The sequence below is a fragment of the Euprymna scolopes genome, chromosome 22 (assembly GCF_053919585.1).
Source record: "Euprymna scolopes isolate OS-2025 chromosome 22, ASM5391958v1, whole genome shotgun sequence".
Taxonomy (NCBI): domain Eukaryota; kingdom Metazoa; phylum Mollusca; class Cephalopoda; order Sepiida; family Sepiolidae; genus Euprymna; species Euprymna scolopes.
The window spans coordinates 37,850,077-37,994,255 of NC_136503.1; the positions used below are offsets into that span (position 1 = coordinate 37,850,077).

The 144,179-nt window shown below is 34.5% G+C and overlaps 2 protein-coding genes and 1 pseudogene across 8 annotated transcripts in view; 1 reads left to right on the plus strand and 2 right to left on the minus strand.

Moving 5' to 3' along the window:
• Nucleotides 1–7,028: 7,028 nt before the first annotated feature.
• LOC145243981 (calcium-regulated heat-stable protein 1-like) lies at nucleotides 7,029–100,481 on the minus strand. Of its 6 annotated transcripts, none has more exons than XM_080107118.1 (4): nucleotides 100,362–100,481; nucleotides 13,921–14,063; nucleotides 12,621–12,743; nucleotides 7,029–7,470 (listed from the first exon to the last, which is right to left on the minus strand). In XM_080107118.1, exons 2-4 carry the CDS (start codon nucleotides 14,049–14,051, stop codon nucleotides 7,254–7,256), a joined length of 471 nt encoding a protein of 156 aa, XP_079963244.1. In that variant the 5' UTR covers nucleotides 14,052–14,063; nucleotides 100,362–100,481; the 3' UTR covers nucleotides 7,029–7,253. The 6 variants fall into 6 exon arrangements, with proteins under 6 accessions (XP_079963244.1, XP_079963247.1, XP_079963245.1 ...); XM_080107121.1 differs by lacking the exon at nucleotides 100,362–100,481 and adding an exon at nucleotides 61,651–61,698; XM_080107119.1 differs by lacking the exon at nucleotides 100,362–100,481 and adding an exon at nucleotides 41,405–41,902.
• Nucleotides 100,482–112,552: 12,071 nt separating this feature from the next.
• On the plus strand, nucleotides 112,553–112,639 carry LOC145244149 (U2 spliceosomal RNA; annotated as a pseudogene).
• Nucleotides 112,640–125,808: 13,169 nt separating this feature from the next.
• The window catches only part of LOC145243979 (proton myo-inositol cotransporter-like), a 42,874-nt gene continuing 24,503 nt past the window's right edge, over nucleotides 125,809–144,179 (minus strand). The window contains exons 6-9 of one of the 2 annotated variants that reach the window (XM_080107115.1): nucleotides 142,421–142,541; nucleotides 139,725–139,951; nucleotides 134,323–134,475; nucleotides 125,809–126,129 (exon numbers count right to left, since the gene is read on the minus strand). In XM_080107115.1, the coding sequence (XP_079963241.1) occupies nucleotides 125,951–126,129; nucleotides 134,323–134,475; nucleotides 139,725–139,951; nucleotides 142,421–142,541 (680 nt within the window). In that variant the 3' untranslated portion in view covers nucleotides 125,809–125,950. Of the gene's footprint in view, nucleotides 126,130–128,652; nucleotides 129,188–134,322; nucleotides 134,476–139,724; nucleotides 139,952–142,420; nucleotides 142,542–144,179 lie in introns of those variants that run through there. The other variant, XM_080107114.1, reaches the window with a different exon arrangement.

Here is a 144,179-nt window from a genome sequence, read left to right on the forward strand (position 1 = left end):
CCTGTCTTTTATTATTTGGGGCAGTTCTATATTTAAAATACAATAGATACTATTTTAATAGAAATGTTAATAAGCTCATATTTGCTGCGTGTTAGTAGTTTTTCTGTCCCCCCCCAAAAAAACTACTTTTTTGTGCTATCCAGAAAAATATCAGCTTTATCAAAACATATTTGTGGATTAATTATATTTCTCATTCTGTGGAATTTCCACGGGTCCTGCTAGTAAGTACTATTATCACATGTGTTCTTCAGTATTGTTCGATTTATTCTTTGCTTCCTTTGTTCCAGCTCATTTGAATTTCTGCATGTCAGTACAGTCAAGGAAGCAGAGACTTTGGAATTCCCTCGAAAATCTAGCGCTTCAAGGGAAGAAACTATTTGAGTAAAAAGCTGTCTGACCTCTAGGGATCTCTTTTGCAGCTTGTCGGCTTAGTCAGAAGTATTTACATCGAAGGAGTACCAGGGTTTAGTATTTGTTGGAGCAAATTCTATTAAAATACTTGCAAAATAAGCACAGGGATGCAACATTGCAGTGATGGGACAGAGGTTGGAGTTTGGTTGCTAGTGTGGGACCTTTTAGGTTAGCGACTCTTTTTTGAACCTTGTCTAAGAATGAGAGATTGTAGCAGATGCACCAGCCCAAATATGGCAACAATACTCCATGCATGGGTGAATGGTGGCCTTGTAGAGGTACAGGATACTCTCAGGCGTAAGTAACTTTCTAGTATGGTAGAGCCCATCTTCACCACAGTAGTCTTCACAATACCTTCAATGTATTTGTTCCAATTTATGTTTCCTATAATATTATGTTGAGGAGTTTGAATGAAGAGCTTTCATGTAATATATGATTATCAGTAGTTGAGAAGGTTTCTTGTAATCTATAAAAGTGAAATTATGTGTCTGTGTATACATTTCCCTACCAAACTACTCTGTCAATTTGCATTCTACAGACTCAAAATTTGACATAAGGGATATTGACATTTGGGAAAATCTTTTTAATGGGTTTTCGGCAAGAAATTTGGCTGTCAAGAGGTCAAAGTTCAACGATTTGACATTTGAAAATTCTAACAAACTTCTCTGCCAATTTTGAGTCTAAACATTTGTAATCTTAGATGTAGATTACTTGGACAGAGATTAAATTTTTACATTTGATTTGAGCCCAAAGCAATAAATGTTAATGGGTCAAGAAAAAAAAAAAAAAAAAAAAAATTCACCTCTGCGGTCTCTACCAAATTACTCAGACTATTTTTGGTCTAAACATTAGAAATTTTACATAAAGTGTATTCAGACATAGGGCAAGCTTTTTAATCAGGTTTTTGCTGAAAATTTGGCTGCCAAAGGGTCAAAGTTCAAAAGATTTGACCTTTGCGGTCTCTAGCAAACTATTCAGCCAATTTTTGGTCATAAACATTTGAAATTTTACATAAAGGGTATTCAAAGATGCAGCAAGCTTTTTAATCAGTTTTTGGGAGAAAATTTGGCTGCCAAAAGGTCAAAGTTGAAAAAGTTGACCTTTGCAGACTGACAAACTCCTCCACTTGAAATTTTAGATGTAGGTTACCTGGATAGGAGTCAAACTTTTTAATGTATATATATATATATATATATATATATACTAGCTGTACCCTGCCACGCGTTGCTGTGGCTCAATTTGGTGTAATGGAAAAATCTAATAAAAAGAGAAAATGCATGTTTCTTATATTGTTAGTACAGCAATTCACTCCAAAAAGTGTATAAAAAAAATACAAAAATAAAAAAAATAAAAAAAAGCGGTACTCTTGCAGAATCTGACCAGGATCCTTAGGAGTTTCCATCAATCATGGCTTGGGCTCGACTAGCAGTCAATGGATTAAGCCGAACGTTGCTAAAATGTTGAAACGGTTAATCGAGTGGGGTTTTTTTTTTTTTGTGTTTTTTTGTAATCTAAAATCTTACTTTTCAATTAATATTTTAGTGAGGGGAGGGGTACTATACACAGATTCGAAAAGTTGCCCAAAAACAAATAAATATACGCAAATAAATGTAAGCAAAGGTAAGGTAAGTTACATTTCTACATAACTTGTTTTTATTTAATGTAAAAGGTTTAATCAGCTCGGAAAAGCACAATGTTTATCGATGTATTTGAAAAAGACAAATGGTCGTGGACTCTGTTAAGTTTGGGAAAATAAGTAAAAAATCTAAAAACTATACATAATAGTGTAAGAAACCCACCGAATATGTGACCATGACATAGAAATCCACCAAATATGTCAGCCTGACAGTATAGTTTATTAGTTTTAACTCATTTTCCAAAACAACATAATCAACAGTGTCCGCCACCATTTGTATTTTTCAGATACACTGATAAACACTGGTTTTCGAGTCGACTAAACGTTACATTAAATCAAACGGGTTTGTATTACTGAACACAGATTCGAAAAAGTTGTTGAAAAATAAATATATAACAAATGTTATCTAAGGCAAGATAAGTTACTTTTCTACCTAACTGGATAAGACAGTTTGGTAGAAAAGTAACTTATTTCGCCTTTGATAATATTTGTTATACATTTGTTTTTTGGCAACTTTTTCGAATCTATGTGTACAGTAATAAAAAAAAAAAAAAAAAAAAAAAAAAAAAATATCCAGTTAGGTAGAAAAGTAACTTATCCTGCCTTTGAGGTCCACCTACACAATTTGTTTTAAAATTACTACTTTTAAACGTTTTCGACAATGCTGAATAAGAAAATCTTATTTACAGTTTGCAGGGGTAAGTAGTTTTTGAGATATAAAGACCTGTGCTATGCACTATAATTCACTGGCGGCTATGAATAAACACCCCCAATCTCCCAATAAGAACGGCTTTCAGAATAAATAATGCCTACCCACCCATGTTAAAAATTGTGGAGGTGGACCTAAAGTAAAAATTTACCTTTTTTTTAAAATTTTTTAAAATAAATTGTTAGTTTAAAGCACAACGCTATTATGTACAACGGTTTTAATAAAGGAAAAGCATTTATATTTTCTTATATAAAACAACTCCGAAAAAAAAAAAAAAAAAGAAAAAAAAAGCGTAGTTTCAAATTTGTTAGAATAAGTTTTATGAAAAACAAAAACAAAACATTTTACTTATGCTTTATTTCTTAAATATAACAATTCCTGTTTTACGCTTTTAATGAACTTAAATTTCAGTGTTTTTTTTTTTTATATTTTGTTACATTAGGTCCCCCTCCACGATTTGTTTTGAAATTACTACTCTTAAAAGGTTTTCGACGATGCTGAATAAGAAATGCACATTTACAATTTGCAGAGGCAAATAGTTTTCGGGATATAAAGACCTATGCTATGCACTATAATTCACTGGCGCACATGAATAAACACCCCAACCTCCCAATATTAAGAACGGCTTTTGGCATGAAAACCGACAATCTCCCCATGTTAAGAATGGCTTTCAGAATAAACACCCTTCACCTCCCCATGTAAAAAATAGCTTTTGGAATAAATACTCCCATCTTTCCCATGTTAAGAATGGCTTGCAGAATAAACAACGCCTACCCATCCATGTTAAAAATTGTGGAGGTGGAGCTAAAGTAAAAATTTATTTATTTATTTTGTTTTAAAATAAATTGTTAGTTTAAAGCACAATGCTACCATGGTTTTAATAAAGGAAAAGCATTCATATTTTCTTATATAAAAACAACTCGGAGGGGGGGGGGGTAAGCATACTTTCTAGTTTGTTAGAATAAGGGGGTTGTATTACTGTACACATAGATTCGAAAAAGTTGTCAAAAAACAAATATATAACAAATAAATGTTATCAAAGGCAAGAAAAGTTAATTTCAACCTAACTGGATAATGTTTTTGTTTTTATTTAATGTAAAATGTTTATTCAGCTCGAAAACATCCAGTGTTTACCGATGCGTTGGAAAATTCAAAATGGCACCGAACTCTCTGCCAAACACGGTAAGTTTGGGAAAATGAGTTAAAAATAAAAAACTATACCACATACTGTTAAAAACCCACAGAATATATGTCAGCGTATGTCACAGTAACATATATTGTGCTAGTTTCTAACAGTATTTTGTATATTTTTATTTTTAACTCATTTTCCCAAACGTACCATGCCAGAAAAGCAAGAAGCAAATACCTTACTGAAGTAAAGCATTTGAGGAGTTTGGAGAGAATTGGGGCAACTTCAGCAGAGCATTTTTTTTTAAAGTATATGGTTAGAATATACCTGAAGCAATGCAGGAAAAATACAAACAAGAAACAACAGAAAATAGTGTTAGATTTACGTATAATGGTTTCATAGAAGACAGACAGATAAAATGTACTTAACTCTTGAACCATCAAAGGCTACTATGTTCGAATTAAGTTTGTGATACGACACCAATCTATTGAGGAGAGGAGAATAGGGGGATGATGGCACAGGTGTTAGGGTGTTTTTATGGTAAGTCAGTAAGAAATATCTTTTTCTCTTGAGGACATTTTCGATTTTTTTTATTCATATTAATTATAATGCATTCATCTCATTTTTCAAAAGAGATGAATGCTGAAGAATACACAAGTTTCAAATTCCGTTATATATACATACATTACTAAAACATAAAACAAGGTGATAAGTGGAAGCAGAAATCTGAAAACACATACTTAAATCATTCGTTGACATTTATGCTGATGATACTACCATCCATGGCAACACATCAAAGGCCATAAATGACCAAGTTCTCTATAATTCTCTCTCCTCTGATCTTGAGCACGTGGTACAATGGGGGGGGGGTGCTAGTTACTTTTAATGCATCTAAAACCAAGCTTCTATTATCAACACTGATCCCCATCTGGGATCAATTGAAATGGATGGCGCTCGTCTTGGGGAGGCTCCATGTTTTGATAAGCTTCTGGCTTGACCTTTACTCTTGATCTGAAATAGAACACATACATCAAATCTGTTGCCAAGGTCACTGGAAAAATGGTGGGATCCTTCTATCACTCCAGTAGGTATTTCACTATTGATGCAATTCTCTATCTATATAAAAGCCAAGTACGTCCAAGGATGGAGTACTGTTGCTACATCTGGGCAGGAGCTGCTAGAAGCAGCTTATCCTGCCTGGACAGAGTTCAAAATAGAGTTCGTAGCTAAGTGGCGGATGTCTTTTCTCTTCCCTGTAACTGTTTTCCCACAAAAGAGACGTATTTGTTTTATCGTTATTTCCATGGCAAGTGCTCATCTGGGCTCCAATCTATAGTCTCCCTATCGCCAATCTTTCACAAAAACAAACACCCATCTAGCTAAAATCACTGTCTATAATTTTCCCCACTCTTTATCTGTGCCTAAATCAAAACAGATTCCATGAACAAAGCTTCTTTTTTAGAATTGCACACCTGTGGAACTCTCTTCTATTTGCCTGCTTCCCAGCTGACTACAACTTGGTTGTCTTCAAGTCCAACATGAACAAATTCTTGATGAACCGCCCCTTAAGTAATCCAATTTACCAAATTCCCATTACTAACGATTACAATATTACATACAAATGACTATTGTATGCTCTATGACCCTTATCCTCAAGTGGCCTCCGGGCCTTGATAAGTGGTGACTTATGTGGAAAAAAAAAAAAAAAATACTAGGTAAATAATAGATAAATACTAGAGTTGGGGCGATTAATCAGAATTGGAAAAAAAGCAGAACTTTTAGGGGTATCGGAATCAGAAAAATTTGTGCCTATTTTCCAATGCCAAAAACGATTCCTTTGTCTTTTTTTTTTTTTTTTTTTTTTTTTTTTTTAATTTGATTTTGTTTAAAATGAAATCTTCCACTGCTGGTAATAATATTTACCGATTTCAAACTAACAGTAAAACTAAGACCTATAAATACCCCCGCCCCCCTATAAAGAATCAGAATCAGTAATTGTATCGGAATCGAGAAAAAATATTGGAATCGTATTATCACTAGTAAATACATAGCATGAATTAGGAAAATTAAAAAGTGATAATATTTACTGTTCAGAACTAGTTTGAAACAGGAAGTGCATTTTTTTTCCCCCTGACTACGAGCAGTGGCCATGATTAAGTGTTGATGGGTAGGATAGCAAACTTATTTCAATCAGACAGTTATGGGGATCGGGTGAGAGAAGTTATGTGTTTGCGTTTGTGACGCATTTGTGTCGCGGAGGGGTTCTATATATGTATGTACGTGTCACTAAATGGACCATATGTATGTTGTATTTGTTGTGTAATGGACTCTTGTTTTGTTATCCATAACGTCTATTTTATGGCCAGTGATTCTTCTCATCTGGTGGTGTTGGTGCGTGTGCGTCAGAACATACATACATACATAACGATATATCTGTTCTGCTATTAGTTCTTCTGGGAGGTTCGTCAACTGTCCTTGGGGGAGCTGGAATCTGTTGGAAGGAACATTCAAAACAGGATCCAAGATGATATGAGATTTTATGTATTTATTTCACTCCCAGAGCAGAGGAGTGATCAACAATCTTGGCTTGGGGTGGTTCTTCTATGCCTCCATTCTGAGACTTCTTCCCCCTCATGAGGAGACCCATTTTAGCCGGTCTTGTTCATTTGATGTCTCCAATCCAACTCAACAATGCTTGCGCAAACCAGAACACGTGACATGTGATCGTTACGTCTGGTCACCTGTTCAGATACTTTCAGGTACAAACTGACCAGGTCACAAAGTTTCAGACAACCTGTCGAAATATGACTTAAAATCTGTTGACCACTCATCACTAGATAGATAGATAGATAGACAAAAGCATCTAGATAAATAATAATTAGATAAATAATAATTAGATAAACATAATTTACTGCTTCTGCCCAACTAGTTCATTTAAAAATTAATCCTTTTTAAATATATGCATATATACACAATATATAGTTAGCTAAATGAGAAAAACAACAAAATCTGGTGTTAAGGGTATTGCTATCTTCTAAATATTTCTCTAAATAAACAAAATAAAAAAAATAAATAACTGGGAAATGTTGATTAATGATGAAGACATTGTCACGGACTAAAAAAGGTAAACAAAAACAACACAGTTAGGGTGTCCCAAGTAAAATTTATTCAAAAAATTAAAAAAAGAAAAAAAAAAAAAAGCAATAAAAAGGGGCCAGAAAATTCATACAGCAGTTAGTCGTCTGCCCAATAGAAAGAGCAAAAAGGGTAGGTGAAAGTTATAAGGTGTGACAGGTGACCGGGCCACCTCCTCCTCCTCTTCTTTCAGAGATGGTGGTGGGCAAGGTTTGTGCATCATGATGTGTGGCTTAGTGGGGGAGGTGGAGTTCTTTGATGGAGCCATGACTGGGTGAAGAACAGGGGCTGCAAGTTGATGCCGGGGAATCCCACCGCTCGTGAGTCACTCCAGGAGCGAGGTGAGTTATTTGGACATGCACTGCTTGACGCTTTTCGTGACGTGGGGGGATCAGGATTTCCTTAAATGTTACTTCATCATCTTCTTTAGGGACATACTCACCCTCGACGCTGGAAACCATAAAAAGAAAAACAAAAAAGTTAAACTTATTATCTCTTTATGAAAAAAAAAAATAAAAAAATAAATAAAAAAATAATTACTATATAGACTGTATTCTTTATTATTCAGATTACTATTCTTACTTTTGCCGTTACATTAACAAGGTTACATATTTTCATAGTTGAAAGAATACTGGAGCAGAGATTTGTTTTCTTTTCACTTTGGTCAATTTTAAGAGATCAAGGGGCTCTGTCCTTGATTTCATTATGATTTATTTAATTTTATATCCAAAGGCTCTTTTAAGAATAGATGTTGTTCCCTTAATGGCTGCTATCTGTATTTCTTTACAGCTCAGTCTTCCAGGGATTGTTTCCAAATATTAAAAAAAAATTTTCAGTAGGTTAGTTGCTTCTATCACAACCGGTATAAAGTGTATTTCTTTCAGAGACCATGTCGTTTTTAGACTATTTTTTAGGTTCTGATATTTTGTTATTTTTTTTTTTTACTTGAGGTAACATCACTTGGAGAAGGTGCAATATTCCTTGTAAAAGCTAATGTAAGAAAGAATACCTTATTTGGGCAGCGAATACTACATTATTTTGAATATTTGGTCAAGGTTTATTTCTAGGGAAAAGTATTCTCATGCCAGGTTGTTCTGGAAAAAAAAAAAATCCTGTACAGAGAAACCTTCGACAGTTGAGAATAGTGTCTAGTAGGCATTAGTGTGAATTATTGTGTGGGTAAATACAAGTTTCTTCAGCTTCCTTTTAAGATAACAAAATTAAGAGATTATATAGAATTGGAGCTGACCTTTAATGAGCAAGGGTAGCAAGCTACAACCCATTAATGCTAATCTGAGTAGGAATATTTTTCATACAAATATATATTTTTCCATGCTATTTTAATTAGAAGATATTACAACAAAAAACTAAAATCATCACAAAAACTCCATCTAAAGAATTCAACTAATGATGGAGCCCCTTGATCTTATAAAACTGATCAAAGTAAAATAATAAAAGTAAAGAAAACAAATCTCTGCTCCAGTATTTTTTCAACTATGAAAAATGTAACATTGCTAATATAACAAAAAAAAAAAAAAAAAAAAAAAAAAAAAAAAATAGTAATCCAAATAATACAGAATACAAGGAAAACAATCATTTATTATTCTTTCTACGTTGTGTGCATGAATATCTCCATTTATATAAACTTAGGTAGATGCATATGTTTATATACAGGATGTTCCAAAAGTCTTGGGCACATTTCAAGTCCTCATATCTGCTTAACTATGAATGGTAGTAAGATGAAATAATATCATTTTAAAGCTAAATGAATTCAGTTTTTTTGTAAAATTATTGATTTTTTTCATTTCTTTTTTCAGATCCACACCTGCAAGATTTTTTTTTGTGGGGATTTGCGAAAGGCCTGGTCTATGTGCCTCCCATTCCAAGAGATGTGGATGAGCTGAAGGTCCAAGTAACAGAAGTTGTTTCAACCATTGACAATGCAATGCTGGGATGCGTTGGGCAAGAATTGGACTATCGGCTTGATGTGACATGTGACCAATGGTACTTACATTGAACATTCCATGAAAAACTTGAGATTAGAAGCTTTCTGAATATACCAGATGCGTTTTTGTATCCTTAAGAGTTTGAGATATGCAACGTCAAAATGTGCCCAAGACTTTTGGAACACCCTGTATTTCTATATACAAGATTCATATTTAAACTAAGCATTATGAATTTTGTAACATATCTGCTAGGCTTAATGAGGTCATGTGGCCTATATTTAGTTTTATGCAAAAGGGTAAAAAGTGGGTGAAACCCTCTTTTGTAAAAATTCAGATACCACTGATATTTGTGAAATTTTAATAACTCTTATGATCAGAGTTTTTTTTGTTTTTTTTTTATCAAGCTTTGAAATCAGAATAAACTTTCTACAGATTTTTTAATACAAAATAATGGTGTTTATCATGAAGATATATTAGCATTACAAGTTGATTTTTTCTTTTTAGATAATTGTTATTTTATCAACTTGCATGAAAATCGCTATGTAAAAGACACTTAAAACTGTTTGAATTATGCAAATACCATCAGTAGTCCAAAAGTTATGAGAATTTTAAGTGCCAAAATTTATACTTTTCTGTGGACATTTTTCTTTAGAAAAAGTGGGCTAAATTACGGACCTCAACATTTCACGAAATTCGGTAATTTCGCCACCATTTATTTATTTTTCAACCTATTCTCATGAAACTTCGCACTCTTATGTAAAATTGTGTGCTCTTTCTGATTATGCAGTCATATTTTATGTATCTCTTTACCATAAGTCATGAATTATAAATTCAGATGTACAAATTTCAATTTTTTTAAACTGGCGCATGGTATTATACAGTGGGTGTCTATTCATGAACAAAACTATTATAGTGGTATTTAAATATAGCTTTATTGAGAGCAGGCATTTTCCTGCCTCCTCACCAAAAGAGAGCTGAATCTGGGGTGTAGCCATTGAATGCCTAAAGAGCATTCATGGCTGGTATTTACTACTCTCCTCAAAGAAAAAAAAAAAAAAAATTGAGTAGATATGAATTAATCTCAGAAATAAATCGAAGAAAATTTTTCATATAGATTTTGGATTTCTGTAAAAGATGGAAATTTCCATAGTCGACCAGAACTTATGCATTTTGGGACCAGTCCAATTTTCAATTTTGTAAATCCTCTCTATCTCGCCCAAAATATACCCCTATTTTCTGAGATGCAACCATAAATCGTACTCTACATGAATCCTTGATGTAGCTTTCACAGTACCAGGATACCAGGAATCCTGATAAGCAACAACTATATATTCACTAGCTGATGGCAATTTTTGTCATTTCTATTCTGTTATTTTACTGAAAATTCAACTATGTAAACAAAGAAATAAAACCGTAATTGTTTTTTACCTTGTTTCCATCTTAACATTTAAAATGATTACTTTTATATGTTTTAGGGTATGCTGAAAACGAATATCGCATTTAAATTTTCTGCAAATAAGTAGTTTTCTGGATATTAAGCAACGTCACTTTTTATATTATCGCTGGTGGCCATCTTGGTACGCAAATACAACCTTGAGAAACTGCGCAAACACACGTACCAAGATGGCCACCAGCAATAACATAAGAAATGACACTGCTTAATATCCAGAGAGCTAGTTATTTGTGGAAAATTTAAATGTGATATTCATTTTCAGCATACCCGAAAACCTTAAAAGATAACATTTTTCTTTAAAATGACTAAGGTGGAAACAAGGTAAAAATTTACAAAATGATGAAATTCTTTATCGAACCGCCTAATTATTATTATTATTATTCAGATATCTTCCGTTAAAAAAAACAACAAAAAAAAAAAAAAAAACGGGTTTGTTTTACAGATTCGAAAAAATGAGTCAAAAATAAATTCAAGTTTCACAATATATTTTACTTAATTGTTAGGTGAAAGTACAGAATAGTTAACAAACCACACTTCCTTCCCCATGTTAATAGGTTTCTAAATAATGTTACTATTTCAGCATGGTAGCATAAGTGCACAAGTACCTTTTATTTGTTATATATTTGTTTTTGTTTTTTTACTACTAAAAAGCAAACGCATGTACTTAGTACATTTTGTTGTTTTTTAACGCTTTTAGTACATGTGTACTAAAAGCGTTAAAAACAACAAAATAGTATTGTTTGGAAATCAAATTTGAAAAACTTGATAATTTTTTTAAATTGACGAACTCAGAATAAAAAATGAAACTTTTTTTTCTGCTTTCGTTTTCAAAGCAGAAAAAAACAGTTTTCTATTTTTAAGAGAATACAAACTCGTTTATACGCTGACAGCGATGGTTAGCGCATAGTGAGCCATTTCTCTTTAAGCGATTTGAATTTCTATAAAAAGATAACATTTTTAAAGAAATTTCCGCACAATTAATAATTATCAAATATTTACATATTATACATGAAAATAATTCTGAAACTACCGATTTATCTTATCAATTTTGAAATATTCTTCGTCAACTTTGCTCGGTCGTAAAAATAAAAATCAAAGTCCAGTAGAGATGGACTTCTATGCTTATATAGCCTGTAAAATTTCAGCCATATCCAATCAAATTTGACCCCGCGCATGTGTATCCAAACATAACGTATGAAATGTAAACATTGAAAAAACAGTTTCCCTTTTTGCTGTCATTTTTTACTGGTTTTTTTTTTTTATTTTTTTTTTTTTTATTTTTAACTTGGAGCATAAAAACGTTGAACGCATAAAAGAAAAATAAATTAACATCATTGGAATGCTTATTCTATTCTTTTTTCATCAATGTAATTCTTTAAAAAATTGACCAACAAATAAAAAAGATACGACTTGTTGAAGCACATTAGGTATGTAATATTGCTGATGTCCACAAAAATACAGCATACGCTTGTAATGCTAAATATATAGTGGAATTCCTTTTAAAGGACATGGATTGTAAAATTCATTAATTGAAATGCCAGTCAAAATCAAATACAGACTTATCAGATGCAATCCTATTTAGGTTTGAAGTTGTGAATGCATCCCACTTTTCTTACGCACAACAGATTTTTTTTTTTTTTTTTGTAAAAAGCACAAGCATCCCTCTGCCTTTTCTACAAGTATTTTAGTGGTGAATGCTTTGACGAACTGCAATGACTTGTGCCCCATGACGTGAGCACCCTCGACAGGCTGCTAAATCCCACCCCCACACTGTAGAGATCCCTAGATGTAAAAGATCTTTTTACTCCAATAGTTTCTTCCTCAGAACCGCTAGACTCTGGAATTCCATTCCAGGTCCCTGCTTCCCCAACAGTACTGACGTGCAGAAGTTCAAGTGTAACGTGAACCGACATCTTGCTGCCCAAATCCCTACATATTACCCTAGTAGTTGTTACCCCTGATAGTAGCCCCCTACACCAAAGTGGCAATTTGCCTTGTTTGGGATGAAAATGTAGAAAAAAAAATCTACAATACTGAAAAAAAACAAAAAAAAACGTATCATATAGAGTAATAGATTTATTGGAAAAGAAAGGAGGAGGAGGAGGAGAATGAGGGGTAAACTAAGCGGAAAGAGGAGAGAGGGAAAAAGGGAGAGAGAGAGGAGGAAGGGAAAAAGGAAGAGGCAAATAAAGAATCCTTACTCAGAAATATGCACGAATAACAGCTTACTATCATCCTCGGGTTGAATAAAACCATGACCTTTCTCTCGACAGAAAGCCGTCACCTTTCCTCTGTGGGTTGGTCCACTTTTAGCTCGTTCGGAACTGATCAAAAAAAAGACAAGAAAAAAAAAAAAAAGTTTTATTAGATTATTATTTTCAGAAATTATGAAAATATATGTAACACATAGTTAAGGAATGGGAGCACGATTTCCTTGGGTCGTTCACTTTATCACCAGCAACATTAGGATGGCTTCCCGCTAGTAGCATCTATTAGTGATGAGATTACAATATGCTTTTCCATATTCCGATAAAATTATTGATTCCAATTATTTCGAAACCTCTAAATATAAAGTTATAGAGTTGTGTTTTCTTCTTTTTTATTTTCGGATTTCCACAAAAAACTCACGTATTATGTGCACATATTTTCGCAAACGTAAAAGATATACTTGTGGGTGTGAGAGTGATCTATAGTTTTATTGATAGTTTATAATCAATAAATATTTATCATTTTATTAGTATCAGCGATAGAAAATTAAGTAAAAAAAGAAAAAAAAAAACCTATTTTTGGCATTGGAAAAAAGGCATAATTTCATGATTCCAATACCAATTCAGATACCCTAAAAAGTTCCAAGTTTTGATTCCAATTAATAGTCCCAACTGCAGGGGCGTCCGGCATTGTCCGGTCATAAAATATGCTTAAATATGATATTTTAATTTATGCAGATTTCATATTTATTATTATAGAGTTAATTATTTCATATATAGTCATCATTTCAAAAGTAAAAAAAAAAAAAAAAAAGATTTGAGTGCTATCAGCTAGAATTGAAACCAAAACACAAAATATAGTTTCATGATTAAAACTATGTCTAACAGTTAAGCAAAGACTAAAGTTTATTTGTACGCAATATGGTTGGACTGTGGAAAGTGAATTTTATTAAATACAAGCTTTGTTGTTTAACATAGGAGTCATCACTTATCAAGGTCCGGAGGTCACTCGAGGATAAGGGTTAATGGGTGTACATTAGTCAATGGGATTATATCGTAGTAATGGTAAGTAGTGGGAATTTCGTGAATTGGATTACTTAGGGGTACAGTTTATGACAACGGTGTTTTTGATAGACACAATACAAGCAAGGGCAGTCAGACGGTTCACAGAGTTTTATAATTATATGGATTACCTATCGAAAAAGAAGTCTGGATCAGAGTAGGATCTTTTGAAATTTCAAGAATTGGAACAAAAGTTAATGATCTAGAAACTCAAAAGAAATACTGTACTTACGCTGAAAATGTCCGACTACGTCGTGTCGGAATGGGGCTTGGGATGAGAAAATGGTGTTGGGCCGACGTAGAGCCACCAATAATAGCATTGTTCACAGCCTGAGTCTGAGGAATTTCATGGGGAGCCGACATGATGCTGGCTACCTAGAAATGAACAAATATACAAACAATAAATTAATATATTCACATATTCTAGAACGCAGTTGCTCAACATAATGCGATTAGTTTAAGTTTTACTTTTATACAAAGAAGGTAAAAAGAAGGTGAAAATTCAAATACTTCTCATTTTTTTGTAAATTTTAATAGGTATTATGTTTTTACTTAGGATTCACCACTTTAGGCCCAAAGGCCACTCGAGGATAAGGGTTAATGAATGTAAGTTGGTAGTATAGTTATTGTTAATGGTGTAAATTGGGTAGAATTTGATTAATAATGGAAACAGCTCAACAAGAACTTGTTTACATTGGATTTGAAGGCTACCATGTTGTATTCAACCGAGAAGCAGACCAGCAGAACAGGGTTCCACAGGTGGGCAGTTCTAGGAAAGTTTCATTCATGGAATCTGCATTTAGATTTAGGCACAGATAGAGAATGGGGGAATCTTATATAGTGGTTGTAGCTAGATGGGTGTTTTTTTTGTGAAAGTTTGTCAAAAGAGGGACCGTAGATTAGAATTCAGCCGAGCACTTACCATAAAAACAATAATAGAGCAGAGACAAGCTTGCAACGTCCTTCAGTGGGAAAGAAGTTGCAGGGAAGAGAAAAGGAGAGAGAAAGAAAAGGAGAAAGAGAGAGAGAGAGAGAACTTGTTGCTTTTGTTTAATCTTGACAAAAATAGAACTTTATTAAATACTAGTAGAACCCGTTAACCGGCATTGCCTGGTGGAAGCCTGACCCCCCCCCCACACACACCCACCCCACTTCGAAAAAAAAAAATTAAACTAAGGTGGTTGTTGGTGGTCACTGCTGTCCCTGGACAATTGCGGATACCACCAACCTCCACACGTTAAGAACGGCTTTTGGAGTACACACCCCATTTTTGGTGGGGAGAGAGAGAGAGAGAGAGAGAGAGAATATTTCCCCAAAACTTAACCGTGATATTATTTGTCAACATACCCACCAGCAAATGGGGGGGGGGCAGTATCGGTAAGAGAGAAGTAGATTTGTTTATCATATGTGCCAGTGAATGACAGTGCATAATCCAGGTCGTTATATCTCGAAAACTAATTGCCTCTGCTAAAGATGCACTCAGTAATTCGTATGTTCAAGAACATACGAATTACTGAGTGCATCTTGAGCTCCACCACTATGAACGACAGACAATAAAATAATACTCATTAAGGACAATTGTATGAATATCAGACGAAATGAAAACTTGAATAAAAACTTGTTGCGTTAATTTAATCAAACTTGTTTAAAATATTTTGTGCCAAGATATTTTCAATATGCGACAAAGTGTAAGAAAGATTTTTTTTATAAAGAGTTACCACTTATCAAGACCTGAAAGTCACTCGAGGATAAGGGTCAAGTGTATGATAGTCATTGAGACAACACCATAGTAATCGTTAGTGGTGGAAGTTGAGTATAATTTGATTATTTAAATTGTTTACATTGGACGTGAAGACGAGTATATTGTAGTCAGCTGGAAAGCAGGTCAGGGAAACTGAGTTCCACAGGTGGGCAGTTCTAGGAAAGAAGCTTTGTTCATGGAATTTGAATTTAAATTAAGGGACAGATAGAAAGTGAGGTGAATTCTTGATAGTAGTTGTAGCTAGACAAGTGTTTTTTTTTGGGAAAATTGGCAAGGGGGACCATAGATTGACGCTCAGACAAGAAATGAAAAAAACAATAGAGAGACTTGCAACGCCTCTTCTGTAGAGAAAGAGGTTGCAAAGAGGAGAAAAGGGTATCACCTACTAGGTTTTGAAACTGGTTTTGGACTTTGTCGAAGTAGGATAGGGTGTTTCGAGCAGTTTCAGCCCAGATGTGACAATAGTACTCCACTTAAGGACATATCTGGCCCTTATAGAGGCAAAGGATTGCATCAGGAGTGAAGTACCTTCTGGAGCAACAGAATCATGCAATCATTTTTCTGGTGACCTTGACAACATATTTGATGTAAGTCTTCCATTTCAGGTCAGGAGAGCCAAAAGCTTGTTGAAGCATGAAACTTCTTTAAAACGAGAGCTATTCATATGAATTGGGGCCAAATGGAGATTAGAGCATTTATGGTAAAAAGATAAAAGTTTGGTTTTTGATATGTTAAAATTAACCAGCCACCACTTGCCTCATTGCACCATATACTCAAGGTTGGAGGAGAGAGACCCAGAGAGATGTTGGTCATTGTTGGCCTTTGAAGTGTTGCCATAGATGGTAGTGTTGTCTATGTATATATGTTGACAAATTAACTTAGCTTTCTCAAAGTTTAAGCAAATGATCAAATATTTCCTGAAATTTGAACTATTTTGTTTCTGCAAGAGGGCTGGGAAATCAAAGAATCAAAGTGAGGATTTTAAAGTTTAAATCTAGTGTTTGGGTTTAGAAGTATAATCTAATTGCACATTAATTCACAGCACTTGTACTATATGAAAAAACTCTTATTGATTAAATACTTAAAGGATGGACATTTTGACTTGGTTGAGTCACAGAGAAAACAAACAAGTTGACATAGTAAATATAAACAAATAAAAATTGATTTTAACTAAAGTGAAACATTGATCTTTGTCAACTAAAGTGAAACATTGATCTTTGTTAGATCAAAGATTCTAGAACAATAAAACCCGAAAGAAAGAGGGGGGGGGAGAAAGGCCAGAGAAGAGGAAGAAAGACCAGAGAAGAGAAGGAAGGAGAGAGAGAGAAGGATAGAGACAGAGAAAGAGAGAGAGAGAGAGAAAAAAAAGAAAGCGAGAGAGAGAGCAGAAGAGAGAAAGAAAAGGTTAAAAAGTTACTTGGACTGTACGTTGAATAAAGAATATTAGCAACATCTTCTGTGAAGAGCAAGAAATTGCAAAACAAAACTTATTTTGTACTCTGGCAAAACAAAAGAGAGAGGATTGCATCAGGAGTCATGCATTTTCTGGAGCCTCAGAATGATGCAACTATTTTTCCAGCAACTTTAGCAAGAGATTAAATCTGTCTTGTATCTAAGATCTGAAGTAAAAATCCTCAGAGGTTATCAAGACAAGGAACTTCAAGGTGAGGGAGACGTTCATTTAAACTGAGACTAAACAAAGATCTGAACATTGTGAAAGGTGAGAAGCTTGGTCTTAGGTGTTAAAAGTAACAAACCACTTTTTCTCCACATTGCACCACGTGCTCAAGATCTTTATCACCAATACTCATCAAAATGCTGACATAAATAGTTGTGTTGTCAATGTAGATGTCAACAAACGATATTGGAATATGATCAAAGAAGATCAGGAAGAGGGTTTAACTTATAATAGATCCATGATTCAAAACATACTTTTGATGCTAGAAGAATAGGTCATATTGTATAATATATGTTGCCATCCATATATGGGACAAACTTTCTAAGACTAAATTCTTGCCTACAGTGTTTCTTCTAATGTTGAATGCTGTTGTAACATGTTTGATAGCACCACATTCCAGTTAATAATTTTTGGATCTCTTCAGTAGTGTTTGCAAGAGAATCATTGTGAGTTAGTTAATTTGTGTGTGTGTTTTTAAATCTGTAAACAATATTTTCCGCTTAATTTTCCATATGTTGTCACTGGGGTATATAATTATTATTTTTTTTTTTAATTCTTAAATAACCTCTGATAGAAACAATCGAATTTTTATTTAGGAATTGGTTTTGAACAAAAACTGAATGTTTGTTTTAGAAAATTGTAGGCTAATTGTTGCCATACACAGAAAATAAGTTGTCATAAAAACACAAAATCCAGAATTATTTTTTTCTGACTGTACACCGTTTCCGATTAAACAATTTTTTTAAGGCTTTATCCTGAGAAAAACAAGAAATCGTGTTGGAAAACGGTCACATTTTTTAAAGTTTGTGCTTCACAGTAGGGCTTCGGTCAAGATTAATTAGTCCCTAATGGCGGTGTCATCAGACTATAAAACGCAGATCACAGCAAAACATTGTTAGAATAACGAGAAAAAAAACAAAAAAATGCTAAAAATAAAATTTTAAAAAATGCTAAAAAAAAAACAAATAAACAAAAAAAAAACAAAAAAAACAAAGTCGGTCGAATACTAATGTGACCTGATGATCATCTTCGGGATTGCACTACGATTAAACAACACAAGTACCTGATGTAAATCAGTTAAACTATGTCTGTGTGTGTGTCTGGGTTGCATCAATTTTCTTCTCAGCCCGGTCTACTACCGCCCGGCTTTGATTCCAATCTTTCTGATCTATCTCAGGGAACCTCGGACCTGCTATCCTAAACTCAAGACAGTCCATAAAATGTTTCTAACAGCAAAACTCATTGCAATTCCTAAAAATGCCCGTAAACTAATTCTAAATATATTGACTTCTATTGTCTTGATTAACAATTCTATTTTGCTTCTCTTTGTGTGCCTTGGTGAACAACTTCCTATACCTTTGTTCTGCTGATAAACTTATTACCTCCTTTCCTCGTTATATCTCCCCCACTTTATTTCCTATTAATATACGAGGGACATTCCAAAACAATGCCTCCTATTTTTTTCTTTATTTCGCCTGAATGAATCAGAGGGGATTGCAAATTGCATTGTTATAATTACTTGAAAGTTTCTTCTATCTGTTGCAGACTAACTTAAGAATGAAATCCTTGTCATGGACGTGTGCCAGAAACAAAAAAATGCATCACTGAATTCCTAGCAAAAGTGCATTGAGAATGGTGGTGACTATGTAGAAAAAATAAATTCTGGAGCACAAAAAGGTTGCTAGTTTTAATGTATTCACTCCTGTCTTCATAGCTCTTCAATTTTTTGAGTAATAAAAATAAAGAAAACTAGAAGACTTACTTTTGGAACAACTCAAACTAAAGCTAAGTTGACCAATGTTTGTGTTCCTATATATTTTAATCAGACCAAATACATACTAAAATATTCTTGATTTTAGTTAGGGTAGAGGTTTTTTGAAAACTCCATTTTTTTCTAATTGGCCGTAAATTACAATTATCTCACTAAATAACCCTTCTCTTACTAAGCGTCTCATTTTCTTTGTATAGTTGCAAACACTATTTTATACCGTATCTATCACACATTTTTATCTCACTCTCTATCAAAGGTAATAAATGAAAGACAAAATAAAAAGATAGCACACTCACCCTATATAGGTTGAACCGGCTTCCTCCAAAGGAAGAAGTTTCATAGGAATATCAAATTTACATGTGGTTCCCGATTACTTGTAAAAAAAGTCATACTAATTTTTGCATTAAATACTAATCCTTAACTGTGCATCAAACAGATACCATAATACTTAGTTTACTGCACCTTATAACAAAAGTCCATAGAAAATTTTTAATCACATTGACCACTAGTTTCCAAGAAAAAGTGGGACAAAGAAATGTATATATTATAACATATATACATATACTCTTGTGCAATGATGCTTTTTCTTCTCTTCTGATGAGAAGCATTTAGCTTGGAAATATGGTGTAAAGGGGTTCTGCTCTCATTTCTCTTTCGGAGAAATAAATTGTAATCACTCTCAACCTTATTGACATGATAATGTAATAAAGTTCTAATGTAACTTTAATCTTTATATATATATATATATATATATATATATATATATATATATATATAAATAAATAAATAAAAGAAAGTCCACACTTATCGTTTTTTCAGAAACCGCAAATTTAAGCTAAATTGAATGTAACTGTTTAAACAACCTATACCTTATTTGATTGACCTTTTAGTCCTTATGAAGATAGGTGTATACCACATATGCCATGGTGGGGTTAATATATATGTGCATATACACATTTAAACACTTGGGAAGAATATATAATAAGTGATTGAAAGACCTACATTATATAATAAAGGCTGTATTCCTCCTATATCACAGAGATCACTTTAATTCTCCCATTCATGCCCCAGTCTCAATAGTTTATCTCTCATGGCGCAATTATTTTGCTCCTAATGTAGCTATCACTAAACGTTGCATCCCTATTATGTTACCTAGAATCTTCACTCTTCTGATGAGAAGCATTAGGCTTCGAAATACCATGGTATAAAAAGTTTTACTTATCCTACTACACCTCTAATTGATGTAACCCATTTATTGAATAAACGAATAAATCTATATACATTAGTATATATTTTTATATTGTTTTATTTTATTGATACTCTCTTTATGTATATAATATATATATATATATATACACACATACACATATATAAATAAAGGAAAGTCATCTGTGTGTGTGTTTGTATATTTACTAAAAATTTTTGTTATCTGCATCTGACAGGGTCAAAACCGGTACCATCTGAAAGAGCAATGCCTCGGGTGCATAAAATGAAATTTTTCTTTTTTTTTTTTTGGGGGGGGGGGGGGTAGAAATGGCCAATTATTTTGCATAGAAATAGTTTTAAATTAAGGTGTATGTGTGTGGGGGGGGTCGTCTCTTTCTAGACGATTTCAACAACTGTGCATGCGTCAAGTACTTTCCTCTGAATTTGTTTAGATACAAGAATTTTCAATGTAATTTTGTAATCAGTGCTGTAGCCCAGTGGATGAGATGGTTGTCGCATAACCATTAGTTTTGAGGTTCGCGTACTTATCAGTGGTCTTTTTTTTTCTTTGCATTTAAACAGGGTTGTTTTGTAATTTTGGTGGCTAATTATATTAAAATAAAAAACAATTTCCTTATTTCGATTTTTTTTTTTTTTTTTAATCAGCGGTTTAAAATCAACTGAGGGTTAAATTTTTATTTAAAAGAAACAAAAATTCTGATCCAATTATGTATCCCTTCTGTCAAAATATCTGGTGGGGAGATTTTAAGATAAATCTTTTTTGGAGCGATTACATTTTTGTGTTTTTATCAGTTTTTGAGTAGGATTACCGTATCTTTTATTTTTGAAATTATTGTGGGGTTATTGATGTTGCCTACGATAAAGTTGATATATAATAATGAAGAAGTATAGCAGCTGTATCCAAACCGAACTTCATGTGATCTCGGGCAACGCCGGGTATCCATATTAGTGCATATATATATATATATATATAAATATAAAGAAAATTAAAAGTTTACAAAAAAATTACTGTTTGGCAAGGAATACAGAAAATTTAAGTGTTTTCTTTAATCCACGGATTTTCAATGAATGGCTCATCTCATCGAAGGAAAAGTTATTAGCAAAATGGATATGGGTAATTATAAATTTTGCTTATTAGCACATAAATTGAAATTTAAAATGATTGCATGAAAACGATATTCCATGGTTGAATGAATAAAAATACAGGAATAATGAAGACTGGTATATTCCAGACTGAATTGCGAGTATTTTAAGGTACATTCCAGGCATAGAAGTGAGTTCTTTGAAGTTGAAAATCATGCATATGACGCAATCCATAAAGTTCAGTGTGGTTATTTTAGCAGAAAAGAGTCTAATTTTGGATTTTGTCTTCCAAGCAAATATCTTTTCCATCCGGTCGTATATTTTTGCTGGAGGAAGAGGAGGATTATATAATTGTGAAAGAACTACATACAACACGTAATTGAAGCTAAATAAATTGTTTTGGACTTTTGAAATGATTTCTAAACGCTATTGATAACGTTTGCACATTTATTTATTTTTCATAAATCACTGATATTTGAATTTATACTTTGAAAAAATGATGTAAATCATAAATCTATGATTGCACACGAAAATTATAATTAATTTGTTAAACTAAGGTTTTAAACTCCATAAGTCAAAATAGGTCAGTTGGTATAACCTCAGATTGAAGTTTTCAGGGTTTTGGTTTAAATTTCTGATCATGCCACCCACTTTATTTTTTTGTGAAGTCTATATCTAAATATTAATTTACTTGTCCATACGTCCTGTATCACACACAAAAAAAAACAAAAACATTACAAACATTAATTAATGAGAAACGAATTAACTCTTTAGTCAATTTTTCTCAATTAAAAATCATTAAAACCATTCCATCTCCCCAAATATTTTATTACCATTATTACCTACTTATATGTAATGTTGAAATTAGTATAAATTCCAATGCATTTCAGGTGAAAACATTACCTACTTAAATGTTATGCCAAAATAAATAAAATCATAGAATGCTTTTGTTGATTAGGGATCTTTTAGACCTATGCAGTTCAGTTTAAATCATTACCTACCGAGATGTCATGTTGAAATTAATAAAAATTCTCACGCATTTCAAGTGAAAACATTACCTACTAGTCATGTTGCAATAAGTAAAATCAGAGAGTGCTTTTGTTGATTAAGGATCTTTTAAACCTATGCTTTTCATGGGAAAACATTATATACAGATCATGTTGAAATTGGTACAAATTTCAACGCATTTCAGGTGAAAACATTACCTACTTACAGGTCATGTTAAAATTAGTACAAATTCCAATGCATTTAAAGTGAAAACATTACCTACTTAAAAGTGAAATTAAAAGGTGCTTTTGTTGATTAAGGATCTTTTAAACTTGCACATTTCAGGTGAAAACATTATTACCTACTTAAATGTCATGTTGAAATTAGTACAAAGCAGTTTTCTATAAATACGGAAAACCAGACCTATTCCTTACATACACGTGTAATCCAAGATGTTCTGAAATAGTAAACAACTTAATATCACATGTGTATCATTCACATCTAGTTGAACTTTTGAAAGACATTAAAGGCAGACATGTAGTGAAAATTCTATTTTGCAAATGTTTATGCTATTGAATTTTAAAAAAGAGGGCTATCACACTGCCACATGATCATAATGTTGCAAGATCTGAACAAGATCAGAACAGTCCAACAAATTGATGCAATTGTGTCAGCAGAGATACCAGGACCTGAAGATCCAGAGTTTCGTGATTTAGTTAAATCTTTAATGGTACAAGGTCCAACCTCATTGTAATTGTTTGATTATGTGATAAGTTTCATACAGATGTTTTTTATTTTTTTAAATTTTGAACTACTGTGGAATTTCCACAGGTTCTGCTAATAATAATAATAATTTCCAGTGGAGGCTAATGCTGTTGCCAGAGAAAAATTAAGGGTAAACGACTGTTGTCATAATGCAAATTCATTTACAAAGTTTATTGAAATAGTTGGAGAGTACTAGAAATCTGAGGAGACTTGTCAGCCAAACTTCAGGGAACACCACAGGCTGTTGGCAGATATAATATTTGATGGTAGCCTGCATGAAAACTCCTAGTGAGTACAAATAATAAAAGTAATTTTGTTATGACCTAGACTCTAGAGAATACCAGCGGTTGTTTTACGTGAGTAATCTCTGATGATGGCCCGTGTGAGGAGTCCCATTATAAATACTGATAATAAAAGCAAATGTTCAAAGCATAAGTGAGCCATGATACTTGACCTTTTTCTTACTTTTGACTTACTTGACTTTTGTCTTTTAAACTTTAATTTAAGTCATTATATATAACAACTTTATAAAATCAACAGTAGGTTCTCTACAGTGCAATGTAGACTACAATGTATTGTGGAATTAGTCACTGCGAGAGGCATGTGAAGCTTTCTCCCAGTGCACCATGATGGGTCCCTTACTAGAGCAGACAATTGATCGATTTGATCGAAAAATGAAGGATTTCATCGATTTTGATGGCAATAAAAATATGAGATTGTGAAAATTTGTTGATCATCATTCAATTCCGGGCAACGTCGGATTTCCCTGCTACTTTACTATTAATGCAATATTCTCCATTTCTAAAAGTAGAAAAAATTCTGATGTTTTGAAAAAGATAAATTCCACATTCATTTATTTATTAATTTTATAGTCTATTATAATCTTATATTGTATTCCAAGCAATTCTTTCAAATGCTTCTTTTATGAAGCTTTTCAAATAAGTGAAATGCATGACAAATCTACAAGTGTCTTGTTGCAATATTAGTAGTAGTTATGATAGAAATAGAAATTTATGATAGAGAGAAATAGAGATTTATGATAGAGAGAAATAGAGATTTATGATAGAGAGAAATAGAGATTTATGATAGAGAGAAATAGAGATTTATGATAGAGAGAAATAGAGATTTATAGATGGGGTGGGAAGATAGAGAGGGGTGGGAAGAGTGAGAGGGGGAAGGGAGACAGGGGGGAGAGGAAGGGAGAGAGAGATAGAGGGGAGAAGAGAGGGGGAGACGAAGGGGGGGGGGGACTGGAATCCAATACCAAGTGTTAGATTCCATATAAAATGACAGAAAAGACAACAAAAGAGACAGAAATACCAAATCGAAACCGAAATATTTCTTTTCATCCTTGATTAATCTGAATAAATCTAGTAGTTTACTTACGTTAGTAAGTAGTGATATTAGTAAGAATGGATTGAAGAGACGGTATAGTATGCACCCAAGTGTTTAAAAATGCTGTTTCAAACTTGTTGCAATGTTTTCATTTCAGTACCTGCGCATTATAATTGGATATCTCAAAGCTCCCCTCCCAATGTATTGTAAATAAAAACACTATTACATAATGACATCATGTCGAAATTAGTAAATATGTAAAAAAAAAATTATGAAAAATGATAGAGTAGATCTGCTAGAACTAATTTTACAAAAAAATTGTTATTATCGATGCACTATTTTCTAATTTGAAATAATGAAATTTAAGTGAAAACACAGAGGGGGGGGGGGAATCAGTTTGTCATACGGAATAGACTAAAACTGCATTATGCAATAACTTATTCTTTTCTTGTAATTATTTTTCTACAATCATTTTATTCATAATTACGTTATATTACGTTTTTTTTTTGTTTTTTTTTTTAAAACTTAAAACGCATGTTTTTGATATCCAATCATAGTGTACAAACAGCCACATCTATATACTTATAAAAGTGAACGTGTCTGTGTACATTTCCCTATACAATAACTGTCAATTTTAAGTCTACAGACTCGAAATTTGATATACAGGGTACCGAGAGTTGGGAAAATCTTTGTGATCGGTTTTCAGCCAGAAATTTGGCTGTTAAGGGGGTCAAAGTTCAACGATTTGACCTTTGAGAACTCTACCAAACTCCTCCGCCAATTTTGGGTCTAAACACTTGACATTTTATATATAGGTTCCTTGGACATGGATCTAACTTAATAACTTGATTTGAGCCCAAAACAATAAATGTTAAGGGGTCATAATAGGGATAAAAAAAAATTGACCGCTTTTTTTTTTTTTTTTTTTTTTTTTTTTGCTCAACATACACCTCCAAACACCCAGGCAACGCCGGGCTGAAATGCTAGTGTAAAATACGATAGTTTAAATGTTCAATGATGAAAAGTCAATTTAAAACTGAAGAGTGTCAGACTAACTTAGCCTATGCATAGACAGACAAAAGTTCAATATTCAATCTGAGAAAGCAAACCGCTAATTAAAAAGAAAAAAAAAAAGGTGATACCCTAAATTGTGTCTTGTTTATACAGTTAGTCTAGTGCGGTATATTTTTTCTTATAATTAGCTCCCAAGATATAAAAAAAACAATTCAGTTCTCTATGAAAACAAGTTTAAGCTCTATTCTGGGTCAGTCTTTGTGATATTATATACGGCATGCTCATGTTGACACACCGGTTTCATTTTCGAAGTTAAGCAGCATTGAGCCTGGTCAATACTAAAATGGGTTACCATTTGGGAATTCCAAGTGCTGTATATGGTCTACATTCATCTTGGCATTTTGGTCAAGATTAAAGTGTAGTATCTGTTCTTCAGATGCTGCACTTCCATTTCTTGTTCTCTTTCGGTGGAGGATCAGTCCTTCACGACTGAGACAATTTTTTATTTTTCTACCTTTTCTCCACGTTAAAAAACGACCCTGGTGTCTAACTGTCCCGTGGGGAGGCATAATAAATAGGTACATTCATCTTGGCATTGTTTCCAATCATACTCGACTTATTTTTGCCACTGAACTCAAGCAGTGCAAATTCAGGAGAGGTGTGGTTAGGGATTGCGCAACTCTTACCTCAAGTTCACAAGCGGCTACTCTTATGGGGAGGGGGTGTATCCATTTTCTTTGATGACTGAATAGAGGATTCCATGTTGTTATATTATTAAATACTTCAAAATTTATATTTTATTTCTTAGTTTGCCCATTCCACTTTTTCTTGGAAGCTACTAGACCGATCTGCCTGAAATTTTGTACAAACCTTTGTTCTGATAAGGTGCACCAAACTAGGCATTATGGTATCCAGTCCATGCACAGTTAGATTAGTCACAAAACCACATTTACTCTAGCACTCATTCTATAACTTTTAGCAGTTTTTAACAGGCTAAAAAAAAAAAAAAAAAATCTAGTCCTAAATATTTCTGAATTTTTCAACTAAACATACATGTCTGAGATTTGGTAGTAGTATTACTAAGTTTTGAAAATATATATATATATATATAATATAAAATATATTTTAGTCATCGACATACAGACCTGTTTCGTTGTTTCACAACTTATCAGTGCCGCTAGACTAACACCTCTCCCAAGCCGAGGATCGAACCTAGAACCGTCGTGATGACAGTCGGCAGTCCTACCCCCTGACTACGGAATCGGTGGCCGAAATTAAACTGTTCGAACGTCTATTTAAATAAACATCCGTCCGCTACTCGTAGAGGGCTCAAACGTTTGTTTGTAAACAAATCGCGAGCTTCCAGCCCGGCGTTGCCAGGGTGTTCGGAGGTGTATGTTGAGCAAAAAAAAGAAAAAAAAAAGAAAAAAAAAAGCGGTCAATTTTTTTTTTTTTTTTTTTTTTTTTAACTTTGACGCCTATTATGGCCCCTTAACATTGTATTGGGCTCAAATCAAGTTATTAAGTTAGAGCCATTTCCAAGGAACCTATAGCTAAAATGTCAAGTGTTTAGACCCAAAATTGGTGGAGGAGTTTGGTAGAGCTCTCAAAGGTCAAATCGTTGAACTTTGACCTCTTAACAGTCAAATTTCTGGCTGAAAACGGATTACAAAGATTTTCCCAAATCTCTGTATCCTGTATATCAAATTTCGAGTCTGTAGACCTAAAATTGATAGTTATTGTCTAGGGAAATGTACACAGACACACAGATACACATGCAGACACATTCACTTTTATAGATATATATAGATGGCAATTAAGCTACACAGAATTTCCTGCATTTCATCCTTGTGAGGATACATCAGGATCTTGCATGGAATCAATGTTGCTTTGTGTTTTATATTCTCACACTAGTCAGCCAATCAGATTCTTTGTTATATTGCCATGTATGTTTTGAAAATTTACTACCTAGCTCTACTTACGTATCGAGCACTGGCAAAGTAAATATGGAAATAGATACATAAAATTTTATGCAGATACATAAAATAATATACCTCAGCAGCAAGCACATACGGCTGTTGCTTCAACACAAAGTCTTATGCAATGTATGCATAACAGTCTGGGTTTTATGATATAATCTATCATGGCACACTTGGATCTGTTTACCCAGTTATGAAATGCAATATAATGAACAGCATTCATTGGACAAAAGGAACTGCAGGGAAATGCAGTATGTGTAGAACTAAGAATAATCCGATTACTAAAGAATGGAATAGGGTAAGGAGATGAGGAGGGTGATGAGTGGATCATGGGATGAATAGCAAGCAAAGATTTTCTTGGTGCTGAGGACTAAATTATTTTGTATTTGTGCAAAGACAAAATTTTTCCAAACCAAAAATAAGGGTAGAGATTAAGTATAACTAATTATACTACTAACATAAAGTACTAACAGTAATGTGGTAATAAACATAAGTTTCACAGCAAAATGGTCAATTTATTAAGAGTGAAAATTAGATTCAACTTAAAAAAAAAAAAAAAAATTGTGACAAGAAAAATTGCAAGTAACAAAATGTAAAAATAATTTAATTAGAAAGATTTTTATATTTTTTGTTATGGCTATTTGTAATATAACACCTCTGGTTAAAATAGGGAATTCTTTTGATTTTTTTTCTTTCTGTTTTTTATACCGATATATACGTTTTTATCCATCCATTTTTTAGACATATTTTATTTTTTATGTGAGCGAAAATTATTCAATATTATTTTAACCATATTTCATTTCTTAATCACCTTTCATGTGCACATACACACACACAGACACATCCCAATAAAGAAAATTAAAGAAAATTTTTTAAAAAGTCAAAGTTCTTTAGGTCATCAGAAATGACTCAGTTTTTTTTTTAATTTTTTATTTAATTATTTTATCTTTTGATAGTTCAGTCCTATTCTATTGAAATAATAAAAAAAAAGCATTAGAAAGGATGGGAAATCAAATAACAAGTAAGACAACCCTAATACTGTCTGAAATGAATTTGAAAAAAAATTCACCACTTAAAAAAAAAAAAAAAAAAAAAGAAAAAAAGAGACGCGTCTATTCTGTTCAAAAATTAAAATTTTAGCAAATTTTTTTAAAACTATTAAACAAGATTTTGAACATGTTTGTTGTACACATAATTTTGATGAATACACACAAAATATTTTTTTAAATATATTATATTTTTTTTAGCTTGTCTGTCCGTTCTATCTTTTTTTTTTTTTTTTTTTTTTTTAAAAAACAATTGAGCCGATCGGTTGAAAAAAAGGTTCATCAAAAAAATATTATAGTATCCATTTGATGTACAATTAGGAATTAATAGAGAATAGTATTAATGCAAAAATGAGCCCAAATTTAATTATATTCAACTATCTATTTAGCGTAAAGCACATTCTAAATCAACAGACTAAAAAGTCTTTCTTTACTACTAGCGAGGGGTACCCGGCTGCCCCTAGAAGGTATCCTTTGTCTTTTGGGACTGAACAGAGGTATCGATTTGAATATTTATTGAACTCAAAAATGAAACAAGTGAAAACTAAAATGAATATTTTAAAATCTTATTAATTTTTTGTAAACATGACCATATTATGAGTTATTTATCTCCGCTTCAATTGCCAATCTGTTTTCATTGCAGGATAAATAGGACTACTTATAAATTATTACTAGTAACAGATTTCTTTAAAAAAATTTATGAGGAGTCGATGGAGGTAACTTATGCCATTACTAAGCAGCAAAATCTTATCGATGAAGGGAAGAATCTATCAGGCATGTATATGCAGTGTGATAATATATAGAAATGAAACCCAACCAGTGAGAGTTGAGGACATGCATTGTATAGAAAGAAATATGAGGACGATACGATGAATGTGTAATGCAAGTCTTAAAGATAGGATTAGATCAATGACCTCAGGAAAAAGATTAAATCTGGACAAAACAGAGAACTGTGTGCAGAACAGGACACTCTGATGGCATGGCCATGTTGAAAAAAAAATGGATAAGAGTTCAGATGTAGAACAGTTAATGTAGTCTGGGCAACTGGCAGGGGAAGGCTAAGGAAAACATGGGAGAAAGTGATAAGGATGGATTTCAGAGAAAGCAAGACCTGGTCAGAAATAGGTTAGTTTAAATGTGAATTTCTTACATGCCAGCATGTAAAAATAGATGTTAAACCGAATATGATTATTGTACCTATTTACAATGCCTCCCCACGGGACAGAGTTAGACACCAGGATCGTTTAACGCGGAGAAAAAGTACAAAAATAAAAATTGTCTCAGTCGTGAAGGATTTCTCCTCCACTGAAAGAAGATAAGAAATGGAAGTGCTGCATCTGAAGAACAGATACTACACTTTGATCTTGATTATTGTAGACAAAGTGTTCAGGTTACGGACTTCACAACCTAGTTTACAAAGACAACATTTAATGCTTTCATTAAGAATAATAGGAAACTTTAAAATACAGATTTATTAAAGACCAGCAGGCCACCCCACGTTGCTCAGTTGTAAAATATGCATAAATATTATATTTTAATTAATGCAAATTTCTTATTTATTATTAAAAAAAAAAATACCGTGTGTTAAACTTAACGTTAAATTCCTTAAAAAAAAAAAAAAAAAACAAACAAAAAAAAAAAACAAAAAAAAAAAAAACGGATCACTTCTTGTAATAAAAAAAAAAATAAATAAAAAAATACTCGAGCTGAGATCGAAACCAAAACCTAAAGGCAGTGAGTCAAGTATGATAACAATCAGGCCAGTTTGACAAGACCTTTAAAAAGTGTTTTTATATCTACTTATTCTTAACATAAGCAATCTGTCATATGAACCATTGACGCATGCAAATTCATGAAACAGTTTACAAACAGATAAAAATCCTACAACCTGCACATACCAATTTTTCAATTTTGACCCCTTATAAGCTGTTTTTCTGGATGAAAACTGATTAAAAAGTTTTCTGCATGTCTGAATACCCTATATACCAAATTTCAAGTCTGTAGATTAAAAATTCATTGAGTATATAGGTTGAGAAGTGTCCTCATACACACTCACTATTAAAGATATATAGATTTATAAAAGCAAAATAATTAACGCTCATTGTATTTAAAATGAAGATTTGGTGATTGTGACCGAAACTAGGTCACATTTTTTCAGAGAATCGAAAATTATTGACGATTTCATTAAATTATTTGTAAATTTCTATACTTAAGTGCTTACTTTTCTCCACTATAGCAAATAAAATTTTGCAAAGTTCTTTTCCCACGTTTTTAGGGTTATTCTATATTAAAATTAAAAAGAAAAGAAAATGGAACTGACTGGAGGATTCCATGATAATTTGATTCTTTAACTTGTGACCTTCAGAGTTGATCTAGGCCATGTTTTTCTAACCTTTGACTTTTCTCCATCTATTCAATACTTTCTGAGTCTATATAGAAGCCAAACACCTTGTTTTTATTACATAATAAAATTCGTTTATTATAATAGTTTGGTTATTTTCTTTTTACAGCATATCAACCCCGTTTGTTTCTCCCTACGAGTCCAGAAAAGGTTGATTTTTAATGTGGGAAAAAGTCAAGTTCTCAAAAAAGGGGTATTGAATTAGGGCGGCAATTAAGATTGCCTTCATCTAGAAGGAGGTCTCATTCATCGATGAAGATGTATAAGACGAAGTGTAGTATCAGAACAGGTACTACATTTTACTCCAAGACAAAAAGGAAAATAGTATTGAATAGAGTAATATTAGTACAAGGTTTTATGCTGCAATATAATATTTTTTATTATTTATAGATTGCCTTTTTTGTTTGGTAGGCATGTATATTTTGTAGATAGATTCTAGTTAGCTTATAGAAAAGGGTTCAGTAGGTATATTACCATTACTCCAGGGCAGGGTGGATCTGGGAATAACGGCAACAGGGGGAAAATCTTCACCTTCATAAAGTTCCCAAATTGTGGATGTAGTTTGTTATTTTAACTAAGGCATAATTGAGGTTGAAAAGTTTAAGTAGGAGATGGGATTGGGAAATAAAGTATGCAGAAGAGGAAAATAATTAGAAAGGAGTGAGGAGAAAATGGATTTTGTGGGGGCCAGGTGAGGTAGATTAGGTGCAAAGAGAAAACTCTGCTTCGAGGTGCTGGGTGCCGGATTTGAGAAATGAAGTGTGCAATTGAGAGGGAACATTTTACACAAGGGTTAATTAAAATGAAACGATTTTCAGTTGAAAAGTCAAAAATTTTATGAAAGGATTGAAAATAAAGAAAAAAAGAGAGAGAGGCGCGACGGATGGAGAGAGAGAGAGAGAGAGGGGGCGCAACGGACGGAGAGAGAGAGGGGGGGGCGCCACGGATGGAGAGAGAGGGGGGGGGCGCCACGGACGGAGAGAGAGAGAGAGAGGGGGGCGCCACGGATGATGAGAGAGAGAGAGAGAGAGAGAGGGGGGCGCCACGGATGATGAGAGAGAGAGAGAGAGAGGGGGGCGCCACGGATGATGAGAGAGAGAGAGAGAGAGGGGGGCGCCACGGATGATGAGAGAGAGAGAGAGAGAGGGGGGCGCCACGGATGATGAGAGAGAGAGAGAGAGAGGGGGGCGCCACGGATGATGAGAGAGAGAGAGAGAGAGGGGGGCGCCACGGATGATGAGAGAGAGAGAGAGAGGCGCGAAGGATGATGAGAGAGAGAGAGAGAGGCGCGAAGGATGATAAGAGAGAGAGAGAGAGGCGCGAAGGATGATAAGAGAGAGAGAGAGAGGCGCGAAGGATGATGAGAGAGAGAGAGAGGCGCGAAGGATGATGAGAGAGAGAGAGAGAGGCGCGAAGGATGATGAGAGAGAGAGAGAGGCGCGAAGGATGATGAGAGAGAGAGAGAGAGGCGCGAAGGATGATGAGAGAGAGAGAGAGAGGCGCGAAGGATGATGAGAGAGAGAGAGAGAGGCGCGAAGGATGATGAGAGAGAGAGAGAGAGGCGCGAAGGATGATGAGAGAGAGAGAGAGAGGCGCGAAGGATGATGAGAGAGAGAGAGAGAGGCGCGAAGGATGATGAGAGAGAGAGAGAGAGGCGCGAAGGATGATGAGAGAGAGAGAGAGAGGCGCGAAGGATGATGAGAGAGAGAGAGAGGCGCAAAGGATGATGAGAGAGAGAGAGAGGCGCAAAGGATGATGAGAGAGAGAGAGAGAGAGGCGCAAAGGATGATGAGAGAGAGAGAGAGAGGCGCGAAGGATGATGAGAGAGAGAGAGAGAGGCGCGAAGGATGATGAGAGAGAGAGAGAGAGGCGCGAAGGATGATGAGAGAGAGAGAGAGAGGCGCGAAGGATGATGAGAGAGAGAGAGGCGCGAAGGATGATGAGAGAGAGAGAGGCGCGAAGGATGATGAGAGAGAGAGAGGCGCGAAGGATGATGAGAGAGAGAGAGGCGCGAAGGATGATGAGAGAGAGAGAGGCACGAAGGATGATGAGAGAGAGAGAGGCGCGAAGGATGATGAGAGAGAGAGAGGCGCGAAGGATGATGAGAGAGAGAGAGAGAGGCGCGAAGGATGATGAGAGAGAGAGAGAGAGAGGCGCGAAGGATGATGATGAGAGAGAGAGAGGCGCGAAGGATGATGAGAGAGAGAGAGAGAGGCGCGAAGGATGATGAGAGAGAGAGAGAGAGAGGCGCGAAGGATGATGAGAGAGAGAGAGAGGCGCGAAGGATGATGAGAGAGAGGCGCGAAGGATGATGAGAGAGAGAGAGGCGCGAAGGATGATGAGAGAGAGAGAGGCGCGAAGGATGATGAGAGAGAGAGAGGCGCGAAGGATGATGAGAGAGAGAGAGGCGCGAAGGATGATGAGAGAGAGAGAGAGGCGCGAAGGATGATGAGAGAGAGAGAGAGGCGCGAAGGATGATGAGAGAGAGAGAGGCGCGAAGGATGATGAGAGAGAGAGAGAGAGAGGCGCGAAGGATGATGAGAGAGAGAGGCGCGAAGGATGATGAGAGAGAGAGGCGCGAAGGATGATGAGAGAGAGAGAGAGGCGCGAAGGATGATGAGAGAGAGAGAGAGAGAGAGGCGCGAAGGATGATGAGAGAGAGAGAGAGGCGCGAAGGATGATGAGAGAGAGAGAGAGGCGCGAAGGATGATGAGAGAGAGAGAGAGGCGCGAAGGATGATGAGAGAGAGAGAGAGGCGCGAAGGATGATGAGAGAGAGAGAGAGAGAGAGAGGCGCGAAGGATGATGAGAGAGAGAGAGAGAGAGGCGCGAAGGATGATGAGAGAGAGAGAGAGGCGCGAAGGATGATGAGAGAGAGAGAGAGGCGCGAAGGATGATGAGAGAGAGAGAGAGGCGCGAAGGATGATGAGAGAGAGAGAGAGGCGCGAAGGATGATGAGAGAGAGAGGCGCGAAGGATGATGAGAGAGAGAGAGAGGCGCGAAGGATGATGAGAGAGAGAGAGAGAGGCGCGAAGGATGATGAGAGAGAGAGAGAGAGGCGCGAAGGATGATGAGAGAGAGAGAGAGAGGCGCGAAGGATGATGAGAGAGAGAGAGAGAGGCGCGAAGGATGATGAGAGAGAGAGAGAGAGGCGCGAAGGATGATGAGAGAGAGAGAGAGAGGCGCGAAGGATGATGAGAGAGAGAGAGAGAGGCGCGAAGGATGATGAGAGAGAGAGAGAGAGGCGCGAAGGATGATGAGAGAGAGAGAGAGAGGCGCGAAGGATGATGAGAGAGAGAGAGAGAGGCGCGAAGGATGATGAGAGAGAGAGAGAGAGGCGCGAAGGATGATGAGAGAGAGAGAGAGAGGCGCGAAGGATGATGAGAGAGAGAGAGAGAGGCGCGAAGGATGATGAGAGAGAGAGAGAGAGGCGCGAAGGATGATGAGAGAGAGAGAGAGAGGCGCGAAGGATGATGAGAGAGAGAGAGAGAGGCGCGAAGGATGATGAGAGAGAGAGAGAGAGAGGCGCGAAGGATGATGAGAGAGAGAGAGAGAGAGGCGCGAAGGATGATGAGAGAGAGAGAGAGAGAGGCGCGAAGGATGATGAGAGAGAGAGAGAGGCGCGAAGGATGATGAGAGAGAGAGAGAGAGGCGCGAAGGATGATGAGAGAGAGAGAGAGAGGCGCGAAGGATGATGAGAGAGAGAGAGAGAGGCGCGAAGGATGATGAGAGAGAGAGAGAGAGGCGCGAAGGATGATGAGAGAGAGAGAGAGAGGCGCGAAGGATGATGAGAGAGAGAGAGAGAGAGGCGCGAAGGATGATGAGAGAGAGAGAGAGAGAGGCGCGAAGGATGATGAGAGAGAGAGAGGCGCGAAGGATGATGAGAGAGAGAGAGAGAGAGAGGCGCGAAGGATGATGAGAGAGAGAGAGAGAGGCGCGAAGGATGATGAGAGAGAGAGAGGCGCGAAGGATGATGAGAGAGAGAGAGGCGCGAAGGATGATGAGAGAGAGAGAGGCGCGAAGGATGATGAGAGAGAGAGAGGCGCGAAGGATGATGAGAGAGAGAGAGGCGCGAAGGATGATGAGAGAGAGAGAGGCGCGAAGGATGATGAGAGAGAGAGAGAGGCGCGAAGGATGATGAGAGAGAGAGGCGCGAAAGATGATGAGAGAGAGAGGCGCGACGGACGAGGAGAGAGAGAGAGAGGCGCGACAGACGAGGAGAGAGAGAGAGAGGCGCGACAGACGAGGAGAGAGAGAGAGAGGCGCGACGGACGAGGAGAGAGAGAGAGAGAGAGGCGCGACGGACGAGGAGAGAGAGAGAGAGAGGCGCGACGGACGAGGAGAGAGAGAGAGAGAGGCGCGACGGACGAGGAGAGAGAGAGAGAGAGGCGCGACGGACGAGGAGAGAGAGAGAGAGGCGCGACGGACGAGGAGAGAGAGAGAGAGGCGCGACGGACGAGGAGAGAGAGAGAGAGAGAGGCGCGACGGACGAGGAGAGAGAGAGAGGCGCGACGGACGAGGAGAGAGAGAGAGGCGCGACGGACGAGGAGAGAGAGAGAGAGAGGCGCGAAGGACGATGAGAGAGAGAGAGAGAGGCGCGAAGGATGATGAGAGAGAGAGAGAGAGGCGCGAAGGATGATGAGAGAGAGAGAGAGAGGCGCGAAGGATGATGAGAGAGAGAGAGGCGCGACGGACGATGAGAGAGAGAGAGAGGCGCGACGGACGATGAGAGAGAGAGAGGCGCGACGGACGATGAGAGAGAGAGAGGCGCGACGGACGATGAGAGAGAGAGAGGCGCGACGGACGATGAGAGAGAGAGAGGCGCGACGGACGATGAGAGAGAGAGAGGCGCGACGGACGATGAGAGAGAGAGAGGCGCGACGGACGATGAGAGAGAGAGAGGCGCGACGGACGATGAGAGAGAGAGAGGCGCGACGGACGATGAGAGAGAGAGAGGCGCGACGGACGATGAGAGAGAGAGAGGCGCGACGGACGATGAGAGAGAGAGAGGCGCGACGGACGATGAGAGAGAGAGAGGCGCGACGGACGATGAGAGAGAGAGAGGCGCAACGGACGATGAGAGAGAGAGAGAGAGGCGCGACGGACGAGGAGAGAGAGAGAGAGGCGCGACGGACGAGGAGAGAGAGAGAGAGGCGCGACGGACGAGGAGAGAGAGAGAGAGAGAGGCGCGACGGACGAGGAGAGAGAGAGAGAGAGGCGCGACGGACGAGGAGAGAGAGAGAGAGGCGCGACGGACGAGGAGAGAGAGAGAGGCGCGACGGACGAGGAGAGAGAGAGAGGCGCGACGGACGAGGAGAGAGAGAGAGGCGCGACGGACGAGGAGAGAGAGAGAGAGAGGCGCGAAGGATGATGAGAGAGAGAGAGAGAGGCGCGAAGGACGATGAGAGAGAGAGAGGCGCGACGGACGATGAGAGAGAGAGAGAGGCGCGACGGACGATGAGAGAGAGAGAGAGGCGCGACGGACGATGAGAGAGAGAGAGAGGCGCGACGGACGATGAGAGAGAGAGAGAGGCGCGACGGACGATGAGAGAGAGAGAGGCGCGACGGACGATGAGAGAGAGAGAGGCGCGACGGACGATGAGAGAGAGAGAGGCGCGACGGACGATGAGAGAGAGAGAGGCGCGACGGACGATGAGAGAGAGAGAGGCGCGACGGACGATGAGAGAGAGAGAGGCGCGACGGACGATGAGAGAGAGAGAGGCGCGACGGACGATGAGAGAGAGAGAGGCGCGACGGACGATGAGAGAGAGAGAGGCGCGACGGACGATGAGAGAGAGAGAGGCGCGACGGACGATGAGAGAGAGAGAGGCGCGACGGACGATGAGAGAGAGAGAGGCGCGACGGACGATGAGAGAGAGAGAGGCGCGACGGATGATGAGAGAGAGAGAGAGGCGCGACGGATGATGAGAGAGAGAGATAACAATATAAAATAGTATGCAAGATAGACTATCATTATTCTCAAAAAGCTTTATTACATTATTACTGAATACTGTGTTCAAAAACAGGATTAACATACATTTTTAGGTCGTTTCACTTGAGGTTTCATTCTGTACGATCTCTTCAGAGCCACCACCGGTGGTGCCAGAGCCAATATTGAACTAGTGCGGGTAGGGAGGTTTAAAATATGCTTAAATATATTTTAATTCATGCAAAATTTGTATTTATTATTACAGAGCCAATTCTCTATTGAATATTATATTGTACCTAATATAGTATTGAGTTTAAAAGTATCAAAGCAAACATGCGGGGTCCTCCTCCAGGAGTTAAAAATTTACTTTCACCATGACTAATGTTTGTGCAAAATTTGAAAAAAAAAAAAAAAAAAAAAAATATCCAAAGCGTAGTTACTGAGAAAAGTCCGAATGGACAAATGATATAAGAGCAATTTTGCCCCTAGGGGGTAACCAGAGTTATCCCGGAAAATCCATTCTGGCAAAAATTTACTTTCACCATTACTAATGTTTGTGCAAATTTTTTTTTAAATCCAAGGCGTGGTTATTGAGAAAAGTGCGGACAAACGAACAGAAGTGAGTTACTAGGCCCAATCCCTCCTTTGTCAGAGGACCAAAATAAAAAGAGTTGAGTGCTATAAGCTAGAACTTAAACCAAAACATTTAGTGCTCCCAGACGTGTTCCTATCAGTTGAGCTAATCCAACAGACAGGTTTTAAAATTAAACCACTTTTAGCCAGGATTAGTTTTATGCATGCACAAACTAATACAAATATATTAGCAAGTTGAAATAAACATTTTTGCATTTCAACTTCTTGACTTCTGTAGGCGTTATCCATCCAAACAAAGTTTTTTTTACTAGTTATAAACCATCCTTGGTGTATGATTACTATTTCCTGTTAATTTCAGTGTTATGTGATCAGTAATTTAAGAGCTCAATTGGTTCAATATTTTCACAGACACACACACACACACACACACACATACCGTTTTGAAGTTGTACAGAACAAAAAACAACTTGTTGATGCAAGCAAAAGATCCCATTAATATATATCGGATCTACTAATAGCTATTTTAGTATCAAGCATTACTATATACTTTACTATCACAAAATATATGCTAAAATATATCTTAATTCTGGGATTGAGATATGTTTAAAAAAACAAAACAAAAAAAAACATTGTTTTAATTGTTTTAGTAAGCCATAATTTATAACTAGGGCTAGGACAACAGCATATTCTTTTCGTTGTTTTGACTCCAGTGTGTATCTGTTGATATATTATATGCTTTTATATAGAGTGATGTAGTCCTCAGTTCATTGACTGTATCGGATATATACTCGAGAGTCAAAACAATGAAAAGAATATGCTGTTGTCATAGCCCTATTTATAATCGAACAAGTCAGCCATCTTGCGCCCCTCCCCCATCTCACCATATATGAATTGAACCACTTGAATATTTCTTAATATCTGTCAACAGTTAGAGAGCATCATCATAATTTTCATAGGTGTGTACACATCAAACATGTAAATTAGATAACAAGCGACTTTACTTCTAGAAAGAATAATATTTCTATAACAATAATAATATAGAAGAGATTTACCATTTTTAGTTATGCAAAAAGATTGTCTTAACATTTGACATTTTCAATTTAAGGTTCAATCATTGGGGGGTCACCAAGATAAGTGACCCCTGATGTTTGAAACTTCTTTATGATCTACGGACCCATCCTCAAACAAACGGTTTGAATTCTTGTAATCCAGAGCCAACCCTTTTTCCCTTAGTGGGAAAAGAAGCATGTTCTCAACACCAGAAGAAGGTTGCAGGTTGCAGCGACTGAAACGTTGTGCTAATAACACTAAAGATGAGAATAATAGTCCGATTAATCAACATAAACTATGACATATCTGCTTGTGTTATGACATTTTCAATTGAAATCAAAATAAAAGAAATAGTGATAGCGACACAACAGGTACGTCTACTGATTACACACCATTTATTATAAGTTGTTGATTATTTATATATATAAAAGCGAAAATGTGTGCATGTATGTATGTATGTATGTTCGGTTTTTGTGTATGTCTGCAAAGGCCTTTTTCGTCGGCCTTCTCGCTCGGCTCGCTTCTTCTTAAAACTTTATATCACGTCTAAATGATAATATCTACGACTTAAGAACGGGGGTCGCGTGTGTATTTAATTTGCCCGACTTTCACGCGCTATTTTTTCCAGACATTTTGATCGCTGCGTGTTTCTTTTGCTTTTGAGTATAAAACAAGCGAAAACTGGCTTGCAACCGCTTCATGTTTCAAGGTCAAACATCGCGCGACTTAAGTTTCTTGCACCTGTCAATTCCATTTCATAATGGTTAAATTAAGATGCTTTTCATTCCTCTTCTCTCGTGGCTAAGATGGTTAGGTCCTAGGGTTTTTTTCCATTTCGTTTCCACCTCCATGTCAAAGGTTTGGGGTTCAAGCCTACTTTCTTACTAAAACTTTTTTTTTTTTTTCTTTTACACCTCCAAACACCCGGCCAACGTTATTTTTTAAAACAACGTTGTTTTGATCACCCCCTCCCCACCCCACACACCAACAAACACCCCCCCCCCTAGTCATATGTAAAAATAGAATATTTACAAATAACATCTGCTTCATGCATAAGTGGTTCTCTATCATCATTTCATCAGTTTAATGTCGGTTTTAAATGCTAGCATTGCATTAATAAAAAAAAAAAAAATAATAATAAAGAAATAAAAAGTTTAGAACGAAGCACATATATATATATATATGATTTTCAGAATGTGAGAGATTGTATAATAAATTCCACAGCCAAACAACGCTGCAGCTCACAAGAGCCATGACAGCCAACGAACCGGAAGTCCAAGACTCGGGTTTCGAATCCTGAGTGCGGATGTGTCTAACTGATGAGCCCAAATGAGGGCGAAACTCGAGTCTTGGACTTCCGGTTCGTTGGCTGTCATGGCTCTTGTGAGCTGCGGCGTTGTTTGGCTGTGGAATTTATATATATATATATATATATATATATATATACATACATACACTTGAAATAAAAATTTTCCATTTTGTATTTAAGTACAAATATTAATAACAAAGTTCATTTAAATAGCTCGATAGTGTAATACTAGAGCTATAGTTTTATATTATTCCATTTTGCTGGGAACAGTTTTATTTACTATTTAATATTTTTACATATAGTAGTTCTCTGCATATGTTTTTTTTTTTAATTCTTATATCAACCGGACCTTCAGTGTTTAGAATATTGTTTTTCTGTACAGAATAATCTCCATAACTAATGATTTGACCATTATGAATTTTAGAATATATATTTTAGGCAAAACATGGCCACATTACTTTTTTTTTGTCGTAAATGTTAACGCACACATACATATATTTTGTTGTAAACTTTTAAACTAATGGACCGGTCATTATGTATTTGGGAACAGAGATAAGCATAAGAGTGGTTAATATGGGCTATATCTGGTTTAGTAGAGAAAAAAACAAAATGGTGGATATCATCGATTTATATGAAATTTTAACAACAGGTATTAAACATCAATTAATATTCTCCAAATTCCAGTTACTTTGGGAGTATTTTAAATGGTTTTTAGGGAGGTGTAATATGGGTACAACCTTCCATTTGAAAAGTCTAATAGATTTGCATGGTCATTAGATACCAATGAAGCAAGATTCCCCAAATTTCAATTTTTGATCTTAAATTTTAGATATTTTCTAGACTCCAAATCGTGTAATGGATTTTGATTAAAATTGGATTAAGGATTCTAGACATACGGTTTGGTATTATATTTTGATTCTTCATAAGGGTACATAAAAGTGGTGTAAAACTGTTCTGGAATTAATTTTACATGGTCTGGGACGGTCATTATTATAATAATATATATATAATATTAATTATACATGTACGTACGCACGCACACACCCAGGTTAAAGAAGTGATAACTAATGAATTGAACGAGGTTAAGAGTTCTCAATACGAGAAGAGCAAGATATATTTTTATTAATATAAACAAATTTATATGGGCGCGACACTCGACATACTAATGTTTCGGACAAATGGTCGGTTAAAACCAGAAGTCCTTGTCAGGCGACTTAATAAATGGTTGCTTTCCACAGAAGAAACCAGTCCTCAACTCTTTATATTATATACATATATATATATATATATATATATATATAGACACACACACGAGCCTGCACAAAACACAAATAATGAAAGTAAAAGCAGACGATAAACCTGGATAGCACAATTTACAGAATCATTTGCAGCACTCAAGACAAGGTTGAATAAAAAAAAGAGTATAAAAAAGAATGATGTATAAAAAATATAGTGTTGTTATTGCAAGGTTGTAACACCACAGACGAACATGAAGCAATGATATTGGTAGTTGCAAAAAGGGAAAATAAATAATGCAAGCTGTACGTGCAACACCTGGACGAAACAAAATAAACAAAAACAAGTAACAGTCAAAATAGTGCTGCAAAAACCATTCACTTGTCAAGTATACTTAATTATTTGCTTACTAATTACTTACAGTTTTTTTTTGTTCAGGCTGTCTTTAAGAAGGTTTTGTTTTGTGTGTGTGTGTTTTTTTTTTTAAGAATTAAAGGGATGTAGAGAAGAAAGAAATGATGGGAGAAAAAAAAGACTGGATGACGTCTTACCTGGAGAAAGGAAAAACAGATGCTAGTTGGGCGAAAATAGAATAATACTGTATCATTTATGATTGCATACGTTTGTTTTTATATACTAACCAAATATATACAACTGTCAGGCATTTATCAATGGAGAGTAATTGTTAGGTTGTTTTTTTTTTTACACTGTCTTACTTGTTTTTTTGTTTTTTTTTTCCTTCTGTGTCTTCTTTTTACATCTCAATAGATGCAACGGCCGTGAAGAGTTGAATGAAGAGGAGCGAGAGAGAAGGAAAAAGAGAAAAGAGTGCGATGATGGTTGGTGGGGGATGCTAAATCATAACAATTGCCAAATAGGCTACCGTGTGCTCTCTAGTCCCATGTAAAGAGAAGACGGAGAGCCGTCGATGGAGGTGGGGGTACTTGAAGACTTGCTAAAAGGAAAGAGGGGGGTAGCAGAGAAAGAAAGGTAGACAGTAAGGGTGTGAGAGAGCGAGAGAGAAACAGGAAATGTTTCGCATGGAATGCAAGAGAGGAGGGTAATATTGCCATGAAGAACTCAAAGGTATTAAACACACACACACTATATATATATATATATATATATATATATATATATATATATATATATTGAATGGCTATGAGATACAATCAATAAACCAACTGTCACAGACACAATATAACCAAAGCTAGGGAGGCAATGGAATTGGCGTGCAAAAGGAAGGTGAAAGTGCAGACTGCACGCACGTGCCTTGGCCTAAAGTATCGCCATATATATATATATATATATATATATATATATATAACTAGACTACCCGTGACCCGTTGGGTCAGTATGTTCTATTAGCTATGGAATTAATGTATGAGCTTGACACTTGTGACGTAAAGAAAATAGTTTTTTTTATGACTTAGCAGAAACATTTCTATGAAAGTATATTAAAATGAAAAAAGAATATAGATAGATTTCTATGAGTCGTTCTGTTTATTATTGTTTATTTTGAAAAAAAAAACAAAAAAAAAAAAACAAAAACAACAAACTTACAATTGAATTATAAGTGGTAAGTGGTAAATGTGCACTGAACAGATTTTGATATATCTTTAAATTTAAACGCAAAAACACACAAAAAAAAACAATTGGGACGCTGAAAACGTACACAGTAAAACAATGTTTTATTGCCACGTTGATTATTCGTAACACAAATTAAAAAAAAACATTTTCGGGGTTATTTATGTTGGTAGTGCAGAAGAAAATGTATGAATGTTTTTTTTAAAGAAAGGTGTATTAAAAAATGGAGAATAAATTAAAAACAGATGAAGGCGGTGGATAAATCGCCGTTGTAAAATGCTCTTATGGTTGTCATCGAGTTAAAGTAGATTTGTAAGAAAATTGCGTTAAAATAACTTAAACATAATATGAAAATGAACGATGCCAAAAAAAAAAAAATGCAGAAAGTATTAACAGTTTATTCGAATAATTTTAATGCGAAAAAAAACAAAGCAAAAACAATTTGGACGTTGAAAACGTACACAGTAAAACAATACGTTTTATTGTTGCATTGATTATTTGTTTGTGTATGCATGCGCAACTGGAAATTGTAAACTGGATGTTGGGTTACAACACCCGTTACAAGGTCATTTGAGTTTTATAATTATATAGATTACACACAGTAGTTTTCAGTGTCAAAAAGGATAGGAAAAAAAAAATTATAGAGAACAGTGGTTCCCAACCACGGTGTCACGGCACATTGGTGTGCCATGAAATGATAACTGGTGTGCCTTGAAGAGGTTAGAGGCGGAAATTACAAGTTGTTATACAGGGTGACCCCCCCCCAAAAAAAACGGGCCCCAACTCTAATTAGGCCCAGTTTCTTATTGTTTTGTCCGAATGAAATGAAACTGGTCATAACTAGTTTATTATATTCAAAACATCACATTAAAACACTAGGGTCTTTGGCCTTTTTTTCTCCGTGCTACAGCATATGTTCTAGATGGCCTCCATTTAGCTTATAATTCATAATGCTGAATACTAAAAAACAAGATAGGTTAGCAGAAGTGAAATGGGTAAAAATAAAATCGAAAAATCATCAATCCCATTATATATATATATCTCCATCCCAAACTGGGAGGGGGAAAAAAAACCATATCCGTATAGAAAGCAGAAAGGAAAAAAATCTTATGGAAATAGATTGGTGTTCAGACAGACTTTTTGTGTGACAGGACAAATATTTATTCATTTTTTTTTTCTTACATAGGACGCACCACTTACCAAGGCCTGGAGGCCATTCGAGGATAAGGATTAATGAGTGTAAAAGTAGTCAATGGGATAATATTGTAGCAATCCTAAGTAGTGGAAATTTGGTAAAGTGGATTATTTAAGGGAACAGTTCAAGAATTTGTTTATGTTGGACTTGAAGACTACCAGATTGTAGTCAGCTGGTGTGCAGCTCTAAGAAAGAAGCTTTGTTCATGGAATCTACGTTTAGGTTTAGGCACAGATAAAGAGTGAGGGAAATTATTGATAGTGGTTTCAACTAGACGAGTGTTTTTCGTGAAAGTTTGGAGGGGGGGGACCATAGACTGGAGCTCGGACGAGCACTTGCCATGAAAATAACAATAAAGCAGAGACAAGCTTCTCAATGTCCCTTGTGTGGGAAAGAGGTTGCAGGGAAGAGAAAAGAGCATCCCCATTAGAATACGGAGTCTATTTTGAACAATGTCAATGCAGAATAGTACTTCTAGCAGCTCCTACCTTAGACGTACCTGGCTTTTATATAGGTAGAGAATTGCATCAGCAGTGAGATATCTGATGGAGCAGTAGAATGATTGCATCATTTTTCCAGCATGTTTTTTTTTTCATATATATTTACAAATGAGTACACATTGCTCTTTATTATAGAAGGGAAGTAGTACAAAAGCAAAACACCAAATGGTTGCTTTTATTTTATTTTTTATTTATTTTTATTTTTTACAGCATATCATTGTACGCCGATTGTACGACAGGTGTAGGTTTTGTAGATGCATTTATTGTAGTAGTCTGTAAAACAATTCTATTTAACCCATAAATGGTTGCACCACTCTCCACATTAGAATGGACCTGGGACTAAGAATGACAACAAAGAGGGTGACTTCACACTGCACAAAGCTCCTAAATTAAAGGCCTCACCACAAGGTGCAGTTTTGTATCATACCAAAGAAAACGAAATCTATCAATCCAACCACTTTAAATAATCATTGTGACAAAGTTTTTTTTTTGAATAATATTGTTGTCAAGTGAAAGTGAAGGTCGGCCTAACAATTTGGGGGGGAAAAACACAAATGCAAATACTACAGTTGAAAAGAAACATGACAGACACAAATTAAACATGAACAACAACAACCTTATTACACTGTAACGGTACACATAACTAGATGTCACAAGAAAGCTTCACATAAAATGCCTGGTTGGGTTATTTCACCAATGCCAGTGGTTGAAATATGGACATCAAGATTAAGGAAACATCTCTAAGTCCGGTAACTCTCTTCAATCGATATTGGTAGAGTGTGTGCACTGCACCAAAGTTGCATTACTACTATGAAGCTGAAAGGGAAGTTGTCCTGAAAAGGACGAATATCACATTGAATTTATATATAATAGCTGTCCTGAAAAGGACAGATAGTCTAGAAGTGGACAAAAGAATGCCTGTATCTGGTCAGGAAAGAAGGATATCGGTTACTGTGGTCAGTTAATAGGCTGGTCAAGTTGATAACTAGAAACATAAAGGTTGTTGACAGCCAGCCCAAATAGTGTCAGAACATCAGCAGCAGGTCAAGAATAACTAGGAGGTCAGCAAGAGAAGACGCGCTAGTTGCAACTGAGTGCAGTAGTCAATAACATCAGCAAAATCAACAGACCAAGTCGATGGTTGGACTGAAAAATCACACCATAATCATGTTGACACACAGATTTTTACTAGATCACCAAAGTTAAGCAATGCTGAGCTTAATCAGTACCAGATGGGTGACCAATTTGGGAATTCCAGGCACTGTATATAGGAGGATGTCAACACGTTTCTGCAATAGTTACAAAAACCTAACATCGCCTCCCCTAACGGGAATATACATGCAACTGGGGACCACTTGTGAATTTCATGCTCCAGTGGAACTTCCTTGTTTGGAGGAAGTTGGTTAAACCCGCATAGGGTTAGTGCCATTTCCACTAATCAAATTACAACAAGCATCCTGTTGCCAGACAGAAAACAAAATTTGAGTAATGATTTAATAAGGCCCCAGAGCATGAATTAAATACAAGCTGATATCTGGCAAAAATCGTTAGAGTTTCTTAGGCGGCAAGAGGAGGAAATGTAGGCATCTCCAGGTATGATGGCCTCTAAGGCATTTTCGGTTCAGCATTGATCGCTGATTACATGTAAAAATCAAAATCAGCTAATGAAAGAAACTAGTTGGAAATAAAAATGGTAGCAATTAAATAGTTAAGCAAGAATAAAAAGCTGAAACTGCTAATAAACTAGTGTTATATTCTATGTCACCCAAGCTAATTTCTCTTTTCATTATATGTCGATTTGATGCCGTAATGAGCAGTTTAATCAGAAAGGTGTTTTTCTTATCATGTCTAAAATGCACAACAAAATAACCATAATACTGGACACTTGTTTTAATCTAAACCATAGATTAATATCTATTTCTCTTTGATGATGTATATAGTGGTGCTTTAGCTGATAAGAAAACCAAAGACGTCTGGCAATAATTCTACGACAACAAGCAGCGGAAATATATTCAGAATTTCAAACCCGGTTTTCATGTTCAAAAAGATGTCATACATTTTTACCTAATAGCAAAGTCTGCACAATTTACTTCAATATGTTCAAATCCAACATGGTTGCTAAATGTTAAAAATGACAAAGCTGGAGGACATATGCAAAAGTTAGAAGCAATATGGAATGTGCTATCGAAATCAGGAACACAGAAAAACAAACATACACACAAAATAATAGTTATTTGCAAAATTAATCAGAAAAAAATATTTTCAAAATGCAAACGATACCCTTTAATAAACATCTTGAATAATTAAAAAAAATGTTTATACTCCAAACAAAACCAAGTCTCAGTTCTAACAGTAAGATAGATAAAAGAGGGTGGTCATCAAGAATGCAAGGTAAAATATTTTTGAGGTGCTTATCCAAAATTCCATCCATAAAAAAAAAAAAGAAAAATCAGTATGAATTATGTACCTGTGAGTAGTTTTATTTAAAAAAAAAAAAAAAAAAAAAAAAAAAAAAAATTGAATTTCATGATTAAACTACAAATTGCAATGCCATCTTGAAAAAATTCTAAAGAAACAAAGGAGATAACTCCAAATCTAGATTTTAGAAAGCTATTCTTATCATGGGGGAGGATATGGACATTGGAAAGACTCAAATTCGCTTGAAAATGGTTTTCTTAATAAAAAAATAAAACTATTTGATCAATTTACGTGATTTTTGGTGTACAATATTTTCTTTCTGTCATGAATATGTACATCATACTGATTTTTCTCTTTTCTTCATAGGGAAGAATTCTGGATAAGCACTAAATTTTGTATGGTGGCCATGTTAAACTAGGGCCTACTCAATGGAAAATCATCATCATATTAGGTTTAACATTCGTTTTACAGGATGGAATAAATTGCTGAGCAATATTTGTTTTGAATATGGCGTTATAGTTACGTGTTTTGGGCACTGATATCAGCAAATGCCAGTCATGTATGCAGTGTGTTAGTAATAGAAGGCTTGTGTTCTACTTCTAACTAGTCGGTTCCAGGTTCTATCCCACCTTACTGCACCTGTGATAAGTGCCTGGAAATCCATATTCTACTGATCAATCTGTTACCTGTGAGTAAATTTGAGAATGATGGGATTGTTTAGATGCAATCAGATAACATGAAGAAACCGGAGAAAGGGATAATATATGATGAAGAAAAAAAAAAAATCATTAGAGCACTCAAAGATTTTCTAGAGGGAGTTCTATCTGGAGTTGCAAGTTCAATCGCCAGTGAAGGAACTTGATACAAAAAAAAAAAAAAAAAAAAAAAAGGGAGGGGAGGGCAAAGTTAGATGCAAGGTCAGTTTTTAATGCAAGAAAAATCCTGCTCACTCAGAAATAGAATTGATTTGAGACAAGAATAAAAATTGCCTCAGTTTAAAAGGATTTCTGATTGAAAACAGAATTAGATAGAAGAAACTATTGAATAATCTAATAGTTTCTTTCCTCGAACTGCTAGACTTTGAAATTCCCTTCCAGGTTCCTGCTCCCTTGACTGTACTGACATGCAGAAGTTCAAGTGTAATGTAAACAGACATCTTGCCGCTCAACTTCCTATATAGTACTCTTGCAAATTAAGTCCCAGATAGTAGCCCCCAACATCAAAGTGGTACTATGCCTTGTTTGGAGGAAAAATGCAATTTAAAAAAAAAAAAATGTTTGATAAACAAAATTGAAAAAGGCCTATGGTTGAAATACTGTGAATAAGTTTTAGCATGCAAGTTTTGTTGTTTGCACAATTGTGGACAGAAAGTTTCACTTGAATTGTTTTAATAATGTTTAGAAGGCACCAAAGATCTTTTGTAGTATGGCATGATCACATTAACACACGAGTTCTCGTTAGATCACCGAAGTTAAGCAATGCTGAGCTTGGTCAGTACCAGATGGGTGACCATTTTGGCAATTCCAGGCACTGTACGTAGGAGGATGTTGACAAGAGTTGCAAAAATTTAACATCGTCATCTTCTCTAACAGGGATATACATACGACTGGAGACTGCTTGTGAATTTTATACTCCCATAGAACTTCCTCCTTTGAAGGAAACTTGCATAGGGTTATTGTCGTTTCCATAGTGCATTCAAAAGATCTTTTGTAAAAATATGTAAAGTTCTAAAACCTGGTATTACATTCAGGCTTGAACCCTAGTCTCTGGATATGGAAATTGGAATGTAACATTGAAATTCAGAGCTGCTGGACCCATCTTTGCAATCTTTGAGATGTTGGGAAACTTTAATATCAACCAAGAGGCGTGTCTTAATCTATCATACATCTATCTACATATCTGTAGAAATTAAAAGTCTTTGACCATCCTGTGTTGCTGATAAACAGACTGTATACCAACTGCTGTTCTCCGCCAATGCAGTACCCCAAAGTTTTTGATGTCAGTTTTATTTCAGTAATGTCTTCAAGTAGGCAGCTTGTTAGCCAGAAAATAAATTAATTTGTAATGTAATCCTCCCTACTTCTCTGCCTGGTCGGTGCAAACATATTGGTGGGCAGTTGAAGACGTGGGCACCGATCATCAGAGAAGACTTAGCTAAATTATCAGGTCCATGATTGGCATTTGACAGTGGAATCAAGATTGGTAAACCATTCATGTGACCTTACGGGGGATAATCATGGTTCGGGATGTGGTGCAATCCAGGGAAGAAGCCATCTCAACTCAACCAGGGTGCTATTGCAACAGAGTAACAAAACTAGTAAAAAGAACAAAGATTAGTTACAAGCAGAGATTAGGGTAATTAGGATTAACTACTTTACTAAAGAAAAGAATGAGAATGGATTTAATGAAAATCAGCAAAAAATAAGTAAATAAAAAAAATAAATAATGGAATTTCTAATTATGATGAATATTTATACTATGTATACTATATTTATATTATTGAATACATGATTATCTCCAAAAAAGCTGTATTACCAAAGTGTAACATCAAATGGAAAGGAGAGACCATTCGACAGATCGATACATTCAAATGCAATGATTGTACTATTATACCTGATGGTAAGAGTGTTTCAGAAATCAAGAAAGGAATCGTGATGGCAAAATCCTCCTTTAACATTATGAAGTACATCTTCACAAACAGAAACAAAACTGAGCCCAAAAATCAGATTCTTGAAGCCATATATATGGTCAATTCTCCTCTACAGCTGAGAATGTTGAACACAAACAAAGGTTACTGAAACTCGTTTAGAAGCAACAGAGATATGGTTTATAAGGAGAATTCTAAGAGTCTCATTGCCAGAAAAAAAAAAAAGAAGACAAATGAAAAATGTTATGCGTAAGGCAGAGTACAACAGATTACTTCTAAATACCATACACGTCAAGACAGTTGAAGTTCTTCGAACATATGTGGGCAGACAGGATGAAAAAATATTTGATGTTAGGAAAAATTGTTTTCAAGAAATGCAGGAGAAGACAGACAAAGTTTGCGGATGGTTTCAACAAGATTACAAGACGCAGAACTATAGATCTCATTAGAAGGCCCGAAGAAAGAAGAGACTGGAGAGTCATTATCATCAATATCTGCAAAAACAGACCTAATATATGAACAAGAAGATCTGTACTGTAAAAAACGCAACACATTATGTCAGAGGATTTGTTGAAAGCACTATATTTGCCCAGCATAGATATTATCCTAACGATGAATCGGTTATGCAGGTATACTCATGTGGAGTGTTCATTCTTCAAGATAAACCATTTCAGAATCAGGAATGTTTTGAATCGCAGGAAGGTTGACAGGTCAAGGATAACTTGAAAACATGTGATTGGACAAGATTGACCCATTGAATTCTAAGAATTTGAGAGTTAGCTTGGGAAATATCAAAATTATCCAACTGCAGGGCAAGGGAAACATGACTAGCAGTTACATGATTGAAACCTACTTTTTTTATTTATATGCCATCTCTTGTGTAGTGATTAGTTTGTAGTTTCGGCAGCTTATATAGGCATATTAAAAATTGTGTAGAAATACATCAGTTGATGAGCACATTACTGTACATGCTTACCTTTACTTCATGTTCACAGTTTTAGCTAAAATATAAAGAGATTCAGTCAAGGTGCCAATGTAAACAGACATATTGCTTTATTCATCTCTTGCTATGACTCTGGGGGGAGGGGGGGGCAAGATAAAAACTCATTTGAGACTGAAGACCTGAACATAATTCCTTTTCTCTAATATATGCTGACCGAACCATCCAGTTTTATATTCTTGTGTTACCATATAAAAATGAAACTGCTAAAGTGGATTTAATTGTAGAGAAGACGTTGGTATTTTTATATGGAACATAATGGAAACTGAACTCGATTACATTTATCTAATACATGCCTGCTGAATCAACTTGCCTTAATTCTTGTATTTCTATGTTTCTGTTCTGTTTAATGAAACTTAAAGTTGATTTAATTGTAGAAAAGATGTTGGTATTTTTTTTTTTTTTTTTTTTTAGATGGAACCTGGTGACCCTCTTTCCTTCATCTCAAGCAAATCAAGTCAGATGAATACAGATGCTTCTACAAAAATGACCATCTCCAACAAGCATCCCAATCTCATCAACGTTTTTGCATCATGTTAAATGGGAAGCAAGAGAGAGAAGGATAATTGAATTTTTTTTTTTAATGAACAAAATCTAAAACTTGGTACTAAAATATAAAGAGATTCAGTCAAGGTACCAAGATACAAACTCATTTGAGACTGAAGACCTCAACGTAATTCCTTTTATCAAATACATATTGACTAAACCAACCCATCTTATATTCTTGTGTTATCATAGAAATGAAACTACAAAATAAAGTGGATTTAAATAGTACTATTTTGGTATGGAATCTGAACTCAATTACATTTATCTAATACATGTCTGCTGAACCAACTTGCCTTAATTCTTGTATTCCTATGTTTCTCTTCTGCTTAATGAAACTTAAAATAAAGTTGATTTAATTGTAGAGAAGATTTTGGTATTTTTATATGGAACCTGGTGACCCTCTTTCCTTATTCATCTCAAGCAAGGCAAGTCAGATGAATACAGAGGTTTCTACAAAATGACCATCTCCAACAAGCATCCCAATCTCATCAACGTTTTTACATGTTAAATAGAAAACAAGAGAGGGAGAGAGATTATTGAATTTTTCTTTAATGAGCAAAATCTAAAGCTTGGTACTAAAGTATAAAGAGATTCAGTCAATGTATTAATTGTAGAAGAGATGTTGGTATTTTTTTTTCATTTCAAGCAAGTAATAAGTCAGATGAATACGGATGTTTCTACAAAATGACCATCTCCAACGAGCATCCCAATCTCATCAACATCTCTACATGACGTAAGATGGAAAGACTGCTTCATGGAATTTTTTTTTTCAAGTTTTATTTTTTTTACTGAACAAAATTTGAAGAAATAAAAGAGGAAAAGTTATACATGTCCAAGAAAAAAAAAATCTTTATTACAATTTTTTTTAAGAAAGTCAAACGATACAAGATTTTTTTCTTTTTTAAAGAGATATTTTATTACCTTTTAAGATTCGAAGCAAGCTTTCTCCCCGAAACAAAACTGTCCATGTAACAACTCGACAAACTATTATTACCCACATGGATTTTTACATCTCCAAAAAAAAAAAAAAAAAAAAAAAAATGATTAATAAAAAGAAATGACTTGATAAAGCCCAGTTCGGGGCGAAAGCTTGCTTCATATCTTTTTTGAAGAAGAAAAAAAAAATCTCATATTGTTTGGCTTTCTTAAAAAAAAAATTTATTAATTCATAACGATATTACAGAAGAAAAAAGTGCCACCCTATTTTTATAAAAATCTTTGTCATTAATTAGTGGTTGTTTATTTAAATGCTGAGCCAATTTTAACTTGTATATAATTTTTGTTTTTAAATCTCATCGCACTTCAAACCTTGCATACATGTAATCCTAAACTGAAATTCGTCAGAGCTCCATTTATAGACGATATAAGATCAAATGAAGATAACTTGATTATACAATCAAACAAAAACATAAGTCAGTTGTGAGACTGCATATCTCCGCTTTATAATGTAAGGGTGGGCCAAAGTCTTATCATGGTATTTACTTCTCCATATTGTATGAAGCAGCCTTGGGGTTTAAACCATAGGAAACGTTAATAAAAAAATATTTATCTGATTAGGGTGAAACTTTACATGATGGTGACTTATTAAAGAACATCAGATGCCTACATTAAATTTGGAAAAGTTTGAAGTTAAAATTTTATCAAAGACGAGAATTTTTAGCCCGTCAGAAAGTTGCAGCTTGTTGACTTAGAATTAGAGCTTTATGCCAAATTGGTGAATGAACATGGTTAAATTTGTGTTCACTTTTTTTTTCTCTTTTTTTTTAACATAGGCATCACCACTTATCAAGGCCAAGAGGCCACTCGAGGATAAGGGTTAAAGAGTGTACAGTAGAAATTGGACAATGTAGTAATTGTTAGTAATGGAAATTTGGTAAATGTGTTAACTTATATGGAACGGCTCATCAAAAACTTGTTTATGTTAGACTTGAAGACAACCATATTGTAGTCAGCTGGAAAGCAGAAAAACGGAAGACAATTCCATAGGCGTGCAATTCTAAGAAAGAAGCTGTGCTCATGGATTTTACGTTTAGGTTTAGGCACAGATAAAGAGTGGGGGGAATTATTGATAGTGTTTTCTGCTAGACAGGTGTTTCTTGTGAAAGTTTGGCGAAGGGGGACCATAGAATGGAGCTCGGCCGAGCACTTGCCATGAAAATAACAATAAAGCAGAGAAACTCGCAACATCTCTTCTGTGAGATAGAGGTTGCAGCGAAGAGAAAAGGACATCTCCCACGAGGCCACCAAGTCTATTTTGAACTCTATCAAGGCAGGACAAGTCTTTTCTAGCAGTTCCTGCCCAGATGTGGCAACAGTATTCCATCTTTGGACATATCTGGCTCTTATATACATAGAGAATTGCATCAGCAGTGAGATATCTACTGGATCGATAGAAGGATCCGACCATTTTTCCAGCAGCCTTGGCAACAGATTTGATGTACGTGTTCCATTTAAAATCAGGAGTAAAGGTCAAGCCCAGAAGCTTGTCAAAACTTGAGGCCTCCCCAAGACGAGAGCCATTCATTTTAATTGATGCCAGATGGGGATCAGAACGTTGATGATGTAAAGAGAGAAGCTTGGTTTTAGATGCATTAAAAGTAACCAACCACTCCTTTCCCCATTGTACGTGATCATGATTAAAGGAGAGAGAATCGGAGAGAACTTGGTCGTTTACTGTCTTAGATATGCTACCATAGATGCTAGTATCATCAGCAAAAATGTCTACAAATGATGTAAGGATGTGATTTGGAAGATCATTAATGTAAATCAGAAAAAGAGTTGGGACCAGGATGGACCCCTGAGGGACTCCAGTATTAATACTGTGAGCTTCTGATTTTTGCCCATCAACTACTACTCTTATGAGCCTATCAGAGAGAAATGATGTAATAATTGAGAAGACATTTCCAGTTATACCATAGCTGGAGATCTTGTGAAGTAAACCTTTATGCCATACCCTATCAAAGGCCTTTGATATGTCAAGAGCAATTGCCCTAAAAAGGTAGCCTCCGTTGAGAGATTCGCTAATCCTACGCGATATAACTATAAGCACATCTGCTGTAGATCTAGCAAGAGGGAAACCATATTGTGTGTCACTAAGAAGGTTATTTTTGCCGAGATGGTTGATTATTTCTCTATTTATCACAGCTTCCAGAAACTTACTCATGACGCTCAGGAGACTTATTGGCCTGTACTGAGAGGGAGATGAACGATCACGTGAATTCTTGAATACGGGGCATACTGATGAGATTTTCCAGGGTGATAGGAAGCAATTCTCCTTAAGACAACGTTTAAACAGCTTTGTAAGGATAGGCGCTAGTTCTGGTTGAAGTCTTGAGTACTATAATTGGAATACCGTCAGGGCCGGTTGCTTTACTGGAATCAAGGTTTTGATTAGCTTGGCAACATCACGTACAGATATTTGTATATCACATAGCATGTTTTCTAATACAGGAGGAAATATTGGTGGTTGGCGGCCTTGATCGCAAAGGGTAGAATTAGCTGCAAAGTTCTTGGAAAAGAGTTTGGCTTTGTCCGATTGCATTAAATACTAATCCTTAGTTGTGCATCGAGCAGACATCATAATGTTGTTTGCTGCACCTCATCATAAAGGCTCATAAAAAATTTCAGTCAGATTGGCCCAGTACGTTCAGACTTTCAGAGAAAAAGTGGAACAGACAGACTAAAAGGAAATATAACTTAGATACAGAACTTCATGGCTACAATATAGGCCAAGTAAGGTCTCTCTCTTTAATGGAGAGAATATATTGACTTTTATAAATACAAACAAATATTGGCGCAGACAAGTTATTAACTATTCCTACCCGGCATTGCCATTTTGTTTTTGTTTTGTTTTTTTTAAATTAAAATAATTTTTTTTTATATAAACTAAACCTGAAATTGACTGATAAAAAAATTTCCTGAAATATTATAAATCTTTTTAAATAAATGTTTAAAAATGATTAAAAATTTATAAAAATGTACTAAAATTTTAGTAGCAGTTAAAGTAGAAGACAGATAAAAGTTGAAATGTGTCACAGCTGTGTACCAACGCATTGCCCAATGCAAACTTTATTAATAATCAAATTAATAAAAAGTTTCCAGTGCTCCTGCTGATTACCAATTCATAGATATGCATCGCTGGTTAGATTAGAGGAGCAGAAAATATTTTTCTATGGCGTTTCTGAATTTTTGAGATGAGGATTGGGTATTCATATTATTTGGATTTATCGGACTACTGTTCTCATCTGGAGTTTGATTTTCACAACTTTTTGGTCCATTTTTGTATTATTTTAGGTCCGTACCGAATTGATATGACGTTTCTGAATTTTTGAGATGAGGTTTGGTTATTCGTATTATTTGGATTCATCAGACTACTGTTCTCATCTTGAGCGTTCGACAGAAACATTCCCAAGTTCAACAAGACACACCTGAAAAAGGTCGAAGGTTACATCGACTGAAACATTGTGAAAATAACATTCATGATGAGAACAGTAGTCCAATGAATCCAAATAATACGATTTTTCTATGGATTAAATTTTTCATAGACCCATCTATTTGTTTAGATTTTGCCGCAATAATTTAATTCTTTAAATCATATGAAATAAAAAAAAACCCTAAAAATTTCAGGTTATATTGCTAAGACTTGAAAATTAATCAAATGAAAATTGCAATGTATTTTGCAAAATTGTAGCTAAAAGTTACGTTGATTGATTCAAACACTATTTCAGAATAAAATAAAAAAAAAAAAACAGTAAAGTTTGTGCTTCTAACACTCGTGCAAAAAAAAAAAAAAAAAAAAAAGCTCCTCTCTTTGTACAATATCATAATGATCCGTATTGGTGGAAATTGGGTAGAATTCGATTATTTAAGATGACTCAGCAATAACTTGTTTACATTAGGCTTAAAAATGACCATGTTGTAGTCAACTGAAAAGCAGCCCTGCAATATAGAGTTCCAAAGGCATGCAGTTCTAGAAAATAAATTTTGTTCATAAAATTTGCATTCGGGGCAATTGACAGCGGTTGTAGCTAGACGAGTGTTTGTTGTACTGTTGCAGTTCTGTCTCCTTCATACACAGATTTTAGATAGCTTTTCTTATGAAAGGTCTGAGCGAGGATGAGACTCCCACGGAAAATTTTTTTTTTTCTTTTAAAATTTCTATGCAATTTGAATGATACATATACACATTGAAAGAATGGATAAGATTTATAGCGTTAATAGATGTAGAACAATTGAGGTAGAAGGACTAGTTGGCAGGGGAAGGCCAAGAAAACGAAGTAATAAGGCTGGATTTAAGAGAATTGGGATAAAGAAAGACCTGGTCAGAGATAAGTTAGTTTGGAAGTTAATTTCTAAAAGCTGTCCAACACATGTCAGTATGGAAAACTATTGTTAAACTGTGATATGATGTATATATGAATTCGCAAAATTTGAGTACAAATCAATTATTTTACTTTCCATGGCGAGTGAGGATGGAAAACTTCGTTCCACAAAATTAAAATTTGGTGTTTATCCAGAACCAGATTCAACTTCGCATCAGCATCTTCCAGCAGGTTATGGAAGTAGCTGAAAGATGCTGATGCGATTTAGCTAATCAGCAATCTGTTGTCAAGTTTCAACGAAATCATAAGTCATTGCAACAAGAATTTTTTTTTTTTTTTTTTTTTTTTTTAATCAAAAACATGAAAAGAGTAAAAACTGAATTTTGTTTTCTATGAAAAAGAAAATTAAGTATTTTAACAACGTTTTTGTTAACTTTTTGTTTTTGGAGGGGGTGGGCTTTTCTTTTTTCTGTATGAATAAAAAAAAAAAAAAAAGATTACCCCCCCCCACCAAACCAAGATTTAGTGAAAACATATTAAGAGAAAAACTTTTGAAATAAAGAAAAGCCACCCTCTCCAAATTGTTATAACACTTTTCTTGTTCAAAGAAAAATGTTTTTTTTTTGTTTTTTTTTTACAGTTGTTTTTTGCAAATATTTATTTGAAAAAAAAATAAATAAATGTTTTTTTCATATAATTACACTTACGAGAAATATATTTTTGTTTTACAGTTTTGTTTTTAGTGTTTTGACTTTATTGTCTCTGGCAGTCTTTTACTTCAGCTTTTTCTAGCTACTTACATAACCATAACCTCAGTAAGCCTTACAATTTTGGTCATGGTGTTCTGTTCTCGAGTTATTTTGAGGTCTGACCATTGGCACTTGTCGAAGAGCATTTCAATACTAAAACATCCTTCATATGACAGGTATTTCAGCTAGTGCATAAACATTTATAATCTACAACAAGCAGTAGCATATGTTTGCATGATACAATGCTATTTAAGCCACCTGTGTAGACTTTTTTTTAGCAATAGTGTTACAAAAATGTCTGAAAATAGGTCAAGAAAACATAGGTCATGCCACAGATATTCTGATAATGGTAAGCCAAAAAAGCGTGTAAGGGTTTATGGTAGTGGATTGTATGTACAAACAAAGTTGCAAGTCTCAAGGTCGGGTTAATTTTGGTCAGACACATTTGGATGTTCAGTTTGTGAATAGCATAGCACTATTCCGAAATGATATCGCAAAATTTCAGTTAAACTTACACTTGTAGCGCCTCAACATTCATACCTATGACTAGCAGCAAAATCTTATACCTACGTTGTAGAATAATGTCAGACAATTTTCTAGTTTAATAGCTTCTTTCTTCAGAGTGTTTGCCTTTAGTATTCCCCAACTGCACCAAAACACAGAAATTTAAATGAAATGTAAACAAACAGACGTCTTGCAAGACAACTTAGGATATCCTCTATAACTCTAGCCCCGAATCACAGTAGTCCCTTTACATTTCAGTAGCAATATGGGTACTTGTGCATTTACCGATCTGCAGTTTCCACAAAGTTTCTCAAGTGTGCTCAACCACTGACGGAAATAACTGGAAGTGGCCGATCACAAAACATTAAACCACTACGAGAAAATTATGATAAACCAGAAAAACATATGAATAAAATTACAAGCATGTATTTAACCCAACCCTAACCTGCACAATTAAAATTAATTTATTTCTTCCAATTTATAAAAAAAAGTAGCCTTATAGATTTGTATTAGGTAAAAACAGACAGTGCGTTCGTTAAAAATTGAGGAATGCTTAGACAACATTTTACGGTTATTTCCGTCAGATGCCAAGCAAGCCAGAGCCGATTTTGTGGAAATTGTGAGTCGGCAAATGCAGAAGCACTGCAATATGTCTTGGTTGGGGGTGAATTAAAAAAAAAAAAAAAAAAAAAAAAAGACTGAACATTTAGATAAAACAAAGTCTAATATTACTTACCTACCATCTTGCGTTAAAAATACTTTAAAATGTCAAGTAAACATTTTTTTTTAAATAAATAAAATGAATATTTTCACAAATTGATTGTAACAAAGTAAATTTATTTTAAAAAATTTTTTTTACAATAAAAAAAATAGTTGTCAGCAAAATATCTTTGAAATAAAGCATCACTTAAGTTGATCGTACCAAAGAGGCAGCTTGAACCAACTTACGCCGAAAAAGAAGTTTCATGGGAATATCAAATTCACAAGTGTTCCCCAGTCACTTGTATATCCCTGTCGGAGAAGATGATGTTAAATTTTTGCAGTTAACAGTGCTTAACTTCAGCGATCTAACAAGAATCAATGTTTCAATGTGATTATACATATATATTAGTTTATGTTAATGACTAATATTGAATTGTTTATGATGTCTTATTATTCGAATTTTGAATAATTCATTTTGAGATGGGTAAAATGTAAACCTTTTTTTTTTTTTTTTTTTTTTTTTTTTTTTTTTTTTTTTTTACATGGAGGTCACCACTTATCAAGGCCCGGAAGCCACTCAGGGATAAGGGTTATTGCAAGTACAGTACGTTAGTGTGGAGATTTAATGAAGTGTTTACTTCGGAATTTGTTTACGTTGGACTTGAAGACATCCAAGTTGTAGTTAGGTGGGAAGCAGGCAGACGGAACAGAGTTCCACAGGCGTGCAGTTCTAAGAAAGAAGCTTTGTTCATGGAATCCACATTTTGATCTAGGCACAGATAAAGAGTGGGGGAAATTTTTCACAGTGGATTCAGCTAGACGGGTGTTTTTCGTGAAAGATTGGCGAGGGGGGGGACCAGAGATTGGAGTTCAGACGAGCACCTGCCACGGAAATAACGATAAAACAAGGATAGGCTCGCAACGTCTCTTCTGAGGGAGAGAGGTTGCAGGGTAGAGAAAAGGGCATCCCCCACTAAGCCACGAAGTCTATTTTGTACTCTGTCAAGGCAGGATAAGACTGTTTTTAGCAGCTACCTAGAGAATTGCATCAACCTTTAGCACACAGTGGTAACAGATAATTTTCAATTACTTGCATATTTCAATCTGTGGCAATGAGTGGATCTCGTTTTTTTTTTTTTTTTTAAATAGGCATGGGAAATGATAAAATATGTACAAGTGGAGGGACAGGCATAATTTGCTTCAATGTTTCACTCTAAATCACGGCTTTATCAAAAATACGATGAAATAAATATTTATACATCCAAATGTTGTAGGAGTAAGGAGTTCAAAATGCAAATTAGAAAGGTAGGAGAAAACGTTAGAGTGGGTATAAAAAGAGTAGGAGGAGCTGTGGTGTTTCAACATGAAATTATTAGTTAAAAACTTCTGCTGCGAATTTGTTGGTAATGTGGACAGGGAGTAGTGGAGAATGGGAATAAAAGGTTTGGTTTGGTTGTTTTGTGGCATATCAACCCTTTTTAGGTTACTGCCGATTGCATGGAATTTTGAAATAAAGTTTTTATGCTTCAAGTTATGTCTTTCACTATTCATGATGTTTTGATTTAGTTGTTCTGTAGAGAAAAATTGTTTTTCGCTTTGCAGAACATGGTTGAGTTTTGCAAAGGGAAAGGAAAAGACAATAACATCAATGTCTGGTGTATTTTAGGTAGCACCACGACAGAAGATAGTATAGTGAGAGAGAGAGTTAGGATGGGAAATGTGTGTGTGAACAGCAGGATGGTAGTGGAAACCTGCTGGTTGTTATGGAAAATAGGAAAATAAGGTAGTTACAAATAGGAGGAGGAGGTGCCAAAGCAATGTATATACAGTAAATTATGAAGACCATTCTAATAAACATTTTGGCATTGTGCATGAATTTAATTACTGAATTCTAATGGAAATTAAATTTGTAGTTAAAAATTAACATGTATGTACAAAATATTTCTGGTTCCACATAGTTTCATAGATCTGTTATGTTTGTACATTCTTTTCTCGAGGAGGTGCTGGGTATCACCAATATAGATATTCTTAATTGCTACATGGAATAGTGTATATAATCCTGCTTGTATTTTAGGGGTACTACCAGTGTTAGTGCGTTTGTTGAAAACATTTCTGAAATCATATTTGGTTAAAGTAGTGTAAAAGTAGTTGCGCGTATTCTGGGGTGGGATGAAGGAGGTTTTACTTTTTGCTTTTGGGTTGTAGAAGATACAGATTCAGCATAATAAAATCTGCAAAAACTTACTAAAATTCATAAAATAGGTCATTCTAAATGCTAGAGGAAAGGCACCCTGTATCTTAGTGTGAAAACAAATGGTACAGCTACAAATTGGAACCAGCAGTAATAAATAAATAAAAAAATTATAAGATCTTTTAGAACATTCCATGAAGATTGATTCCAAAGCTATATGGAAATATATACAGATTGATCCAAAGCTGGGAACAGAGTTGCATGCGCAATAGTTTGTAACAAAGATAAATTATTCAGATGAGCCCCCCCACCGCCCCGACAAAGCATTCATTTATAATGCAGAAGTGTCAACCATTGACTCGGCACTAGATTTAGTTGAAACCAGTGGAGAAAAAACAAAAACAACAAAAAAAACACGTCATCGTTACAGACAGAAAGTATTAACTATACTGGAAAAAAAATATTAACAAAAATATTAAACAGGATTAAAATAACCATATTGGTGAACATGGAAATCAGAGCTAACCAGGTAGCAAAACAAATACAAGAATTGGAACACACGGTCACAAATTTAACAAATCTAATATATAAAAGGTAAAATGTGTGTGTGTCTGCCAAAAACTTTCCACACACGTGACAGATCCTGACCAGATCGGTATCGTTTTCAAGCTTGATCTTTCAGACAACAAATATCGAAAAATTGGCCAAAAACATTTATTCCTTCACCCCCTACTGGGCAGTTTTTTTTTGTTTTTTTTTTACAAGGAGAGGTAGGTTTTTGTGTCAACATTTTCATAAACTCATCGTCTCAGTTGGGTTGACTACGCTTAATTTCAATGTTCAGGACTTCCGGTCGCGCCATGGAGACATCAGCTAAGATGTCACATTTTTTTTAAACCTTTTTTTCTCCTTGGCATTATGGGTTCAAGCCTGCCTGCCACAACTTTTTTTTCAAAACATCTCTTTCCACCTGGGCTGCCTACTGTTGTTTTGATCCCCCCACTACTACTACCACTTTTTTTTCAGGGTTCCTTACTACACGACCAACACACCCGGGCAACACCGGCCACCCCCGCTAGTATCAAATAAATAAACAACAGAAAATGCGGAACTCTTGCATCAACAAGAAATTATATACAATAAAACAACAAAGTGAAGAAAATAATGATTATCTTACTAAAATGACCAGAAAAGAACAAGTGATAGTATCAATACTCAATATAGAAGACAAATGTCATTCTCAACATCCTTTAGGAGGGGAAGGGCTCCATTTTACATACCATGCCAGGAGGCCTATACACTAACATCATGCAGTAACAAATTGTCTGAATCTAAAACACACTTAAAATATATTACAAAGAAACAGAGAGAGAGAGGTACTTCTCCACATAAGCCCAGGTAAAATATTTGACTATTTAAAAAGAAACTCATATTTACAACAGAATCGAAGAGTGTAATTTCTACAAACTTTTAAGGGTTGATATGCTGTAAAATAAAACAAAGAAAGCGTGTATAAATATTAAAAAGGTAAGAACTTTAAGAAAAAAAAAAAGAAAAAAAAATTAGGTCTCAAATAGTAACATATCCAAAACTTACGAAAAAAACAATGAGGTAGAAAAATAATTATTAATGAAAAAAAAAAAAAATGTAAAATAAAGTGAAATCACTGTTTTGTTCACTAAAATCAAAAATAAGTAACCAAGGGAGATAATTAAGTTCTGTTGCTTATGTCAGAGAATGAACGCAATTCAAAATGTCGGGACAAATGTTGTTCCTCATCTTAACTTTAACAAAAACAGTTTTTCATTAATAATTATTTTTCTACCAATCATTTTCTGTAATTTTTGGATATGCTACTATTTTCGACATGACAATTACGTTGGTACAATTTCACTTGAAATTCAATATTTTTTTCTTTATTATAATATAGAAGCACCTTTTTTATTATTTGGATCGTTCAGACTACTGTTCTCATCTTGGTTATCTTCACGTTTCAGCTGATGTAACCTCAGACCTCCTTCAGGTGTAATCTGCACAATGGAGGTTATTAGTAAATGGTGAAAACAAATGTTTTTGTTACTTTTTTTTTTTTTTTTTTTTTTTACAACTAATTTAGAGTCCGTATCATTCGGAAACATTAAAGTATTTTGTTTACCAAAATGACTGGATTCAGCACCAAATGTTCCGAATAGGTTGATATGCTTTAATATAAAACAAACCAATAAGCAAAAATTATGGAAGGACAAATGAACAAACTTATCCAAGTAAGGAGACTAGATATGATAACAATCAATAAGGAAAAATCCTGTAAAATCATAGATTCTATCATCTCAGTAGATCAAAGGAGGCAGAAAAAAAAAAAAAAAACCTTAATACACGGAACTTACCAGAGAACTGAAAGAAATATAGAATATGAAGAAAATTACTTTGATTCCTATAACTGTAGAAATTCTAAGAAGCACCTTCTCATACCCCAGAAAAAAAAAAGGCTAGGATAAATTGGAATCACAAAAAGTATTGGCGCCATACAATGCACATCGGTGATGAAAATGATTGAAATTAACCAACATAACATAATGTCGACCAAACACAGAAATAGAACAAAAAAAATATAGAAAGAACATTGCACGAACCACGCAAACTGAAACCACACGAAATTCCATAATTTTTGGTGGTGGATGGGGGGATCCACCACCAAAAATTATTTTACAATTTCATAGCACTGAAATGAAACCAGTTGTAGACCAACAGTAGTTAAGGCTCATGAAGCAATCTGTTGAGTTACAGAAAAAAAAAAATATCGCACTATGAAAGGAAGTATTTTGTGGCCAGCTGAACAAGTCCTACATTAAAGAAAAACAAAATGGATCGACCTACAATAGAACTGTAATCATCTAACGACTGAGTGATATTTATAGATTCATAGAACTGTTATAAAGAATTACGTGAACTGACGGCCTGGCAGTTATATGGAACAAGCCAAGAACGATATGCACTAGTGAGCTGAACAGAAACATTCAATTCGGCTCCAGAGGAACAGCTATTACGACTTTTATTAACACTTGTTGCTATCAAATGACTGCACAAAGAACAGAATTTCCACTCTACAAGATAGGAGAGAAAATCACTTTTTTTTTAGGGTCATTATAAAAGTAATGCCTCCTATTTTTTTCCGCTTGAATTGATCAGAGAGGAATTCAAATTGCATTGTTATGATGACTGAACTTATGCATTCATGACCTGAAAGTTTCACCTCACTGTTGCAAATACTGACGGTATGAGATTAAGAAAGTAACCTGTGCCATAGACGTGCATCAGAAGCAGAGATGCGTGACTGAATTCCTGGCAAAAATGCACCGAGAATGGTGGTGACTATGTAGAAAAATAAATTCTTAAGCACAAAAGGTCGCTCATTTTAATGGTACCACCCCCGTCTTCGTAGCTATTCAACTTTTGGAGTTAAAAAACTTAGGAGGCTTTACTTTTAGAAATACTTTTGCAACTTGTTTACGATCTTCAGCAAAATTTTGCAAGTTTTCAATAACTCGTCCAAACAAAAACAAACAGTATAAGTAAACTATTTCAGCGATATAAAGCCAAGACAAATAGTGACAATGCTTGTTAATGTGAATCCTCATAATTGTAGAGGAAAAGTTTGACAGGCTCATCAACCAAAAAAGATAAATAAATCAACATCCTTTCATTATAATACCAGTGATGCTGGAGGAGGGGAAGGTTAGAACCAGGTTTAGGTTTCTGAATTTTTTAGATGACGATTGAAAATTTGTCTAATCTATATATTAATAGGATAGCGTGTGTTATTTTGTGTCATGCTTACACCCAAGTGACTGTCGTTTAATTGCTACGGACTTCCATTTCTTGTAATAAATAAATTTACCAAGAAGTCTTCATAAGTTTTGGTTATAACTGATGGCACTCCAGTAATTTATTTTGCTTTTTATCAAGAATTCTTCATAAGTTTTAGTTTCGGTTATAGCTGAAGGAACTCAAGTTTTATATATATATATATATATATATATATATATATATATACACACACATTTTTTTTCATACGCAACTTTATAATATATATATATATATATATATATAAATCGATATTATATAATAATAATAATATATACAAAATATCGATATTATATAATATAATAATATATACAAAATCTGCAAGAATCAAAATATATTTAAGCATACTTCACGACTGGGCTATGCCGGGCGTCCCTGCTAGCTTACATAAATACTTCTGCAGTTTTCACAAAAGAGCTACAATAATATCAGAGCGTCTCCATTTATCCTGAACATCTACAGAATGCCAACATCAATATATTACATATGAATGAGTCCGCCGTGGAATTTCCACAGGTCCCGCCAGTTGAAATTATTGGACTACTGTTCTCATCTTGAGTGTTATTTTCATAATGTTTTGGTTGATGTAACCTGACTTTCTTCAGGTGTATCTTATCGAACTTGGGAATTTTTCTGCACAGCATTTTGAACCGAATTAGCAGTATCAGAATTTTTTGTGAAAATAGCGAATAATTCCACCCCATCTTTCCAAGCTTATAACTCCTCGAAAAATGCAATTCAAGCCCTAATTTTTTTTTTCAATTAAAGGAGCAAGGACCAAGATTTCATTAAAAAAAAAAAAAAAAAAAAAAAAAAAAAACGTGTTTTTTTTTTAAAAAGGTTTTAAACTTCGGACTTTACAGGTAAAATTCGACGAGAACACGATGTCCGTTTTTTTTTAAATTTGAATATATTATGTATTGACCTTTTCTCTTCAATTTGTGAGTAAATAATTATGTACTTATCCGAGTCGAAATTAATTATTATTAGACATTTACAAAATTGGAGGCGTGAATTATTCGACCCCCTGTCTTTCCAAGCTTATAACTCCTCGAAAAATGTAATTCAAGCCCTAATTTTTTTTTCAATTAAAGGAGCAAGGACCAAGGTTCCATTAAAAAAAAAAAAAAGAAAAAAGAAAAAACAAATAACGTGGTTTAAAAAAAGGTTTTAAACTTCAAACTTTACAGGTAAAATTCTACAAGAACACGATGTCCGTTTTTTTTTAAATTTGAATATATTATGTATTGACCTTTTCTCTTCAATTTGTGAGTAAATAATTATGTACTTATCCGGGACTAAATTAAGTATTTTCTTTGTAATAGACACTGGGGGGGGGGGGGGGAACCGTGAATAAAAAAAAAAAAAACGTTTGTCTAAAATATTATATTCGGTTTATTGGAAAGAACATAAAATTTCACATTGACCCTGAAAATATCGTAAAAATAGAATCAATAGAAAAATTTTGATAGATTTTTAAAATTTAAAAATTTAAAAATATTGAGTTTAAAAATTTAAAAATATTGAGTTCGGAAAATTCATTACTGTTTAAAAAAAAAATAAAAATATTTTTATTACTTTTAAAACAACTGTAATAGTTTATTTTGGAAGTATAATCCATAAAGAAAATAAATAACCCACTTTTAACAGAGAAATTACGAGATTTTTATATTGTATTCGCAGTTTCGTGTTAGGGGTGTCAAAAATTCCTACAAAAATTCTGATACTGCTACCGAACCATTACTTAGTCCACAAAGGTAGCATGCTCTTGTTCTGTCAGCCATGATTGGGCCCGCAAGTGGATCAAATACTTGGTAAAATCCAGTTGTAAGTTATACTTTTCTGGCGGTTGAAGGTTCAATCCTCACCATGGACAATACTCAAAATACAATTTCAAATTACTTAGGACTTTTACCCAGCTGTGGCTGATGGAACAAGAACATGCTACTCCCATGGATTAAATAAAGGGTTCTGTTCGAAATTCCATACAGATTCACTTGAGTTCAACAGAAAGATTCCAGTGTTTAAAAATATTCACTTGAAGAGGTTACATCTACTAAAATTTTGTGAAAATATCTTATTAATTTTTCTTAGGCATGGTCCCTGTTACAATATTTTTGACTCGTAATGGGGTATGGTCCCTAACAGTTGAGAGATTCTATTTGCTGATAGAAACTGATGAATCAAATTAATTCACGTTCTGCTATCAACCAATCAGAAACCAGAATTGCTCCATAAAAATTAAACCTTTTTTTAGCAACCTTGCACATATTTTTCTGTCAACAAGAAAAAGTCTGGAACCTGTACAGAACAGCTGTCTGAGAATTTGTCATCTCCAGGATTTGTATAGAATAACTACCAATCGGAAACTTTTCTGAAACTAAAACATGGCTTCCAACTCAAGAGTCCTAAATACTAGCCCTTTACATGTATGTGGCATTATGTCTTGTTTGGGGTGAACATGAGTATAAAAAAAAATAAAGAAAATAAAAATGAAAATAAAAAAAAAGAAAATTTAAAAAAAAAGAGAGAGAGAAAAAAAAAGAAAATAATCTCCTCACTAGTTCATTATCAACATATTATTTACAATAAGTATTGTTTGATCTTTTCTAAATGTTGACATATCAAACGCTCACACAATAGAAATATTTCTTTTCGGCTTTGTTGGGGGAATTTTATGATAATAATTTGTAGGCATGAAGTTCACGCAAGGCAATATATTTTGTCATATCATTATGGCAAGTGTAAATAAATCCAAGTTTTATCTTATTTTAAAGATTTGCACTTTGCACAACAATTATCAGGTTTTAAAAGGTCAAACTTCGGTTGCATATAAAATCAAATTTAAAAATTTTATCATTAGAAGACTAGCAGAAGTACCCACTCAAAGGGGGGGGGTGTAACACTGATATAGCCTTGGACGCTCTAAGAAGCAAGTATAAAGCAATCAATCCACAAAATACTTTCAAGGGTGTGATCACGTACAGTTGGAAAATGAATCTATAATTTCCTTCAAGCTATAAGTAAATTAGCAATTTGTATTTAATTATGTGTATACAATGTATCATTCAGCAGAAATATTGTTTCTTGATATCATATAACTAAACAGGAGCTGATATCAGGGCCTCAGATTAACATTTCATTACTATTCTGGAAAATTTTTATTATTTGGATTCTTCAGACTACCGTTCTCATCTGTGCCAGTTTCACAACGTTTCAGTCTAACTTCCGACCTTCTTCAAGCATATCTAATCAAACTCTGGAATGTTTCTGTTGAACTCACGAATTTGGATGGAATTTCGAACGGAACCTTTTATTTACTTCACAAGGGTAGCATGCTCTCGTTCTGTCAGCCATGACTAGATAGAGGTCTTAAGTAATTCATAATTGTATTTTTCGGTTGCCCATATTGAGAATTGAACCTTAAACCTTCAGGAGAAGGTCACTTTTACAATCGTTATTTTTCCAAGTACTCTAACCACTGCATCAAGGAATGATGGGCAATAAAGTGCCAAGCTCTGGCTTAGTAGACAACCTCTACATAAATTTGTTGAGGATTCATTGGAGTCGGATATCGGAAAAATCAGAATTTTAGGGGTACCGGAAAAATCAGTGCCTATTTTCCGATGCCAAAAACGATTCCTTTTATTGCTTCTGTTTTGTTTAGAGCTTAATTTTACACTTGTGAAAATGTATACATCGATTTTTAAGGTAACCTGAAAAAAAAAAAAAAAAAAAAAACTTAAAAATAAAAACTTTACAACTATATATTAAGAGATTTTAAAAGAATCAGAAATTGTATTGGAATCGGGAATTTCAAACACCCACCACCAATTATATATATCTCAAACTATGCTGCTCACATAAATTCGTTACGAATGATTTTGGTCAGATTTATGGCTTACTTCATCAGACGGAAACATTTCCGACTGATGAAACTAATCTATCAAACACACACATTGAACGCTATGTGGTGATGAATGTTAATGACTGACCTGAAGGTGACACTATTCTCGGCAATGTTAAATCTAGAAGAGATGAATGTGCAGTTTGTTTTAGCTTATATGCAATAATATAGACTAAATGATGTCTAGTTTTTTTTAAACTCATACAGAAAAAAAATTAGCTATAAAGGAGACAACTGTGCACATTCAATTAAAAACCAGTTATTCCTCTTGTTGAATTAGTTTTTTTTTTTTTTTGTGGGGGTGACTACTTAATATGTTAATATATAGATTAAAAATAAATTCTAGCAAAGTATTACAGTGTCAACAACATAGTACAGCGATAATAAATGAAAATTGGCTAATCAGAAACAAAGATTTGTCAGTGTAAAGGCTATTTGTTTTGTTTTTTTTACAATAAAGTCACCGCTTATCAAGGCCCAGAGGCCACTCGAGGATAAAGGTTAATGAGTTTACAGTGGTCAAGGGGAAAATGTAATAATCGTTGGTATTGGAAATTTGGATTACTCATCAAAAACTTGTTCACATTGGACTTGGAAGACGACCATATTATAGTCAGTTGGAAAGCAGGAAAATGGAGCAGAGTTCCACAGGCGTTCAGTTCTATGAAAGAAGCTTTGTGCATGGAATCTACGTTTAGGTTTAAGCACAGATAAAAAGTGGGGGAAATTATTCCGACAAGATAGCTTTATAGATAAAGTTAAGAATTCATCAGTGGAACACTACAGCTTTTACTGAGGTCCATGTGATCATGGAGGTAAAGAAGTGAAAAGAGACGAAAGGTGGAACAAAGTACAGGAAGTGAAGAGATAGGAAGCGTACCGCCTCATAAGTATTACAACTATTTAACATACCAAAAAGGGAAAGCAGTGACCATTCAACAAAAACGGAATTTAAAGTATACAAAATATAAAATGCATATAAAAGTGATAACAATTGAAGATGACAGTATGTTACCTGCGAGTACAGGGTGGGGCAGAGCAACTTGCTTATTTAAATTTGACGCCCGAAAGCGATGGCTGCTCCAAGGATGGTAGAGACGGACTTATTTGAAAAGGTGGGGCTTAAAAGTTTGGTTCTTAATGTGCATTATTTTTTTATTTTTCAGGAACACACAGCGCACGCATCAATGACTGTTTTGCGGCAGAATTTCCCAGGACATTTCATCTCCTTGAAGGGTGGTCTACATTGGCCACCACAGTCCTCTGATTTATCACCATGTGATTATTTTTATGGGGATAGCTGAAATCAATTGTTTACAACGATCATCCTAGCACTTGGATTCAGCTGAAAAGCAACATTCATCGAACAGTTGCCAACATACCCATCGATATACTGGAAAGAGTTGGTCGAAACTTCAGAGTTTGATTAACTCAGCGTATAAATAAATAAATAAAAAATCACTTTCACTTTTGATGTTGGCAACCTTCTTGTGGTCACTACTTGTAAGTACCTGATATCTAGAAAGAATTTTGACTATAAAAATATTGGGTAAATCAATGCCAACAATAGAATCTTCAGATTCATACGATACAATGATCATCATTATGCTGGAATGCATTAAACTGCTTTTAGAAACTGACTTACAATATAACCTATCTTTTATTAAGTTTTTATCCTTCTGTGATCCATGCTTTCATTCATTCAGTGTGAATCTGTTGATATCTTATATGCTTTTTATGAGTGATGTGGTTCTCGGTTGATTAACTGTTAGATATATATATTTAAGAGTCAAAACAATGATAAGAATATTCTGTTGTCATAGCCCTAGTGATTAGTCACTTAGCAGGAACAAGGAACAACAGAGGAAGCAAAACTGGATCTATCCACTGTTGGGGTTTTAAACAAGCATGGATCACAGATTGAATGACAATTTAGACAAAAAGAAATCAGTTGTCCTGTTTCTTGTTTTCATATAAAAAGCTGTATTAATGCAACTACTGCTGTTTCTCTAACTACCAATATGCAAAAAATGTAATGTGAATAAATACCTCCCAGCATAAATCCCTATACATCTGGCCCCTAATTCACTGTCAGCCATTACATCTCAGTAAAAAAAAAAAAAAAAAAAAAAAAAAAAATTATATATATAAAAAGTGAGAATGTGTACGTGAGGACACTTCTCAACCTCAACAGATTTTTTATCTACAGACTTGAAATTTTGTATATACGGTATTTAGACATATAGAAATTTTTTTAATCCATTTTCATCCGGGGGAAAAAAAGGGGGGGGGGCTGCTAAAGGGTCAAAATTAAAAAAATTGGTACTTTGAGGTCATCAGATTTTTATCTGTTGGTCAACTGTTTCTCGACTGTGCACACGCGTTCGTCAAACATAACTTCCTTATGTTAAGAATAAGTAGGTTTGAAAACACTTTTTAAAAGATCGTGGCAAGCTAGTCTAATGATTATCGTACTTGACTCACTATTTACTGGTTTTGGTTCTGATCTCAGCCAGAGTATTTTTTTTTTTTACTTATAAGAAATGAACTGTTTAGAAAAAACATTACTCGCATACATGTCTCAGTTTTTTTCCGTTTTTATTATTATTCTTTTTTTTTTTTTACTTCATTTTTTTAAAAAGGAATTTAACATCACGTTTAATACCTATGCTACTTCTGTTTATAATAAATTAAAAATTTGCATTAATATAATATTTATGCATATTTTATGATTGGGCAATGCCAGGTGGCCTGCTAGCACACATAAAACGTAACAATTTTAGATAATTACTTTAAAGTACAAATAAAACATTTTATGTAAAAATAACATTTGTTGCATTCCTAGAGCTGTGCTTTATCGTTCCCTTACTCTCTATCAGTGCCTAAAACTAAATGAAAGTTCTATGGGCAAAGTTTATTTTCTAGAACTGTCTGCGGAACACAACCATGGTGTTACTTCCCAGCTGATTATAATATAGTAGCTTTCAAATCTAATGTAAATAAATTCTTGTTAGGCCATCCTCTTAAATAATCAAACCTTACCAAAGTATCAATATTACCGATCATTAGTGTTCTCAGTCTACCAGACACTCATTAATTCTTACCCTCGAGTAACACTTGAGCCTTGATAAACGGTGACAAACTAGTAAAAGAAAAAAAAAAAGCTTGGAAAAAAAAATCAGTTGTCATCTGCTTCTTGTTTTCATATACAAAGAAAGCTGTATTGATGCTACTACTATTGGATATAGAGTTTGGATGAATTTCATCCTTTCAATTGATTTAATACACAAGTATTGGCATAGTATTGAAACGACAATTACAAGGACATGGTCTAATTAAACAGAAAATAATACGACTGACAGACATTTCTTTCTTTTAATGATGATTCAACCAAAGAAAATGGACAAAAAGTTTAGGTCAGACAAAGAAATACAATAAGTGGATTATTTTGTTTAAAAACAAAAACGTTTGTTTTACTATTACGTTTTCAGACCAATCTCTGGCGCAGATTCAATTAAACTCTTTTAATCTTCCATAGTGAGGCATGACATGTCACACTCGCTATTTTTATAGCTTTGATAGAATCTTCAATTTTAATTATGTTGTGGACCATTAAGGTTCCAAAAGAAGGCAACTTTGTATAAAGTGGAAGCAAAATATATTGAACAACAAAGCAAATACACCAAATAAAAAAAAAGTTGGTTACACAGCATTTTGATTGTCAAATGTGCATAAGTTGAATTAAGAGATCTAAGCTCTGTTTAACATAACCATTGAACCTATTTAGTTATATCCTAGGGATTTCTAATATCTCGTGTATTTAAAATATTTGTCTTGCGTAATCTCCATGATATATATATATATATTGACGGCTATAGTTTTTTTACCTAAATTTTTTCTTTAAATATATAAAAATGTACATATTTTATTTAATTTGAAGTATATCCACTTTTAGTAATCTATACACAAAAGAACAGAAACTAAGGACACGAAACAAATTATTTAGGGAGTTTGCGCTTTGTTGTGGATCTGTAAGTATTCGGAAGAAAGACATAACTCGATATTTAGTGAGAACGAAATATATTGAAAAGAAAGAGAAATACAACAAATAAAGAGATTGGTTAAATGCCAGTCTGATTGTTAAGTGTGCATAACGCTGAGAGGCATATTCATCCAGTCTTTATAGTAAGAGGAGTAGTTCATTGTTATCCATAAGGTGGACACCAAAACAGATTAATAGACAGTGTCTCCTTGAGATTCTGTTACTCATCAGGTTTGACCATCAAGATTTCTGGTGTCATATTCGTATAACACCACTGGCAGTAACTGGTGTTACTTTAGAGTTTTCAATCTAAACTATTTGCTCTACTCGGGTTTAAGAGATCAATCTATTCTATTTCACAACTGGGGAAGGAGAGATTGATTCATAACTTTCTCAAGGATAAAATGATGCAAAAAACACAAACAGCACATCAAGCCCATGTTTTGCCAAAGTAACTATTTCATCATCATCACCACCACCACCACGTCCATATAAACGAATCTTTACTGCTGTATATTCTGCACAATGATTTATTATCCACCTACATTATGTACCATTTTATAACACAAAAGCATTCGATAAAACGAAACACATAGTTCTTTCACACAAATGTGCATGTGTGTGTTGTTGCTAGTGAGCAATCAAGGGCAAATCAATTAATAAAAGCCTTTCTTTAACACAAGTGTGCGGTCTGGTCTTCATTTTTTGATCGATGCTTGTCCAGGTGTGCCGTTTCCTGCATGGTTGCATCGTCTAGAGCAATGGTTCTCAACCGGGGACCACGTGGACCCCCATGGTACATGTAACATAAATATTGGTTCAGTCTTCCTTCAAGATAAACTGTTGATATATGTTCTTTGGTTTTCTTTACATTACTGAAAACTAAAATAAGCTTTAAGGGTTCACCAAAATACATGAAAAAGAAAAGAAAGTCATGATTAAAAAAAGGTTGAGAACCATTGGTCTACAGTGACTGTTGATTGGTTGTTTAACTTAAACAAAATTCTTGTATGGAACAATGGAGACTTGTTGCAGTTTCAAAAGTTTTATTGGGAAGAGAATATATAGAATGGCACACTTAAAAGTAGCCCGATCTCTCGAATCTTTCTCTTAACGACCAACTGACACAAGATAAAATGCAATTCTTTTTTCAACAAGATGGCGCTACACGTCTCACAGATCACCGACGCGAGTTCATGACATGTTTACGGAAGAGAGAACAATAAGCAAAGCGTTATGGCCACCCCATTTCCTGGACTTGTCATCATGTGATTTTTATCTTTGGGGGACTTTAAAACAAAAAGTTTTATTCAAATAATCCTCACAATCTAGACCAACTAAAGGAGAACATTACCAACGCTATCAGAAGATCTACGGGTAGTATCTGCAAATATTGCTAAATGTGACCAGAAATGCAAAGATGTCAATGGGGAGCACTTCCAGCATTTTTTATAACACTTATTTAAACAATGCTACAGGTAATTTAAACAATAAAAGAATGTTCCTCATTTCTACTACATTTCTGGGCTACTTTTAAGTGGGTTACCCTGTATAAGAATATATACAAGTATACTCGATCACAAACCGTTTGGTAGCTGTGTTCATTTCTTTTCAGGCATGAGAGCTGAGTTAAATCAAGATTTTTTTTTTCCCCCCTCATTAAAAACTAAGTGCAGTGTTCCCCAAAACGGAGAACTGAATTGGAGCAAAATTAAAAATTACCCCAGTCTAGGATTTCTTCATCAAAAGATGAAGCATAGTAAAGTATCAGAACAGATACTACACTTTGATCTTAGTCAAACAGCAAAAAATGCCAACAACACACTTAAACATGTTCTGTCTTCCATTTTCTTTTTGTAAAATTTGTCTGAAAATGTGAAAACTAAACTTTCTAAAAAAAACGAAACTATTTTTTATTTATGCCTTTGATAAAAGGCATGAATCCAATTAAAAAAAAAGTTACTTGGAATACTCATCCCAGAATGAGTTCATAATGGGACATACTTAACATTTTTTAAGAGACCAGACCCTCAAACAGTTCAAAACAATCAAAAACAATTTGCTATGTATCAAAAGTATGTAAAAATAAACACGCATTAATAGTTTATTGAATAAAAGTATGTAATAAAATGTTAACATACACAAACCATCAATACTCTTATTTAAATACAGGAAAACACACTGCAAATGAACATTGCTAAAAATATTCACAGACAACATTAATTAGAACAAATACATTGAGGACACTGCTAAGGCTGCTGCAAAGAAGGCGGACTCCTACTTTGCTAGAAAACTACTCACTCCAGAGAGCATCATACATAACAAAGCCACCATTTGCCCATGCATGAAGTATTGTTGCCACATCGAAGCTGGTGTATCTGCCACTAATTTCTCCCTTTCAGAAAAGGTTCAGAAATGAGTCTCCAATCTAATAAGCACTGCACTATTAACCAAGCTCCAACCGATGTCCCATTGCCGCAATATTGCATCCCTTTTGATGGAAAGTGCTCTGATGAACTCATAGCACCTTCTCCTCTGTTTTAGCATTTTATTATTTTGATCTTTCTTTCATTCTCCCTTCAACCTTTAAGAAACTAAAGAGAAGGTAACAAACTTTCTCTCTTCACGTTAAACCATGATTTTTATCCTGGTTCAACCTACAAAAAAAAAAAAAAAAAAAAAGGGAAGATCCACCAACCACCACCACCAACAACAAACGATTCTCAAGGTTGCTTCAGCTTGAGAGCAGATACAGAAGAGATGGTAGCACACAATATCAATATGGTGGTATCCAGTCCAAGTCCCTTAGAGAGTGGCTTCACGCCCAGGAGCCAGAGTATCTTCAGTGAGGGATGTAGCAAAATTAAAAGGAGCAATATCATCCAACATGATGGGGTTCCCCTTATGAAGGCCAGGTTGGTTCCCAAGAATAAAAAAAAAAAAAAAGGCAGTGCCATCCGAAGATGTCCTGTAAGGACTACAAAGAACTTTATTTAAGGCAGTACAAACAGTATATCGAGGGGAATGTACTCCAGCTCAAGCTTGATTCCTGGGAAGCAATTGAGGACAAAGACTTGCCTCTTGTTATTTCAGACTTAAAGGAAACTCGCCTCCCAAGATTCAAAAAGGAGGACATGGCAGAGACTCTAGAAAAAAGTAAACATCCAACTTACATCAGCCAGAGGAATTTTATCATGTGAGATATCATACTTTCCTGAAAGGATAAAACTGAATGACTCATAATAAATGAGTGAAGCTACTAGGGCAGAAGGAGAACCTGGGTCCATGTTTACAAGCCCCCAACTGAGCTGTGAACAGATTATCTGGATGCATACCTCAGGTGAGTCTACTCTACAAATTATATTTAAGGCTGTCACACATGTTTGTATGGCTGCAATCGACTATTAATTAAACCAGTGATCAAATTGCTGATGAAACAGGACAGATGTGGAAGAACTAGAAGATTATAGACATAACTATGCTAAACACAAAATTAAAGATGTTTTTTCCTATCAAACAGATTGCAGAGTGTTATTAGAGAGTTGGTGGAACTTGAGCAAAACTATGTTGTGAAGATGCAGAGGATTCAGAACAATTTGCATCTGATTGATGCGATGCTTGAGGAGATATAAGACAACACTGCCGTTGCACAGAGCAAATGTCCAAAGCTGTCAACAGGGTCAACCATCACTTTTAGCATCTTTTTTAAAGACTGCCGACTACTACAGGGTTTGTAAAAAGAGTCTCCAATCTAATAGGTCCCATATTGTCACCTTAGCTCTAACCCCTGTCCCATCGCCTATTTTACAAGTATTTTAATGGAATGTGCTCTGATGAACTCATTGCAATTATGCCCCTTTGATATACATACCTTCAATAAACCTGTTTAGGAACAAAATTCCACCCTTTCAGAAAGAAACCCTATTTTAATAGTTTCTTCCCACAGACTGCTAGACTTTGAAATTTTCTCCTTGTTTCCTGATTCCCTGACTGTACTAACACACAAAAGTTTAAATCTAATATGAACAGACATCTAGCAACTCAACTCCCCACAACCCCCTGTTAGACAAATAGTAGTCAATTATGTTCAAAGTGGTAATATGCTTTGTTTGGGATGGAAAAAAAATACTGCCAATTTGATATTTTTTTTAAAATTTAATTAAGAAATTTCCACTACTACCAATCATTACACTGTTGTCCCACTGACCACTTTACATGCATTTAACCTTTATTCTTGAGTGGCCTCCAGGCCTTGATGAGTAGTGACTTACCCCCTTTTTTTTTTTTTCCAATGGAGTCACAACTTATCAAGGTCAGAAGGACACTCTAAAATAAAAGTTAAGAGTACAGTAGTCATCAGGCCAAAAACAGCATTGTTAGCGATGGAAATTTGGGTGTAATTATGATTATTTAAGGGGATAGCTCAACAAGAACTTGTTTACATTGGACTTGAAGATGACCATGTTGTAATCAGCCGGAAAGCATGCCACCAGAACAAGTCTACATTTGGGCAGTTCTAAGAAATAAGCTTTGTTCATGGAATCTGCATTTAGATTTAGGCACATATAGAGAATGGGTAAAATTGTTGATAGTGGTTGTAGCATTTATATAAAAAAAGAAAAAAAAAAAAAGAAAAAAAAAGTTTTTTGATAGACCTCAACGTTTTATGTAGCTAAGAAATAGATATTTGTGAGTAATTATTTTAATACAAAAAAAAAAAAAAAAAAAAAAAAACGTAATTAACTTCTACACTTACAATAATGCATATCAAAGCACATCTCATGAATTTTTGTTGTTAACCGACATTATAAAACAGAATTGCACTCAGTCAACAAACCAAAATAGTTAAAATATCTGCATTTGATACAACGAAAAACAGTATAAAAAAAAAAAAAAAATCTACTTAAAATTCTTGCGAGTGTAGTGATAGCATGTTTATAGCACTAGCAGGCTACCCGGCATTGCTCGGTCGTAAAATATGCATAAATATTACGTTTTAATTCATGCAAATTTCTTATTTACTTTTATAGAGCCAATTCTCTATTGATTATTATCCAATATATAATAATGATTTCAGAAGTTATTTAAAAAAAACTTGCGTACCATCCACTAGAATTGAAACCAAAACATTTAGCGTTCCAACCTTAGTTGTTATTTATCTCTCCAGCATCTTTACTGTTCGAGTTATTGACAGATGGATACGAAAGGTTAAAATTTAAGCGACTGAACTAGGAATGTTTTATTTTGTGCATGTGCAAAAGAAACAGTAGGAGTAATGTTTTATTTGATTTACCCTGCCAAGGCCAACTGTTTTGTTTTCAATTTTGACCACTTAACAGCAAATTTTGACAGCTAAAACCCAAATCGAAAGTGTGCTATATGTCCAAATACTATATATAAAATTACAAATTCAAATATTCAGGAGTTTGACAGAGACTTTTTGCACACACCCCAATAAGGTCACTTTCTTATATATATATATATATATATATATATACTAGCAATCGGTGCCCGGCGTTGCCCAGGTGTTTTGAAGTGTATGCTGAGGAAAAAAAAACGGTCAATTTTTTTAAACTTTGACCCCTATTATGACCTCTTAACATTTATTGTTTAGGGATCAAGTAAAGTTAATAAGTTAGATCCATGTCCAAGGAATCTATATATAAAATATCACGTGTTCAGACCTTAAATTGTAGGAGGAGTTTGGTAGAGTTCTCAAAGGTCTAATTGTTGAATATTGACCACTTAATCGCCAAATTTCTGTCGAAAACCTATCACATCGATTTTCCCAAATCTCAGTACCCTGTATATCAAATTTCGAATCTGTAGGCTTAAAATTGACAGAGTTTTAGCGTAGGGAAATGCACACAGACACACACAGACACTATCACTTATACATATATATAAACATAAACATCATATATATAAGGATAATAGTACGCCATATATATAACAAAAGACCATTATTTACTGAAGTGAAAGGAAAACCCGGGGGAACTTTACCCAAAAATAAATCTATATTTTTTTGTGTGTATTGATAGTTTGGTACTTATACAGTTTAGTGACGACATTAAAAAATGGAAATATTGAAAAAAATTTTTTATTGTACGTAACTGTTATAGACTGAAATTTCACTTCATTTGATCAAGTAGTTTTTTTTTTTTTACAGCGAAAAACAATGATTTATCACGGCTACGTCAACGTGGCCATTTTGGAAATGTTATTGCAGGCCCAGGAATTCCCCAAGGGCAGGTAACTGCCGTACATAGCAGAATACCTCCATTTTAGGCCAATCTAGCCCTTTTTCCCCCCACCAGAATGAGATTTTTTTTTTTTTTGCGAAGGCAGATGCCATTTTTGGGGTGTTTTTTTTTTTTTTTTTAATTTGTAACAGAAGTAAATAAACGAAGTTTCGAAGTTATCCATGCGACCCATATGCGTGTCCAACTGAGCATGTTTCGAAAATAATCTCATATAAAAATTCTTCAATTCTTTGCATTCTTCAATTTCTTTGCATATTCAATAGTATTCTTATTTAAAAAAAAAAAAAAAACGCAAAAAAATTGCAGATTTAAAAAAAAAAAGAAAAAAAAACGTAAAAAAATTGCAGATGTGTTGTGCGCATCTCAATATGGCGAGAAAAAAAAGGCTAGATTGCGAAATTTGGCCTAAAATGGAGGTATTCTGCTAGGTACATTTCCAAAATAGCCACGTTGACGTCGTCGTGATAAATAATTGTTTTTCACTGTAAGAACAAAACTACTTGATCAAATGAAGTGAAATTTTTTTTCGGAGAACTTCAGTCTATAACAGTTACGTACAATAAATTTTTTTTTCAATATTTCCATTTTTTAATGTCGTCACTAAACTGTATAAGTATCGATAGTCTTATCAACACCCCTTTTTTCTATTTATTTAAAAAGAAAATACAACTTTATACAAATTCCCTATTAGTTTTTTTTTTTTTTTCGGTTCTCTTATACGATGATCATCTTTATTTAACTATTACGTGTAATTATATTCATACAGATATTCTATATGATTTATATTTGCGTAATATTTGCGTAGAAATGAAGAAAATCAAATTTACTGTGTATTTATCGTGTTGCCATAACGTGACGTAGCCAAGGACGGTAGTGGACGTGTGCGTGTGTGCGCGTGTTTTCGTGCTGTATTGTTTGTAGTAGTAGTAGTACTAACAATCTGTCCCGGGTTTGCTTTCCTGTTGTGTGAATGGCGGACGTTGAGTCGGAGGTTGGATTGTGATGTCTGTAATTTTCGTATTTTTGTAATTTGTAAATGGCAAGTTAGAAAAAAATTAAACCCTTCCAAGATGGACAATAAATAAGACCAAAATATTTTATGGTAAAGTTAAGAGCGTAAGAACTATACTTTTTTAGGAGATGTGATTATTGGATTAACCAATCAGAAATCGTCTGTGGCACACACATCTGTTTTTATAGATATATATATATATATATATATTTCATATTTCCATGTGCTAGAATGTTTTCATCTTAAATTCTATGCAATTATGCAGAATGTAAAAACTATACATAAATAGAATTCAGGGTAATAATTAAATGAAACCAATCATCTAATAAGAAACCATTAAAAAAAAAAAAAAAATGAATAATTAATTAATGAATGCTCGTTTTTCAAAGGAATATGCAAATTAGTTAACCTTGATGTAGCTGCTCACATATACATGACTGAGTATATTAAGATGGTTTTAATAATTTACAAATAGAAAAAGTAGGTTTTTAATATCAATGTCAGAACGAGAAAAAAAAAAGAACTCAACTTTATATAGATTTAGCACCGTTTACAAAAAGGTTTTAACTTTGTGAATTGTTCAATTTTTTCATCTAGTAAGGCTTACTCTGGCATTGCTAGGAAGGGTCATGGATAAAAAAAACACCCCAAAAAAAAAAAACAATAAAAATAAATAAAATAAATAAATAGAAGCATTTAAAAAAATGTGTTTGTAGCATCTTCCTTTTAAAACTTTTCTTCCAACGATTGCCTCTCTCGACTGGTTAAAAAAAGCTAGGGAAATTTCCCAAAATATTATACAACACAGAAATTCCATCTGATTAAAAGTATGCAAAGCATGAAAAAAAAAAAAAAAAAAAAATATATATATATATATATATATATATATATATATATATATATATATACACACACACACACAATATTGATAAAAGGTAAATCTGCTTAGTTTATCCCACATTATATGTCTTAATTTGCTTCAGTCCGTGTCTGTTAGTTACACGTACGCATTGTATTGCCTTCTATAAATTACCTTTATATACCCGCACAAGACAATGCTTCAAGCAAACTACATCAACCTCTTAAAAAGTTATTTAACATACTTACATACCCTGAAACTAAGTAAATAAAAATTAATAAAAATGACCCTCTTCCCATGCAGTAATTTCGTCCATGATGACACTTTCAAAGTGAATTAATATTACATGTATATGTAATTTTACTACTTAGGGTAGTAGTATAAGTAAATAACAAAGTTCTCATTCATATAGCTGAATAATGTAATTCTACTAATAAAAACCAAACATTTTAAAAATCAGCGACAATAAGTATTTCTTGTAAAGCGGTAATCTTAAGAAATATTACATATTACAATATTTGTTTTGACAACAATCAAGTCCGGATCAGCTGAATCCAATGATTTCCAGTTTATAAATGTATCTTGTGTAGTTTCCAACTTTTAGTTGAAGAGAAACACACATTTCCTTTATATAATAGACTAGGAAAACAAACGATGCACAAAATTAAAATCGTCTGCATATTTTTTTTTTTTTATCTCCCCCATCCCACCCATCTCCAATTTAAAATGCAAAATTTTGAGAAAAACATTTATATAAAAATAAGATGCAGCATTTTTAGTTGTGTTTTCAAGATATTTTATAAGTGGCTTAGAGACATCTCAACCATTTTAACGATTTATAGTTGGACTTCAATTTTTTTTTTTTTTTTAATACATAGAAACATTAATATATAAACAGCTATATGCCTGTCTGTCAGTCTCCATATTTTCAAACTATCTCCTCCGAAACGAAAAGTCACAGAGCAGCGCAAGGGGCTTTTTTTTTTTCTTTTTTTTTTTTTACCGGCAGTTCTTTTATAGGTCTGTGACCAGATAAAATTGTGTTTAAGGAGTCAAAAAAATGGGTCAAAATTGAAAAAAAAAAAAAAAAAATTGCACATTCATCTTAGTTTATTTTTAATCGGTTCATATGCGTGTCATGTTGGTACAGTGGTAACGTCACCAGCTTTGAATGCTACAGTTTCGGGTTTGATTCTAACTGATGGCAGCAAATTGATGGAGATTTCTAAATCAATTAGTAAAACAAACTGGAACAAAGGAAGCAGGGAATAGATTAGACAATTCTAAGAACACATGCCACAATAGCATTTGTAGAAAAGATTGAAACTAGCAACATCACGTCTGTGAGAAAGGTTGCAGTGAAGAAGAAAGGATGGGGACAATCAAATTACAGATACGTTTCCGCAATTTATCAAGAACCTTCAAATAAATCAGTGATTCACCAACCCAAATATGACAACAGTGCTCCATACATGGTTAAATAGTAGATTTGTAGAGATAGAGAATAACCTCCGGTGTGAGAAAGTTTTTAAAGCGATAAAGAAAACTGCTTTTAAGAGAAGCAGAAAAGGCAACGAATTTAATATATGGACTCCACGAATGATTTGATAAGAAAAACCAAGAAGAAAAAAAAAGGCCAAGAAGTTTTAGAGTTGATTTCTCATTGAGAGCAAAGCCATCCATAAGAATCCCAGGAAAAAAAAGTTTATGAAATAGAGCCGACTGGCCGTGAACTGTAACAATAGCCATTACACCAATTTATTAAAAAATAAAAAAATAAAATTTTTTAAAATGATTAAAATTCTCATTCAACATTTTGTCCTGTTTGATTTTGGGAGATGGGTGGGGGTGTCGAGTGCCATTCTTTGCTCCAAGCCAAGAGGCCAATGATTCATCTACTTCTTGTTAACAAATAAAACAATTATAAGCTTTTAATTTATTGTATAACAATTTAAATAATTTTAAATAATCATCTATTTTTACATTAACAATAACTGCCAGCAAATGTCACATTTTAAAGATGTATTTACAATTGTAAGAATTAGATGCATTAAAAATAAAAGGAATGCAAAAGAACGTTTTTAAAACTAAATTTAAAAAAAAATTTATTCGTTGGTTTCATATTGGAAGAATTCATTTTAAAAATGGATAAAAATTATCTTTTGCAAGCAGCGACATTATATATTTCTCAGTTACTTTTTTGTACTTCATGCAAGTTATGTAAAAAAAATTGAATTCAGAGGTCACACATAGCCTTTCAGTTTATTGTCTAGCAGAAACAACCTTCCTACATGATTATAAACAAACACACACACACACACTTTAAGACCCATGGCTGAAGATTGAGTAGCTAAACGTTTGACTAACTCTTGAAATTGTAAAAGGTCAGATTCCAACCTAAAAAATCTTCTACAAGTAATTTATATATACAGTTATTTGTAGCAGTCTTGATTTTAAAGAGGTTGGGCATGTTTTCAAGGTTTTGTGAATTCATAATGAATATCTAAATTACATTCTTTTTTAAGTGATAAAAATTTAAAAAAAACAGAATTATGAAAACGTGTGACTGACTCCTGAAAATAAAGTACTGAACAAAAAATTATCTTTTACAGTAATGAATTAGCTCTGACTCCCAAGTCCTGTATAAATCTGCAAGTAAATTTTCGAAATGTATTTATTTTTAAGTGATTTGTTCTTAAAAACAATTTTTAGCATATACTTCCAAAGTACATTTAATGCTAAATTATATGCAAAACATTAGGAATCATGTAATTATAGTAAATTCATCACATGCATAAAAGAAAAAAAAATAAACTGATTCTCATAATCTAACATACAAAGTTATATTGTCGAATATTTAAAGTTTTATTTGGAATTAGTGTACAAAATTACTGACAATATAATAACATACAATTATATTTTCAAAATTACTTCGTTTGGCTCAGATAACTGATAATAGGAACATTTTTAATGACCTGAAAATAAAAATTACCAAGGAAGATAACTAATTTTAGATTAAAAAAAGAAAAAGGGTTGTCTACCTTAAGTACAAACAAATAAAAATAAAATGATTACCGCATCCCGACCAACACCAGACAAGTACAGCCAGTACAATATATCTTTATGTTATCGGTTATAGCCAGCTAAAGTACTTAACTTCTAGCGATGACTAAGCAAATCAATTTCTTCGCTTTTTTCTGCCTATATCTCTCCTGTGTATGTACTCTTTTTTTTTATGTTTTTCCGATCATTATTTCTTTTTATCATTGAATAATCATTGAAAAGTTTTTTGGGTCTTATTTTAATTTAGAATTATTGAAATTAGTTTGTTTTTTTTTTAAGAAATATTGAAATTAGTTTTTTTTAAAGAAATATTGAAAATTCTTTAAAATATTTTGGAAATATTATGTAATGGATTCATTTTTTTTTATGATGTTTGAAATTTTTTTTTTTATTGCAATAATTTTATTTTTATACATATATTTATTATTTTTAAATATTATATAAATTCAAAGAAAAAAAACAACTTATTTTTAAAATTAACAAAAACATATTTTTATAATTTCATAAACATTTCTTATAAAATTTCAACTAAAATAAAATCTATCTTTTAAATTTTCTTATTAAAAATGCAAATAAAGACTAATTGTGTTATTTTTATCTGTATAATTTTGTTAATTTTTATTGTATACTTCAATAATGTCCTTTTCTTATATTACAATTAATCGCTTCACAATAGAAATACTGAAGAACAATAAAAGTGAAGGAACTGATTTGCCTTGTCACCACTTCCAGTAGCAACTACACCAGAAGTCAGGAAGTACATTAGTTGGTTATAACCATGTTATCACAATAAAAATTGTTAAAAAAAAAAAACTGTGCTGCTGCTGTTTAGTTGTTTTTTTTCTTCTTTATTTGAAGTCTTCAATATACTATCAAACATCAAAATTGTCAGGTTATATAAAGTATCAGGTGTTCTTCATTATGATATTGAAATTTGAAAATCAAAATATTAAATTTCAAGTAAAAGCAATGGTATCTACTTAATTGTCATGCCACAGTAACACACATATCCAAAAATTACAACAAAAAAAAGAAAAAAAAAACCATAAGGTAGAAACTTAATTATTAATAAAAACAGTTTTCAAAGACAATTAGCGAAAATTGAGTTTTTGAAAAAAAAACACAGTTCGAATCTTAACAAAAATGGAGGGCTAATATTTTCTGAAAACTGAAAACCTTTGGCCAATTTAGCAGAACTTAATTTTCCCCAATCGTCTTTGAAAACTGTTTTCATTAATAATTAATTTTCTACTTTATTGTTTGTTCTTAGTTTTTGGATATTTTCATGACTGTGAGTGTGACATGACAATCAAGTAGATACCCAGTGTTTTACTTGAAATTCAATATTTTGATTTTCGCTATTATCATTATTATTATGAAAATGCACGAAAATATCTTTTTACTAATTATTACTATTACCAACAAATTATCTTAAAAGGAAATACTGTTGGGAAATTCGTCAAAAACAATTTATTTTGATTTACTTATTAATTTCTGACCACTTTGTGTTAAAAGAATTTAATATTTCAAAGAAGTTTAAAGCAATTTACATCATTGTAAATAGCGACTGTAAGTAAAATAATTTGCATCCAGCCATTTTGATTGTCGAATTATTTTGCTCCCAGTGGAGTAAATTGCTTTAAACTTTTTTTTTTAATTGAGTTCCAATCTATGGTTTCCTCCTCCACCTGTAAAACATTCACAAACAGTTGTCTAGTTACAACCACTGTCAACAATTTCTCCATCATCTCCCTATTTGTGTCTAAAACTAAATGCGAATTCCATGAACAAAGTTTCTTTTCTAGAGCTGTCCGCCTGTGGAACTAATAGTGCAGGGCTGCTTTCCACCTAACTACAATATGATAGCTTTCTAGTCCAATGTAAACATATTCTTGATCCTTAAGTCATCAAATGCTACCCAATTTCAACCACTACCGATTTTTACAATGTTGCCTCACCAAACACCTGACACTCACTAACTCTTATCCTTGATATGCGGTGACTCTTTTATAAAAATGAACTTAAATTCTTTTAATACCTTCTTTGCTTTTGATTAATATTATACTTATATTTCCTTTAAAATGATTTATGTCAGTAATAGTTATGATCACTATATATAAGTTTAACATAAATGTATTTAAACAAATATTGGACAGTAAATTTTTCTTAAATGTTTTTTAATAATTTGAGGATGTTTTCAAAAACATTAGGTGGTGAGGAAGACCTAAGGAAATATCAACTTAACTGAAGTTGACCGGAAGTAAACAATCATACCGCCCTGGGCAACATGTTTAATGGGAAAGGGACAGTCTGTCAGGTCAAATTGACACAAAAAATTTAACATGTAATCCCCCCACACAACCTGTCTGTCTGTGTGTGTGCACATTTCCCTACACAATAATTGTCAATTTTCAGTCTATAGACTCGAAATTTTATATACAGGGACTGAGATTTGGGAAAATATTTGTAATCCGTTTTCGGACAGAAATTTGGCTGTTAAGGGGTCAAAGTTCAACGATTTGATCTTTGAGAACTTTACCAAACTCCTCCGACAATTTTGAGTATAAAAAATTGAAATTTTAGATATAGGTTCCTTGGACATGGATCTAACTTAACTTGATTTGAGCCTAAAACAATAAATGTTAAGGGGTCATAATAGGGGTCAAAGTTTTAAAAAATTTGACCTTTGCGGTCTACCAAATTACTCGGACAATTTCTGGTCTAAACATTTGAAATTTTACATAAAGTGTATTCAGAGATAGGGCAAGCTTTTTAATCGGTTTTGGTCGAAAATTTGAGCTACCAATATATAAATGTATGTATGTATGTATGTATGTTTGCATGTCTGCCTAAAACTTTCGACAGAGGTGGCGGATTTTCACAAGATCAGTATTGTTTTGAAGCTCGACCCTTCAGACGACAAATACCGAAAAATTGGCTAAAAATTAATTTTTTCAACCTCAACTGGGCACTTTTCTACAGGGGGGGGGGTCGCTTTTTTCACCGATATTTTCGAAAGTCATCCCCTTTTTTCGATTGTCTAACCTTAATTTAAACCTACATCACTTCAGGTTTGGCGGTGGTCGTAAGAGCAAAGACGTCATGTTTTTTCCCCATTCTTTTCCTCCTTCGCGGTACGGATTCAAGCCTGCTTTCCTACTACCACTTTTTTTTTTTTGCTCAACACACACCTCCAAACACCCGGGCAACGCCGGGTTGAAATACTAGCATTATTTATATATATATATATATAATACAAAACAAATAAACTAAAATGTATGTTGTATCATTCATTCTCATTTTGGTTATTACAGGCAACTTTCTTTCTTTTTAACAAGAATTACTACTAATCAAGGTCAAGAGGCCACTCGAGGATAAGGGTTAACAAATGTAAGGTAGTAGTGTAGTAATTGTTAATGGTGTAGATTGGGTAGAATTTGGATTATTTAAGGGGACGGCTCAGCAAGAATGTTTACATTGGACTACTGGGGATTGCCTGTAAATTTAATATTCCTTTGACATTTCCTCCTTTGGAGGAAGCAGGTTCAACTGACCTAGGGTGGATGCAGTACAACAAACAGTTTTGGACGTCAATGTAACTTGACCTTCAGGTGTATCTTTTTCAACTTGAGAATCTTTTTTTTTTGGAATTTTGAACTCTTTACGTTGAATTCTGAAACCTATATGGAATCATCAACTGAATCAATCCCTAATACATGTTAAAATGTTGTGAATATAAAAACCAAGATGAGAATAGTCCGAATATAATACAAAGAATCAATCTTAGTGTTAAAAATCCCAAACTACAATTTATTTATTTTAAACTTTAAAGAAGGAATTAAATTTTATTTGACGATTTTTATTCATTAAATTGACAACTTGTACATTTGTTTATGGATCATGATCCATATTAAAATATCATAATGCTTGAATAATTAACTCTGTACAATATCGATAACAATAGCTGTTTTTTTGTTTTGTTTTTTAAAATATTTTTGAAAGGTCAAGGATTCTCTAATTTAGGATCATTCTTGTATGCTGAATTAAAAAAAAATATATATATATATATATAATAATAATGTTAATATACAAGGATTATTCCAAAAGTAAAACCTACTATTTTTTTTTTTTTTTTTTTTTTTTTAAACTCAAAAAGTTGAAGAGCTTTGAAAACAAGAGTGGTACTATTAAAAATAGCAACCTTTTGTGCTCCAGAATTTATTTTTTCTACATAGTCACCACCATTCTCAATGCAATTTTGCCAGGAATTCAATGACGCATTTCTGCTTTTGATGCACGTCGATGACGGGTTGCTTTGAGTCTCACACCACCAATATCTAGATAGGTCGTGATCACGCAAGTTCAGTCATCCTAACAATGCAACTTTCAATCCCATTTAATTCATTTACACGGAATCCAAAAAATATGAGGCATTACTTTTGGAACATCCCTCGTATATCATTAATTTTCTTTGGCTAAATCTGGTTAAGTAAAGATAAGTTTAAGTTTTATTCCTGCATTTATCTTAAGAGCACTATCATCCAAGAAATTACAGAACATTTTTGCTACAGCTTGTCAAACGTTACTTTAAACGTTAATGTAAAAAGAAAGAGAAAAAATATCTAGATCTACATTACAATGGATTAGAAAGGTACGAACCATCAAATGATACCATTATATCCAAAGTTAAGCAACATTGTCTAGTCAGCATCAGATGGGTGACCATTTGAGAATAGCAGACACTGTATATGTATGCAGGTGCATTGATAACCATATCATATACATCTCTCTCTCTCTCTGGCAGTCCGTCGATTTTGACGATGACGCGAAGGTCAGTTAGTGTCCATGTTGAAGGTGTGATGTGAGTCCGATCGGAGCTCTGAAACCCCGGCCGCAGATGTGACACTAGGACCCTCCCCATGTTGGGGCAGGCAGTGCACCTCTGAATAGAGCTGCCCGGTCACCGGAGGGGAAGGCAGTGCACCTCTGAATAGAGCTGCCCGGTCACCGGAGGGGAAGGCAGTGCACCTCTGAATAGAGCTGCCCGGTCACCGGAGCTGCTGCCCTGAAATGCTGTCGCTCTTCAGCAAAAGCACAACCATCATACTCCAATCGCCTGACTGCAGAGATCACGCCACGGCTTCCAGTCCATCAAACCTGCCGGTACGCCCTCACTCCATCTCCACAGGATCTTCACCTCTCTCCCAGCCTAGGCAAAGTAGGAATAAGCAGCTTGCCCAGTACTGCTAGCGCCCTCTCCACTGAAAGCAAAAGTACAGAGGCAAGGACGGGTCAGGACATTCTACATACATGCAATTAGCCGCATCCGATGGCTGAGGTAGACCAGAGTCGAGTTGTACATCACCCTTGTTGACCACGTCGGCACTGCGGTGCTGGTTCATCTGCTGCGCAAGCCGTTGGGATTCCTTCCTCATCCGCCATGAGCATTGTTGACCAGGCTTGGATTTTTGTGACCCTAAATAGGGGAGTTAGAGGGTATTACACCTTGCCCAAAGGTGACCCAGCACTGCAACGACTAAGGGGTAGTGACATTCTCCCCAAAAACCCTGGAGCTCCACACCAGGGCCTTGTTGTTGGATGTAGTTTCACGTCATAACCAGCCATTAAAAAACATGAAAAAGTCACAGAATCATTGCTGGAGCTCAGAATTTGTCAACATTTCACCTACGTCTACTGGCATAAGATGATTCAGCGATCATCAAGCAAAAGATGCTTATTTTAGAGTCAAACACATAGATTCCTTTTTTGTTATATTCTTAATAACATCTATTAGAAATGTTCTGTAAAATTTCAGTAAATAAATCAACCCAAAATTTGCATTTTATTTGCCTTCAAATAGATTGGAATTTAGCAAATTCTGATACAGGCTTAGATTTCAAAAACTTGATAGTGTGAGGTATAATTAACATGATTTTCTAATGTAGAGCAATAAACAGGTTCTATATCAAGTTTATATGCGAAATCTGAAAACAGAGCAGACTAATATAATAAAATACTTTGACTTTTAAAATAAGAGAGAACCATCATAAAAACCCAGAAGAGAGAAGTAAAAGGTCTGGATCTGTATAGCCACAGGCGAATCTTTTTTCAGCTTGAATCTCATAGTTTATCTAAGATTTAAAAAAAAAAAAAAAAAAAAAAAAAACGATTTTGTGTCTTAAGAAAATTTTACTTCAAGACTATTCAGCAGTTCAAGACTACAAGAGCTTAAAATATGACCACTAACCTTAGTCGCCAATGCAGATGTCCAACATCAGTGCAAGTGAATCCTTCAATAGGAACATTGAACTGATATACACTGCAATTGCACCAGATCCTCTCCCTGGTTAGTACAAACACTGAGGAGATAAGTTAACAGTGTCGTTCTATGATCAAATTAGATATGAAGCCCAACTCTGGTCTGCAGGTCTTCAGTGTCTGTGATTGACTGTCTCCCATAATTATTTTTCCACACTTGATTGCTAGGCATGTTCTATGAGACATTGTGAACTCTCTCAACTGAGTGGGATTAGTTTTGTAATGTGCATGAGTACAGGTTAGCTAATATGATAGGCACATAAAAAAAAAACGGCTGAATGTATACTAGCTTAAACATTGCAGTGTTAACACTCAGAAGTACATTAACCTATATGAAAAAGTTATGGGGTTTTCAAAGTTTGTAAGTAAATGCATGTAATTGGTCGCTTGACAAAAACAGGCAAGATACACATTACCAAATCATTAATTTTTTTATGATGTCAATACAAGTGTTCAAAAAAAAAAAAAAAAAACTTTAGATTTGCATAATTCGATGTTTTATAAATTTAAAGAAAATAACATTACAGAAATATTTTTTTAAATGCCCCTTGGGGGAGGGGGGAATCTACAAAAAATAATAAATAAAAATACATTCATCATAGTTACTTTCTCATGCAAATAACTAAGAAGCATTTTTTTTTCTAAAAATTTTTTAAATGCCTCTTTTTATGGTAAAAGCCAGATAAAAGATGGAAGTTGACACCCAAATACTGTATCAAGATCTCACAAGGAGCAGGTATAAATTAATCCAACTAAATTTCATCAATATTTCAGTATTTTTATGCTTTCAATAAACATTTTAGCAAATCTGACTATTCTATCTGAATTTACTTTTAAGGTGAAGAGAGCAAGGCAGAACAAATTTAAGTGCATTTATATTTTTCAAAGATAAAAACATTAGGTGGCTTGAAAGTGATTGATGTGGCACACTGACACACCACTTAGCAAGAAGATTCTTTCACATTCCTTGTACACTAACACACACACACATATAATATATATATACAGACATACATCAGGTTAAAGTTATTCAAAAGTGATAACTAATGAATTTAACAAAGTTATTAAGAGTGCTCAATAAAAGAGCAAGATTTATTTTTATTAATATAAACAAATTTAAATAGTCGCAACACTGGACATGTTAATGTTTCAGACAAATGGTTGGTTAAAGCTAGAAGCCCTCATCAGGTGACTTAATAAATGGTTGCTTTCCACAAAAGAAATAATTATGCGAGATATATATATATATATATATGGATCAATTAGATTTCAAAGACCCCAGAAATAAGCAAATCTGAATGGCACGAATTTAGGTCCACACCAGTTTCTTCCAGTTGACTTCTGGCCACTGTAAACATATGGATAATAAACCCGAATCGTTTGGGGTTTTTTTTTTTTCATGACAAAGTTAATTTTTAATATAAAGAAATAGTGAAAATGAACACAAAAAAAAATGTACATATTTTTTAGAATTATAGTAATTTAAATATAAATGGAATAATCGTGGAGCATGGAGAAATTTGAAAATTAAAAATTAGGATGCTGAAAACGTACAAAACCCATAAAACATAGAATCTTATGTTTTGACAAATAGGAACACAATGTTTTTGTTTTTTTATTAAAACTTATTGTAAATAATAAAAAAAAAATTAATTTAAAAAACGCACTAAAAATAAATATTTAATAGCCCCCTCTTTTTCTTTCTTAAAATAAATATTTCATTATAAAGAAAAAAAAAAAAATCAAACACCTCGTTTATTTATAGTTGTGCACAGGTGGACTGGAAGAAACCGATGTAGATCTGAATTCATCTGTTTCTGTGATCTTTGAAACCTATACACAGACACATCTGCAAGAAACCTCTATACAACAGCAGAGTTAGATACAAGATCTGTTTTTAATGTGAGGAAACCCAAAGAAGGGCACTCTGGATTGGGGCAAAAATTTCAATTGCTTCAGTTAAGAAAGATTTCTCCTTAACTGACCGAGAACAGAAAAGATGAAGTGTAGTGCCAGAATAGCTACTACACTTTACTCCTTATGCTGTGTAACTTAATATAAGCTGCCTTGGCTAATATACCTTTTGTTTATTGTTCCACTTTCATTTTTAGATAAATATTAGGAGTGGTGAAAGCGCTGAAATTAAAGGTTTTGTTTAAAAAAAAAAAAAACACAACCTTCAACTTGGCCTGCTTCCAGAATTCGCCCTTGAAGGCAGACAAATCGATATCAATGATTTTCCTGTTCAGCATCCAGGTGAAACCATACATGTAAAATAGACTTCTTTTTTTTTTTTGTACAAACAAAATCTATACTACATTTGAGTGCAGATTGGATGAAATTGGAAACAAAGCCTTATACCAAAATTAAACAACTCTTAGTAAAAATTTTACAAGAAATACAACGGCATATTTATTTTGTATTAGAGTGTATTGCAATATATATTGTGGGTCTTAGTATCAGATATTAACAATCTTATAAGATAAGATTTTATTTCAGAATTATAAAAATTAAAAATAAAAGAAAAAAATAGTAATTCAGGGCTAAGAACAGGAGTGCACAGAATCAGTCATTGCCTGGTAGTGGATGTGGTAGTGGGGGGGGGCACAGTCCTTGCAAATAGGCTCCTATCTGCAGAAAAAAAAATCTTGTTTCTTTGACAGCTTGTGAACTTTTGTAAAGAAATGGTGTCCTAATTTAATATCTACTAGCAGTTCAACCCGGCTTTGCTCGAACCCTGTGTACTGTTCATAACTTGCCATACGCGTGAATACACTTTATGTAAAATTTAGAAGAAAAAATTGTCTGAGTAATTTGGTCGAGACCGCAGAGTAAAAATATTTTTTAACTTTGACCCCAATTTTGACCCCTTAACATTTATTGCTTTGGTCTCAAATCAAAATTAAAAAGTTTGATCCATATCCAAGTAACCTACATCTAAAATTTCAAGTGTTCAGACCCAAAATTGGCAGAGGAGTTTGGTAGAATCTGCAAAGGTCAACCCTTTCAACTTTGACCTTTTGGTAGCAACATTTTTATCCAAAAACTGATTAAAATGCTTGCCGCATGTCTGAATACACGTTATGTAAAATTTCAAATGTTCAGACCAAAAATTGGCTGAGTAGTTTGTTTTAGACCGCAAAAGTCAAATCTTTTGAACTTTGGCCCCGTGGCAGCTCAAATTTATGACCCAAACCGATTAAAAAGCTTTTGAAGTTATATCAAAGGGCTCTTAAGGATAGACGTTGTACTCTTTATGGTTACTTCCTGTATTTAACTAGTTTGGTCGTCCACAAATTGTTTCCAAGCATTTTAAGATTTTTTTTTTTAATTTTCATATCAGTTCGTTCTAGCTGTGGATGTCTAATGCCAGACATTCACCCACTATCTCATACATTCCAATCGAGAGATCTTTTTAAGATTCTAACCGTCCCTTTAAGTGCACTCGTTTGGATCTCTTTTGCACTTGGTTCACTGGATATATTTGCTTTTTGAAATTCTTTTTTAGGAGTCCGGTTGATCTTAGTGAAATGATGGAGATCTTCCTAAGATTCCATTTTTTTTTTTTTTTTTTGTCATACATAAGACTTTGGTATTTCGTTATGTTTTCTCTTACAGACCTGCTTAACTCAGCATCATTGGGGGGGGCACTAATTTCTACTAAGATTGTTTCTTTCTCGTTCTTGTCTTGTACACATTTAATAGCTCAGTTTTCCAGTTTTCCAGATTTGCAGAATCATAGTTTTTTTTCTCTCCGTTTAATTTTACTTCATCTGCAGTCCTCAAAATATCAAGTGGCATTTTTCTGCGATTAACACTTGATCTCTATACGAGACGCATAGATATTCGAATATTCCATTACACTTTTCTTTTATCTCTCAAACGTTGAGATATTAAAGAAGTTATGAAAACAAGTTTTCCTCTCACTTATTGACCAGTTAACTATGCTATAATATATCTTTCTTTTGGTCTCTTAGTCTTGCTTGCTAGATTCCAGGACAAGAATTCATCTAGTCTGGTCGAATATCTAGATTAGTGTTGTCACTATAAGCAACATTACTCAGAGAAGGCGCACCGATTCTCGTCTAAGCCAATGTAGGGTAACCATACAGATGGGATTTTATTGGAGCTTTGCATACTATGTTACTTTGAATATTTAGTCAGGGTTTACTCGTAGGGAAAAGTATCATCATGCCAGGTTATCCAGAGAAAAAAAAACAGTTAAAAGTACAAAACTGCTAAACAAAGATTCATAAAGTTAGTATAGTCTTAATCAGCATTGTTCGTGATAAATAATATCTAAAACTAGCGGGGGGGGGGGCAGTTTTGCTCGGTCATGAAATATGTTGAAATATGATATTTTAATTTATCCAGATTTCATATATATTATTATAGAGTCGTGATTTCAAAAGTAAAAAAATAAGTATTTAGGTGCCATTGGCTAGAATCGAAACTGAAAGCAAAACTGTAGCATTCAAAGCTGGTGACGTTACCACTGTACCAACGTGATGAACTGATTAAAAATAAACTAAGATGAATGTACAAAAGTATAACATTTCTTTTTAAGTCTGACCCCTTAAAAACTATTTTAATTTGCTAAAGACCCATAAAAGAGCAGTCCAGAAAAAAAAAAAACATCAAATCATTTGAAATCCCTCTGCGACTTTTAGTTTCAGATGAGATAGAGTTTGAAAACATGGAGACAAACAGACATAAGCAGTTTTATAAATTAGATTTAGAAAAAAAAAAAAAGGTCAACTGGGTCAGATTTTGTTAAGGGGTAAAACAAGAGAAGAGGGGGAAAAAAAAAACAAAAAAACAGACGGATAGAGAGAGAAATTTTAATAAAAATATTAAACACTTTTACCCTGGGGAAACACCTGGTAGTCCTGCTAGTTCAATTAGTAGTTTAAAATGCACATAGATTGTAATCTCAATTTATCTAATGTTAGGTAAGTGTGTGTGTGTGTGTGTGTGTGTGTGTGTGTACGTATAGGATTCACTCCCACACTAATTAAGTGACTTATGAATTTTGGAATTTTGTAAAGAGTCATAATGTGGACTCTATTTAGTTTTAAGCAAAGATGGTAAAATGGGAGCAGGGACCCTTTGATAAAATTCAGATACCACTGATTTTTGTAAGATGGTTCGAACAAAACTTTTAATTGAAATAAAAATGTTTACAAATATTTGAAAACAAAATTCATTCTCCAGATAGGTAGGAAAGTAACTTTCTTTGCCTTTGGTAACAGTTATTTGTTGATTATTTGCTTTTTTTTTTTCCACCACCCTATTTTGATAATTATAATGCACTATTGCCGAAAACACATTGTAACATCTTTACAAAAAAAAAAAAAATCAATCATAAATAATTACTGTTGCTAATATGTTGTTTCAAAAACGAACACTTAAAAATAACAATAACCTAATTCATAATCAAAATCCACAATCACCAAGAAATAACAGAAAATAGATCACCGCCAAACAGATTCATTGTAATAAGTGGGTTGAAAAATAGTTGATAAGCAACACAAGAAAACTTGATAAAAAAGGTTGTTTATTATTATTGACCGAAGATGCATTCGACTTTTTGTTACTCAAGCATGTAATAGTTTATGAGAATTCGTTATTAATTATTTGCAGTCTTGATAGATAAATATTTTTTTACTATGAAAAGGATATTTTCTAAATCAAAAAGAGAGTAAATTGAATGGTTGTTGCATTTTAACACGGATCCAACATTATTTCTTAGCAAGATTTTTATACAAAAAAAAAAAAAAATTAACAAATATTTGTTTTTTTCTGCTGAAAGAAAAGGGTATTTATTACCGGTCGTTTAATCACCAAACCATCCACACATACTTTTCAAAAGCAACAGAGCATGGTCGCATTCCTGTTTTTTCCTATCTGGGTCAATTAAGTCTTTTTTAGTCTGTAGCTACAACCAGCTGCTATGTGCACAATTCGTTTAATGGTCGCCCAAAAAATCTTGCAAAAGTTCAAAAGATTAACGAGTCTTGCATCTTGTTTTAAAAGTTCCTTTTTCGCTGACATATAGTTAAAAGTTTCTGTCACACCGACAAATGCTTTTTTTCTTTCCTCTTTCTCCAATCCTGCTGTGACGTCACACTCTGGCCGTGGCTTGGCCATTTGCATATGTGTCAATGGTTTCATTGGGAAGTGACAGTGGTCTAGTGGTTAGCAACACTGACTGATGACTTGAGTGTCCCAAGTTCAAATCCAGTTCGTTCCACAAAAATCACTTTTACTTAGTTTTTTTAATTAAGGAGCACCACTTATCAAGGTCTATAGGCCACTCGAGGATGAGGGTTAAAGAGCGTAAGTAGTCAATGGGACAATATCATAGGAATCGTTAGTAGTATAAATTTGAGAAATTGGATTACTTAAGAACGGCTTATCAAGAATTTGTTTATGTTGGACGAAGGCGACAATGGATGTTGGCAATCTTCTCATAGTCCCTCCTTTAAGTACCTGATATCTTTCTAGCAAGAATTCTGACTAGGAAATTATCAGGAAAAACAATTCCAATAATAGAATCTTCAGATTCATAAGATATGATGCTGAATGGCTTCATAACAGTGGTAGTTCAAAATAAAATAGGAAAACTTATTGATGTAGTTTTTCAATAAGAAAAAATAATTAGTGTACGCCAAAAATGCCAGAAAGTAAGAAAGTAGAATTTTAATAAAACATAAAATTAATTTACTACTTGGAGTCAACGAACTTCAAGCGACATTTGCATCAAGCCAGTTCATCGTAGATTACCTCCCTTCTTCTAATATGAAGATATCATGCGGGTTTTGTGGTCCAGAGTTTGTTGGCTTAATAGTTTTTCTATTTTATTTTGGATTGCCATATTTCATAATGTATCGTTTTATAAATAAGCATCCAATTTTCTTGACTTAAAGGTATCATGGAAAGAAACAAAAACGGAGTATAAGTTAAAGTAACATGGACATATTTGATAATGCTAACAGAATGATAAGGGATTTCATTATAGATTGAATTCACAGATGATGCATTTTATCTGTTAACATAAACAGAAATACTTTGAAATATTTATTTGCACAAAATATAAAAATACATAATGAATTAGGCACACGGCTATTCAAAAGTGTACTGTAGCAGAAACAAATAGAACTCTTTTCTTGTGCGTCAGTGCCTCCCCCGACTGTGCGATATGGCACATACTGACCAATCAGAGGCATAGCACAGGGATCTTCCTTACCCTCTTAAGGAACTATAACTGCTTCCATCCCGGACAAGAAAACCTCTTCCTTTTTCCAGCGAGACGTCAAAGAGAGCGGACCTGTTTCCTCACACTCTCTCTCTGCCTACATCGGTATCAACGGTCCCCACTTGGGAATAACTACCGGGCAAAGGCAGACGAGTTCTATCCCAGCTATATCTAAATGGCATCTTGCCTTACTTCAATAAACCTTTTCCTTGCAAGTTTTACAAAGTCGTTTGTTCGTTATTCAGTAGCTTGTGTTGAAATATTTATTTTATTAGGGAGTGCCCGAAAAGCATTAACTCAACTCCCTAAAGTACCACTGTACCATCTCCACAAGTGGGGCCTAGACACCTCACCTTTATGTCCATGTGGAGAGATACAAACGATGCACCACCTTAGGGAAAACTGCCGATTGGGTCCTCATTGCTCAAACCAAGACCTTAAGGAGGCAAACAGCACCGCAATGCGATGGGTTAATTTCTATTGTGATAAGATATGATGATGAAAAGTGTGGGGAGAAATGGGCGTCGGTGGTCATCCTTGGTCTTTAATACAGGGTGACCCCCCCACCCCAAAAAACGGCCCCCAACTCTAATTAGGCCCAGTTTCTTACTGCTTTGTCTGAATGAAATGAAACTTTGGTCATAACTAGTTTATTATATTCAAAACATCACATCAAAACACTAGGGTATTTGGCCTTTTTTTCTCCGTTCTACAGCATATGTTCTAGATGGCCTCCATTTAGCTTTTGTTTTTTTGTTTTTTGAGTCACCCTATACTTAAAATTATGTATCCTACTCTAAAATCGGTTATCACAATACCACATTCACTCCAAGGGCTGCCCTACTTCAGATAAACTCACATTTGAAAGTTTTATAGATACATTCAGCAACGTTACACAACAAACTTAAATGACAGTTTTATTTTATTAGTTTTTAACTTTTTTTTTGTTTTTTGGTATGGGGGGGGGGTAAAAAGAAGTTTAGAGTTCTATCAAAATGTGTACAGAATAAATGTCAGCTGGACTTCAACCTCTGTCCCATCGATGAAATGTTGCATTCCTCTGCCTGTTTGACAAGTATTTTAATGGTAAGTGCTCCGACGAACTTTAAGCCCTTGTAAGCTCCCACTAAACGTAAATACCCCCAACAAGCAGCTAAATCCACCCCTACACAGTAGATCCCTACATGCCAGAAACCTTATACCTACTCTAATAGTTTCTTTCCTCGGACTGCTAGACTTTGGAATTCTCTTCTGGGTTCCTGCTTCCCTGGCTGTACTGACATGCAGAAGTTCAAGTGTAATGTAAACAGACATCTTGCTGCTTAACTCCATACATAGTACCCTGTAAATTATGTTCCAGATAGTAGCTCTCTACATCAAAGTAGTACTGTGCTTTGTTGGGGGGGGGGTGAAAATGCAATAGAAACAAATAAATAAAATAAAAATAATGTCCAATTTATCATTTTTGCAAACAAATATAGCAAAGTTAAATTTGGACATTTCTTTAAAAGACTGAATATCGACTGCTTTCACAGACGTATTGCTTCATGCTTCATATAAATAACTAGCAGTCCTCCCGTTAGTTTTAATGTGGACATATCTTTGAGAAACACTAGTGGGGGGAGTGGGCGCCCGGCTTTGCCCGGTCGTAAAATATGCTTAAATATATTTTAAATTGTCCAGATTTCGTATATATTATTATAGAGTCGTGATATCAAAAGTAAAAAAAATACGTACTTGATGCCATCAGCTAGAATCGAAAGCAAAACTGTAGCAGTCAAAGCTGGTGACGTTACCACTGTACCAACGTGACATGCAATATGCATATAAACTGATTAAAAATTAAAAAATAAACTAAGATGTATGTACCCAATGTGGTGCTAGTGCAGAGAGTGATCCGCGCTATTTTTTAAATCGTATTTCCAAGTTTTATTAAAGTTTCATGATATGTTTTTTTTTTATTCAATTGTAAGGTTGAAGTATAGAATAGGTAAAAAAACACCCTCCCCTCCCCATGTTAAGAATGGCTTTTTAAATAATAACGTTATTATTCACGTCCGGATCACTCTCTGCACTAGTACCCAAAATGTATAATGATTTTTTTTTTCAATTTTGACCCATTTTTTGACTCCTTAAAAACTATTTAAACCGGCTAAAGATCCCTAAAAGAACGGCACATAAAAAATCCAATCATTTGAGGCCCCTAGCGCCGCTTTGTTATTTTTAGTTTTGGAGGAGATAGAGTTTTTTAAATAGATAGACAGACAAATTTTTAGTAAAATAAAGTCTATCGCTATTGACAACAAATATTGCAGCCATGAACAAGTAATCTAAAATATTCGTCCCGAGTTATGTCCCCTGTGTGTGTGAACTTTTTACTGTCTACTTTATAACTACGTCTAAGAAAAATGTAAGGTAAATGTTTCGTTTAGGTCCACCCCTACAGGGATGAAATGTGGAAAATTCTGTGCAGCTTAATTACCATATATTTTCATAGAAAAAAAAAGGGTACTTGTTAAGATAGATTTAAAAAAAAAAAAATGTCGTTTTAAGCAAAAACAATAGTACATCCTTAATTGTCATGTCGAAAATAGTGATATATCCAGAAATTACGATAATTCATCGAGTAGAAAGTTGTTTATAGTTAAAAAGTAATTTTTTATAGAAAATTTGGTATAATTACATTTGGTAAATGTTTCGTTTAGGTCCACCCCTGTAGGGAATTGTCAGGCAAGAATGCGTAGAATTCGTGTTTCCTTTTGTTTTATTCAAGCCTAAGGATTCCACACAGTACCCAGGGTTGAAATACGGAACATTTTGTGCAGCTTAATTGCCATTTATTTTCATGGCACACACACACGTGGTACTTATCAGAATACGGACCGTGCTGAAATAATGACGTTATTATTTGAACCATTCTTAACATGAGGAAGAGGCGTTTTGTAACTAATCTGTACTTTCATCTAACAATTGAATTTTATAATAAAAAAGAAAAAAAACGGGATAACGTAAAAATTAAATTTGACTTGAAATCTCTATAAAAAAAAAATAACACGGTCCGTATTCTGCATAAGTACCTTATATATATATATATATATATATATATATATAGTGCTATATTTGAAAACAAACTCTTAAGAACAAAAAATAAAATAAAATAAACGTAGCACTTAATACACTTTGATACATTGTTCGCAATATGAAACAGGATAAAAAAAAAATACTCTTCCCATTTCGATCACATGTCATTACAAATTAAGTTTGTTTTGTTTTTGTTTTTTAAAAAGAAAGTTAATTTTTTTCTTAATCAATTTATGTTTACGTCGTATTTTGTACGGATGCCCAACAGGATGCAAAAGAAACACGCTTACATATTTCAAGGAAGTTTCCAAATAAAATTTAAAAAATCAAAAATCAAAGATAATATAAACAAAACCATAAACATGCAAACGTTCGAAAAAATAAAACAACAGCCGATGCTTCTTAATGACATGCACTCTAATGAGCAGCATTCCAAAAACTATTTAGGATCAACATTAAGAGAAATAACAAAGTAACTTACAGTATAATGATAAGAATACGTTTCACATGGACTGTAACCTCAATATGGCGAGATTTAGGTTATTACCGCCAAAAATAGCCTCAAACCTTGCTTATACTGTAATAGTATAACATTTTTTTTTTAATTAAAATAAAACACATTAATATCTGATTATATTCCTATAAAATATACAAAGTTTATTATAAATAATAATATTTTACAATAGTAATATAAAAATTAGTAGTTTTATGTCAGTAAGAAATTCGCCTGGTCCTAGGATATTTACAGAAATTTGGTAAATGATTGAGATCAAATGATTTTCATTCATGTTTTGGCATATGTTGTTTAAAAGAATTTAAACCGATATCAGCAATTTAATGCCCGTTTTTAAATTTTCATTCTTTATTTTTAATAGATTGAATTTTTAAAAGCATTAGCATTTAGGAGATTATATATATATATATATATATATATATATATATATATATATATATATATATATATATATATATATAATAAAATTAGGATGAATAAAAAATTTCAATGGTAAGGCAAATCTATCTGGATGAAAAAAAAAGCTCTAAAGAGAAGCAAACAATAGAATAAAAAACCCTTATTGACTTAATAATGTAATAAAGTTTCTATGTAACTTTACTCTTTATCTTTTTAACTCGTACTATCTATCTATATATGTGTGTGTGTGTGTGTGTGTGTGTGTGTGTGTGTGTGTGTGTGTGTGTGTGTGTGTAAACACACTATGCACAATGCTTTAAGCAAAACTACAACATCCTTGCCATATATATATATGGCAAGGATGTAGTTTGCTTAAAGCATTGTGCATAGTGTGTTTACACACACACACACACACACACACACACACACACACACACACACACACACATATATATATATATATATATATATATATATATAGAGAGAGAGAGAGAGAGAGAGAGAGAGATAGTACGAGTTAAAAAGATAAAGAGTAAAGTTATATATATGGCAAGGATGTTGTAGTTTGCTTAAAGCATTGTGCATAGTGTGTTTACACACACACACACACACACACATATATATATATATATATATATATATATAACCCTCTCCAAACAATTAACAACAAAATAACCCCCCCCCCGCCTCCAAACTTAAGCGAACACCCAACAGGTCAAGGCATACTTACCAAGAAATCATCTCACCAACGCCAAAAACTTTAACATTAAGACTCGAATTTTAAAGTAACCCCCTCCTCCTACCTCCACATATTCCCCTTCTCCCCATGTATCCCTATGCCCTCAGTCACACCAGAAATAAACTTCCCAGACCCTCCCCCACAAGTTCCTTAAACTCCAAAACTAAAACATGACAGACATACCAAGCGCCCCCTCCCACCTTCCCCCTTGTTCCCTTCCTCTCTTTCTTCCGCCCTCCTCGCCCTCCCCCGACCTCATTCACTCTTTCACTCTTTCATCCCATAATAACGAACATTTCTGTAAAAGTCCTAGGAAGCTACAGACGGCCAAAAAAACGGCAGGGTAGCTGAAACAATAATGTAACTTAACAGACAGATACAGTAATAAAAAATAAAACGTATATATATATATATATATATATATATATATATATATATATATATATATATATATATATATATGATAGGTATGTGTATATTTATACATTTGTATGCGTATAATTCACTCTTAAGCTAATTAATCAATCATCCAATCATCATAAATTTTGGAATACACCTGTAAGGTATAAAGGTTGGTAATGTTGGTTATATTTAGTTTATTTGAGGTTTATGCAAAGGAGCAAAAAAGGAGGTGTAAGCCATCATGAAAAATCAGATATTGGAGATTTTTGTGACATTTTAGCATCAATTAATAAATATTGCCTAAGTTTCAGTTTCTGTAGGGTATTTTAAAGGCATAATATCGGTACAACCGTCCCTTAATCATAGCCTTAATCATATCCAGTTTGATGTCAGTTTTACATGCTAGCAGGTGTTGACAGCTTTAGGAAACTGACTTCCAAACTGATTTCCACACTAACCTATCTTTGACCAGGTTTTTATTTAACACCCTTTCTTTCAAGTCTATTTTTATCACTTTTACCCATGTTTTCCTTGACCTGTCCACCTGAACTGAACTTGCTACCTTAACTGTTCTACATCTACTGATTCAAGAACCTGTGGCAATACCATCCGAGTTTCCTGCATACATTTTCCTATACTGCCCAGACTTAATCTATCGCTCAAGTGATCAGAACTAAGTCAGTCTTTACGACTCACATTATGCATTCAGTGTATCATCCTCATATTATTTTTCTCTTCATGCAATGCATGTCCTCAAACCTCACTGACCAGGTTTCACTTCCACACATCATCATGTTGTTTACACATGCTGAGTAAACTCTTCCTTTAGCTGGAAATGGTAATGCTCTGCTGGTTAGTAATGACAGAAGTTCCATGAACTTACTCCACCCACTCCTAATTTTATCACTATAGTCTCCAATGGTATCAACAAGAAAAAATAAAATATCCTCAACAACTTCAATAGCTTCACCATCTACATTTAAGTTCTCATCCATCTCCATTGTCTTACATTTTTTGAGACAGAAACTGGTTATTCTCTCTCAACCTAAAATTGTGGGAACATGATGAGAATTAGCAGCGAACCGGATGTTAACGCATCCACCATGAGAGACAAAATGAAAAATCGTCTTTTGCACATGGCTCCACGCATCGCTTCCGCTTGGAAAGAAAAAAATAAGATAACCACAAAATAATTATCGACCAATGGCAGAGCTCCGCGCCTAAAATAAACACCTCACATAAAACAGTCACTGGGAGCCAGTTTGCCACTATAAAACGAGGGATTTGAGGGAACCAAAGAGAGAGAAGAGGAGATTCGCCCTGCTGCGTCAGTGAACGCATGGACAGATTCTCCCACCCGACCTAAAGAGATGAAGAGAAGAGAACTCGCCCCGCTGCGTCAGTGAACGTATGGACGGATTCTGTCACCAAACCTGAAGAGACATAATGAAGAAGAAAAAGAAATAAGGCACCAGTGAACTGAAGCCGATTATGCTTTCATGTTATGGGCCAAACGCCTTCAATTCTAAACACTGCCTAATTCATACAAACCAAAGAAGAGAGGAGGAAAAAGAAGACGAAGACGCCGGGCTGCTAGCTGCTGATGAAAAAGTCACCCGCTTTCCAGTTACAAGCCAGGACACGCATCACCGACAGCAGGATGACCAGCCTACCCTAACCATCTCCATCGTCCAAAAGATAAGTTACATTTTACGAACATTCATTCCTTGTCAATTCATACATACCTACAAACAGTTTACGAACATTCACTCCTTGTCAATTCATACATACCTACAAACATTTTACGAACATTCATTCCTTGTCAATTCATACATACCTACAAACATTTTACGAACATTCATTCCTTGATAATTCATACATACCTACAAACATTCTACGAACATTTTACCGTAATACAAACTGTCAAATATCTCCATCGGGCAATCCATTCTTCGTTAAATCACATTCCATCCTACGAACACTTTGCCTCTTCTAATACAAGTTGTTAGTAGTAAATAAAATCGGTTCTCAACCTTCAATATTCGTCTGTCTTTAATTATATGGAGTCAGAATCTACACACTTCCAATGTTGTTCATTACATGTATTCTTTATTGTGACCTCTATGGCATCCTTTCCCACCTCTAATCCTTTTTATAAACACAGAGACCATAAAATACAGTAAAACTCCTTTAATTTGAACTTCCTCTAAAGTTGGACTTCCTCTCATTTGGACTTCCTCTCATTTGAACTTCCTCTCATTTGGACTTCTTCTAAACCTGGACTTTCTTTAAACTTGAACTGTCTCGTCATTGAAATTGTATTAGCATATTTGATGCGGAGTTGCAGTAAAACTATTTACATGGTTTAGTCAGATATTGCGCAGAAATGTTAATATTGTTACTATGTAATTAATGTAGATTAGCTATTGATAACTAATTTACACTAACTGTAAATTTTTTTGTTTTCAGATTGCTATATTTAAAATAGTGCAAAACAACCCATCACAATGGCTTGCAACTCTAAAAGAAAACAAGTGACACTGACTTTACTTGAAAAACGTCAAATTATAGAAAAATTAGATGCTATAGTTGAAAATAGCGTTGTATTGAGAGATTATAAGATTGGAAGAAGTACACTGTTTTACATCAAAAAGAAAAGGGAGGAAATATTGAAGGCTGCCCCTTTCTCTTCAAATAAAAGACATGTCAAAAGAAAAACTCTTCGCAGACCAAAGCAAGTTGAATTCCATCGAATATTGCATGAGTGGTTTGTAGCAAAACGGAATGAAGGTATAGCAATATCTGGGCCCATGTTAATTGCTAAAGCAAAATCTCTTAAGGAAGAGTTGAATATCGCAGATGATATGAAATTCAGTGAAAGCTGGCTTAGGAGCTTTAAGAGTAGACATGGTATAAGACAATTAACAATGTCAGGCAAACAACGATACTGATCTGCTGATACACACACAGCATCAAATTATTGTGACAAATTCAAGACGATAATTGCCGATTATGGTTTAACACCAGAGGATGTTTACAACGCTGATGAAAGTGGCGTAAATTGGAAGTGCTTACCTACAAAAACATTAACCGGATCCGAGGAGCAGAAAATAAAAGGATTCAAATTAAATAAAGGAAGGCTAACAGTGATGGTATGCGCTAATGCTTCTGGAACTCATAAACTTAAGCTTCTTGTCATCGGCAAGTCAAAGTGTCCCCGAGCATTGAAAGAAGTCTCGCCTTTGCCAGTATTCTATTATTCTTCACGAAATGGATGGATGAATCAGCAGTTGTTTAAAAAATGGCTTTTGCAAGAATTTGTGCCAGTTGTCCAGAGGCGTTTTCTTGAATTAGGTAAACCTGATTCAAAGTGCTTGCTTCTGTTGGACAATTGTAGAGCACATCGTCTTGAGTCAGAACTAGTGTCATCTTGTGGGAATATTTTTGTGTGCTACTTACCACCTAATGTGACTTCTCTCATCCAACCTATGGCTCAAGGGATTATTTGAAACTTAAAATGTTTCTACAGAAATGATTTCATGATGAATACGATAAATAGTACCGTGAGTATAAGCGATTTTCAGCACCATTTTATTATCAAAGATGCCATATTTTCTCTCGCAAGTGCATGGAATCAAGTTCGAGCAAGCACATTAACAAAAGCATGGGGTAAATTATGCCCAGCACCAAAGGCTTCTGAACTGAAAGAATCAGAGAATACATCTGGTCTAGAAAAAATTCTTGAAACCAAACAGTTACCGACCAACCACGCTGTTCTTAAATCACTTAATGCAAATGATGTTGAAATGTGGGTGCAACAAGATGAGGAAACTACCGATCAATATCCTGAAGGCAGTAATGGTGATGAAAATAGCGGCAGCTCCCATTCTTTTGACCCTAATGTAAATAACCAAGAACACTCTGATGAAGCAATATCATGGGATGATGCAGAAAAGTCTATGGAGACGGTTATAAAATTTATAGAAAAAAGTCCTTATGTCAGTCCGAAGAGATATAATCATAAAGAAGCTACAGAACCAAGAAATTGTAGATTTTCGTGATCACTTACAGAATACAATGGCAGCGCCCGAGAGCTCAATCGACGAAAATAGAAACTACAATGAGACTCATTTAATGAATAACTAAAAAAACTGTATTTTACATAAATGTATGATTTCTGTAGATGATAACTTAGGTAATAAATACCTAACAAGTAAGAGTAGATTTAATTTATTTTCAATGTTTTTGCTCCTGGTAATAATATTTAACAATTTTTACTTGCAATATATCGTAAACTCAACTTAATATACACTTGAAGTATCATACAGCAATGAATTTCATTTGCTATTTCTTAAGTCTTAGAAAATTAAAGTTAACTGCAACTCATTTTTTATCACGAAACTTGAACAGCAACCTCTAATTTGAACGAAGCGGATGTTCAAATTATAGGAGTCATACTATATATATATATATATATATATATATATATATATATATATATATATATACTCCTGATCAAAAATTTAAAACCACTTGATAATCTTTAAAAAGAAACCCCTTTTTTAAGGATAGATTTTAAACTCCTGCAACTTAAGGTTACCAATGCTACAACCTAAAAGATTATGGAAAAAGAAAAAAGCCACAATGCTTACACGTACCATAAAAGACTGGCTCCTTTTCCACAAATTGAGGAAGACTTTCTTCGTTTTGGAAGTTTTCCAACACTACAAGCACTGATCATCACTTTGGTCTTGGTAACATTAAATCTCAGACTTTTACTTTCCTTGTTTGGAGAACTTTCCAGCATTGCAACCACTAACCACTGATCATCACTTGGTCTTGGTAACATTTAATTTCACCTATTTTCCATAGAATTCCACCCAAATCTTTAACAAGTAGACTTTCCATTGTTTCATATGCAAATAATACATTATCAGCAACAGTGTCTCTTCTTGGACATTCTGTACAAAACTTCCTAGAGCCGGGTTTCCCAAACTTTAAGACACCATGGAGCCCTTGACCAGGGCAAAGGTTTTTCATGGAAGACTAACAAGATAATTTCTAAAATAAATATGAAAAAAATTAATTTCAAATTTTAACACTAACTAATGATAATGTTTACAACCATTTTTATTTTTATTTTTATTAATCAAAAATTGTTTCATTTCTTGTTAATTTATTTTTTTATTTACTGAACCATCTCAAAACTCTTTACACTTGTAGTTATGTATGATATCTCTTTCTAGTAGAAAAGATGAATAATTAAATGTCTGCAGCTATTTAATTATTTCATATAAAGCATTTGGTCCTCTTTAAGAAAGGGTTTCTGGGGCCCCCCAGTCTCACTCATGGAACCCCAGAGCTCCATGGAGCCCACTTTGAGAAACCCTGTCCTAGACCATGCTTCTAAAACACAAATGAAAAGCAAGAGACTCAGTACAGAACTTTGATATACACTCGTGAGCAACAAAAATGGGCCAAACAAATTTTATACATTTTATTGCACTAAAAGCTATATTGACCAATGAACAATTGAACAAGGAAACTTAAAGGAGACTAATAACACAGAACAAGACATTTACTTTAATAAATGCTTAGGATGGAATCGCATTCCCTTTTGATTTCTTTAAAAGATCAATCCTTTTAGACATGCTCTCAACCAAAGTGGAACACTGTGAAGAGGAGATGCTATCCCATTCGCTTTGCACAACTTCCCACAGTTTGGCATTGTTAAAAAAAGTTCTTCCGGCCAATGCACGTTGTTCATAAGTGTATACTTTAACATTAAAGCTGCTACTAAATGTACTGTTAATCCTAACAAGACTTTGAACATTTTTATTTATTTTGAACAATCTTCATTAACCACTCATTTTCAACTAGTTTACTCAACTCCCACCAGACACCCTTTCTTGGCACTGTCAAAAGGTTTCTCTTGATCTACAAAAGCGAAATTCAGGTTCTTCTAGATACTTTCTTTATATTTATCCTAAAATAAATATAGAACCAGTGGTACTATGCCCAGGCATAAAACCAAACTGCATTTCATCCATGCTTATCTGACTTTTTATTTGCTGCTCAATTCAACCTCCTAACTTTTCTCCCGGGAATAAACTTTACTCTGTTTACTTTGTGAGCTTTCTTTTAAATCTCAGATATTTTCTGGAATCAAAATCTTGCAATGGGTTTTGCTCAAATTTGGAATAAGAATTCTAGACATGAAGTTTAGCATCATTGTATATTGAGTTTAATCTTCCTAAGGGAACATAATAGTCCTATAGCTACGTAAAACGAAGCTGTTAAACCTGACATAGTTGTATGAGACAAAAAGGAGAAAAAAATAACCTTAGTCGAAGTTCACTAATGATGATGGATAAAACAGAGCTGAAAGGGAAAATATAACAAAATACCAAGGTCTTATGTACCACATCTTAAGAAACTGGGGATGGAGCATCCTTAGAAAGATCTTCACCATTCCAGTAATTATAGGAGCAATCAGACTCATGAAAAAGAAGTTCAAAAATTACCTGGCAAATATACTCAATTAACTAAGTACCTGGTCCATCGACTTTAAGCCTCTGCAATTGCATCAAGTACTTCCCGTTTCCCCTTGCAACAATTCACAATTGTACTATTCCTAGTCTTCCAGGATAACCTCTTTTTTCATGATCTAATTTGTTAAGTCTGTGATCATCTCAATGTCTGTTTCACCCGCACCATTCGACATTACTTCAACATCGTACAGCTTCTCATACCATTTCTTTTTCAGTTCTTATAGCTGAAGCCAATACTGCTTCTGCAACTTTTAGATTTTTACAGTTCCATGGAAATTCATTATTAAACAATTTCTCGTTGTTCATCTTACTGTATCATATATATTTTCTCGATTCTTACTATTCTGAATATTGCTTCAACTATTTCTAAATTTTCATGATTATTTAACAATTTCTCATAATGGCATTTCTAAGCATCCCTCTTGTTAGTCATTTGTTACTAACAGTCCATTGTCAAGTAATCATCAATAAATGGCTTTCTCAGCCTCCTTCTTGGCTTTGTACATTGTTCTTCTTGCATCCCTCTGCCTCCAGATACACACCATTATCTTTTTATCCAATGATTTTTATGCTCCTGCTTTATCTGATAAACTTCTCCACTTCCTCATTCCACCACCATATCACCCTATGCCTTGAGGGCCGTTCCGTCAACTTACTAGTCCGGTCTGTTACATCCAACAGTGTATCTTTCAGCTTCTTCCGCTATTCTTTTGCACTTTCTGTAACGAACTTGGTAGCTGAACACGCCATCACTTGGCATTTAAACTCGCACGTCACATGTTCTTCATTCAATCTTTGTATATCATAAGGAAAAACTTTCTCTACCCATGAACTTTTTCTTACCAATGTACTTGAATTTGGATTAGAATAAATATAACACCAGTAACACTTTGCCCAGACATAAAACCAAATTGAATCTCATCAATACTTATCTGATTTTTTTATTTGCTGCTTAATCATTCTCTCAATCACTTTCAGGACTTTTTTTTTTTACAAAGTAGTCACCATTTATCAAGGCCCGGAGGTCGCTCGAAGATAAAGGTTAATGAGTATATGGTAGTCAATGGGACAATATTGTAGTGATCGTTAGTAGTGAAAATTTGGTAAATTGGAGTACTTAAGGGGACGGCTCATCAAGAACTTGTTCATGTTGGACTTGAAGATGGCCATATTGTAGTCAGTTGGAAAGCAGGAAAATGGAACAGAGTTCCACAGGCGTGCAGTTCTAAGAAAAAAGCTTTGTTCATGGAATCTACGTTTAGGTTTAGGCACAGATAAAGAGTGGGAGAAATTATTCATAGTAGTTTCAACTAAACAAGTGTTTTTCATGAAAATCAGGTAAAGGCGGACCAAAGATTGGAGCTCAGACGAGCACTCGCCATGAAAATAACGATAAAGCAGAGAAAGGAAAGGGCATCCCCTACTAGGCTACAAAGTCTACTTTGAACTCTGTCAAGGCAAGTTAAAGTGTTTCTAGCGGCTCCATCCCAGATGTGGCAGCAGTATTTTAGCCTAGGACGTACTTGGCTTTTATACAAATAGAGAATTGCATAAGCAGTGAGATACCTAGGAGGATGCCACCATTTTTCCAGCAGTCTTGACAAAAGATTTGATGTACATGTTCCATCTCAGACCAAGAGTAAAGGTCAGACCCAGAAGCTTGTCAAAACATGGAGCCTCCCCAAGACAAAAGCCATTCATTTCCATTGATGCCAGATGGGGATCAGAGTGTTGATGATGTAAAAATAGAAGCTTGGTTTTAGATGCATTAGAATTAACCAGCCACCTCTTTCCCCATTGCACCTTGTGCTCAAGATCAGAGGAGAGAGAATCAGAGAGAGCTTTGTTATTTACGGCTTTTAAAGTGTTGTCATAGATAGTAGTATCGTAAGCATAAATGTCTATGAATGATCTTAGGATGTGATTTGGGAGATCATTGATGTAGATTAGGGAGAGAGTTGAGCCCAGGATGGACCCCTGAGGGATTCCAGCATTAATACTGTGAACTTCTGATTTCTGCCCATCAACCACTACTCTTATGAACTTATCAGAGAGAAATGATTTAATAATTGAGAAGATATTTCCAGTTATACCGTAGCTGGAGATTTTGTGGAGTAGACCTTTATGCCAGACCCTAATCCATCAACTTTAAGTTTCTGTAATTATCTAGTGATTCCCATTTATTCTTGTACTAGTGGGGCTACCCAGCGTTGCTCGGGACCATATAAACAATGAAAAAATTGAAGCTGATTTTGAATATAATTGTTATTATTTGGAGAGAGGAATATTTAATGTGTATGTATCATTTACTATTTCAAGCAAAAGAATATTTTACCTACCCTAAGACGGCTATTACACATGTATGAAATAATTGTACCTTCCCTAGGACAGGTAATTTACAGAATGTATATGAAATAATTTTACCTTTTTGCGACGGGTGTTTTACAACACATTTAAAATATGTTTACCTACCTTCGGACGGGTAATTTATATACATATATGAAACAATTCTCTCGACAGATATTGTACAACATATATGAAATAATTTCTCTTCCCACCAAGGCTACCATAATTTTAAGAAAATTGAAATCATTTTTAGAAGAAGGATCATTAGGATTTCCAAATTAATACATGAATACATTGTATTGGTTAATGAGTTTGTAACCCTTGCTTCACTATAAATTTCAACATTACTGGGTTTCTTTCCGTCCTCACTATCGGCATTATTATTGTAAGAAAAATTATGCCATTTTTGGAAGATGTCTCAGCAGGATTTTAAAATTAATGCATAAATACATTAATACAGTAAAGTGATTAGACACGCCTTGTTCATTATCAAATTCCACATTATTCTGTTTCATTTTTGCCCCACTACCGACAACAAAATGTTTTGGAAATAAAACATTATTTTCGGAATATTACTCAGCACGCTTTACAAACAAATAAACAAATATGTTGAGAAGCTTTGTGATTAGGCAACACTTGCTTCACTACAAAATTCCACATTACTGTGTTCTTCCCCTCCCTACTACTTACACCATCATTTTAAGTCAAATGATATCATTTCTTGACCATAATAGAGCAGGTTTTCCAAATAATTACATAAATGCATTGATGCAAATGATCATTAGGCAACTTTTACTTTACCATAATTTTCAATATTAATATAGCTCTCCCCCCAACAACACATTAGTAAGAGAAACGATACCATTTCCAGAATATGATTCCATAGTTATTCCATATTTTTGGAATATGAAATTGTGGGAGATTGCATAGTGACTCCAAAATGGACATTACTCTCACCAGCCCCACCCCAAAGGTGAATGTTTGTTAATTCATAGAGAACTCCAGAGCACGTTCATGTGTCTTTCTACTCACCACTACAACTGTGACGTCATTCCCCGAAGTTAACATTGAAAATTCAGAAATATATTGTTGATCACCTACAGAAACTGATAAAATAACTGGGCTTATTATTTCATTACAAACACACCAATCAATTAGCTCACATTTCATTATTTCTCAAAATTCTTTGACATGTTGTTAATTTCGGCAATCTTTTTCATAATTTTAACCCACAATTTACCACCCCACTGTCCAAAAAATAAATTAAATAAATTAATATTTAAAATGTAAAATGTTGCAGCTATTTCCGGGACTGACTCTATATTCCCCAGCCCACTGTTAAAAATATGAATGAAATATAGTAATGTTTAACTCGTAAACGGTTTCGCCCATTTCCTGAACTGATTTCATATCCCCCACCCCACTATTAAAAACGTACATGAAATAATGTAATGTCTAAATCGTAGACTGTTTCAGCTTTTATATATTAGATGGAGTAATTTTGAGATCGTAAACTGCTTCAGCTCTTTCCGGGTCTGACTCCGTATCCTACTTCTTTTAAAAATATATATGAAATAAAGTATTTTTTAGATCATAAACTGCTTCAGCCATTTCCGGGACTTACTCCATATTCCCCTCCCTACCTCTTAAAATGTATGCTGTGTCGGTTATTTTGTATTTTTTTTTTTAGAAGGAGGTAATGTCTAGTAAAAAACTATATTACGCTTTCTTGGCCTTTTGGCTAAGATCAAAGTGTAGTATCTGTTCTGATGCAGCATTTCAGCGAAATCATCTACTGGCCTCCTCTCCATAAATAGAAAAAGTGATGGTAATGGCTGGGAGAATGAACAGGCACTAATTGACCACACCCCAACCTCACCTAAAAAAATGAAGGTTTGGTAATCCCTGGCGGCCTCCAGTGTACTTTTTAAAGCAACATAATCATGCTTGCCCCCCCTCCCATCACCAACACATGACGTCACTTCCGGAAAATGACTCAGCAGTTTTTCAAAATGCATGATTTCATTTTAAATTGTTTGTATTTTTTAAATATGGGTACTACACTGTAGAAGCACCTTATTTAAAATTCATGCTACTCAAAAACTAAATATTTCAAAGTGCAGTTAGTGATTAGGCAACACTTGTTTTACAATAAACTAATCAAGAAATTGGATTGAGAAACAGATACTGAATGTTAACTAATACTAAACAAAAATAGAGATAATTCATGTCAGTTTCGTATTTAATAAATTGTTAGGTGAAAGTACAGAATAGTTTAAATAATACCCTCCCCTCCTCATATTAAGAATGGCTTTCTAAATGATAACATTATTATTTCAGCACTGTCCCTATTCCGTGCGTCACTCCTCCCTTCTCCATCTTAAAATAATGTATGAAATTAAATAAATATGAGATCGTAAAAAAGATATAGAGGTTTGTTTTCACAGTTACAAATTTCAAACCGCGAGTAAAATGTACGTATGATTTCTTCTTTTTTTTTTTTTAATACAAAAACATAAACATGAGTTGGTATCATCAGTTAGAATTGAAATTAAAAAGAACCGAGCGTTCCAGCTTGAGAGAAAAAAAAACAAATGTACGTGCATGCGCACAAAAAAAAAAAAAATGTCAGCTAATGCTTAATGAACACTGTACATGTAAATTTGTCGATGTCTATATGCGATATACATGCATGTAAGCAAATATATTATTCACTATAAACCACCCTTGATGCATGAATATTAATTTCCTGAGAATTTCCGTGTTATGTGACCAGTAGTTTAAAGTTTACCTCTTAGATATTTACACACACACACATACGTCTACTGTTTCATTTATATAGAAGAATTCACAATTATATAAAATCTTTCAGGATAATCTCTTTGTTTTATGATCTAATATGCCAAGTCTCAATCGCTATTTCACATACAGCCTTCAACATTTCTGCATTCTCAGTCTTACCCGTCTTCATCTTACTGCAACATTTCTTTTCTCAATTGATAATATTCTGAATATTGCTTCAACTACTAAATTTTCATGGTTTCATAAAAAAATCAGTATTCAACGATTTCTCTTAGTGGTATTTCCAGCATCCCTTTGGTCCTGGTCATTTGTTGCTAACACACCATTGTCATTTCGAATGCACTTCTCTCCAACAATATCTATATTTACCTTTGTCATCTCTTTAACTATCCTAAATACTTTATTCTTTTGGTCATTCCTTTCTAGTATATCTGGAAACCTGGCTTTCTTTGCTTCCTTCTTAGCTTTGCATATTGTTCTTGTTTTTTTTTTTTGTTTTTTGTTGTTTTGTTGCTTCTCTCTTTGGCTTCAGATATACATCCTAAACGTTTTATTTTTTTTATTTTTTATTTTTATTTTTTTTTGCATCAGGCATCATCACTTATCAAGGCCTTGAGGCCACTCGAGGATAAGGGTTAAAGAGTGTACAGTAGAAATTGGACAATATAGTAATCGTTAGTTAGTTAGTAATGGAAATTTGGTGAATTTGTTAACTTATATGGAACGGCTCATCAAGAACTTGTTTACATTAGACTTGAAGACAACCATATTGTAATCAGCTGGCAAGCAGGAAAACGAAAGACAATTCCATAGGTGTGTAGTTCTAATAAAGAAGCTTTGCTCATGGAGTCTACGTTTAGGTTTAGGTACAGATAAAGAGTGGAGGAAATTATTGATAGTGATTTCTGCTAGATGGGTGTTTCTTGTGAAAGTTTGGCGAGGAGGACCATAGATTGGAGCTCAGCCGAGCACTTGCCATGGAAATAATGATTTATCGATTAATTTCTCCTTGTTGATCTGTTTTTTTCTTTTTATATTTTTGTGTTTTTTAATACCTTACTTGGTGGCAAAAGCTGCTTGATAGCATCAGGAGTAGCAGTACCACCTTGAGCTACCGAAATTGTGCTATCACCCTGGTTGGCAGCTGATGAGGACAGGGTATTGCACATGCTTTCAAATGTTTATGAAATTTAAAAAATCTATTTATCTATCTATCTATCTATCTATCTATAAAAGTGAATGTGTCTGTGTGTGTGTCTGTGCTTGTGTCTGTGCGTGTGTCTGTGTACATTTCCCTATGCAATATCTCTGTCAATTTTAAGTCTACAGACTCGAAATTTGATATATAGGTTACTGAGATTTGGAAAAATCTTTGTAATTAGTTTTCGGCCAGAAATTTGGCTGTTAAGGAGTCAAAGTTCAACGATTTGACCTTTGAGAACTCTACCAAACTCCTCCGACAATTTTGGGTCTAAACACTTGAATTTTTAGATATAAGTTCCTTGGATATGGATCTAACTTAATAACTTGATTTGAGCTCAAAATAATAAATTTTAAGGGGTCATAATAGGGGTCAAAATTTAAAAAAATTGACCGTTTTTTTTTTTTTTTTTTTGCTCAACATACACCTTCAAACACCCGGTCAACGCTGGGCTGAAATGCTAGTATATCTATAAAAGTGAAAGTGTCTGTGTGTATGTCTGTCTGTCTGTCTATCTGTGTACATTTCCCTACACAATAACTTTGTCAATTCTCAGTCTACAGACTCGAAATTTGATATACAGAGTACTGAAATTTGGGAAAATCTTTGTGATACATTTTCGCCCAGAAATTTAGCTGTTAAGGAGTCAAAGTTCAACGATTTGACCTTTGAGAACTCTACCAAACTCCTCCGACAATTTTGGATATAAACAATTGAAATTTTAGATATAGGTTCCTTGGATATGGATCTAACTTAATAACTTCATTTGAGTCCAAAACAATAAATGTTAAGGGTCCATAATAGGGGTCAAAGTTTTTTAAAATTTGACCTCTGCGGTCTCTACCAAATTACTCAGACAATTTCTGGTCTAAACATTTGAAATTTTACATAAAGGGTATTCAGAGATAGGGCAAGCTTTTTAATCGGTTTGGATCAAAAATTTTTAGTTACCAACCAGTAACGATGTATGTATGTATGTATGTTTGCAGGTCTGCCTAAAACTTTCGACAGAGGTGACAGATTTTAACAAGCTCAGTATTGTTTTGAAGTTTGACCTTTCAGATGACAAATATCGAAAAATTGGCTTAATATCTTCACCTTCAACTGGCACTTTTCAACAAGGGGGGAGGGCGCTTTTTTCGCTGATATTTTTGAAAGTCATCCTCTCCTTTTGATTGTCTAGCCTTAATTTAAACCTACATCACTTCCGGTTTGGCAGTGGTCGTAACAGCAAACACTTCAGGTTTTTCTCCCGTTCTTTTCTTTCTTTGCAGTACGGATTCGAGCCTGCCTTCCTACTACCATTTTTTTTTTTTTTGCTCAACATACACCTCAAAACACCAGGGAAACGCCGGGCTGAAATGCTAGTATATCTGTAAAAGTGAAAGTGTCTGTGTGTGTGTGTGTGTGTGTGTGTGTATGTCTGTCTGTGTACATTTCCCTACACAATATCTCTGTCAATTTTAAGTCTACAGACTCGAAATATGATATACAGGTTACTGAAATTTGGGAAAATCTTTGTAATCGATTTTCGGCCAGAAATTTGGCTGTTAAGGAGTCAAAGTTCAACGATTTGACCTTTGAGAACTCTACCAAACTCCTCCGACAATTTTGGGTCTAAACACTTGACATTTTAGATATAGGTTCCTTGGACATGGATCTAACTTAATAACTTGATTTGAGCCTAAAACAATAAATGTTAAGGGGTCATAATAGGGGTCACAATTAAAAGCAAAATTGACTGCTGCGGTCTCTACCAAATTATTCAGACAATTTTTGGTCTAAACATTTGAAATTTTACATAAAGGGTATTTAGAGATAGGGCAAGCTTTTTAATCGGTTTGGGTCGAAAATTCGAGCTACCAATATATAAATGTATGTATGCATGTTTGCATGTCTGCCTAAAACTTTCGATAGAGTTGACAGATTTTCACAAGCTTAGTATCGTTTGTAAGCTCGACCTTTATGACGACAAATATCGAAAAATTGGCTAAAAACATTAATTTCTTCACCTTCAACTGGACACTTTTCTACAAGGAGGGGTCGCTTTTTTCACCGATATTTTCGAAAGTCATCCCCTCTTTTCGATTGTCTAGCCTTAATTTAGACCTACGTTTGGCGGTGGTCGTAACAGCAAAGACTTCACGTTTTTTCCCATTCTTTTCCTCCTTTGCAGTAAGGGTTCGAGCCTGCCTTCCTACTATCACTTTTTTTTTTTTTTTGCTCAACATACACCTCCAAACACCCTGGGCCACGCCGGGCTGAAATGCTAGTGTGTGTATATATATATATATATATATATATATATATACTTTTTTATTTTTATTTTACATAAGCATCTATATGTCGTTACACATTCATGGGCATGTTTCATTCAGCCAGTTATAAATAATTAGAGATCTCTTCATGTTACATAGCACGGATGCGCGGATGCAAAGGCATGTGAAATGACATCACCAGTAGGGAAAAATAAACACTTGAAAAAGGAGATCACATTAGAGACTGGAATAACGTTCGAGATCATGTTAAAAGCGTGAATGATGCTTGAGAATCACATGGGTAGCATTATGGCCGTAACAATGAGAAAATAAATGTTGTTGTTACAAAGAAAAAGCGAGTTGAAGTTTTTTCCTAACCTTTGTCTCCTTTGCAATTGAGGCCACAATATGTGTTGGTTTCCGGAAAACATGTGTTGGTTCTCGGACATTATATTCAGGCGATGCTGCTTATACAAAAGTAGAGTCTGTACTTGTAACTGGCTGGCCGAAACATATTCATGAATGTGTAGATAAATTTTTATGTAAAATAAATAAAAATGTGTATCTTGCTCTACTTTGATATTAAAAATTTTTGTATGAACTGCGTTAAATTCATTGTTTGTTTCACCTCTGATAAATATTAACCTGGAATTAAAGTTATGTGAATTTTTTTGTAGATAAATAAAGAAATGATAATTGGAATTTAGCATCCTATTGTTTATTTATATATATATATATATATATAATGTATAGATTTTGGTTAAGTAGTCAAACCTAAGTGTAAAGCTCAATGGAAATTAAAAGTTTATACTCTATTAATATTTATTTCCAGAGCAATTATAAATTGAGATATTAAAAAGAATACCACAGATCCTATAAAAAGCAAAATTGTTTTTGTTTTTTATATATATAGTTGTTTTATCAATTCTTCATACTGATGGCATATTTATAAAGACAAATTGAGAATGTTATCAACAAAAAAATCAAATTTACTTCAGACATGTTTTTTTTTTTTCTTTTTACAAGGTGGTCACCACTTATCAAGGCCCGGAAGCCACTCAGGGATAAGGGTTATTGTAAGTACAGTACGTTAGTGTGGATATTTAAAATGTCTACTTAAGGGGGCGATTCATTAGGAATTTGTTTACGTTGAAGACATCCAAGTTGTAGTCAGGAGGGAAGCAGGCAGACGGAACAGAGTTCCACAGGCGTGCAGTTCTAAGAAAGAAGCTTTGTTCATGGAATCCACGTTTTGATTTAGGCATAGATAAAGAGTGGGGAAAGTTTTTGACAGTGGATTCAGCTAGACGGGTGTTTTTTGTAAAAGATTGGCGTGGGGGGACTAGAGATTGGAGTTCAGACGAGCACCTGCCATGGAAATAACAATAAAACAAAGACAGGCTTGCAACATCTCTTTTGTGGGAGAGAGGTTGCAGGGAAAAGAAAAGGGCATCCCCCACTAAGCCACGAAGTCTATTTTGTACTCTGTCAAGGCAGGATATGCTGTTTTTAGCAGCTCCTGCCCAGATATGGCAGCAGTATTCCATCCTTGGACGTACTTGGCTTTTATATAGATAGAGAATTGCATCATTAGTGAGATATCTTCTGGAGTGGTAGAAGGATCCCACCATCTTTCCAGCGATCTAGGCAACAGACTTGATATACGTGTTCCATTTCAGATCAGGAGTAAAGGTCAAGCCCAGAAGCTTGTCAAAACATGGGGCTTCTCCTAGACAAGAGTCATCCATTTCAATTGTTGCAAGATGGGGATCAGAGCGTTGATGATGTAAAGATAGGAGTTTGGTTTTAGATGCATTAAAGGTAACCAGCCACATCTTCCCCCACTGACACACTCGTTCGAGATCAGAGGAGAGAGAATCAGAGAGAGCTTTGTCCTTTACAACCTTTGATGTGTTGCTGTAGATGGTCGTGTCATCAGCATAGATGTCAACGAATGATTTAAGTATGGTTTTAGGGAGATCATTGATGTAGATCAGGAAGAGAGTTGGGCCCAGGATGGGCCCTTGAGGGACTCCAGCATTAATACTGCAGGCCTCTGATTTTTGTCCATCAACCACTACTCTTATGAGCCTATCGGAGAGAAATGATTTAATGATAGAGGGAATATTTCCAGTTATACCGTAGCTGGAGATCTTGTGAAGTAGGCCTTTATGCCATACCTTGCAAAACAAAACATCCTTTGGTGTATTCATTTCATTTTCTTGAAAATTCTTATCCTCATCTTCATATTTGCTGTTGTTGTTTCACCACGTTTCGGCTAACTAATTCTCTGGGCTTCTTCAGTTGGATTAGTTGACCAGAGGATTAATTGGCCAAAACGCAGTGAAACAACAACTATAAAGATGAGGATAACAGTCCGCAAGAAAATGAATACACAAATTATGAAGTGTTATCTCAAAGGATTAAAAACAAAAAGAAATAAAAATAATATATAAACCATCCTTTTCGTATCTTTTAAACGTGATGTAGGAGGCGAAACATTAACATTAGGGGAACCTGGGATAAAGCTTACTGAAAGAGAAAGAAGAGCGCCTTCAAGAGATCACGTGATATCATGTTGGTGGCAATTTCTGGCACCGTTTAGTTCAGCTCCATACATTGAAGAGAGGTATGTATTCAAAATTAGCATTTGGATAGATATTTCTGTTGCTATAGTAATGGATTCATCAGTTTGACCTACATAAGCCTAACAGCATGTGGTATGGAAGCTTTGTGAACAAACATATTATGGGGTAAAGCAGGACAAAGCAATGGGGCAACCATCAGCTATCCCACCACATCAACATCCAGCATTCTCACTACAGCACAAAAATCAAGGGTAGCCTCGTTTTCGAATATCATTATCTTTGTTGTAATAGTGTGAGAAAGGAACTCGTATTTCGATGTGCAGTGGTTATTCACCAAAGAAAAGGGCCAGTAAAATGTTACGTAAAAAGAGAACATTTGAAAGAAACAGGGGAAAAAAGAAGGAATATTGTCTGTCAAGAGGTGCTGGACTGAAGGAGTAAATTAAAGATTGTCTCTTACAATGTAATTTTATTGTTTGCATTGAACTATATAGCACAATGTTACTTCCTGGATATGTATTAGTTCTTATTAATATCTCACTTGAGTCAGTTCTTTATTTAAACTACAATGGACACTATTTTCATAAAAATGTTAATAAATTCATATTTGCTGCGTGTTATTGATTTTTCTGTCCAAAAAACTAATTTTTTGCGCTATCCAGAAAAATATCAGTTTTATCTAAACCTATTTGTTCATTAAATATATACCCATTCCGTGGAATTTCCACAGGTCCTGCTAATTTTAATAATTTCTTTTACAAAAAATAAGTAATTAGAAAGCCATTCTTAACATGGGGAGAGGAAACTTTATTAACTATTCTGTACATTTACCTAACAGATTATTAAGTTAATAAATTTGAAAAACCGAAAGTCTTGCTAGAACATATTATGGATGAAGTTTAATATCAGGAACTGAATCTGACAGAACACCGTTTGCTGCTGATTTTGAGTTGTTTAGTTTTCTGATTTGCCATATGCATGAGTGTATAACAACATGTGCATATGTTTGTGCGTGTGCATGCATGTAGGTGTGTATTTAAAAGAAATCAATAAAGTGCCCAAATTGTAAGAATGCAAGGGCTAAAATACAAATTATTTATTCAAAAACTATACATTACAGATTACAAGCCATTTCAAATCATCAGCATCTTAGAGAATGATGATAATCATGAAATGCTGATAATTTGTAATGGGTTGTAAGGGTCTTTTCTAAACAGTAAAGGCCTATTCATATCAGTGAAACCATGGTACATCTCTGGAATCTGTAATGCATAGTTTTTAAATAAATTAAAGTCTGTGCGACAACAAGTCTACCCAGATTTCCAGTACTCTCAACCTCTTTCGATAACCATTGCAAATCATTTTACATTATCACAACAACCGCCTACCATTGATTTTTAGCTGACAATGACCATTAATCATTTGAGATTTGGATGGCAACAAGGTACTATAAGAGCCCAGTACTCTTCATACTCATCCAATGGAAGTTTGGTTAGTACTTTCCCTCCTCAGTCCTTCCATCCTCCTTGACTTTTCATATCTATTTTTATTGTTATTAGGCGATGCTGATGCTTTTTATTTGTGTGTGGGGATGGGACACAGTTTATAAGATTTCTTGCAGTTTCAATTCCCTTGGTTCCATGTGGTGCCCTTTTCATCTTTTTGTTTTACTTTTATTGCAATTTCCATGTGGCTGGTTTGTATTTATGGTTTATATGGGCTAATTTCCTCATTAGGGGTTTTCTTAAGATTTCAGCTGTTTTCAGCATTTATTTCAAATTGCTTAGCACTGGCAACTTCAAGTTCAAATTTTGCCAACTTTTGCCAATTTAACCCTAACTTGGCAGCCAGGCGTGTTTACTTTTCATTTCTCACCTGTAATTTGAATGCTTAAGCAAAACCATGGAAGAACTTTAATTGGATAAGCATTTCGTATTCCCTGGAATATTCTGGTAGAAGGGAGGGGCATGCTGTTTCTTTCAGTTTTTCAAATGCCAAATACTTGTGCAAGACAGAACAAAGCAATATTTCCAAAATACAAATTAAACGAAACAAACAACGATAAAGGTTTGTTTTTTTGTTTTTTACGAGATATATGCTTGTATATTGTAGAGCTAATATCACGGTATTTTCTAAAAATATAAAATTAATTTTTTTAAATTTTCTTTTAATTATTTTAAAGTAAAATATAAAAGAAATATCGCTATAAAATTGTAAAAAACAAAAAAAATTTAAAGATATATTATTGGAATAAGAATTTAAGTATAATTTTACTGCAATATAAATTCAAAATGGCGTAATAAAAGATAAAATAAAAGGTAATTGTAATTTCTCTTCCAATTATATAAATACTAAATAAGTGGATAGTCCTTAATCCGCAGAGTTTTGAAGAAATACTTTCCTTCTCATCAGAGGGTAGGAATTAGCAAAATGCGGGATCGGATTTTGCATGCAAAAGTATTTGATGAAACTACAAGTCAAAGATCTTACTTGATAACAAAAAGTGAAGCATAGGGAATAGGGTGAAGAAAAAGGTGATTTAAGGTGAATTATTATAGCTATTATTTTCTGTGGTGTGCCTAAATTCAAGCTCTGTTCGTTTAATAAAATTTTAATAATTAAAGGAGATAAATTGTAGAAACCTCAATGAAATTTAATTATATTTGAGTTTGCAATTGAGCGCTGATTCAAGAAGTCTTCGCCAAAATTTATTTAAAATGAATTTAGTGAGCTTAGCTTGTTTGAAGTTAATGATCATTCTTTTAATTTCAAATAAACTCACCAAAAACGATGAACTTCTGCACATCTATCATCTATCTCCAAATGGCCTTTCAGAGCAAAGTGTACACACATTTAAGGAAGCATCGAAAAAGATTCCAACTAATGGAAAAACAACAATTGGAACCAAACTAAACAGTAGAGCACATCCATATATATGGCAGCTGGGGATTCTCTGACTAAACTGATGTTCAAGGAGCAGTTAAGAATAGCTTTTCATTTAAAAAAAAAAAAAAAAAGATGGAGTGAGAAAACATAGTTATAACTTCATTTTGAGAATTTAAACTCGATGATTTACTTGTGATACATAATTTTGGCTTAGGCTGCAGATAAAGAAATACTTGATACTCACGTAGACAATGCAACAAGTAATCCAGAAAAACTATTACTCCAGAAATTCTTGAAGAAATCATGGAACCGGTTGGCATGCACATTGGCGATACTGCTAGGAATTCCATCGAGACTGGAAATCCCAGAACATCTCCAATTCACATATCAGGACGCTTACTCAAACCATCAATCAAATTGGAATGATTATGTCTGCAACCTAAGGTAAGATTAGAGAGATATAATATGCTAAAAAGATTTAGTTATTTCCCCTTTCCCCTAGAAGATATTTTTTATATGTAAATAAAGAAGCGTATTAACCTTTATCCTTGAGTGGCCTCTGGGCCTTGATGAGTGGTGACTATATGAAGTGAAAAAATATATATATATATATTGTTCTGCTTCCTGTTCAAATGAACTCTGTTGCTTGTGTCTTGTGTCTGGCTAGTGATACTTAAAGATATAACAGATATAATTTGTATTTTTTGGATTCATCAAACGACTGTTCTCATCTTGTTTTCACAACGTTTCGGTCGATGTAATCCCCGACCTTCTTCAGGTGTATCTTGTCGAACTCGTCCAAATTCCCGAGTTTGACAGAAACATTTCCGAGTTCAACAAGATACACCTGAAGAAGGTCGGAGGTTACATCGACCGAAATGTTATAAAATCCACACACAAGATGGAACAATATTCCGATGAATCCAAATAATACGAATAACCAATCCTCATCTCAAAAATTCAGAAACGTCAGACAGATGTGATGTCAGGATGACAGGTAAGAGATATTTCTCTTTAACTGTGGTGTTTTAAAGGCATTTAAAAATGTTGTTTTTTTTTTTTTGTTAATTTTTTTAAAAAGTTATCATTTTGTCTGATATTATGCAGTATGACAATACAAATACAACTTCCAGTTTGAGCAATTTCGGATAATGTAGAAATTAAAATTTCAAGGCAACTTTTACAGGATCTATAAAAGATAAAATGTTAGTTTTCATATCTTCAGCAAAACACTCTTTTAAATTTCCAGGATTTTGTGAAACAATTTTTAAAATTTTGAATGCAAGATTTGTTGAAACATGAAGCCTGTGTCAACTGTGATATCTACTAAAACATTAATCTGTGGTTGCCGGTGGTGTTAAAACCTGGAGCAAGGTAAATATTGTATCGCTTAACAAATAGACCATTATAATTCCAAAGGCCCTATCACAAGTTCTGCGTTTAACCCTTTATCTTCAAGTAGTTTAAGAAAATTTTGATGCAATAAAAACAAAATGAATTTGAGGCTAATGCATTCAAATTTATTTATTATAATTTTTCAAGTGTAGGTATTTGTACATGGAAGATAAAAAAAATATTTTTGATTAGAAAATCTTTTTTGAAACTTGAAATTTGATGTTTGGAGGAATAGTTTCCCCGTTCTATGCTGTGCCACTGGTGACTGAAAATACAATATTTACGAGCAATATAGTGCTTCTGCCAGGAAATAAACACAATAACATAGAAAGAGAGAGAATGATGTATGAAGAAGTGAAAGAATACACGGGAATGAAGACGATCTACAGGTGCTTCTACATTATTGGGACGAGATTTTGTAGTCGATAAATAGAGTTTTCAGATAAAAAACAATGATTTAAACTGATTTTTTGTCAATTCTAATGTTACAATGGTAGCTTCCAAATTATGCAGTCGAAATTACCAGAATATTACTGAATTATTAAACAAACCACTTTTAATCGTGTTAGCAAGTGAAAAATTGCAGCCATCTTTGTTTAATGTGAATGTAAAATTACCTCCTTGTTGAACTCTCCTGTGTTTTATGATCATTTCCATCAAATTCTATTTTTATTTATTTATTTATTTTTACATAGGCATCACCACTTATCAAGGCCAAAAGGCCACTCGAGGATAATGGTGAAAGAGTGTAGTAGAAATTGGACAATATAGAAATCGTTAGTAATGGAACTTCGGTAAATTTGTTAACTTATATGAAACGGCTCATCAAAAACTTGTTTATGTTAGACTTGAAGACAACCGTATTGTAGTCAGCTGGAAAGTAGGAAAACGGAAGACAATTCCATTTATTTTCTTTAATAAATAATTTTCTATCTTATCGATTTTCATAATTTTTAGATATAATCATCTTAGAAATATGAGGAATATGTAGATATCATTGTTTTCATATGAAATTCAGTATTACGATTTCCGAAAATCTCGTCCCAATTCTGTAGAAGCACAGATCTATATATTAATACGATAGTGTGTGTATTATTTTGTGTGTCACACTTACATCATTTTTTCCCCCGTGTGACTGTTGTTTAATTGTTATGACCTTCCATTTCTTGTAATACATAATTTTACCAAGAATTCTTCATAAGTTTTGGTTTCGGTTTCGATTATAGCTGATGGCACTCAAGTCATCTATTTTTTTTTTTTATAAATAATTTTACCAAATATTCTCCATAAGATTTAGTTTTGGTTTTTATAATTTTTATTATAAATTTTTTTCTTCATAAGTTTGGGCCCCAGTTTCGATTCAAGCTGATGCACCTAAGTCATATGGATATATTTTTTTATTTTATAAATCACAACTTTATAATATATGAAAATAGATAGAAAATTAACTCTATAATAATATATACGAAATTAATATTTAAGCATATTTTACGACCAGGCTATGCCGGACGTCCTTGCTAGCTTAGATAAATACTTTTACAGTTTTCACAAAAGAGCTTCAATAATATCAGGGTGTCTCCATTTATGCTGAACATCCACAGAATGCCAACATCAATATATTACATATGAAAAAGTCCGCTGTGGAATCTTCACAGGTCCCACTAGCAAAAGAAATAAAAGCGTTATAGAAGGACAGATTTAGTAAAATCTGAAAATTTTCTTTTCTACTTTGATTTGACAGTGATATTGTAATTTTAATTTCACAAACTTGCGATGAATTTTCAAATACATATTGCAAATAAGGCACTGACTTGCCAGAAATACAAGATGGTTACCAAATAAAACAAAGTCCTTCAACGTGACAATAAGATTCAAACTCTAAAAAGGAGACCTGATTTGCCAATTAGCATAAAGTAAAAAACAAAATAAAAATGGTCACTGTAAAGTATGTAAAACATGTTTAGAGGAAGTAGTTTCTCTTGAACCAACTCACATCCGGGTCTTTCTCCACATGCAGTGTGAGGACGCCATTATTATTATAGTTTGACTTCCAAGCCAAGGTATCTCTGGCGAGGTCTTATTTAGTTTTCTTTGTCTCAAATCCATCTTCATTACTTCTTCCTTATGTTTTCCTTGGCTTTCCATGTGAACTGACCTTGTTACTTCAACTGAAAAAAAGAGTCCCATTCAGAATTTTAAGCAGATTCTCACGAGTTCAACAGAAACATTCCCTAGTTCGACAAGATACACCTGAAGAAGGTCGGAGGTTACATCGACCGAAATGTTGTGAAAATGACACTGAAGATGAGAATAGTAGTCTGAAGAATCCAAATAATACGAGATTACTCTTTGTAGAAAAGCCAATGTGTGTCAATCTATATAACCTCCGACCTTCTTCAGGTGTATGTTGTCAAATTAAAAAATCTGCGTAATTATATAAATCAAAAGAATCACGTTTAATATTATTATCTGAACCTCGATTTCATTGTTATCTATAATATATAGATGAGAACAGTATTCCAAATTATCTATATTCTGAGGGTAAATCCAATATTGAAATTATACAATTAAAATATTAAAAAACAAAAACACAATAATATCATTAGTTGATAAATATAGGCAGAAGCAGTTTTGTGCTGATTATAAATTAATATTGTGTTGCTTAGAAAAACATTCAATTTAATCCTATAAATGCAATGCAGTTATAGTGCGTTCACACTTTTTAACTTCAAGCACTTGTACTCCCTCAATGTAAATACCCCCGACAAACCTGACAAACAGCAAAATCCTACCCCTACACAGTTACATAGGCATAAGAAAGCTTTTTACTCCAATAGTTTCTTCCCCAGAACTGCTACACTTTGAAACTCCCTTCCGGGTTTCTGCTTTCTCAACTGCACTGACATGCAGAAGTTCAAGTGTAATGTTAACAGACATCTTGCTGCTCATCTCCCTTCATTTTTTTTTTTTTTTTTACACAGTGATCACCACTTATCAAGGCCCGGAAGCCACTCAGGGATAAGGGTTATTGCAAGTACATTACGTTAGTGAGGAGATTTGCTGAAGTGTTTACTTAAAGGGGCGGTTCATTAGGAATTTGTTAACATTGGACTTGAAGACATCCAAGTTGTAGTCCGGTGGGAAGCAGGCAGACAGAACAGAGTTCCACAGGCGTGCAGTTCTAAGAAAGAAGCTTTGTTCATGGAATCCGCATTTTGATTTAGGCACAGATATAGAGTGGGGGAAATTTTTCACAGTGGATTCAGCTAGACGGGTGTTTTTCGTGAAAGATTGGCGAGGGGGGACCAGAGATTGGAGTTCAGACGAGCATCTGCCATGGAAATAACGATAAAACAAGGACAGGCTCGCAACGTCTCTTCTGTGGGAGAGAGGTTGCAGGGTAGAGAAAAGGGCATCCCCCACTAAGCCACGAAGTCTATTTTGTACTCTGTCAAGGCAGGATAGGCTGTTTTTAGCAGCTCCTGCCCAGATATGGCAGCAGTATTCCATCCTTGGACGTACTTGGCTTTTATATAGATAGAGAATTGCATCAGTAGTGAGATATCTTCTGGAGCGGTAGAATGATCCCACCATCTTTCCAGCGACCTTGGCAACAGACTTGATGTACGTGTTCCATTTCAGATCAGGAGTAAAGGTCAAACCCAGAAGCTTGTCAAAACACGGAGCCTCACCCAGACGAGAGCCATACATCACAATTGATGCCAGATGGGGATCAGAGCGTTGATGATGTAAGGATAGGAGTTTGGTTTTGGATGCATTAAAGGTAACCAGCCACATCTTCCCCCACTGAACCACGCGCTCGAGATCAGAGGAGAGAGAATCAGAGAGAACTTTGTCATTTACAGCCTTTGATGTGTTGCCGTAGATGGTCGTGTCATCAGCATAGATGTCAACGAATGATTTAAGTATGTGTCATAATATTCCCTGCTAACTTTTACGATATAAATTACCTGCAACTTATGTCCCTCGATAGTAACTCCCAACTTCAAAGTGTCAGTATGCCTTGTTTGGGATGAAAATTGAATTAAAAAAAAAAAAAAAAATTATAGGCCAGTCGGGGGTAGAAAATGATTCAGATGTGGCATTCATATCGAATGATATTCAGATCTGATCAAATGAGATGTTGACCTAACAAAAATGATCACTTTCCTAAGCCCATGATTTTAGTCATCTATGCACTATTTCTCACATAGTGTAGTACTATCGTCGACCAAATCTTCAACCCAACATGGGCATGTCAAAGATAGACAGAAGACCTGATCTAGCCCTTGTGTCAAACAATGTCCAAGTTTGAATTATATTATCACTAACTTTCGTTTTTATTACTGCATCATTTTTCTCCTGCAAAAATGCTGCAGATGCTAAGAAAATGTTTGTAGACTAATCAACAATTTTCTATATAATATTTCTCTTAATCTGTCTGTGTGTCAACCTGTCCATTCCACTTTTTCTTGAAAACTACTGGACCTATATAATTGAAATTTTGTATGGACCGCTGTTATGAGAAAGTGCAGCAAACTAAGTAATATCGCATCCATTCGATGCACAGTTAGAGATTAATAGAGATTAATAGGGATAGTCACCACAATACCACATTTACTCTAGAAATAAGGTGCAGCGAACTAAGTAATATGGCATTCGTCCAATGCGCAGTTAGGTGTCAATAGGGATTAGTATGAATTAGTATTTAATGCAAAAATGAGTACAGATTTAACCATATTAAACCATCAATTTGTCATAAAGCACTTATTTTAAGTCAACGGGCTATAACTTTTGCCCGTTTTTAACAAGTTAAAAACATCTAGTCTGTTTCTTTTTCTTAAATGTTTCTAAAAAATTACTGTAAAAATTGTCATTTTTTTTTTTTAAATATTAACGTATTTTTACATAGAATCATCCGGAATCTTTTATCAAAAGTTCTTATTAGATTTTATCTCTTCTTCAATTTAAAAAAAAACAAACATTTTTGGTGCCATAACAAAATGTAGTACATTCATTTAACATCTGTTTGTCTGTCGAATTCTATTTTCTCACTCGAGTCGGAGAGTATGTCATTAAAGTTTTTGTTTGGAAAATCTTGCCAATCGTTTTCACTCATAAATAATTGTTCAACTTCTTCTAATGTTTTTCCTTTTGTCTCAGGAAGGTAGACGGAAATGAAGACGGTTCCGATTGCACAGATTCCGAAGAATAACCAAAACGTACCTGGAAAACAACAAATCGGAAATAAACTTGAAAATCTTTTTTTTAATCGAAATTTTTTTCATTACGAACAATTTTAAATATCAATAATTCAAAAATAGATAAAAATTCAAATATTTATATGTAAGTGTATAAGAATGTTGTTAGCTATGTAGAATACCAGGATAATGAGGTGATGTCACATAGGTACAAAAATAGATGAACGGACGGAGGTCGCATTTAGATTATAAATCTTCGCATTTTATTCATTTTGTTCATTTTTTTATATTCCACATATTTATTTATTTTTTCAAATCTTTTACATATAAATCAATAAACATGGATTTACTTTCAACCCTGATTTCGTATTCCTTGTGCCGTTTTTTACGGTATATTTTTGGGTTCGTTTTCTTTTTGAAGAAGAGAAGTCCTTCTCGAAATTATCAAAGACATTTTCCATTCCGATTATATCGAATAGTAAGCCCATATTTAGTGGTTTATATGTGCAAAATTTTGAAAAATTAAAAATAAAAGTTATTCCTGGAACATTTGCTGAATTTCTGAATTTTCTGAAAACAGCACTTCACTTTTCTTAAAAATTTTTAATAATGATATAAATTTTTGGATAAAAGAGGAAGGTAGTTTGCTTGAAGCATTGCTGGTAAATAAATACTGATCAAAAAATTAAGACCACTTGAAAATCTTTAAAAAGAAATCTTTTTTAAAAGATAGATTTTAAACTACTCCCACTTAAGGTTACCATTAACCATAAAAGGTTATGAAAAAAAAAAAAAGCTGCATTCCAAACATTTAATTCAGAAATTTACATATCGTCATACATCAAAACAACATGAACCTTTATCATTTCTGATAACATGACATGCCTGATAAAATAGTCTTCGATACAAGTATATTTGCTGAATGATACCACGCTCTATAAGAGATACTAGGGGAAAATGAATGAACGCATGTCTAAGGAAATGGTTGAAACCTTCCAGGAAGTCCTCTAGTCTGTAATGGAATGGGAACGTAAATGAATGGTAATATTCAATGCTGCCAAATACAAATCTTATTTTCTTTAACAATTAAAAGAAACCTTCTCAATCACTGATTACCATGACTAATAATGTGCTACATGAAAGTTCTTTGTTTAACCTCCTCGGTTTAACATTCACAAACAACATGAATTGGAAAAAATATATTGAGGGCATTGTCAAGGCTGCTGCAAAGAAAGTGGACTCTCTCTATCAAGCTAAAAAATTACTCGCACCTGAAAGTATCCTGTACTTCTACAAGGCCACTATTTGCGCATGCATGAAGTATTGTTACCACATCTGAGCTGGTGCATCTGCCACTAGTCTCTCGCTCTTAGTGTCCAAAAAAGAAACTCCAATCTAATAGGTCCTGCACTATCAACCAAACTCCAATCCCTGTCCCATTGCCGAAATATTGCATCCATGTGCCCGTTTTACAAGTATTTTAATGGAATGTGCTCTGACGAATTCCAAACACTTATACCACCTCAATGTAAGTACTTCCGACTAACTCGACAAGCAGCAAAATCGCACCTCTATACTGTATAGATCCCTAGATGCCAGAAAGCCTTCTACTCTAGTTCAATGTGAACAGACATATTTTTTATTAGGGAATGTTTTGAGTCTGTTCTCTGCCAATCAGGAGAACATCCGATGAAATTTCCTGATGTTCCGAATATATAGGGTGGAACAATAAAATTGTTGCCTTAGAAAAGACGACAGGATTCCATTTCCGTTTGATGAAAACCGATTTTCTTTTTATTGCAGACCATCTACTAGTTGGTCAGTTGTGTACAAATCCCAAGAGCGATAGAAGCCTTCTATCATGTCTGAAAGTGACACAATGTCCAACGAGTGAGATAGTAGGCATTCAAGTTCTATAGTGTAATCACTTTTGCTTATAGAAACATTTCACTTTTATTTTCCTTTTATTTTAAAAAATACTGTTGCAACTGCAGTAGGTCAACTGAGTGCTGCTTGTTTTTTTATTAAAATATATCACAACATATCAATTTCCTATCGTCGGTGTATTCTTTTCACAAATGTTTTTTTTTTTTAATTTGCTAACGTAATTGATGTTTTATACATAAATATTTTATACACATTCGTTCCTCCATAATAAATCAAATGTCGTAGCCTACAACGGTGTAAAAATTTAAACATCACTGGTTTGATTGCTCTATGTTAAAAACAAAAAAAATTGTACTTATTTATTTTACAGCCCAATCACCAACAACCTCGCATCAGCAACTTCTGACAGATTACATAAGCAGCTGGAAGATGCCAAAGTGAAGACTGCCAGACGATTAATTCAAAACGTGGCATTTCTCCCTCCCCTATGTTGAGAAAGGCTTTCTGCTTACAAAGCCATTCCTAACACGAGAAAGGAGAGTAGTTCACGTTGATATAGTATGTTTAATGTATTGTATTTTCAGTTTTAAGAAGTTTATGTTTTTAACAAGAATGTCGGAGTGTAACGTTGTACACCTTTTTTCTTAAGGTCTCATTACATTTTAATATACCCAACACATCGTAGACTCTGTCGAAAGGAAACAGAACAAAGTGAAAAGCTCGACTCACTTTTTTTTTTAACAAAAGCCTTTATGTCTGATATTTCCAGCAACATATTTTTTTCTAAATATTTAAACAATTCATTTGTCCTTTTCCACTACATTTCACTTTGCATCTTGGCTGTGATGTCACCCACGTGTCTCGAACACATCTTTTACAAACCTGTCTCGAACATCTCTCTTTCTCCAAATACGACTTGAATACCTCTGCTTCTCCAAACACATGCTCCTCTGAACACTCTTCCCTGTCCATGTGTGTCTTTTTATTAGGGTTGCGGAGTTGGAGTCGGAGTTGGAGGTTTTAGTTGGAGTCCAATAAATTTATTTTTTTTACTATAGTTTTCCTGTTTGGTTTTACCAGTTGCACAATTTAGCAATTTTTGTATGGTTTTGCTTTTATTTTTGGAGATATATCATATTTTGTACTGTACTGCAATGCTTCTACTTCATCAAGATATTTCATTCCATCAAATCACTGCAAATCCTGTCTGGACAGCTGTTTTTGTTTTGGTTGTGACGTCACACAGGATCAATGAAAATTCTGTCTTTGAGTGAGATCACTGTGGATTACATTGGATAACAATCGAATTGAAATCCGAAAGTTATCCAATTCCTGATTCAAATGCAATTTGGCAATTGGATTAATCTGGGATCGATCCGGAATTACAATCTTTTCCGAAAAAAAATGGGCCTAAATCAATAATAAGTAACCCATGCTACTATAGCCCTTTATAGCTTTTTTCTTTTTATATATATATATAGGAGTCACCACTTATCAAGGCCTGAAGGCCACTCGATGATAAAGGTCAATGAGTGTACAGAAGTCAATGGGACAATATCATAGTAATCGTTAGTAGTGGAAATTTGATTACTTAAGAGGACGGCTCATCAAGAATGTGTTTACGTTGGACTTGAAGATGACCAAATTGTAGTCAGATGGAAAACAGGCAAACAGAAGAGAATTCCACAGGCACAGATAAAAGTGGGGGAAATTATTGATAGTGGTTTTAGCTAGACGAGTGTTTTTTGTGAAAGTTTGGCGAGGGGGACCATAGATTGGGGCTCAGACGAGCATCTGCCACAAAAATACTGATAAAGTAGAGACAGGTTCGCAACATCTCTTCTGTGAGAAAGAGGTTGCAGGGAAGAGAAAAGTGCATCCCCCACTTGGCTATTAAGTCTATTTTGAATTTTATCGAGGCAGGATAAGGACTTTCTAGCAGCTCCTGTCCAGATGTGGCAATAGTACTCCATCCTTTGACATACTTGGCTTTTATACAGGTAGAGAATTGCATCAGCAGTGAGATACCTACTAGAGCGGTAGAATGATACAACCATTTTTCCAGCGGCCTTGGCAACGGATTTAATGTATGTGTTCAATTTCAGATCAGGAGCAAAGGTCAAGCCCATAAGCTTGTTAAAACATGGTGCCTCCCCAAGACGAGGGCCATTCAGTTCAATTGATGCCAGATGGGGATCAGAACGTTGATGATGTAAAGATAGAAGATTGGTCTTAGATACATTAAAATAGTTTCCCTCACTCTTTATCTGTGCCTAAATCTAAATGTAGATTTCATGAACAAAGCTTCTTTCACAGAACTGCATGCCTGTGGAACTCTGTTCCGTTTTTCTTGCTTTCCAACTGACTACAATATGGTTGTCGTCAAGTTGAACATGAACAAATTCTTGATGGGCCATCCCTTAAGTAATCCAATTTACTAAATTTCCATTACTAACGATAACTATGATATATTCCCCTTGACCACTGTACACTTATTAATCCTTATCCTCAAATGGCCTCCGAGCTTTGATAAGTGATGACTCCTTTGTAAAAAAAAATAAAAATAAAATGACCCACGATACTACAGCCACCAAAAGTACTTTTGTTATATAAGCAACAGACCAGGGGACTCTGATATTCATGTATATTACGGTTTATCTTTAAATCAAATATCATACAAGCTTTCCTGATCCACGTCTCAATGTTCACATGTCATGTAATCTCGCACAGCAATCAAAACTTGTTTTGACAAACAACCTTAGATATGTCAATCAACACACATGGAAGAAGGTAGTTAATTTTAACAAGTTTGTTTTTAGGTTTTAGATGATGAGGAGAGGAAGAAAATAGAAAAGGACAAAAGGAGACACTTAGAAATGCATTGCTTCATTAAGAACAGATTTTAGGACATTTTAAAATCAGTTCGTTTGTAGCGAATTTCCGATACTGATCAACAAATTTTGCATTCTTACTTTCCTCATCTGCAGTCATTTCTGCCTAGTTTCCATGCTGGACAGATTGCTACAAAAGCTTAACTATCTGAATTCTGTTGACCCCTTGTCTATGATTCATCCTGATTATGCAGTAAGGCACTTTACAAACATAATCACACCAAACTTTGGACAAATAATATATGCACTTTAAAGCAGTGCATATGCAAAGATTGCAAGGCAAAACGTATGACTCATGCTTGTATTTGATGTAAATAATAAAGTTTTTTTCTTTTTTTAAGCTACGTACATATTAACATGACATATAAGTGGTATCTCTTACCATGTCGAGTAATGGTCTCGGTCAGAGTTATGAAGGTCATAGAAATGATTAAGTTGCTTGTCCAATTCACACCAACAGAAATGGAATTACACGTGGCCCGTGCCCACATCGGATAAATCTCAGCGTTGACAACCCAAGGCATTGGTCCCATTCCTAAAATAAAGAAAAGAGATTAAAATGATGAGCTATATAAAGTATGGTAATGTTATACACTTGGGATGAGGCAGGGTATTCTCAGATGTATAGTACATTGAAATAAGAGTATTGTTAAAAGTATGATGAATTGAAATAAGGGTATCCTCAAACGTATGGCACGTTGAATGAGGACATTGTTTAATGTATGGCCCATCGAAGTAAAGATATTATTAAATGTAACTGTCCTAACTGGTGAATCGTCAAGGAAGTTACTTTACATTTCGATTTCGGTTATAAAGTTCATTATAAGGTCAGTCTTTTAGATGGTTGAACTTCTAATCTAGTTGTATTGATCAGATCTTTCCGAATTCACTAGTTGAATGTTTATTTCATTACTGAGTTGAATCAGCTGCCTCTGAAGAAAGTCAGAAATTACATCGATTGAAGTATCGTGAGAATAATATCCAAGATTAGAACAATAACTGAAATAAAACAAATTAATATTCATCTAAGAAATATTTAATATATGTTTTTCTAACTTCAAATATTAGCTATAATATTAGAGAGAAGTTGAGAAACCCAGTATAGACGAGCACTTGAGTTCAATGGTATACACTTAGTGATTGTGCCGTAACTCACTAAGTGTATACCATATACGGCACAGTCACATTGACACACTAGTTCTCACCAGATCACTGAAGTTAAGCCACATCGAGCCTGGCCAGTACCACATGGGTGACCATTTGGGAAGGCGAGGTGCAGTATGTACCGTGAGGTAAAATACCAGGTTGGGAAACTGACGTGGTCTATCCTTGAGAGTAGATGGGCCTCTCTAAAGCCATGGTAGGCAACCCATCTAGTGATAGCGTCACAATAAAAAATACCGTTGATAGCTCTAACGAAACATCAAGTATTCAGCTACAGACAAAATTTGAATTACACTACAAACTCGTGTAGTGAGTTCAATCTTGGCTGCGGTCGCATGTTACAGTTTTTTTATACACTTAGTATGAAATAAGATATTGTTAAATGGATAGCAACAACTTCTTCACGTGAGAGTGTCTGCTGCTACATTCTCTTTTCCTTCTCGGTACCGGATGTCAAAACTAAAAGATGCCAGATTGATTCTCCAGCGCAGTATTTTTTCATTTTTTATTTTGCCATGATTTTATGCATCAAACATGAATCGGACAGATTTTTGGTCTGTTTTTAGAATGAAGTACCTACCAATTAAGAAGTGTCTCCATTTCTCGACAGTATCAACTATTGCAAGAGCCGCTTTCTCTACTGATGCATAGTTTAATTCACTGGCTTGTAAAGATCTTTGAGTGAAAAGCAACTGGTCGATTATCCTGACTAAATACAGCGGATATAGAGTTGTGGGATGCATCGGTTTCCACGACAAACATTAGATCATCGCTAATTGCAGTTATGCTGTATTTATCAGGTCAGTTTTCAGTGTCTGGAAGAATGTTAAAACCTCGCCTAATAACGGAAAGATTTTTGTGGATTTCAGATTTTTAATTTTGTCCGAAAACCTACTTATCCATTTTGCATAATATCCAAACATTCCAATCACACGTTCCAACGACTTTGTATTTTGGGGTGCTAGTAATTCTACAAGTATGCGTAGACGTTCTGGGTCAAGCTTGATGGTTCCCTCAAATATCTGGTATCCAAATGATCAATTGTTTGGGTAGAGAATTTGCACTTCTCATTGTAGGTCCAGTTATCCAGTCTGGTAGCCCTCTGGAAACGCTGAAGATTGATCTTATGTTTTTCCAAGGTAGTACCACAGATGATCAAAATTGTCAACACATGCATAAGTTTCCTGTAAACAATGTTTTCCAATGAACTCATTCATTTTCCCTTGGAAACAAGCAGTCCCATTAGTCACTCCAAAAGGCATCCTAGTAAACTGGTACAGTTGACCTCCAGACTGGAAAGCAGTATAAGGCCTGTCATTGGGATGTAAGGGAATTTGGTGGCATGCACTTTTCAAATCTATTGTACTGAAGTATTTATACTGTGCAAGTTGGTTCACAGTGCTTTCAATGTTGGGCATGGGGTATGCATCTAGCAGTGTATATTTATTAACTGTTTGAGAATAGTCAATAACCATTCTTTTTTTATGGTTACCACCCTCTTTCACAACCAATGGCTGTGCCCTCCATGGGGATAGACTTGGATCAATAATCCCCTCCTTTTGTAACAAAGTAAGGGTGTGGGTAGGTTGATGCCCCCCCCTCGTTAGGAAGAAAGGCAAAACCACTTGGTATCAAGTTGTTTATTTAAGAAACCTGAGAACTCTGTGTGTTAAAGGTTAACAAAAACTGTATTTACTAGCTGTTTATTCGAGTTTGATCAGATCTTTGAAGTGAGCCATTGTGTTATTTTTGTAAATGATAATTTAGATTATGGACTGAGAATTGAATTTCTAAACAAAAAAAGAAATAATATCCGCGTGATGTTTAGAGAGTGATATAATTGTTTATATATATATCAACAAGTCAGATGGACAAAAAGGGGGGAGAATGCGCAGACAGACTCTCAGATGGATAGATAGAGAGAACACAGAAAGTCAGAGCAGAGCGGGCTTTTGAAGGACAGAATGCGCAGGCATTTCTTGGAGAAGAGATGTGCAGAGAGGAACACAGTCAAAGCAGAGTTGGCTCTTGACTTGACACATTTCTTCAGATAACCAGAGAGCTGATGCCTTCAACCATATTCTTAGCATAATAACACATCGCTTCCTTCAGGACTCTGAAAGAATTATAAGAACTGTACTGTTTTTTTTTTTGTTAATATATATTTGGTGTAGAATCGTTTTATCTTGTGTTTTTTTCTTTTACTACACAAAAAAATCCATGGCTCTCTTTCGACGACGTTCGTCGTTAAGAGGGTACACAACGAATTGGTCCAGGATATATAACTAGACGATCAACCGATAATTCGGTTACTTCCCCATACCAGTAACTTTAGATGGCCAAGAATTATCACCGGCAGTGGAAGGGTTCCAAGGTCGACGATCGTCCTCAACCAACTGGTGAAGGAGTGGGGGTGACACTTTAATAACCGTTGTGTCTCTGAGTCAATGAACTGCTGGTCTGGCTTTGAGAATCTCCGCAGTTTGGTTGTGATAGGTTTGCAATTTTTGGATAAGTTAACAAACAGGGTTGGAGGTTCAACATTGATAGTCATGAGGGCACAGGATGTTAATGTTGGTTTGCTGCCACCATATTTGATAACAGCACTTTCATGTTGTTCTTTGAAATCAGTACCAAGGGTCACATCAGCACAAAAATCATTAATTACATTTAAATTAAAGTTCCTGTACTCACATCCAAGAAGGCTGAAGTCCACAACACAATATCCTGTAATTTTTGTGGTCTGTGCTCCTGCAGCCATGCGAATTGATCCTGAGCTTCTGTGTTGCTTCAGCTTAAGTCTTTTGGCAACATTGTGGCTTATAAAGCTTCTATCAGTACTTCCACTGCCGATTAGGGCTTTCAGTTTATGCCCTTTCAGAAACAAATTAGTGGATACTTTAAACCCCGACTCAGTAGCAGCAGAAAAGATGGTTGAGAGTGTAGGGCCGTTACTATTTGATATTGACTGAATAGCATTAACAATTGCAGCTGAATGAGTGCTGGAATTGTTTGAATGGCACAATTTTGAAAAATGTCCGATTTTCGAACATTTATGGCAAGTTACTTGCCTTGCTGGACACTTACTTTGTGGGTAGCGTAGATTTCCACAAAACCAGTATCGTGGTTTTGTAGCAGCCAATGTGGCTTCCATAGATGTCCTCTCTTCTCTAGTAGCAGCAGTCATAGTAGGTGCGGAAGAATCTCACTGGACAAAGGCAATAGCATTCTTTTGAGCAAGGTCGAGAGACCGAGTTTGACTGTAGGTCTAGTGTCCTATTCTCCAATAGCCTCTGTCTAATAGGACCATTGATGAATGCATCCTGAATAGCCTCTTCCTTATTTTAAACAAATTTTCTGTTGAGTTTTCACTTGAATTAGACTAACATTGGCTGATTTCAAAACGTAATCCAATTTTATTTCTTTGGGTTTTTTTAAAATTATTTTTGGAATCCTTTAAAATAAGGCTTCGTAATTTGTGCATTCATTCTTTTGTGGGCTGTTATCCTCATCTTCATAGTTACTGTTGTTTCACCAAGTTTCGACCAAATCCTCTGGCCTTCTTCAGGTGATTAACCGCGATGAAATACAAATGCTGAGTCTCATAACTGTATCCCCAGTAATTACTGCCTTCCATAGTTGTTGTTGTCTCACCACATTTTGGCCAACTAATACTCTGGTCTGCTTGGGTAGGAGTGAAACTGCTATCTTCAGACAATGCTCACCTGAAACCATAGAGATTCAACACCTCTGTCCACTGTGCTATGGGCCCGAAGGTTAATCACCTGAAGAAGATCAGAAGATGAGTTGGCTGAAACGTGGTGAAACAACAACAATCAAGATGAGGATAACAGCCCATAAAAGAATGAATGCATTAACCCAATTTTATTCAGATGTTTACACATGTCAGAATGTAAAATATAGAATAACAGATTAAGAAATCACAGAAAAATGCCCAATTGAAGCTAATAGATTTTAGATTCCATTGAAAATGTGCGCATTTGTAAGATATGCAAAGTCAATAGAAAAATCAATGTGAAAATGTGTTTTTCCCAAGCAAATATCAAGCCGGATAAAGTATTTAATCAAATTGATTGAATTCTTAATTTTTGTTTGCAAAAAAAAAAAAAACACAAAGTGATAATCTACGTACATTACTGATTAGTTAGCCTCTCTCCGAACCGGCAACTACCCTAGGCAAGTTGAACCGGTTTCATTGGAATATCAAATTCGGAAGTGATTCCTATTCGCTTGTATATTTGCTTATCAGAGGAGATGAAAACATTAGGTTTTGGTAGTTCTTGCAGGAACATGTCGACATCCTCTTACATACAGCACCTGGTATTTTGACAAACTAAAAAGCAAATGGCTCTAATTGCTACCTCCTTTATTTCTCTGCTTCATTTGGATTCACTTTCCTCTTCACTCTCAAATACAAGTAAGTTTTTACGGTAATGTGTTAGCTCAAACAGAAACAAACCTTAAGAAGGTGGGAGATTATGTCAGTCGAAATATTGTGGGATAACATTCAAGATGTGAACAGTAGACCGAATAATCCAAATAATCCCAAATAATTGTGTAATTTTCTGTCAGAATGTTTACAAATCAGAATACATTTACCTGGAGCAAAAAACATGACATACATTGCAAGTCCAAGGATAGGAATCCAAGCAAAAGTGCTGGGGCAGTAGTCCTGGGCAAGGTATCCTTTCGTAAGGTGACTTGTATTGCAGAAATTTTGTACTGACGTACTCAGATAAGGAAGGCATGAACTGTTCGTGCCAAATGGTCCCGTTGTCGAGTAACAATACGCACAGTGAGCATCTGTCACACAATCATGACAAGACCTGAAATAAAAGCAAAAACAACGAAATAACAGGTATTTCATTGCCCCCACCTACCTTCTCCTCACTCCCTATCAGTTGTTTCTTGGGTCTTACTTCAACAATTGTTTTCAAGCATTCATGATTGTCTTCTGTTTCCTTCATGTTCAAAAAGCTTATTTCTGCACTTGTGAATTCTTATCCTCATTAATATTGGTAGCATTTTGGAAGAATCCATGCAATAAAAATATACGTATTTAATTATATTTGTTATTGTGTTTGTTTATTATTGTTTGTATATTTTCAATAAATAACTTTTACATCTATCTATCTATCTATCTATCTATCTATCTATCTATCTATTATATAAAAAGCACTTTGTGCATGTGTGTGTGAGTTCGTTTTCTATGAACTCTAAAATGGTCAGGCTGATTTTTATGAAATTTCACACAAATGTACTTTATGTATCTGGCAGCGTTCTTTGATAGGTTTTGTATCAGAATACCTTCAACAAGTATCGATAATTGACAACCGAAAAAATCCGATGAAAGAAGGCATAGCCTAACATCACAAGTGCATTTGAGAAGTTTTATTATCACACCAGCAGAAAGGCCTGGCATATAAATGAACAGTAGGTTCTTTAATATGACAGTGGTACATCCGAAATGAATGTTTCTGTTTAAAGCACAGTTGAACCATGATACTTGACTTTTTCATTTTAAACTTTAATCCAAGCCATTATCACCGCATAAGCAGAAAGGCCAGGCATATAAAATCAGCAGTAGGTTTTTGATATAACAGGGGTGTGTTTGAAATGAATGTTTCTGCTTAGAGCACAATTGAACCATGATACTTGACTTTGCATTTTAAACTTTAATTCAAAAAATAATTTACATTAGGATATGAGGAGTAAATCAGTAAAAGAAATAAATCAGAGAGGAAAAAATAATTATAAAAATTAAAAAATACATTAAAATATTAAATGAATATATAAAAACAGGAAATTGTAGAATTATCATCTAACAATTATAAATACGAAAGTTGAATACTTACTCTAAACGAAAATAAATAAATAAATAAAAGAAGAGAAACGAGGGGAGTCAACTGCTTGATCCCTTTAAATAGTGATTATGAATATATTTTATATACATACTAGCATTTCGGCCCGACGTTGCCCGGGTGTGTGGAGGTGTATGTTGAACAAAAAAAAAAAAAAAAGCGGTCAATTTTTTTAACTTTGACCCCTATTATGACCCCTTAACATTTATATTTTTGGGCTTAAATCAAGTTATTAAGTTAGATTCATGTCCAAGGAATCTATATCTAAAATTTCAAGTTTTTAGACCAAAAATTGTCGGAGGAGTTTGGTAGAGTTCTCAAAGGTCAAATCGTTGAACTTTGACCACTTAATCGCCAAATTTCTGGCCGAAAATCAATCACATCGATTTTTCCAAATCTCATTACCCTGTATATCAAATTTCGAGTCTGTAGACTAAAAATTGATAGAGTTATTGCGTAGGGAAATGTACACACACAGACACACACAGAGACAGACACTTTCACTTATATATATATATATATATATATATATATATATATATATATATATATATATATGACAAATATATTTTGCTGTCTGAAGAGTAGCTATTTTTGGAATATATTTAAATAATATAATGTTTAAATTTGTCCGAATAGTTATGAAACAATTGTAGCACATAAATAAATGCACTTATATTTTGTTGTTTTGATTTTTGCTAATATATATATATATATATATATATATATATATATATATATATATATATATATATATATGGCCTGAAGTTTTACCTGAGGAGGTTAAAGACCCAATCATAATGTCAAAAAATTTGACATTTCAATTTCTATTAATTAATTCTTGTTGTTAGTCACTAATGAACATTTAAAAGCAATTGCTGAAAAAACTCACGTCAGAGTGAAATATCTAATATCCCTGATATCAGTATTTCAAGAATTATTTGAAGCAAATCAGTAAGTAAGATGAAAAAACTTAATAAATGGATTCCAAATGAGTTCAAAGAATAGATTATTTTTTTCTGAAATCGGGCATTATTTTCTGAACACCTTTCTAAGTCCACACGAGCGTGGGCTAACATATTTCTTAGTTTTGGGATTTTACTATATTGGAAAAAAAAAACTTCCTTTTTTTTTTTAATTCTTCTAATTAGTCATAATTTTCAATTAACTCACCAAGTAACCCAACACTGTCAACCTCTCTTATTATAGTTTGATTCTCTCTCTCTCTCTCTCTCTCTCTCTCTCTCTCTCTCTCTCTCTCTCTCTCTCTCTCTCTCTGTACCTATATCGATTGATCACAATTGGCTTTTAAAAATTTTATTTAAAGTCGGTTATAAAATCGGGTTCCTCTTTGGAAGATATTCAAAAATCGTTCTATTTGTGTATCAGGGTGAAGAAATACCATAGTTTTTATACATACATTATCTTTCTTACCTGTAGTTTTCACATTGGAAAGAAGTATTTTTCACAGCTGGTTGCCAAAATGTTACCGGAAGCTTGTTTGTGCTTGCCAACTGAAAACCAATAGCCAGGACCATACAACTCAGCATCATTCCTAAAATGATACAAAACAAAATGTACACATTTGGGCACTAAAATATAGATTTACAAGGTTTATTGATCTCCTCAGGAAGTAAGACACAACGTCAGATGTGGATTAAAAAGCCAGTGCACTAGGGGAAATACACTCTGGCCTACTAAAATGCCTGAGCAGCCGACTTGAGATTTCCCTGTAGAAGCACCGTTGACAATTAGTAATAAATTAACTCCTTCTCAAAGAGTGGAGGTAAAGCCTGGGAGGATGGACTTTCTAGGACTGACAGAAACAAGCCCATCAGCTTCAAAATGATTCAGACCCTGTTAGACTGATTGTAAAGAAAGTTTCTTCAACTAGTATGAATAGCCTTTGTACAAAATTGCACAAGGGCAATATCAATAAAACTATAAAAACTTCACGTGTATGTGTTAACATAAATTTTATAATTACACATTGAATTATTATTATTATTATTATTATTATTATTATTATTATTATTATTATTATTTACTCACTAGGAGTAATCATACAGGCCATCATCAGAGATTTCTCTTTGAGAACAACTTGTGGTGTTCTCTGGAGTCTGAGTGATAACAAGTCTCCCCAGATTTCCAGTATTCTGCACTTTTTTCGATAGCCTTTGCAGATGAATTTGTGTTATTGCAATAACCGCTTACCATTGATTTCTCGTTGGCAGCGACCATTAGTCTTCATTGGAATCTGAGTGGCATAAGCCTTCCCAAGGTTCCAGTCCTCTTTGCACTCATCCTACAGAGGTCTTGCTAGTGCTTTCTCGCCTCGGTCTTTCAATCCTCCTTGACCCACCTCACTTATACAGTGTGGTGCCAATTTATGGTGACACATACACAAGAAAAAAGGGAGGGACAGGGGCCGGGGGTGTAATTTACAATCACACAGCTTCAGTTTTCATGATTTCATATAATGTTCCGTTATGTTTTACATCTGTAGCAGTTTCTGTATGTCCGGCTTGTGCCTGTAGCTCATGTGTTTTAGTGTCCGCATTCAAGGGGTTTTCTTAATATTTCAGCCGTTGTTGTTGTTATTATTACTATTATTATTATTATTATTATTATTATTATTATTATTATTATTATTATTTCTGTTGTCAAATTTTGTGTATGGCTATTGTTGATGCCGATTTTATGCTGATAGGTAGATCATAACAAATGATTATAGGCTATCAGCATCTCCTTTTCTCAGGCTTCAAGTATTTTCTGCAAGATTCTGGCGGTTTCCAACAAGACAGTCTTCTGAAGTACTCCAACATTGCAATAGATTCCAATTTTCTCAATCAACTTGCCAAATCTTTTTGTCACACTCCCCAGGGCTCCCATCACAAGAGGTACAACTTCTACCTTCGTCAACTTCCACAATCTTTTTTATCTCCCTTTTCAAGTCTTGGTATTTTTTCGACCTTCTTTTCTGTTTCCTCCACATTCACATCAGTTGGCACTACTATAGTCTTGTGTTCCTTTGTTTTCTAACAAGGTTAAATCTGGTCTTCTTACTTCAATCAAATTGTCACATTATTATTATTATTGTTGTTGTTGTTGTTGTAATTATTATTATTATTATTAATATTGTTGTTGTAATTATTATTATTACTGTTATGGTTCTAATTATTATTATTATTGT

Excerpts from the sequence above, each read along its gene's own strand:
- LOC145243981 (XM_080107116.1), bottom strand. The coding sequence starts at position 41,518 with ATGCCTGACAGTTGTATATATTTG. Across the intron at positions 12,744-13,920 it reads CGTAGTCGGACATTTTCAGC|TTCCGAACGAGCTAAAAGTG; the intron begins GTAAGTACAGTA and ends TTTTTTGATCAG. Across the intron at positions 7,471-12,620 it reads TTATTCGTGCATATTTCTGA|CGTCGAGGGTGAGTATGTCC; the intron begins GTAAGGATTCTT and ends TATGGTTTCCAG.